The sequence below is a fragment of the Ranitomeya variabilis genome, chromosome 1, assembly GCF_051348905.1.
Source record: "Ranitomeya variabilis isolate aRanVar5 chromosome 1, aRanVar5.hap1, whole genome shotgun sequence".
Classification (NCBI taxonomy): Eukaryota; Metazoa; Chordata; class Amphibia; order Anura; family Dendrobatidae; genus Ranitomeya; species Ranitomeya variabilis.
Genome location: NC_135232.1, coordinates 748,704,971 through 748,818,789, shown reverse-complemented (window position 1 = coordinate 748,818,789; position 113,819 = coordinate 748,704,971). Strand labels below are relative to the sequence as shown.

General features: G+C 43.3%; 1 protein-coding gene across 1 annotated transcript; it reads left to right on the top strand.

Moving 5' to 3' along the window:
* The first annotated feature begins 39,993 nt into the window (after nucleotides 1-39,993).
* On the top strand, nucleotides 39,994-93,695 carry KLHL26 (kelch like family member 26). Its single transcript, XM_077270223.1, has 3 exons — nucleotides 39,994-40,152; nucleotides 73,050-73,232; nucleotides 91,933-93,695. Exons 1-3 carry the CDS (start codon nucleotides 40,106-40,108, stop codon nucleotides 93,512-93,514), a joined length of 1,812 nt encoding a protein of 603 aa, XP_077126338.1. The 5' UTR covers nucleotides 39,994-40,105; the 3' UTR covers nucleotides 93,515-93,695.
* Nucleotides 93,696-113,819: the final 20,124 nt, after the last annotated feature.

Genomic DNA, 113,819 nt, shown 5'->3' with positions numbered 1-113,819 from the left:
CTAGGACGCTGCAACGTCACAGATCGCTGGCGACGTTGCTTAGTGTGACGGTACCTTAAGAGCAGAGACAGACAGACTGCTGTATAACTCGTGCGAAGATTGCATCACACTGTACAGACTGACCCACCACCTCTCCTAGTCTGAGCATGACAGGGTAATGTATTTCTATGCAGAGGTCAAGCTCAGGTCAGTAGAACAGAAAGCCAGTAAGAGGTTAAAGCCGGAGTCACACTAGAGCGTAATACGGACGAGTGCTATGCGATAAAAAAAATCACATAGCACTCGGATCAATGTTAATCTATGGGGCAGCTCCTATCATCCATTGTTTTCTCGGCCATATTATACGTGCGCACGAAATCACAGCATGCTGCGATTGTCACCGTATTACGCCCGAAATACGCCAATGCAAGTCTATGGGTGCTAGAAAAACTCGCACACCACAAGGACAATCAGTGTGACTTGTGAGAAATATGCACCGGTGTTCTATAGAAAAGCCGGCATTTCAGTGCGGTGTACAGTAAAATCACACTGACAGGTTACAATAGGATAGAATAGATATATACACATATAAACCAACTTCTCCACCATTACAGAAGTTCGACTCTCCACTCTACTCTCAAGATCGCATCTTACCACCTGTGCACTTGACCCGATCCCATCCCACTTCTTCCCAAACCTCGCCACAGTCTTCATCCCAACTCTAACCCATCTCTTCAACCTATCACTAACAACTGGTGTTTTCCCCTCAAGCTTTAAACATGCCTCAATCACACCTATCCTGAAAAAGCCCTCTCTTGACCCATCCTCTGTATCTAGCTATCGCCCTATATCACTTCTCCCCTATGCCTCAAAACTACAGGAACAACACTTCCATCTTGAACTGTCCTCCCATCTATCTTCCTGCTCCCTTTTCGACCGCTTACAATCAGACTTCCGGTCACACCACTCCACTGAAACTGCCCTTACTAAGGTCACCAATGACCTATTAACCGCCAAGAGCAAGCGACACTACTCTATCCTCCTCCTTCTGGACCTGTCCTCTGCCTTTGACACAGTGGACCATTCCCTATTACTACAGACCCTCTCATCCCTTGGCATCACAGACTTGGCCCTATCCTGGATCTCGTCATACCTAACTGACCGAACATTCAGTGTCTCCCATTCACACACCACCTCCTCACCTCGCCCCCTATCTGTCAGAGTCCCGCAAGGTTCAGTTCTAGGGCCCCTGCTCTTCTCCATTTACACTTTTGGCCTGGGACAGCTCATAGAATCTCACGGTTTTCAGTATTATCTCTATGCTGACGACACACAGATCTACATCTCTGGACCAGGTATCACCACCCTACTAACCAGAATCCCTCAATGTCTATCCGCTATTTCATCTTTCTTCTCTGCTAGATTTCTAAAACTTAACATGGACAAAACAGAATTCATTGTCTTTCCCCCATCTCACGCGACCCCCCCAACGAACCTATCCATTACAGTAAACGGCTGTCCACTCTCCCCAGTCCCACAAGCTTGCCGTCTCGGGGTAATCCTTGACACTGATCTCTCCTTCAAACCGCATATCCAAGCCCTTTCCACTTCCTGCCGCCTTCAACTCAAAAATATTTCACGGATCCGTACATTCCTAAACCAAGTACCTGCAAAAACCATAGTCCATGCCCTCATTATCTCCCGCGTCGACTACTGTAACCTCCTGCTCTGTGGCCTGCCCTCTAACACTCTCTCACCCCTCCAATCCATTCTTAACTCAGCTGCCTGACTAATCCACCTGTCCCCCCGCTATTCCTCGGCCTCTCCCCTCTGTCAATCCCTTCCCTGGCTCCCCATTACCCAGAGACTCCAGTACAAAAGCCAAACCATGACATACAAAGCCATCCACAACCTGTCTCCTCCATACATCTATGACCTCGTCTCCCGATACTTTCCTGCACGCAACCTCCGATCCTCACAAGATCTCCTTCTCTACTCCCCTCTTATCTTCTCTTCCCACAATCGCATACAAGATTTCTCTCGCACATCACCCCTACTCTGGAACTCTCTACCACAACATATCAGACTCTCACCTACCATTAAAATCTTCAAAGAGAACCTGAAGACCTACCTCTTCCAGCAAGCCTACAACCTGCAGTAACCACCGATCGACCAAGACACTGCACGACCAGCTCTATCCTCACCTACTGTATCCTCACCCATCCCTTGTAGATTGTGAGCCCTCGCGGACAGGGTCCTCTCTCCACCTGTACCAATTGTGGCTGCTTGGATTGTTCAAGATTATTGTACCTGTTTCTATTATGTACACCCCTCCTCACATGTACAGTGCCATGGAATAAATGACGCTATAATAATAATAATATTGTTGATATATATATATATATATATATATATATATATATATCATTCACACACACACACACATATATATATATATATATATATATATATATATATATATATATACAGTGGGGCAAAAAAGTATTTAGTCAGTCAGCAATAGTGCAAGTTCCACCACTTAAAAAGATGAGAGGCGTCTGTAATTTACATCATAGGTAGACCTCAACTATGGGAGACAAACTGAGACAAAAAAATCCAGAAAATCACATTGTCTGTTTTTTTATCATTTTATTTGCATATTATGGTGGAAAATAAGTATTTGGTCAGAAACAAAATTTCATCTCAATACTTTGTAATAAATCCTTTGTTGGCAATGACAGAGGTCAAACGTTTTCTGTAAGTCTTCACAAGGTTGCCACACACTGTTGTTGGTATGTTGGCCCATTCCTCCATGCAGATCTCCTCTAGAGCAGTGATGTTTTTGGCTTTTCGCTTGGCAACATGGACTTTCAACTCCCTCCAAAGGTTTTCTATAGGGTTGAGATCTGGAGACTGGCTAGGCCACTCCAGGACCTTGAAATGCTTCTTACGAAGCCACTCCTTCGTTGCCCTGGCGGTGTGCTTTGGATCATTGTCATGTTGAAAGACCCAGCCACGTTTCATCTTCAATGCCCTTGCTGATGGAAGGAGGTTTGCACTCAAAATCTCACGATACATGGCCCCATTCATTCTTTCATGTACCCGGATCAGTCGTCCTGGCCCCTTTGCAGAGAAACAGCCCCAAAGCATGATGTTTCCACCACCATGCTTTACAGTAGGTATGGTGTTTGATGGATGCAACTCAGTATTCTTTTTCATCCAAACACGACAAGTTGTGTTTCTACCAAACAGTTCCAGTTTGGTTTCATCAGACCATAGGACATTCTCCCAAAACTCCTCTGGATCATCCAAATGCTCTCTAGCAAACTTCAGACGGGCCCGGACATGTACTGGCTTAAGCAGTGGGACACATCTGGCACTGCAGGATCTGAGTCCATGGTGGCGTAGTGTGTTACTTATGGTAGGCCTTGTTACATTGGTCCCAGCTCTCTGCAGTCCATTCACTAGGTCCCCTCGCGTGGTTCTGGGATTTTTGCTCACCGTTCTTGTGATCATTCTGACCCCACGGGGTGGGATTTTGCGTGGAGCCCCAGATCGAGGGAGATTATCAGTGGTCTTGAATGTCTTCCATTTTCTAATTATTGCTCCCACTGTTGATTTCTTCACTCCAAGCTGGTTGGCTATTGCAGATTCAGTCTTCCCAGCCTGGTGCAGGGCTACAATTTTATTTCTGGTGTCCTTTGACAGCTCTTTGGTCTTCACCATAGTGGAGTTTGGAGTCAGACTGTTTGAGGGTGTGCACAGGTGTCTTTTTATACTGATAACAAGTTTAAACAGGTGCCATTACTACAGGTAATGAGTGGAGGAAAGAGGAGACTCTTAAAGAAGAAGTTACAGGTCTGTGAGAGCCAGAAATCTTGATTGTTTGTTTCTGACCAAATACTTATTTTCCACCATAATATGCAAATAAAATGATAAAAAAACAGACAATGTGATTTTCTGGATTTTTTTTTCTCAGTTTGTCTCCCATAGTTGAGGTCTACCTATGATGTAAATTACAGACGCCTCTCATCTTTTTAAGTGGTGGAACTTGCACTATTGCTGACTGACTAAATACTTTTTTGCCCCACTGTATATATCTTTATATTTCATAGAGAGTTAGATAGCAGAATAGCCGATAATTCAATTGTCAGGTTCTGTAAAATCATTGCAGAACTCGACAGGATATGAGACATGGTTTATACACAGTAAACCATTGCATATCCGTTAGATTTATATATGCTCCTCACTAATAATGTTAGTAGTGTGTGTGTAAAAAATCTGGAGCTGTAGGTGTTCAATTAAAGGATTAATTCATGGGAAAAACTGGCGTGGGCTCCCGCGCATTTTATCCTCCAGAGAGGGAAAGCCAGTGACTGAGGGCAGATATTAATAGCCTAGAGAGGGACCATGGTTATTGCCCCCCCCCCCCCCCCCCGGCTACAAAAATCTGCCCCTAGCCACCCCAGAAAAGGCACCTATCCATTATTAATCCAATAGTATAAAAGGGTTAAAAATACACACATATTAAGAATAAAGTCTTTTAATGAAATAATGAAACACACAGGTTTAACATCTTTATTGTACGCTCAATCCAAGCGAAGCCCTCGTTCTTCTGTTAAAAAAAAAAATAAAAAAAATAAAATAAAAAACCAACAATATCCCATACCTGTCCGCTGTACAGTCAAGTCCCACGCAGTAATCCATATCTGGGGGCATTTACATTCTACAAACGGGAGCGCTGCTAATGGGGCCGCTCCCAGCTGTAGACAACTGGGGAATGAATGAAATGCAAAGAGGAGCTTCGGTGACTAGCGGTGACGTCATCGAAGCTGCGCCCCTTGGCGAAATGAACCCTTCAGCCTGTGTGTTTCATTATTTCATTAAATTACTTTTTCTCAATGTGTGTATTTTTAACCCTTTCATACTGTTGGATTAATAATGGATAGGTGTCTTATTGACACCTCTCCATTATTAACTAGGCTTAATGTCACCTTACAATAGCAAGGTGACATTAACCCTTTATTACCCCATATGCCACTGCCACAGGGCAATGGGAAGAGAGGCTAAGTGCCGGAATAGGCGCATCTTACAGATGCGCCATTTCTGGGGTAACTGGGGGCAGATTTTTTTAGCCGGGGGGGGGGGGGGGCAATAACCATGGTCCCTCTCTAGGCTATTGTTAAGAAACTGCAGCACAGAACTAGGAGAGATGGAGGAAAGCTGACCCTGCACTAAGACTATATAACCCTTAAAAGATATTCAACAGACCACCATTCATGATAAATAATATTTTATTTAAACATAATAGTTACAAATTAATCACCATTAAAAATTCATATAAAATTATAACTTTATTGAAGCTGATAATTTTAAAATGTAAACTATTTCTTTACACAAAAATGATGTGCAAAAAAATGTGGAGGTCAATAGATTGATTCAGAAACTATGTATGCGCAGGGCAGGGCATGCTGAAACTGATAGGCACAAAAATAAATTAAATTACTGGTAATCTATACACCCAATAATTATGTATATGTATAATATTTAAATAATGTGTACCAAAACACTATTTCCCCCTGCGGTGATGCCATGCGCGCGGCGTCTCCGTCCTTTGCTAGAGTTTCTGGGAAAAAGACCAGCAGCCAGAAAACCACAACAAGATGGCGGATGGTCAAAACAAAACAGATTCTAACAGTATCCCCCTTCTTTTACGAGGATCCTCCGGATCCTCTTGGCCGAGCCTTACTCGGAAATCTCCTGTGAAAAGCCTTAATCAGCCTTGAGGCCAAGACGTCCTCAGCTTTCAGCCAGAAATTATCCTCGGGACCGAAACCCTTCCAGGACACGAGATACTGCAATCTTCCTCTGTGCCACCTGGAATCTAAAATGCGTGAAATCTCAAACTTGCCGTCCTCATCAACTGGAGGAACAGTCGGCATAGGCTCCTTATCTGGTGTGTCAACTTTCTTCAGTAAAGGTACATGAAAAACTGAATTAATTCTCCAGGACGAGGGGATGTCTAATCTCACCGCTGCCGAGTTGACCACCTGAACCACTTTGGGTAGGGTCCTACAAACTTAGGCCTCAGTTTTTTTAGAAGGGATCTTCAAACGCAGATTTCTGGAGGACAACCAGACCATGTCCCCAACTGCAAACAATGCCACCCTTCTTTTCTTGTCAAAATATTTCTTTGACCTCCTATTAGCCTCTTTCAGATTATGGCGTACATTGGTCCAAACCCTGTCCAAATTTCCTCCTCCTCAGGCACTGCTGCCCCGATCTTAGAAAATGGACCGAAAGATGGATGCCTCCCTGTACAGCAAAAAAAAGGACAACACCCAGCCGAGGAAGACGTAGGATTATTAAGAGCAAACTCAGCTAGTGGTAGATATTCCAACCATATCTCCTGATTGTCTGCTACAAAACATCTCAAAAACTGCTCGACGTCCTGGTTCTTCCTTTCGGTCTGTCCATTGGACTCCGGATGATAACCTGACGAAAATGATAAATGAACCTTTAATCTGTCACAAAAAGCACGCCAAAAGTGAGCCACAAACTGTGGTCCTCTATCGGAAACAATGTCCTTGGGAACCCCATGGAGCCTGACAATCTCTTTCACAAATGCCTTAAGGTACCTTCACACGAAGCGACGCTGCAGCGATAGCGACAACGATGCCGATCGCTGCAGCGTCGCTGTTTGATCGCTGGAGAGCTGTCACACAGACCGCTCTCCAGCGACCAACGATGCCGAGGTCCCCGGGTAACCAGGGTAAACATCGGGTTACTAAGCGCAGGGCCGCGCTTAGTAACCCGATGTTTACCCTGGTTACCAGCGTAAAAGTAAAAAAAACAAACCGTACATGCTCACCTGCGCGGCCCCCAGCGTCTGCTTCCTGACACTGACTGAGCTCCGGCCCTAACAGCACAGCGGTGACGTCACCGCTGTGCTTTCACTTTCACTTTAGGGCCGGCGCTCAGTCAGTGTCAGGAAGCAGACGCTGGGGGACGCGCAGGTGAGTATGTACTGTTTGTTTTTTTTACTTTTACGCTGGTAACCAGGGTAAACATCGGGTTACTAAGCGCGGCCCTGCGCTTGGTAACCCGATGTTTACCCTGGTTACCAGTGTAAAACATCGCTGGTATCGTTGCTTTTGCTTTCAAACACAACGATACACGGCGATCGGACGACCAAATAAAGTTCTGGACTTTATTCAGCGACCAGCGACATCACAGCAGGATCCTGATCGCTGCTGCGTGTCAAACTAAACGATATCGCTAGCGAGGACGCTGCAACGTCACGGATCGCTAGCGATATCGTTACAAAGTCGTTTCGTGTGAAGGTACCTTTAGCTAGAGTCTTGGTGCAGGGTAATTTAATTAACGGAACCAGATGACATCTTACTAAACGGGTCCACAACAACCCAGATGACAGAAAAACACTCAGAGACCGGCAGATCGGTGATAAAATCCATAGCAAGATGTGAGCATGGCGAACTAGGAACCTCCAAAGGGCACAGCAACCCTGCAGCCGGGGCATGTGAGGCCTTCAACCTAGCGCACACAGTACACTGATGCACCCACTTGATAATTTCTCTTTGCCCCCCCTGGCCACCAGAAACTTCGACCGATCGACTTTCTAGTTTCTGAAATCCCTGGATGACCCGCCAACCGAGACTCATGACATTCAGCAAACAAAGCTCTCCGCAAGGCTCTAGGCACAAATAATTTACCATACGGAGTGTTAGTTGGTGCAGCATTCTGGGCCTCTAGGATGCTACTCTCCAACTCAGAACCCAATGCTGCCACCACCACCCTTTTCTGCAAAATACATTCCTCCTTCTCAGTATTACCTGCTGGAGAGAAACTACGAGACAAAGCATCCGCTTTAAAATTGTTTGTCCCAAGGATATACTGTATGTGACAGAGAAATGAAACCGGGCTAAAAACAGTGCCCACCTAGCTTGACGGGCATTCAAACGTTTAGCAGCATCCAGCTATATTAGATACCTATGATCAGTAAAAACTTGTATCGGATGTCTGGCCCCCTCCAAAAAATGTTGCCAATGCTCAAACGCAAGTTTAATAGCCAGCAACTCTCTGTTCCCAACATCATAGTTGAGCTCTGTATCCAAAATTTTTTTAGAAAAGAAAGCACAGAGAAAGCACAGGGAATGCACCCCATCCTCTCCCTCCTGGGACAGAACTGCCCCCACCCCCACTGAAGAGGCATCAACCTCTACCAGAAATGGCTTGGTCTCATACATCTGGATCAAAACAGGAGCAGAGCTAAACCTCTCCTTGAGATGCTCAAAAGCCTTAACAGCCTCAGAGGACCATTGGACAGTATTAGAACCCTTCTTGGTGAGATCAGTTATAGGTTTAGCGATCACAGAAAAATTCCTTATGAATTTTCTGTAATAATTGGCAAACCCCAAAAATCTCTGAACCGACTTCAAACATTAAGAAGAACCAAGCAGTCATAAATCCAAAACATCATCATCATCATCTTTATTAGCTAAATGAGTGTTTTGGGGTACCTTGCCTCCAGTGATGGGTTTGAGATGGACCCGGTGAAGGTTCAGGCAGTGCTGGAGTGGCCTAGGCCTGAATGTTTGAAGATATAAACATATTCTGATGAACATAATAGGTGGTGGGAACAGCCAAATCATTAAATTCCACTATATTAGTTATATTAACCCACCACCCTAGAATGGATATGATTGGGATAACTACAAACACTACATAAATAAATTAATAACAGACACAGTAATGACACCAAGATAAAAAAAACTATTATTATATCCCAATTAGAATTAATATCCAGGATTTGTAATAAATGGGTCACCACATGTGCCAAAATTATAGTGTAGAACCACTAAAAGGAAAGAAAAATGCTCCGAAACACAAAATTGGATCAATAAGAAAGTGACAGGGAATAATTATAACAAAATTTAATTTTTATTTAGTGACAATAGTGACAAGCATAAAAATGTACGTCTTTAAAATTTTTTTATATATCATAAAATAAAATACAATACAGAATGTGCACAAATAAAGCCGCTTATAATAAGGCAAGCCAATTCATCTAATTATAAGGTAATCTATAGCATATATTATCCAGAGACTAAAGGAAGATCTATATAAAAATTGCATATATATATATATATATATATATATATATATATATATATATATATATATATATATATATATATATATGTATATATATATATATATGTATATATATATATATATATATATATATATATATATATATATATATATATAAAAATATAAATATTAGTGAATAAAAAATATATTTGTGTGTAAATGTGCATTTAACCACTCCAATCAATATAAAAATATATAAATATATATCAAAAAAATGTGTGGAAAAATTAAAAAAGTGCTATTGGGCAAATATAATGTAGAAGAGTGCTGTGGCAGATCACTACCACAAGGTGGTGCAATCGACCAACTTAGATGCAATAACGTCTTCAGGAAGAATGAGGAAAACTATACTAAGGTGCTATGTGCAATAACTGATTACCACCATAAGGGGCATCTCAGTGCAGAAAACCTAGTAAAGTGCTCAGTGCAATAGCAATAGATATGCCAACTTACTTGCGATTTATCAGGGGACTATTCCCAGGCTGCCAGCGGCTAAATTGTGTGCACCCCGACGCGCGTTTCGGACGCACTGTCCTTATTCACTAATATTTATATATATTTTATATATATATATATATATATATATATATATATATATATATATATATATATATATATGCAATTTTTATATAGGTCCTCCTTTAGTCTCTGGATAATATATGCTATAGATTACCTTATAATTAGATGAATTGGCTTGCCTTATTATAAGCGGCTTTATTTGTGCACATTCTGTATTGTATTTTATTTTATGATATATAAAAAAATTTTAAAGACATGTACATTTTTATGCTTGTCACTATTGTCACTAAATAAAAATTAAATTTTGTTATAAATAAATTAAGAAGAACCAAGCAGTCATAAATCCAAAACATATACTATATGCTATACAAGGAAATCCTGAAAACATGACCTGTTGGCGGCCCTCGAGGAATGCAGTTTGACACCTCTGCTGTAAACCATGTCTCATATCTTGTCGGGTTCTGCAATGATTTAGCAAAAGCAGACAAATGAATTACCAGCTTTTCTACTATCTAGCTCTGTATGAAATATAAATATACACTGCTCGAAAAATTAAAGGGAATACTTAAACAACAGAATACAACCAAGTAAATCAAACTTCTGTGAAATCAAACTGTCCACTTAGGAAGCAACACTGTTTTACAATTAATTTCACATGTTGTTGTGCTAATGGAATACACAACAGATGGAAATTATTGGCGATTATCAAGACACACTCAATAAAAGAGTGGTTCTGCAGGTGGGGACCACAGACCACATCTCAGTACCAATGCTTTCTGGCTGATGTTTTGGTCACTTTTGAATGTTGGTTGTGCTTTCACACTCGTGGTAGCATGAGACTTACTCTACGACCCACACAAGTGGCTCAGGTAGTGCAACTCATCCAGGATGACACATCAAATCGAGCTGTGGTAAGAAGGTTTGCTGTGTCTGTCAGCGCAGTGTCCAGGGGCTGGAGGCGCTACCAGGAGACCGGCCAATACACCAGGAAATGTGGAGGGGGCCGTAGGAGGGCAACAACCCAGCAGAAGGACCGCTACCTCAGCCTTTGTGCAAGGAGGAACAGGAGGAGCACTGCTAGAGCCCTGCAAAATGACCTCTAGCAGGCCACAAATGTGCATGTGTCTGAACAAACGGTTAAAAACCGACTCCATGAGGATGGTCTGAGTGCCCGACGTCCACAGATGGGGGTTGTGCTCACAGCCCAACACCGTGCAGGACGATTGGCATTTGCCACGGAACACCAGGATTGGCAAATTCGCCACTGGCGCCCTGTGCTCTTCACAGATGAAAGCAGGTTCACACTGAGCACATGTGACAGACGTGACAAAGTCTGGAGACGCCGTGGAGAGCGATCTGCTGCCTACAACATCCTTAAGCATGACCGGTTTAGCAGTGGGTCAGTAATGGTGTAGGTTCGTATTTCTTTGGAGGGCCGCACAGCCATCCATTTGCTCACCAGAGGTAGCCTGGCTGCCATTAGGTAGCGAGATGAGATCCTCAGACCCCTTGTGAGACCATATGCTGGTGCAGTTGGCCATGGGTTCCTCCTAATGCAGGACAATGCCAGACCTCATATGGCTGAATTGTGTCAGCAGTTTCTGCAAGATGAAGGCATTGAAGCTATGGACTGGCCCGCCCGTTCCCACACACATTACTGAGCATCATTTCCTTGTCTTGAGGCACTTCTTTGCTTTAATAAACTCCTTGGTTGCTTTGGCTTTATGTTTTGGGTCATTGTCCATCTGTAGTATGAAACGCAGACCAATCAGTTTGGCTGCTTTTGGCTGGATCTGAGCACACAGTATGTCTCTGAATACCTCAGAATTCATTCGGCTGCTTCTGTCCTGTGTCACGTCATCAATAAACACTAGTGACCCAGTGCCACTGGCAGCCATGCATGCCCAAGCCATCACACTGCCTCCACCGTGTTTTACAGATGATGTGGTATGCTTTGGATCATGAGCTGTACCACGCCTTCGCCATACTTTTCTCTTTCCATCATTCTGGTAGAATTTGATCTTGGTTTCATCTGTCCAAAGAATGTTCTTCCAGAACTGTGCTGGCTTTTTTAGATTTTTTTTAGCAAAGTCCAGTCTAGCCTTTTTATTCTTGATGCTTATGAGTGGCTTGCACCGGGCAGTGAACCCTCTGTATTTACATTCATGCAGTCTTCTCTTTATAGTAGATTTGGATATTGATACGCCTACCTCCTGGAGAGTGTTGTTCACTTGGTTGGCTGTTGTGAAGGGGTTTCTCTTCACCATGGAGATTATTCTGCGATCATCCACCACTGTTGTCTTCCGTGGGTGCCCAGGTCTTTTTGCATTGATGAGTTCACCAGTGCTTTCTTTCCTTCTCAGGATGTACCAAACTGTAGATTTTGCCACTCCTAATATTGTAGCAATTACTCGGATGGGTTTTTTCTGTTTTCGCAGCTTAACCCCTTCACCCCGAAGCCTGTTTTCACCTAAGTGACAGGGCCAATTTTTACAATTCTGACCACTGTCACTTTATGAGGTCATAACTCTGAAACGCTTCAACGGATCCTGGTGATTCTGACATTGTTTTCTCGTGACATATTATACTTTATGATAGTGGTAAAACTTCTTCGATATGACTTGCATTTATTTGTGAAAAAAACAGAAATTTGTCGACAATTATGAAAATTTAGCAATTTTCAAATTTGTCGTTTTTATGCCCTTAAATTAGAGACTTATATCACATAATATAGTTAATAAACAACATTTCCCACACGTCTGCTTTACATCAGCACAATTTTGGAAACATCATTTTTTTTTTGTTAGGGAGTTATAAGGGTTAAAAGTTGACCAGCGATTTCTCATTTTTGCAACAAAATTTGCAAAACCATTTTTTTTAAGGACCACCTCACACTTGAAGTGACTTTGAGGGGTCTATATGAAAGAAAATACCCAAAAGTGACACCATTCTAAAAACTGCACCCCTCAAGGTACTCAAAAACACATTCAAAAATTTTATTAACCCTTCAGGTGCTTCACAGGAATTTTTGGAATGTTTAAAAAAAATTGAACATTTAACTTTTTTTTCACAAAATTTTTACTTCAGATCCAATTTGTTTTATCTTACCAAGGGTAACAGGAGAAATTGGACCACAAAAGTCGTTGTACAATTTGTCCTGAGTACGCCGATACCCCACATGTTGGGGTAAACCAATGTTTGGGCACATGGCAGAGCTCGGAAGGGAAGGAGCGCCATTTGACTTTTCAATGCAAAATTGACTGGAATTGAGATTGGAACCCATGTCGCGATTGGAGAGCCCCTGACGTGCCTAAACAGTGGAAACCCCTACAAGTGACACCATTTTGGAAAGTAGACCCCCTAAGGAACTTATCTAGATGTGTGGTGAGCACTTTGAACCTCCAAGTGCTTCACAGAAGTTTATAATGTAGAGCCGTAAAAAAAAATTTCATATTAATTTTCACAAAAAATGATCTTTTTGCCCCAAATTTTTTTTTCCCAAGGGTAACAGGATAAATTGGACGTCAAAAGTTGTTGTGCAATTTGTCCTGAGTACGCTGATACTTCATATATGGGGATAAACCACTGGTTGAGCGCATGGCAGAGCTCGGAAGGGAAGGAGCGCCGTTTGACTTTTCAATGCAAAATTGTCTGGAATTGAGATCGGAACCCATGTCGCGTTTGGAGAGCCCCTGACGTGCCTAAACAGTAGAAACCCCCCACAAGTGACCACATTTTGGAAAGAAGACCCCCTAAGGAACTTATCTAGATGTGTGGTGAGCACTTTTAACCCCCAATTGTTTCACTAAAGTTTAGAATGTAGCACCGTGAAAATTAAAAAATCATTTTTTCTTTCCACAAAATGATGTTTCAGCCCGCAATTTTTTTTCTTCCAAGGGTAAGAGGAGAAATTGGACCACAAAAGTTATTGTCCAATTTGTCCTGAGTACGCTGATACCCCATACATGGGGGGAAACCACTGTTTGGGCGCACGGCAGAGCTCGGAAGGGAAGGAGCGCCGTTTGAAATGCAGACTTAGATGGATTGGTCTGCAGGCGTCACGTTGCATTTGCAGAGTCCCTGATGTACCTAAACAGTAGAACCCCCCCACAAGTGACCCCATTTTGGAAACAAGACCCCCCAAGGAACTTATCTAGATGTGTTGTGAGAACTTTGAACCAACAAGTGTTTCACTACAGTTTATAACGCAGAGCCGTGAAAATAAAAAATATTTTTTTTCCACGAAAATGATATTTTAGCCCCCACATTTTTATTTTCCCAAGGGTAACAGGAGAAATTGGACCACAAAAGTTGTTGTCCAATTTGTGCTGAGTACGCTGATACCCTGTATATGGGGGGAACCACTGTTTGGGCGCACGGCAGAGCTCGGAAGGGAAGGAGCACTGTTTTACTTGTTCAAAGCAGAATTGGCTGGAATTGAGATCGGACGCCATGTCGCGTTTGGAGAGCCCCTGATGTGCCTAAACAGTGGAAACCCCCAATTCTAACTGAAACCCTAACCCCAACCCTAACCCTAGCCCTAACCCCAGCCCTAACCCTAACCCTAATGGAAATAAATACATTTTTTTAAATTTTATTATTTTTCCCTAACTAAGGGGGTGATGAAGGGGGGTTTGATTTACTTTTATAGTGTTTTTTTTGGGCGGATTTTTATGATTGGCAGCCGTCACACACTAAAAGATGCTTTTTATTGGAAAAAATTGTTTTAGCATCACCACATTTTGAGAGCTATAATTTATCCATATTTTTGCCCACAGAGTCATGTGAGATCTTGTTTTTTGTGGGACGAGTTGACGTTTTTATTGGTACCATTTTCGGGCACATGACATATTTTGATCGCTTTTTATTCCGATTTTTGGAGGCGGAAAGAACAAAAACCAGCAATTCCTGAAATTCTTTTAGGGGGGGGCGTTTATAGCGTTCCACGTGTGGTAAAATTGATAAAGCAGCTTTATTCTTCAGGTCAGTACGATTACAGCAATACCTCATTTATATAATTTTTTTATGTTTGGCGCTTTTACACAATAAAAACTATTTTATATAAAAAAAAATAATTGTTTTTGCATCGCTTTATTCTGAGAGCTATAACTTTTTTATTTTTCTGCTGATGATGCTGTATGGTGGCTTTTTTTTGCGGGACAAATTGATGTTTTCAGCGGTACCATGGTTATTTATATCCGTCTTTTTGATCGCGTGTTATTCCACTTTTTGTTCGCCTGTATGATAATAAAGCGTTGTTTTTTGCCTTTTTTTTTTTTTTTTTTTTTTTTTTTTTTGCGGTGTTCACTGAAGGGGTTAACTAGTGGGATAGTTTTATAGAGCGGGTCGTTACGGACGCGGCGATACCAAATATGTGTACTTTTATTGTTTTTTTTAATTTACATAAATAAATGGATTTACTGGGAAATGTTTTTTTTTTTTCCTTTATTTGGGGATTTTTTTTATTTTTTTTATACACTATATATTTTTTTTTTGTACTTTCTACTATTGTCCCAGGGTGGGACATCACTGTATTAGATCAGATTGTTGATCTGACAGTGTGCATAGCACTCTGTCAGATCAACGATCTGACAGGCAAGTGTAGGTGGCTTTCCGGCGCCTGCTCTCAGCACCTCTCAGCAGGCGCCGGCTAGCCAGGTCATTTCATGACCCGGAAGGAGTCCCGCGGCCATCTTGGATCTGGGGACTCCTTCCAGATCACCGGAGCAACGCGATCTCATCGCGTTGCTCTGGTGGGAGAGCGCAGGGAGCACCCGTCCCTGCGCGATCCCCCTCTATGCCGCTGTCACTACTGACAGCGGCATCAGAGGGGTTAAATGCCCGCGATTGGCGCTAGCGCCGATCGTGGGCATTGCTGCGGGGTGTCAGCTGTCATATACAGCTGACACCCGCACCCGATCACCGCGGCGCTCAGCGTGAGACCACGGTGATCGGTGCGCCCTACTAGTACTGTGGCTGGCACAAATGCAGTGCCGGCAGCGCAGTACTAGTACGGCGCATGTCGCGAAGGGGTTAAGGATGGCTTGTTTCACCTGCATGGAGAGCTCCTTTGACCGCATGTTTACTTCACAGCAAAACCTTCCAAATGCAAGCACCACACCTCAAATCAACTCCAGGCCTTTTATCTGCTTAATTGAGAATGACATAATGAAGGGATTGCCCACACCTGTCCACGAAATAGCCTTGGAGTCAATTGTCCAATTACTTTTGGTCCCTTTAAAAACAGGGTGGCACATGTTAAGGAGCTGAAACTCCTAAACCCTTCATCCAATTTCTTTGGCATTTCTTTGGAGGGCCGCACAGCCCACCATGTGCTCGCCAGAGGTAGCCTGACTGCCATTAGGTAGCGAGATGAGATCCTCAGACCCCTAGTGAGACCATATGCTGGTGCGGTTGGCCCTGGGTTCCTCCTAATGCAGGACAATGCCTGACCTCATGTGGCTGGAGTCTGTCAGCAGTTCCTGCAAGATGATGGCATTGAAGCTATGGACTGGCCCACCCGTTCCCCATACCTGAATCCGATTGAACACATCTGGGACATCATGTCTCGCTCCATCCACCAATGTCACGATGCACCACAGACTGTCCAGGAGTTGACTGATGCCTTATTCCAGGTCTGGGAGGAGATCCCTCAGGATAACATCCGCCACCTCATCAGGAGCATGCCCAGGCATTGTAGGGAGGTCATTCAGCCACGTGGAGACCACACACACTACTGAGCATCATTTCCTTGTCTTGAGACATTTCCACTGAAGTTGGATCAGCCTGTAATTTGATTTTGATTTGATTTTCCACTTTGATTTTGATTATCATTCCAAATCCAGACCTCCATGGGATATTTATTTTGATTTACATTGATAATTTTTATGCTTTATTGTTCTCGACACATTCCACTATGTAATGAATAAAGATTTGCAACTGAAATATTTTATTCAGTGACATCTAGGATGTGGTATTCTAGTGTTCCCTTCATTTTTTTGAGTAGTGTATATATATATATATATATATATATATATATATATATATATATATATATATATATATATATATACATTCACCGGCCACTTTATTAGGTACACCTGTCCAACTTCTTGTTAACACTTAATTTCTAATCAGCAAATCACATGGCGGCAACTCAGTGCATTTAGGCATGTAGACATGGTCAAGACAATCTCCTGCAGTTCAAACCGAGCATCAGTATGGGGAAGAAAGGTGATTTGAGTGCCTTTGAACGTGGCATGGTTGTTGGTGCCAGAAGGGCTGGTCTGAGTATTTCAGAAACTGCTGATCTACTGGGATTTTCACGCACAACCATCTCTAGGGTTTACAGAGAATGGTCCGAAAAAGAAAAAAAATCCAGTGAGCGGCAGTTCTGTGGGCGGAAATGCCTTGTTGATGCCAGAGGTCAGAGGAGAATGGGCAGACTGGTTCGAGCTGATAGAAAGGCAACAGTGACTCAAATCGCCACCCGTTACAACCAAGGTAGGCCTAAGAGCATCTCTGAACGCACAGTGCGTCGAACTTTGAGGCAGATGGGCTACAGCAGCAGAAGACCACACCGGGTACCACTCCTTTCAGCTAAGAACAGGAAACTGAGGCTACAATTTGTACAAGCTCATCGAAATTGGACAGTAGAAGATTGGAAAAACGTTGCTTGGTCTGATGAGTCTCGATTTCTGCTGCGACATTCGGATGGTAGGGTCAGAATTTGGCGTAAACAACATGAAAGCATGGATCCATCCTGCCTTGTATGGAGCATCTTTGGGATGTGCAGCCGACAAATCTGCGGCAACTGTGTGATGCCATCATGTCAATATGGACCAAAATCTCTGAGGAATGCTTCCAGCACCTTGTTGAATCTATGCCACGAAGAATTGAGGCAGTTCTGAAGGCAAAAGGGGGTCCAACCCGTTACTAGCATGGTGTACCTAATAAAGTGGCCGGTGAGTGTATATGTGTGTGTGTGTGTGTTTTCACGAATCTTTGCGCCCATGAATCCATTATATGTCCATTTTGCAAGCCGGCAAGAAAATCTCGCCATACGGATGCCACACAGACACTTTTTTGCGAAAAAAATCGCATGCTGACATTGAATACGGATCACTGTTTATGAACATTTCTGTGTAGCTCGGCCCTAAAAAACAGACCGTATTGCTATACGTTAGGTGTGACGCCGGCCTAATGATGCAATCCTCGCACGAGATATACGGCAGTCTGTCGCTGCCCTTAGAGCTCAGATTTTCCTAGAATAGTTTGTGGACTCAATATACAGAGCCCCTAAGTTCCAGAACAGCAAAATCCCCAAACAACTGACTCCATTTTGGAAACTACACCCCTCTGGGAATTTATCTACAGGTGTAATGACGATTTTGACTCCATGGGTGTTTTCCAGAGACAAACAGCAATACATGTTGCTGAATGAAAATTACAAATCTGCAATTGTAGTGCCCAGTTCATTGTACCCAGCCCATGCCCGTAAATTATGTGGGCTCTTATTGCTACAGTACTGACAAACATGTGGACGCTATACAGGGCCGGCTCCAGGTTTTTGAGGGCCCCGGGCGAAAGAGTGTCAGTGGGCCCCTTTAACACATACCACGATTCATGATGCACAGATACAGCAGAGAAATATAGGTATAGTATAATGCATACCTCCCAACCGTCCCGGATCCCGCGGGACTGTCCTGATTTTGACAGTCAGCCCCGGGATCCCGGGCAGGACATTAGTTGTCCCGCACTACCTGCCTAGGGCGGGGACAATGCAGGGGGCGGCACCTGAGTAACTTAGGTTTGTGTCTGTTTTTTTTTTTTTTTATAAAAGCTGGGTCACCTCCCCACCGACCCCGCCCCCTGTGCGGCGCTGCGCTGCCTGCCACGCTGAGGGAGAGAGCCAGCAGCGATCAAGGTGAAAGGTCAGCGACTCACTACCTCCTGTGTGTGCACGGAGCTCCGGCTTCTCCTGCTCTTAGCTGGTATCCCGGCAGAGAAGGAGAAACGGGGGAGGTGCCGGGACAGTGCAGAGCTGTGAGCAGCCGGAGAAACTGAAGAGCTGCACATGGACATCAGCCGCCCCTGCACCACAGAGGAGATTTTGTGTGTGTGTGTGTGTGATGTGTGTGATGCTGCACGTGTGTGTGTGAGATGCATGTGTGTGTGTGTGAGATGCTGCATGTGTGTGTGTGTCTGATGCTGCATGTGTGTGTGTGATGCTGCATGTGTGTGTGTGTGATGCTGCATGTGTGTGTGTGTGTGATGCTGCATGTGTGTGTGTGTGATGCTGCATGTGTGTGTGTGTGATGCTGCATGTGTGTGTGTGTGATGCTGCATGTGTGTGTGTGATGCTGCATGTGTGTGTGTGAGATGCATGTGTGTGTGTGTGAGATGCTGCATGTGTGTGTGAGATGCTGCATGTGTGTGTGTGTCTGATGCTGCATGTGTGTGTGTGATGCTGCATGTGTGCGTGTGTGATGCTGCATGTGTGTGTGTGTGATGCTGCATGTGTGTGTGTGATGCTGCATGTGTGTGTGTGATGCTGCATGTGTGTGTGTGTGCTGCATGTGTGTGTGATGCTGCATGTGTGTGTGTGTGTGATGCTGCATGTGTGTGTGTGATGCTGCATGTGTGTGTGTGTGAGATGCTGCATGTGTGTGTGTGTCATGTGTGTATGAGGTATCTGGTGTGTATGTGATGGCTGCGTGTGTGTGATGGCTGCGTGTGTGATGGCTGCGTGTGTGTGATGGCTGCGTGTGTGTGTGATGGCTGGGTGTGTGTGTGTGATGGCTGGGTGTGTGTGTGTGAAGGCTGGGTGTGTGTGTGTGTGTGTGTGATGGCTGCGTGTGTGTGTGATGGCTGCGTGTGTGATGCATTTGTGTCAAAGCTGCATGTGTTTGTGAGCTGCGTTTGTGATGCTTCGTGTGTATGTTTGATACTGCGTGTGTGTGTGATGCTGAGTGTGTGATGCTGCATGTGTGTGAGCTGCGTGCGTGTGAGCCGTGTGTGTGAGCTGCGTGCCTGTATGTCATTATACAGTATGGAGAACTGTGGCCATTATACAGTATGGAGCATCATGTGCAGTCATTATACCGTATGGAGCATCATGTGCAGCCAGTATACAGTATGGAGCATCATGTGCGGTCATTATACAGTATGCAGCATCATGTGCGGTCATTATACAGTATGGAGCATCATGTGCGGTCATTATACAGTATGGAGCATCATGTGCGGTCATTATACAGTATGGAGCATCATGTGTGGTCATTATACAGTATGGAGCATCATGTGCGGTCATTATACAGTATGGTGCATCATGTGTGGTCATTATACAGTATGGAGAATCATGTGGGGCCATTATACAGTATGGAGCATCATGTGCGGTCATTATACAGTATGGAGCATCATGTGCGGTCATTATACAGTATGCAGCCTCATGTGCGGTCATTATACAGTATGGAGCATCATGTGCGGCCATTATACAGTATGGAGCATCATGTGCCGTCATTATACAGTATGGAGCATCATGTGCGGCCATTATACAGTATGGAGCATCATGTGTGGTCATTATACAGTATGGAGCATCATGTGCGGCCATTATACAGTATGCATGCGGTCATTATACAGTATGGAGCATCATGTGTGTTCATTATACAGTATGGAGCGTCATGTGTGGCCATTATACAGTATGGGGCATCATGTGTGGTCATTATACAGTATGGAGCACTGTGTGGCCATATTTTTGTTTATAATTATTGTATATGAAATAGTGTGATCGGCAGTGCTAAATGGGTGTGGTTGGGACGTGGATATGGGTGTGACTAATTATGAATGGGTGTGGTCAGAGGTGTGGCCTAAAATTTGCCGTGGCGCGCGAAGCACGCCGCAGACTTTGTCCCTCTTTCCCATCTTCAAAAGTTGGGAGGTATGTATAATGGCAGATTTCACTTCTTACACTACATGAGTGGGGCTTCATAGCCGGCGCTCCTCTGCTGGTTTGTGACGACGTGCTACACAGATTTATGGCCAAAGCTGCTAATTACAAGCTATGCCTGACCCCTGTGGCATGTTGTTATGCTGCAATCACCAGCGAGATTGTGTTTTTTTTGTGTTTTTTTTTTATATACCTGCAAAATCCCTAAGTTTTATTCCTATGAACCCTTTAAAAAAAATTGCGTTCATATCAGTTCCTTAAAATAAGAAAGCTACGGTCACCAGCTACCTTCCAGATGTCAATACCGTGCAAAGGAGTATTTAAAGGGCCTTTATTTGTGTCTGCAGATAGTAAAGGGAGGATTTCAGGCAATAAATCAGCATTATGGGATTGTTAGTTAAGCAATTACCTAACTTCAAACTGGAGTTTCTTGTATAATTACACAGAGCTATAGGGGCGAAACTACTGTAACCTATGTGCATAGCAACTGTGATAGCACGACACTCCCAGGCAGGCACCGCCACAGGGCTGGATGCAGTACATGCATTTTGCAGGGGGACCATATAACAGGTGTGCAGTGGGGCCATATCGCAGGTGTGAAGGGGGCATATAACAGGTGTGCAGGGGGCATATAACAGGTGTGCAGGGGGCATATAACAGGTGTGCAGGGGGCCATATCACAGGTGTGCAGGGGGCCATATCACAGGTGTGCAGGGGGCATATAACAGGTGTGCAGGGGCCCATATCGCAGATGTGCAGGGGCCCATATCGCAGATGTGCAGGGGGCATATAACAGGTGTGCAGGGGGCCATATCGCAGGGGGCATATAACAGGTGTGCAGGGGGCCATATAGCAACATCACATGGCACAATATCCAACAGGTCAGTGACTGCAATGTGCCAACTAGTGACATGGCAGCAGCCTTCACTTGACAGAATAATATATAGAGTTGATATAAAAGAAGACAGACTGGAGAGATGAACGCTCAGCACTGAGCTCATAGAAGCTGGTCCCTACCAGGCCTCTCCTCTCACTGGCAAACTTTGTGGCCGGCTCCTGGCAGGTCGGCTGCTGTGCAGCGCAGTGCCGGCGGGCAGACACTCCGCTCCCAAGTGCGGCTCTCTGCACGTTTCGAACCGTCTTCATTGCCCTGGCGAGACGGGGGGGCCCACTCACGCTGTCTGGGATACAGCGTGCTCAGACTATGCGGTGACCGTCCGCCGGACTGTGTGATGTCAGGAGGAGGCGAGCGCTGAGGCTGGAGACACCAGGAAAAGGGCAGGAGGATCATGATAACACAAGCCCCACTTAATATTGGTAAATAAAAACAAAGACACGAGAGGTAGGTTTTGGAATAAATATTTTGGCCGTGGCGTTTATTTTTGAGTAACCAGAATAATAATTTTTAATAATTAATAACCAAGTAAACTTTCATAAAACTTTCCATGAATTGAATACCAATGACCAATAACTGACCAAATCCACCCAAATCCGGGCGATTTTCCCACAAAATAAACGACACGGCAACGGGATTAACAATCAAAAAGGGAGGGTGGGTGGGATCTTCTGATCTTCCTGAGGTCGACTGATGACACGGTCCCAAAAACAGCTGATTATATACAAAAAATCTTCTACCTAGCAACGACTATTAGCCAATCAAAATGCTCAAAAATTGCGGGAAGCCAGCTGAAAAGAAACCTGAATAAACCGGTTATAACCTGCTCGTGCACAGCACAGCTTACCTGAGTGAACTCATTAACCCTTTAAAGTTCTTCCCATAAAAAACCAATTACACACAAATAATGTTATTGGGGGCCGTGTTATCATGCGACTGCCCTAAGATAAACTCAGGGGAGGGCGTTTATGATAACACAAGCCCCACTTAATATTGGTAAATAAAAACAAAGACACGAGAGGTAGGTTTTGGAATAAATATTTTGGCCGTGGCGTTTATTTTTGAGTAACCAGAATAGAGGATTTTGCGTCAGTATCCTATTACAAACTGAACGCGTCCAAATCTTTGGTATTCCCTGTCGCGGTCCCTTTGGTCGTCAGAACTGAATTAGAGAATAAGTTTCCCTTTCGTTGGACTGATCAGGGTATCCCTTTCCTTGGTATAAAGCTTACATGTTCTCAACATATTCTAGAGGTGAATTATTCTGCTCTATTCAGAGAGATTAAGTCTGAGTTAGACACCTTGCATATGTTTATGACATCCTGGGTGGCCAGAATCAACATTTTCAAAATGAAAATTCTCCCCAAGATATTATATTATTTTAGATGTCTCCCTTTGAGGGTTCCAAGCAAAATTATAACAAACTTTCAACGCTTAACAAATAGATACATATGGGCCCACAAAACTCCTAGAGTGGCTAAATCCCTTATGTACTACCCTTATGAGTTGGGGGGAATGGGATTACCAAATTTGATGGCGTACTATAAGGCCTCGGTGGTGGCAGGGTTGCGGGACTGGTGGCAGCTTGATAAGGATCATAGATGGTTGCAAATTGAAAATTTCTATGCAACTAGAGGCTCCACCCGATTCATGCTGGAGGTTGAAGCTTTGGGTCCGCGGACAGGTAGTCTCCCCCTACCGACCATGTCTACTGCACTGCATTTTTGGAGACAGACGGTCCCGTCTCTTATTAAAATTCCGTTAACTGAAGTGTCACTGAAGGCGCTAGAATTACATATTCCATATATAGATTTACAGCCATGGGTACTAGCTGGTGTAAAATCACTTCATCAGCTGCTTGATGACACAATGATTAAACCGTTTGATCGCCTAGTTGCGAAACACCCTGATATTCGGCATAGATTTTATCAGTTTTTACAATTAAGACATCTTATGCACACTACTCAACTGACGCCCTTTTTTAATACCAACCTAGTTCGTACAGTAAATGGTCTTTTCTTGGTGCCTGGTCCTAGTACTCGCAATGTATCTATTTTGTATAGAGCCCTGAATGATCCTGACCCAGAGGTTAAGTTGCAATTCATGAGCCAGTGGGAGGATGACTTGCAGGTCACTCTAGCGCCTGATGGGTGGCGGGAAGCGGTGTTAGAGGTTCGGAGAGTATCCTCATGTGTAAACCATCTGGAACAATTAAAAAAAGTCCACTTACGCTGGTACTATTACCCAGTTAAAGTTGCCCATTTTGGCCCTCAATGCTCCCCATTGTGCTGGAGAGGCTGCGGTATGTTGGGGACGCTTAGCCATATGTGGTGGTCATGTCCGAAATTACAAAATCTTTGGGTTAGTTTAGAGGACGTGATAGCGGAGGTGACTGGGATTCGGGTGGCCCTGCGACCTAGTATGGTTTTATTGCATATTGGTTTGGATGAGATCCCACATGGGCTGAGAGGTGTGTTCTCACATTTGTTTATAGCCGCTAGACTGGCAGTGGCTTCCAAATGGAGAGTGACTAGCGCACCGACCATACAATCTGTGATTGATAGGATGAACCTTCATTGCCAATACGAACGGGCACTGGTGTTATCTGCGTCATCAAAAACAAAAAAGTCTCAGATCTGGGAGCCGTGGCTTGATAGCCGGTTTTCCTTTATCCCAGCGTGAAGACGCTTGTCCTACTGTGATCCGGGATCTGATACTCCCGGCACGTGAAAATCTTGCACTGTGCCTAGCTGTCTAGTTTATATGTCGCTTTGACTTTCAGGAACCTGTATTTCAGTAGGTTAGTTTATGTTTAGACCTTTGATCTAAATAATCTACAGTTGTATACCTATGTGTACCTACTCCCTTTCCCCCCCCTCCCTTGCGTTGGTATGTCTGTTTTCTTATTGTATTAATAATCTACTCTGCTCTGTTTGCGGAATTGTTGTGTTTATCTGTGTAACCTGAAATTTTTTTAATAAACATGATTCAGTAAAAAAAAAAAAAAATTAGTGAGCTAATCTCCTGATCTGGGAAGGCCTCTAACCATGGGACCATGTTTTGTAATTTCACCGGAGTCGGGGCCCTTTGGAGTAGATTCCTTAGAGAGCCCTTGCTGACCATTCTGGAATTGTTTTTTGTAACATTTAGACATGGGGTGGTTGTTTCCGTAAAAGGAGCATTCGTGCCGAAAGCGGCAATTAAGTACCCACTTGCAATTACTCTCATTAAATGCAAAACAAACCCCTTTTTTTGCGGGTGCAACCACACCTTGCCTAGACGAAGGGAATCTTTGCGGTAACATTAAGTTGATCCAAAGCCCTATATCCTTCTTGCCCCAAGATAAATTGGGATGCATGGCCAGCTTCTGCCTGAAAGATTCATCATACAAGAGCCAGGCCATACCCCCAAAATTCCTATAGGCTTCTAATATAGAATCTAGATGTTGAAAAAGGCCCGAACATAAGTTCGGGAATTTTTCACCTAGAACAGCAGCATAGATAGAAAAGGCTTGCAGCCAGTTATTAAAAGATTTAACATGTGAATATTTTTTCTTATCATCCTGCTCGTCTCTCTTCTCGTATCTATGCTGCTGTTCCTTAACAGATGGTAATAATGAAAAAATGTCGACATACTCCCGGTTCCATATTTGCTCTTTCACTGCAGAGCCAAGATGGAATCCAAGAGGTGACAATTCACATGTAAGGGACTCCTTTAAAAATATCTCAGGTAAACCTGGCTTTTGTACAGAAATCATCCTATCTGCGACACATTGTGAAGCAGGTGTATTAGGGACTGGGGAAGGAGAACCCTTGGATAGAAATTCACTAACAACATCCCTTACTATAGCCTTAATGTCAATGGGGGGGACGGACAGGGGCACATGTAAAATCTCACCCCTATCCGGTCTGCTGTCCTCCTGGTCCGCGATGCCAGCAGCACTCAAGCCCAAATCAGCGGGCGAATGCTGCTGTTGAGGGAGTTCCAGGTCTTCTCCTGAATCCGGTGACTCTGCTCTCCATGCTGTGGCTGCTGAACAGGCGGCGCTTGATCTTCTTGCCGGTGACTTCCCCAGCAGGTGCGTTTCTGGCATCAGAGCTCCCTGGGCCGCCGCACCTCTTTTATGGGTGCGACGGCTAGATGGAGCCCCTCCGTCGTGCGCTGCACCCACCAGGGATATCCGGCTTCCTCTGTGCGCCCTGGCGGCGGAGGTGGCTGTTGAAGATGACGTCGTCGGCTTTGCTTGATGACCGCCTGCGTACTCTCGCAATGGGCTGCGAGAGTTCAGCCGCGGCTTCCTGTTCCTGCTTCTGGCGTCACGAGTCCTGTCAGCTGGTGTGGAAGATGGCGGCGGTGTGAAGGATCTCTTCGGCTGTCGGATCCTTCCGGAGTTGCGGGAGGAATTCTGAGGCGCCGGGGACCCTGGAGGGGCAGCGGGAGAGAGCGGGAGCCGAGGATCACAAGCTGTCAAGACCTCTGGAGCGGAGGAAGGTAATATAGCAGGTTTAATAGCCAGACAGCTCTGTAACCTCCTCAGCATCTGCTCCATCAACGATTCCATCTGACGTCTTCTTATCTTCTGATCTTCCTGAGGTCGACTGATGACACGGTCCCAAAAACAGCTGATTATATACAAAAAATCTTCTACCTAGCAACGACTATTAGCCAATCAAAATGCTCAAAAATTGCGGGAAGCCAGCTGAAAAGAAACCTGAATAAACCGGTTATAACCTGCTCGTGCACAGCACAGCTTACCTGAGTGAACTCATTAACCCTTTAAAGTTCTTCCCATAAAAAACCAATTACACACAAATAATGTTATTGGGGGCCGTGTTATCATGCGACCGCCCTAAGATAAACTCAGGGGAGGGCATTTATGATAACACAAGCCCCACTTAATATTGGTAAATAAAAACAAAGACACGAGAGGTAGGTTTTGGAATAAATATTTTGGCCGTGGCGTTTATTTTTGAGTAACCAGAATAATAATTTTTAATAATTAATAACCAAGTAAACTTTCATAAAACTTTCCATGAATTGAATACCAATGACCAATAACTGACCAAATCCACCCAAATCCGGGCGATTTTCCCAAAAGCCAGACCTCATTGAGGAATGGCCCCCCCAAAACGCCGCAGCCAAGCCTCGATAATGGCCTGGAGATCTAAATTGAAGATATCCAGGCCAATATCCGATAAATGTACCCAGTCTCTCTTAAACAGTCCAGGAACTGCATCTTCCAGATTAACGTGCCTAAAAGAAAACCCATGAATCAGAGGCATGAATTTAAACATCGCTCTATTAACTCTCTTTCTTATACGCTCCAAAAAAACGGGTATTATGTTGAAGCCATAAAAATCTGGGGACAATCTCTGAAAAAACAAAGGTTGTACCAAAAAATTCAGTTTTCAATAAACAAAGATCTCTTTTTATAAACGCTAAAAGATCCAGAGTACCTACTTTACCTAGATCGTTACCTCCCTAATGAAATATAACCAGATTCGGATGAGGTCTTTTCTCTGCTAGTCTATGCATTTCAGAAATCAAGTCCCGCCAAACCATTCCTCTCCTGCTATGCCAGAAAATGTGCAAAAAGGAACTATCAAAAGATAAATTCTCAGTATAGCATCTTATTGCAGCCCTCTTCTCGGCCCAAAAAATAAAGGAGTGTCCGATGATCCATACTGTGAGGGCACCTGAGAAATGAATAAAACGTTAAACATAATATAGATTCGGACGAACGTACAGCTTAAAGCGATTAGACTCCCATCTACCAATTCTTTTTATAATAGCCTCACTCAGGCCAAATCTGGCTGCTTCAGTAGCCGCTCCAATGCGGAATGAATGGGAAGAAAAATTCAGACCACCTAGGTTTAGGTGTTCTAATGCTCTTTTAAGAATAAAATTAAATTGAAACACCGTCGCAGGTTGGCCATTTTTGTGTATGAAAAATGGGCCAGGAAAATTCGGCCGATGTGACAACCACCTTGTCGCATTAAAAACGGGGCAAATGACTGGATCAGGAACAGAATTCAACCATAGAGATGAGCCTCTGCCCAATTGATCTGTCTTAGATTTTGTAATAAATAAATGCAGTTGCTGATTGCGTAATTTAACATGCTCCAAAAATAAACCTGATGGGGAAGTTTTATTTAAGGAAACTACTTCGGAAACCCGTAGTGCCGCAAAAAATGAAAGGGCAAAAGCAGCAGAAAAAAGGAACGCTTCAAAATTATCGTCGCATACTGTGAAAACAGCTAGGCAAATGTCTCTTAAAATGCTAACTGATATCGGTCGGCGACGATCAGGAGAAAAATTAGCTTTCTTAAAACCCTTCATGAATTGTCTAACTAAAAAATACTCAGTTAAAGGTTTCTTACCCAAAACTTTAAGAAAAAACGAGATTCCTGCCAAATTCTTTGAAATGGTTGAATAAGACGATCCATTTTTCACTAACTGTTCCGTGAAACATACTGCAACAGCTGGGTTAGACTCATTGCAAGGAAAATTATGAAACTGGCAAAATTTAACCCATAAATTCCAAGCGGCCGAATAATCGGCCCAAGTTTTATTTGCCAAGGAATTTTTTACGAATTGTGGAATTAAACCTGAATCAAATCCCATAAATGTGGAGGACATATGAATCTTCCCGTGGCCGCTTCCGAGACTTGATCCAAAGCGTGAGACGCCTGGCGGTGACAAATAAACTGAGCATTATAAATATTAGTATTGCTAGAAAAAACAGCCTTTAACCAAATATTGAACTTTAAACAAGTAAGAGTAAGGTGCCTCAGGATGATGGAACACTGCTTATTTTTAGAAGAGAGGGTATTCAACATGAAAACTAAATTTTGTTTATCAGAGCGAAATGTAATGCGCCTGTTCGATAAATGAACACCCCAAAGATGAACGGCTAAAAACACAGAAAGAAGGTCCAAAAATGATGAGTTCCTAGTTACATTGGTAGCCACCCATGACTCAGGCCAAGACTCGGCGGCCCAGTAGGAAGCAAAAGTAAGGCCCATACCCAAATTCTCATGAGTAAAAACGGATAAACCGATATCCTCAGCAAGGACAAAAGGAGATTGCCATAAATTTTTTCCATTAAATTCTAATAAGAATTTAAGCCAAACCCTCAAGTCATCCTTAACCTCACCGCTCAAATGAATAAGAGCGCGAGGAGAAGACTGACCGGAAGTAAGCTCATAAAGGCGTTTGGAAAAAACACGTCCCATAGGGATGATTTTAAGCGCAAAAATTAACATACCCAAAAGAGATTGAAGCTCTCTAAGGTTAACATTCTCTTTTTTTAGGAATTCATTAATTAGAGAGCACATCTTAGCTATCTTGTCCAATGGAAGAGAACACGTCATGTTGCAAGAATCGATATGAATGCCTAAGAATTCCAGTGAAGTACAGGGATAAACAGTTTTCTCAACGGCAATGGGAACGCCAAAATGGCGACATATAGTTAGGAATCTGTCTAATAGAGAAATACAAACATTAGAATAACCAGGGCCTATAAAAAGGAAATCATCTAAATAGTGAAGAATACCGCCATCGGAAAGGGAAAATTGAACCACCCAATGTAAAAATGAAGAAAATGATTCAAAATAATAACATGACAAAGAAAAACCCATAGGGAGGCATTTATCAAAAAAGAATTTATTGTTAAAACAAAAACCAAGGGAATTAAAACCATCAGGGTTCACTGGTAAAAGCCTAAAGGCTGATTTTATGTCTGATTTAGCCATAAGGGCGTCAGGACCAAATTTTTGTAGGATTTCCATAGCTACATCAAAAGAAGAATATTTAACTGAGCAGAGGCTTGAGTCAACCTCGTCATTAAGCGATTGACCTTTTGGGTATGATAAATGATGTATTAATCGAAAGGAGCCGTGCTCTTTCTTAGGAATTACCCCAAGAGGGGAGATCCTAAAATTTACAAATGGAGGTGAATCGAAGGGGCCAGCTGCCCGACCTGTTTCTAGTTCCTTACGGATCTTTTCATCCACTACTGAGGGGAAATCGGAAGCAGAAGGCAAGTTCTTAACTAAAGTGCAACCGACACCTTTAAATTGTGGAACAAAAAATCCATAATAAAAACCGTTAAAAATTAGTGAGCTGGGGGGGTGTGGCCTGCATGCAGACTAGAGAAGCAGCATAACTCACAGGCTCCTGCTTCTCCGGACTTAAATCGGCTAATATCAGCACTTTTTATTATCTCTTCTCCTCTCTGTGCACTGTAACGGCTCCTGGAAGATCTTGGGCACATGATGACCCGAGGGAGATCGCAGAAACGCAGTTCCCCACCGAGGCTCCCAGATTTCTTCCCCAGAAGACAGTCTGCACATGCGGCAGGTAAAATGGCAGCAGCTTCCCCCTCGGCTTCCTCCCACTCATCTGGTGGCTCTGGAGGGAGGGAGACATCTGAGACTCTTAGCAACTTGTCTCCTATTACTAAAGGAGACATGAAGGAATTTTTAGCCTCCATCCGTGCTTCTCTAAAGGAAGACATGCAGTCTATGTTACAAGAGATTAGGGGGGAAGTCTCATCCTTGGGGGAGAGGACTGCACATGTTGAGAGCAAGATGGCCGAATATGCCACAGCTATAAATGCTCTAGTGGATGAAAACAAAGCTTTGAGGGAGGATATGGATATGGTACAAGATAAGATGCATGACTTGGAAGATAGATCACGGAGAAATAATGTACGTGTCAGGGGTATACCAGAGGACATTCCAGACAAAGATCTAGCTGATTTTTTAATTAAGTTCATGCAATCTGTGCTCCCTTCCTTGCTCCCCAGGGATTTCCTAATTGATAGGATACATAGACTCCCTAAGCCACGGCATGTGAACCCAGCCTTGCCCAGAGACACTTTGGCGCGCGTACATTTCTATTCTACCAAAGACGCCTTCATGCAGAAGATGAGGAAAACCCCTGAGCTCCCTGCTGAATACCATGGCTTACAAGTGTTCTCTGACTTATCAGCGCCCACACTGGCAAGGAGGCGAGAATTTGCTCATGTCTGTAAAGCACTACGTGATGTTCATATCCGATACAAATGGGGTTTCAACCCTGTCAAGCTGATAATTTCCTATGAAGGTCGTGGTGTAGTCTGCCAATCTCCCAAGCAGGCTGAGATCATGCTAACTGAATGGAAGATTTCCGTCACTCCCCGTCAGAATCCGACAGGAAAGAAAATTGCTCAGGACTGGTTTCAAACTTGAAGAGGAGAATGAGTTGCTGTCCGGATGCAGGACTATGCTGTGAGGGTGCTGCGGATCTTATATTCTGTTTCTCTATTTTTGTTGTTTTTTTTTTTTTTCTCTCCACCTTTTTTTCTCTGCTCCAGCACCCCGTCCAAGATAACTCCTGGTTATTTTTACCTGTTTGGGAGTGACTCTTGGAATTGCCCTGAGCTGGCATCCACCTACGGTCTAGGACTGACCTTTTAGGTGTTTATCGCCTGACCAGCCTGGCCTTTGGCCTAGTGGCTACATGACTTTGTGTTTAGAAGTTCTTCTAGTTTTCTTTGTGTTTTGTTTCCCTTGTCTTTCTTTTTTTAGGTACACCTCCGAGATGGGTCTTTTTAATGTGGTTCCTGTGATCTTTTATGTGGCTAACACAGGTACACTGATGCAAGTGATGTGGGTTCATGAAGATGTATGTGTGATAGCAAGGTTTAGAATGTTCAATTATGAGTGTTACCATTTTGTCTCTGAATGTTAGGGGGTTGAACTCCCCCTGTAAGAGGTCCATCCTATGGAAAGAAGTGAAAAAATCAGGTGCGGAGATCATCTGCCTGCAGGAGACACATCTGATAGAAGCTGATAATTTTAGGCTTTGTCACCCACAATTCTCTAATATCTACTTCGCTAATAATAACACTAAAAAAGCTGGGGTGTGCATCATCTTTAAAAATACTTTAGCCTTTAAATATATTCGGAGGGTGGCGGATCCTGCGGGCAGATTTCTGATCCTCATATGCACATTGAATGGCGAGTTGCACACCATCACAGTCCTATATGCCCCAAATAATTCGCAACAGTCATTTATCCGCAAGGTATTACAAAGAGTGGATGGTTTGGCACAGGGTGAAAAGTTATATTGCGGAGACTTTAATCTCCCCATGGATAGAGATTTAGACTGCTCACGAGGTGGCGTTCGGCCTAGGGGAGAGTTGAAAGGCTTAACCAAAGAATATCATCTACATGATTTCTGGAGGTACTCCCATGCGAGTGAAAAAGATTATACCTTCTATTCTTTCCGACACCGTACATACTCTCGGATAGACCATATTTTGGTAGATACTACGGTTCTTTCAAGATGCATCTCCTCCAACATAGGACTAATTACCTGGTCTGATCATGCTCCCATTGTGTTACAGTTAGCATTAAAACATCATGTGAATCCTGCCTTTAGATGGCGCCTGAACCCTTCTCTCTTACTAAATGAGAGGGTGACGTGTGGTATTTCTAATGAGCTGACCCACTATTTCCACATTAACAATAATGGGGAAGTTTCAGATGAAACGCTATGGGCTGCACATAAAGTGGTTATTCGGGGATATCTCATACAACAAGCCTCCATACTGAAGCGCAATAGAGGGTTACGGGATGACCTCTTAACTAGACTTGATCATTTGGAATCACTGAATAAAACCTCACCCTCTCAGGCGGTATCGGATGAGATATACGGGGTTCGCTTTAAATTGCGGGAGAATTTGCTTTCTACCTATGCCCATAATTTACGTAAATTCAAAACTCATTTTTATGCCACTGGAGATAGGGCGGGAGCTATACTGGCCCGTAGGGTACGCAAGCGAGAGGCTAAATCCAGATTAGATGGTTTGCTAGGGCAGAATGGGTGTTTGGTTAGGAATCCGATTGAAATCGTAGAGACATTTGCAAAGTATTACTCCCATTTATATAACTTACATTCTGACCAGCAGACCCGTCAACCCACCCAGGTATCAATCGACTCATATCTACAGTCAGTTAATTTACCATGCGTATCCCAAGAACAATTACTCTTGTTAAATGCCCCATTTACAGAGGAGGAGATTAAAAAAACCATTAAAAGTAGTAAGCTGCACACCGCACCTGGTCCGGATGGACTATCAAATGAATATTATCGCACTTTTCAGGATCTTCTGGCCCCATATCTATTGAGGTTGTTTTCTAGTTGGAGGGAATCAGGCAAAGTTGCTGCCTCCAATCTGGAAGCTATTATTACCACTCTCCCTAAGCCAGGTAAGACCCCTGATAGTCCTGGAAATTTTAGGCCCATTGCTTTATTGAATTGTGATTTAAAGATATATACCAAATTGTTAGCCTCCCGCCTTCATTTGATAATCCCCTCTCTTGTCTCTCCTGACCAGGTCGGTTTTGTGGCTGGCCGGGAAACTAAAGATGGTACCCGCCGAATGTTGAATCTCATCAGGGTGGCGGAACTGTCGGGCCTTCCCAGTGCCTTTCTGTCTTTGGATGCTGAGAAGGCTTTTGATAGGGTACATTGGGGATATTTGGGAAGTGTTCTTCGGAAGTTCGGTTTGGAGGGCCCCATCCTATCGGCGATCTCGGCCATATATTCCACTCCATCTGCCAGAGTTCTCGCCTCTGGAGTAGTATCTGCCCCCTTTCTGATCACCAATGGGACGCGGCAGGGATGTCCATTATCCCCCATTATATTTGCATTATGCATGGAGCCATTGGCGGAGAAAATCCGTTTTAACTCGGATATTTCAGGCCTGATGGTGGGCCCGGCTGCTCATAAGATTGGTCTATACGCGGATGACGTTATCATAACTTGTGTGGATCTGGAGCGGTCGTTCTCGGCAGTCATGGCTGAACTAGAGGATTTTGCGTCAGTATCCTATTACAAACTGAACGCGTCCAAATCTTTGGTATTCCCTGTCGCGGTCCCTTTGGTCGTCAGAACTGAATTAGAGAATAAGTTTCCCTTTCGTTGGACTGATCAGGGTATCCCTTTCCTTGGTATAAAGCTTACATGTTCTCAACATATTCTAGAGGTGAATTATTCTGCTCTATTCAGAGAGATTAAGTCTGAGTTAGACACCTTGCATATGTTTATGACATCCTGGGTGGCCAGAATCAACATTTTCAAAATGAAAATTCTCCCCAAGATATTATATTATTTTAGATGTCTCCCTTTGAGGGTTCCAAGCAAAATTATAACAAACTTTCAACGCTTAACAAATAGATACATATGGGCCCACAAAACTCCTAGAGTGGCTAAATCCCTTATGTACTACCCTTATGAGTTGGGGGGAATGGGATTACCAAATTTGATGGCGTACTATAAGGCCTCGGTGGTGGCAGGGTTGCGGGACTGGTGGCAGCTTGATAAGGATCATAGATGGTTGCAAATTGAAAATTTCTATGCAACTAGAGGCTCCACCCGATTCATGCTGGAGGTTGAAGCTTTGGGTCCGCGGACAGGTAGTCTCCCCCTACCGACCATGTCTACTGCACTGCATTTTTGGAGACAGACGGTCCCGTCTCTTATTAAAATTCCGTTAACTGAAGTGTCACTGAAGGCGCTAGAATTACATATTCCATATATAGATTTACAGCCATGGGTACTAGCTGGTGTAAAATCACTTCATCAGCTGCTTGATGACACAATGATTAAACCGTTTGATCGCCTAGTTGCGAAACACCCTGATATTCGGCATAGATTTTATCAGTTTTTACAATTAAGACATCTTATGCACACTACTCAACTGACGCCCTTTTTTAATACCAACCTAGTTCGTACAGTAAATGGTCTTTTCTTGGTGCCTGGTCCTAGTACTCGCAATGTATCTATTTTGTATAGAGCCCTGAATGATCCTGACCCAGAGGTTAAGTTGCAATTCATGAGCCAGTGGGAGGATGACTTGCAGGTCACTCTAGCGCCTGATGGGTGGCGGGAAGCGGTGTTAGAGGTTCGGAGAGTATCCTCATGTGTAAACCATCTGGAACAATTAAAAAAAGTCCACTTACGCTGGTACTATTACCCAGTTAAAGTTGCCCATTTTGGCCCTCAATGCTCCCCATTGTGCTGGAGAGGCTGCGGTATGTTGGGGACGCTTAGCCATATGTGGTGGTCATGTCCGAAATTACAAAATCTTTGGGTTAGTTTAGAGGACGTGATAGCGGAGGTGACTGGGATTCGGGTGGCCCTGCGACCTAGTATGGTTTTATTGCATATTGGTTTGGATGAGATCCCACATGGGCTGAGAGGTGTGTTCTCACATTTGTTTATAGCCGCTAGACTGGCAGTGGCTTCCAAATGGAGAGTGACTAGCGCACCGACCATACAATCTGTGATTGATAGGATGAACCTTCATTGCCAATACGAACGGGCACTGGTGTTATCTGCGTCATCAAAAACAAAAAAGTCTCAGATCTGGGAGCCGTGGCTTGATAGCCGGTTTTCCTTTATCCCAGCGTGAAGACGCTTGTCCTACTGTGATCCGGGATCTGATACTCCCGGCACGTGAAAATCTTGCACTGTGCCTAGCTGTCTAGTTTATATGTCGCTTTGACTTTCAGGAACCTGTATTTCAGTAGGTTAGTTTATGTTTAGACCTTTGATCTAAATAATCTACAGTTGTATACCTATGTGTACCTACTCCCTTTCCCCCCCCTCCCTTGCGTTGGTATGTCTGTTTTCTTATTGTATTAATAATCTACTCTGCTCTGTTTGCGGAATTGTTGTGTTTATCTGTGTAACCTGAAATCTTTTTAATAAACATGATTCAGTAAAAAAAAAAAAAAATTAGTGAGCTAATCTCCTGATCTGGGAAGGCCTCTAACCATGGGACCATGTTTTGTAATTTCACCGGAGTCGGGGCCCTTTGGAGTAGATTCCTTAGAGAGCCCTTGCTGACCATTCTGGAATTGTTTTTTGTAACATTTAGACATGGGGTGGTTGTTTCCGTAAAAGGAGCATTCGTGCCGAAAGCGGCAATTAAGTACCCACTTGCAATTACTCTCATTAAACGCAAAACAAACCCCTTTTTTTGCGGGTGCAACCACACCTTGCCTAGACGAAGGGAATCTTTGCGGTAACATTAAGTTGATCCAAAGCCCTATATCCTTCTTGCCCCAAGATAAATTGGGATGCATGGCCAGCTTCTGCCTGAAAGATTCATCATACAAGAGCCAGGCCATACCCCCAAAATTCCTATAGGCTTCTAATATAGAATCTAGATGTTGAAAAAGGCCCGAACATAAGTTCGGGAATTTTTCACCTAGAACAGCAGCATAGATAGAAAAGGCTTGCAGCCAGTTATTAAAAGATTTAACATGTGAATATTTTTTCTTATCATCCTGCTCGTCTCTCTTCTCGTATCTATGCTGCTGTTCCTTAACAGATGGTAATAATGAAAAAATGTCGACATACTCCCGGTTCCATATTTGCTCTTTCACTGCAGAGCCAAGATGGAATCCAAGAGGTGACAATTCACATGTAAGGGACTCCTTTAAAAATATCTCAGGTAAACCTGGCTTTTGTACAGAAATCATCCTATCTGCGACACATTGTGAAGCAGGTGTATTAGGGACTGGGGAAGGAGAACCCTTGGATAGAAATTCACTAACAACATCCCTTACTATAGCCTTAATGTCAATGGGGGGGACGGACAGGGGCACATGTAAAATCTCACCCCTATCCGGTCTGCTGTCCTCCTGGTCCGCGATGCCAGCAGCACTCAAGCTCAAATCAGCGGGCGAATGCTGCTGTTGAGGGAGTTCCAGGTCTTCTCCTGAATCCGGTGACTCTGCTCTCCATGCTGTGGCTGCTGAACAGGCGGCGCTTGATCTTCTTGCCGGTGACTTCCCCAGCAGGTGCGTTTCTGGCATCAGAGCTCCCTGGGCCGCCGCACCTCTTTTATGGGTGCGACGGCTAGATGGAGCCCCTCCGTCGTGCGCTGCACCCACCAGGGATATCCGGCTTCCTCTGTGCGCCCTGGCGGCGGAGGTGGCTGTTGAAGATGACGTCGTCGGCTTTGCTTGATGACCGCCTGCGTACTCTCGCAATGGGCTGCGAGAGTTCAGCCGCGGCTTCCTGTTCCTGCTTCTGGCGTCACGAGTCCTGTCAGCTGGTGTGGAAGATGGCGGCGGTGTGAAGGATCTCTTCGGCTGTCGGATCCTTCCGGAGTTGCGGGAGGAATTCTGAGGCGCCGGGGACCCTGGAGGGGCAGCGGGAGAGAGCGGGAGCCGAGGATCACAAGCTGTCAAGACCTCTGGAGCGGAGGAAGGTAATATAGCAGGTTTAATAGCCAGACAGCTCTGTAACCTCCTCAGCATCTGCTCCATCAACGATTCCATCTGACGTCTTTTTATCTTCTGATCTTCCTGAGGTCGACTGATGACACGGTCCCAAAAACAGCTGATTATATACAAAAAATCTTCTACCTAGCAACGACTATTAGCCAATCAAAATGCTCAAAAATTGCGGGAAGCCAGCTGAAAAGAAACCTGAATAAACCGGTTATAACCTGCTCGTGCACAGCACAGCTTACCTGAGTGAACTCATTAACCCTTTAAAGTTCTTCCCATAAAAAACCAATTACACACAAATAATGTTATTGGGGGCCGTGTTATCATGCGACCCCCCTAAGATAAACTCAGGGGAGGGCGTTCATGAACAGTGCCTGAGGGCAGACACTCCGCTCCCGAGTGCGGCTCTCTGCACGTTTCCAACTGTCTTCAAGATCCTCCTGCCCTTTTCCCGTTGTCTCCAGCCTCAGCGCTCTCCTCCTCCACCTGACATCACACAGTCCGGCGGACGGTCACCAAGTAGTCTGAGCACGCTGTATCCCAGACAGCGTGAGTGGGCCCCCCCCCGTCTCGCCAGGGCCCCGGCACTTGCCCGGGTGCGCCGGGTGCTGACGCCGGCCCTGACGCTATATGTGGTTTAGGTATAGGAAAAATCAGCCGCACTCAATTGGTTGAAAGTTCAGCAAACTGTGTAGTTTCTTTATTAACATATACAATAAACATCACCAGGTGCTTTTTTAGGAGGTAAATGGGTGGCGGACTATTCAATTCGGGTAACGTTTCGACCCCAGCGGGTCTTTATCAAAACCTCACTTGTGCCAAAGAGGTAGAGGAGAGGAGAAAGAGCCGAGTTCCCATAGGGCAGCTCTGGTGGAGTTGTGTGGAAGCGCGTCCGCCTGGTGGGTGATGTAGTGATATGTGGTTTAGGCACACTGTGGGGCACAGAAGGGAGGGGGCATTTGAATTTGGGAGCGTAGAACTCACTGGATTTCTTTGGGGGATCAAAGAGACATAACGCTTTTCCAGAGCCTTTGTGCTACCAGTAACGTGGAAGTCCCCTATATTTCCGTTAACAGATGACAGACCTGAGTTGGGACTTGCCTTTTTTTGTGGATTGAGTTGAAGCTTTTATTGGGAACATTTTGCATAACGTTTGGGATCACATTTATCCGGCCCTCTACACTGAGAACTTACTTTGGGGTTTCCATATAAATCTCTGAGTGACGTGATTCAGATGAAACCCCTGAGGGATCCATTCACTATAACGAGGCAGCAGAGTTAGGCCAGTTTCACATGTCAGTGTCTCTGGTACGTGTAGCGACAGTTTTCTCACGTACCGGAGACACTGACATATGTAGACCCATTCAAATGAATGGGTCTATGCATCTGTCAGCGTGTTTTCACGGACCGTGTGTTCGTGTGCAAACCACGCTGACATGTCTGTTTTTGTGCCCCTGCACGGACCACATGGATCCATACAAGTCAATGGGTCCGTGTAAGCACGTACCGCACACGGATGGTGTCCGTGTGCGCTATTAAAGTCATAGGGTTAAAATTGAAACAAATTGTTTCAATACACGGACTCGGACAGCACACGGATGGTACACACGGATAGCACACGGATGGTACACACGGATAGCATGCGGATGGTACACACAGACACACGGATAGCACATGGACGGGACACACGGATAGCACACGGATGTGACAAACGGACACACGGTCACGGATATCTTCGGTACCGGAAACATCAGGACGTGTGAAATTGGCCTTATTCTGGACTCCGTCTGGCCTCTGTTCAGAGGTGTCCTTTTCAGAAGTGCACAAAACTGTAGCTGATGGCACTTTTATGCAATCCTAAATAGAAAGACACCACCCGATCACAGGTCAGATGGCGTCCACAGTGCCTCCATCTGCCTCATTATAGGGAATCTTCTGCCGGGGGTTCTGTATGAATCAGGTATTTCAGAGATTTACACGGAAACCTCTATGTAAGCGATCAGCGCAGAGCGCAGGATAAATGTGCGCCGAGCGTTACTGCAATCTTTAAGAGGCAGAATGAAGAACATCAACAGCAAGTGAAGAATTGGTTTTATTTATTTTACGCCGTTCCTCGTGCGGTATAAGTGATTAGGCGACTTTATTCTTCGGGTTGGTGCGATTACAGCGATACCAGATTTATATCGGGTTTTTATGTTTGGCTGCTGTCACACACTAAAAGATGCTTTTTATTTCAAAAACTAGTTTTTGCATAACCATATTTTGAGAGCTATAATTTTTCTATATTTTTGACGAGAGTCATGTGAGGGCTTCTTTTTTGGTGGGATGAGTTGGAGTCTTTCTTGGTACCGTTTTCGGACATTACATTTTTTGATTGCTTTCTGTTACGATTTCTGGGAGGCAGAATGAACAAACAACCACCAATTCAGGAATTGTTTTTCTTATGCTACGTTCACATTAGCGGCGGGCGCCGCAGCGTCGCCGCATGCGTCATGCGCCCCTATATTTAACATGGGGGCGCATGGACATGCGTCACACTTGCGTTTTGCGCCGCATGCGTCGCCCGCGTCCGGGTGCAGAGGACGCAGCAAGTTGCATTTTTGCTGCGTCCAAAATCAATTTAAAAAAGGACGCATGCGGCGCAAAACGCAGCGTTGTGCATGCGTTTTGCTGCGTTTTTGTTTGCGTTGTGCGCTGCGGCGCCGATGCTGCGGCGCACAACGCAAATGTGAACGTAGCATTATGCCGTTCACCGTGTGGTAAAATTGATAAGTCAGTGCTATTTTTCGTGTCAGTATGATTGCAGAGATACCACTTACATGTGTTTTTAGGTTTTGGCGCTTTTACACAATAAACAAATTGTTTTTGCATGGAGTTTTGTGTAACTCTGGCTGCTCTGCAGTCGGCACACGCAGCCCTGCTGTGATCCATTCCGGGTACTTCGGGGTCCGCACGGGAGTCTCATGTACACCTGCGGCTTTGTGTCCGGTCAGGGACCTGCGGCTTTGTGTCCGGTCAGGGACCTGCGGCTATGTGTCCGGTCAGGGACCTGCGGCCGCCCGCTCTGTGTATTACAGATGGCTGACAAGCCCTGTGCTGTAGCACTGACACATCTCCAACTTCTGATTTGCTCCCATTACACGGGCAGGCCCCTAGACTTCTCTGTCAGCCACAGAGCTGTGCACAGGACTCGGCTCCTGCTGTGCATTGAGCGCCTGGCAGTGCCGGGATTCTGCTCACTAATCCTGTGGTGACTTGATGCTGGCCCTTTAATACGCCAGAGCCTTCCCTAGGAACATGGCGGAGTCCGGCGGCAGGGAGTTTATCTCGCTGGGGCACAGCAGGTGAGCAACCTCCGGGAACATGGCACTGACGCTCCGGTATCAGACCTTTCCCATGTAACGTCTCCTCTGTCACTGTACTGGGAGTTACGACCATACGCCGGGTAGCTGTTATAAGAGAGTCCGGGGATGTTGGATGAGGCTAGGCCGCAGGAGCTGTAGGTTCCCATTGCAGCCAGCACTAACTTTCCCCTCACTGCTAGCAGCGTGTTCCGTGAGGCGCCCTGCTCCCTGCAAGAGCTTCCTAGGGCCAGGCTCCTAGTGAGCTGAGGGAAGGGCTGCACCCCAGGAATGGAAGCACTGCACCCCCAGCATGAGCTGCCCACGACCAGGCTGCTAGTGAGCTGAGGGAAGGGCTGCACCCCAGGAATGGAAGCACTGCACCCCCAGCATGAGCTCCCCACGACCAGGCTGCTAGTGAGCTGAGGAAGGGCTGCACCCCAGGAATGGAAGCACTGCACCCGAGATCAGCACCAGACATAATGCAGCAGTATCTAAGCAGAACCGTATTGCAGAAATGCAGTATGAACAATCAGGGGCACATCTGTAACCCAATGTTAAGGGATTCAGAGGTCTTGAAGACAAACGCACTATAACTGCAGTGTGAACAGGCCTTTGGGCACCTATCAATACCTCGGTATAACACATCCGTGTAAGGGTATGTGCACACGCTGCGGATTTTGCTGCGGATCCGACGCTGCGGATCCGCAGCAGTTTTCCCTAAGTTTACAGTACCATGTAAACCTATGGGAAAAAAAAACCGCTGTGCACATGCGGAAAAATCCGCGCGGAAACGCTGTGGATTATTTTCCGCAGCATGTCAATTCTTTGTGCGGATTCTGCAGCGGTTTTACACCTGCACCAATAAGAAACTGCAGTTGTAAACCCGCAGTGGAATCCGCAGAAGAAACCGCTATAAAATCCGCAGTGAAAACCGCAGTGGTTTTGCACTGCGGATTTCCCAAATCTGCTGCGGAAAAATCCGCAGCAGAATCCGCAACGTGTGCACATACCCTAAGGGCTCATTTACATTTGAGTTTTTCACAAAATGTGTACCCTTTCTTTTTTACAATGCTGTCCACATGACTGTGTAGTTTTGTGGACGAAGTAGTCTGCACAAAAGCACCAAGACATGTCCCAAGTCATGGATGAAACTTGCTAATGTAAATCTATGTGTCCATGAAAAAATCGGACTTCATTTGGATACCATTCATATGCTGACCGCTTTTCACAAACTAATAGGCGATGCTTGAGAAGCCTTCATCCTTTTTTTTCATATCCAAAAACTGACACTGACCACAAAGCGATGAAAATCCATCTGTGAAAATTCAGTGATATCACTGAAGCTGCGCTCCCTCACAGCCTGAACTGCGGTGAACTCTGGACCGTGAGAAAATGCACTGTTAATATTACCCCACTTGCCACCGCTACAGGGCAAGTGGCATGAGCTGGGCAAAGCACCAGAATTGGCACATCTAATAGCTGTGCCTTTTACAGAATTATAGAATGCTTTAGATAAGCCCTGAAAGGCAGTGGCCGCATCTTATAGCGGCAAAACCTGCTGACAGGTTCCCTTTAAATCAGTTTAAGGCCAGTCTCGCACGTCCAGATAATTCCGGTACCGGAAAAAATCGGTACTGGAGTTATCCGTGTCCGTGAGCTCACGTAGGCCATCCGTGTGGCACACGTGCGGCAGCCGTGTGCTGCCTGGGTACCACACGGACCGTGCAGGAGAGACAGCGCTAAAGTTTAGCGCTGTCCCCTGCATCGTGCTGAAGCCGCGATTCATATCTTCTGTGCAGCAGCGTTTGCTGTAAAGAAGATATGAATAATCAATTTTTTTAGTGGTATTTCGTGTTTAAAATAAAGCTCCATGTCCCCATCCCCTGTGCGCCCCCCCGCTGTTCTGAAAATACTCACCCGCCTCCCTCGCAGTGTCCTGTCCTGCCCGCAGCTTCTCCTGTATGCGGTCACGTGGGGCCGCTCATTTACAGTAATGAATATGCGGCTCCACCCCTATGGGAGGTGGAGCCGCATATTCATGACTAATCGGCGGCCCCACGTGACCGCATACAGTAGAAGGTGCGGCCAGGACAGGAAGCAGCGACAGCCAACGAGGGAGCCGGGTGAGTATTTTCAGAACAAAACAACGCTTTATTATCATACCGCCGAACAAAAAGTGGAATAACACACGATCAAACATACATAAATAACCATGGTATAGCTGAAAACGTCATCTTGTCCCGCAAAAAATGAGCCGCCATACAGCATCATCAGCGAAAAAATAAAAAAAGTTATAGTCCTCAGAATAAAGTGATGCAAAAATAATTATTTTTTCTATAAAATAGTTTTTATCGTCTAAAAGCGCCAAAACATAAAAAAAGATATAAATGAGGAATCGCTGTAATCGTACTGACCCGACGAATAAAGCTGCTTTATCAATTTTACCAAACGCGGAACGGTATAAACGCCACCCCCCAAAAGAAATTAATGAATAGCTGGTTTTTGGTCATTCTGCCTCACAAAAATCGGAATAAAAAGCGATCAAAAAATGTCACATGCCCGAAAATGGTATCAATAAAAACGTCAACTCGTCCCGCAAAAAACAAGACCTCACATGACTCTGTGGACCAAAATATGGAAAAATTATAGCTCTCAAAATGTGGTAACGCAAAAAATAATTTTTGCAATAAAAAGCGTCTTTTAGTGTGTGACGGCTGCCAATCATAAAAATCTCCGCTAGAAAACCCGCTGTAAATAGTAAATCAAACCCCCCTTCATCACCCCCTTAGTTAGGGAAAATTTTAAAAAATGTATTTATTTCCATTTTCCCATTAGGGTTAAGGTTGGGGCTAGGGTTAGGGCTACAGTTAGGGTTGGGGCTAAAGTTAGGGTTTGGGCTAAAGTTAGGGTTAGGGTTGGGGCTAAAGTTAGGGTTTGGATTACATTTACGGTTGAGAATAGGGTTGGGATAAGGGTTAGGGGTGTGTCAGGGTTTGGGGTGTGGTTAGGGTTACCATTGCGATTAGGGTTAGGGGTGTGTTTGGATTAGGGTTTCAGTTGTAATTGGGGGGTTTCCACTGTTTAGGCACATCAGGGGCTCTCCAAACGCGACATGGCGTCCGATCGCTATTCCAGCCAATTCTGCGTTGAAAAAGTAAAACCGTGCTCCTTCCCTTCCGAGTTCTCCTGTGCACCCAAACAGGGGTTTACCCCAACATATGGGGTATCAGCGTAATCTGGAGACACATTGGATAACAACTTTTGGGGTCCAATTTCTCCTGTTACCCTTGGGAAAATACAAAACTGGGGGCTAAAAAATAATTTTTATGGGAAAAAAAAATAATTTTTATTTTCACGGCTCTGCGTTATAAACTGTAGTGAAACACTTGGGGGTTCAAAGCTCTCGCAACATATCTAGATGAGTTCCTTAGGGGGTCTACTTTCCAAAATGGTGTCACTTGTGGGGGGGTTTCAATGTTTAGGCTCATCAGTGGCTCTCCAAACGCAACATGGCGTCCCATCTCAATTCCAGTCAATTTTACATTGAAAAGTCAAACGGCGCTCCTTCCCTTCCAAGCTCAGCCATTCGTCCAAACAGTGGTTTACCCCCACATATGGGGTATCAGCGTACTCAGGACAAATTGTACAACAACTTTTGGTGTCCATTTTCTCCTGTTACCCTTGGTAATATAAAACAAATTGGAGCTGAAGTAATTTTTTGTGAAAAAAGTTAAATGTTCATTTTTATTTAAACATTCCAAAAATTCCTGTGAAACACCTGAAGGGTTAATAAACTTCTTGAATGTGGTTTTGAGCTCCTTGAGGGGTGCAGTTTTTAGAATGGTGTCACACTTGGTTATTTTCTATCATACAGACCCCTCAAAATGACTTCAAATGAGATGTGGTCCCTAAAAAAAATGGTGTTGTAAAAATGAGAAATTGCTGGTCAACTTTTAACCCTTATAACTCCCTAACAAAAAAAAATGTTGGTTCCAAAATTGTGCTGATGTAAAGTAGACATGTGGGAAATGTTACTTATTAAGTATTTTGTGTGACATACAGTCATGGCCAAAAGTATTGACACCCCTGCAATTCTGTCAGATAATACTCAGTTTCTTCCTGAAAATGATTGCAAACACAAATTCTCTGGTATTATCTTCATTTAATTTGTCTTAAATGAAAAAACAAAAAAAATAATTGTTCTAAAGCCAAATTGGATATAATTCCACACCAAACATAAAAAAGGTGGTGGACAAAAGTATTGGCACTGTTCGAAAAATCATGTGATGCTTTTCTAATTTGTGTAATTAACAGCATCTGTAACTTACCTGTGGCACCTAACAGGTGTTGCCAATAACTAAATCACACTTGCAGCCAGTTGACATGGATTAAAGTTGACTCAACCTCTGTCCTGTGTCCTTGTGTGTACCACATTGAGCATGGAGAAAATAAAGAAGACCAAAGAACTGTCTGAGGACTTGAGAAACCAAATTGTGAGGAAGCATGAGCAATTTCAAGGCTACAAGTCCATCTCCAAAGACCTGAATGTTCCTGTGTCTACCGTGCGCAGTGTCATCAAGAAGTTTAAAGCCCATGGCACTGTGGCTAACCTCCCTAGATGTGGACGGAAAAGAAAAATTGACAAGAGATTTCAACGCAAGATTGTGCGGATGTTGGATAAAGAACCTCGACTAACATCCAAACAAGTTCAAGCTGCCCTGCAGTCCGAGGGTACAACAGTGTCAACCCTTACTATCTCTCGGCGTCAGAATGAAAAGGTATGTATGGTAGGAGACCCAGGAAGACCCCACTCCTTACCCCGAGACATAAAAAAGCCAGGCTGGAGTTTGCCAAAACTTACCTGAAAAAGCCTAAAACGTTTTGGAAGAATGTTCTCTGATCAGATGAGACAAAAGTAGAGCTTTTTGGGCAAAGGCATCAACATAGAGTTTACAGGAGAAAAAAAGAGGCATTCAAAGAAAAGAACACGGTCCCTACAGTCAAACATGGCGGAGGTTCACTGATGTTTTGGGGTTGCTTTGCTGCCTCTGGTACTGGACTGCTTGACCGTGTGCATAGCATTATGAAGTCTGAAGACTACCAACAAATTTTGCAGCATAATGTAGGGCCCAGTGTGAGAAAGCCGAGTCTCCCTCAGAGGTCATGGGTCTTCCAGCAGGACAATGACCCAGAACACACTTCAAAAAGCACTAGAAAATGGATTGAGAGAAAGCACTGGAGACTTCTAAGGTGGCCAGCAATGAGTCCAGACCTGAATCCCATAGAACACCTGTGGATAGATCTAAAAATGGCAGTTTGGAGAAGGCACCCTTCAGATATCAAAGACCTGGAGCAGTTTGCCAAAGAAGAACGGTCTAAAATTCCAGCACAGCATTGTAAGAAACTCCTTGATGGTTACCGGAAGCGGTTGGTCGCAGTTATTTTGGCTAAAGGTTGTGCAACCAAGTATTAGGCTGAGGGTGCCAATACTTTTGTCTGGCCCATTTTTGGAGTTTTGTGTGAAATGATCAATGTTTTGCTTTTTGCTTCATTCTCTTTTGTGTTTTTTCATTTAAGACAAATTAAATGAAGATGATAATACCAAAGAATTTGTGTTTGCAATCATTTTCAGGAAGAAACTGAGCATTATCTGACAGAATTGCAAGGGTGTGAATACTTTTGGCCATGACTGTATCTCTGTGATTTAAGGGCATAAAAATTCAAAGTTGGAAAATTGCGAAATTTTCCAAATTTTCGCCAAATTTTCTTTTTTTCACAAATAAACGCAAGTTATATCGAAGAAATTTTACCACTATCATGAAGTACAATATGTCACGAGAAAACAATATCAGAATCGCCAAGATCCGTTGAAGCGTTCCAGAGTTATAACCTCATAAAGGGACAGTGGTCAGAATTGTAAAAATTGGCCCGGTCATTAACGTGCAAACCACCCTTGGGGCTTAAGGGGTTAATGACATGAAAAGAGCTGGGACTACAGTAGAAAACATAACTGTTAGTAACACACTTATGCGGGCATGGATTAAAATCTTGTAGGTCGCGCAATGTATACCTTTCCATGCTAGCACATGCCCAGGCTCGTTTGAAGTTTGCCAATGACCATCTTGACGATCCAGGGGAAGGTCAAGTGTGAGATGAGACCAAAATAGAACTTTTTGGTATCCACTCCACTCGCAGTGTTTGGAGGAAGAAGGATGAGTACAACTCCAAGAATCCCGTCCCAACCGTGAAGCATGGTTGCTTTTCTACAAAGGGGACAAGGTGACTGCACCATATTGAAGGTAGGATGGATGGGGTCATGTATAGCGAGATTTTGGCTAACAACCTCTTTCCTTCAGAGCATTGAAGATGGGTCGTGGCTGGGTCTTCCAGCATGAAAATGACCCGAAACACACATCGAGGGCAACTAAGGAGTTGCTCCGTACAAAGCATTTCAAGGTTCTGGAGTGGCCTAGCCAGTCTCCAGACCTAATACCAATAGAAAATCCCTGGAGGGAGCTGAAACAGCTTTGAAACCTGAAAGATCTGGAGAAGATCTTTATGGAGGAGCGGGCCAAAATTCCTGCTGTAGCGTGTGTAAACGTGGTCAAAAACTACACAAGACGTCTGACCTATGTAATTGCAAACAAAGGTTTCAATACCAAATATTAAAGGGAACCTGTCACCACCCCCCCACCCCCGGCGTTTGGAACTAAAGGAGCCACCTTGTGCAGCACTAGTGCTGCATTCTGTCAAGGTGGCTCTTTTATTTGGGGTCCCTTCCACCGCTGAAAGAATAGTTTTTATAATTTGCCCTCCATACCTGTAGTTTGTCAGGTGGGCATGTCTTTCCTCCCAGGACACAATCGCCTCCCAGCCATCAGTCATTTCCTCTTTTCCCCTGGGCGCCGCCTCCTCAGCATTCAGTTATGTCCCCACTGCCTGCGCTGTAATTTTTTTTTCTCGGGCATGCGCAGTTAGCGCTGCCCTTCCACTGACATCACATGATGCCTTCATTCTCGCACCTGCGTGTATGCACGGCCCAAGATTCCCAGCCCCGCAGTGTGAATAAATCAGAAGAGACTGCGGGGCGGCATCTCGGGCCGCGCGTACACGCAGGCACGAGAATGAAGACATCATGTGATGTCAGAGGAAGGGCAGCGCTAACTGTACATGCCTGACAAAAAAAATTACAGCGCAGGCGCCGGGGACATGACTGAACGCTGGGGAGGCGACGCCCAGGGGAAAGGAGGAAATTACTCATGGCTGGGAGGTGTTTGTGTCCTGGGAGGAAAGACATGCCCCCCTGACAAACTACAGGTATGGAGGGCAAATTATAAAAACGATTCTTTCAGCGGTGGAAGGGGCCCCCAATAAAAGAGCCACCTTGACAGAATGCAGCATTAGTACTGCATAAGGTGGCTCTTTTAGTTACAAACGCCTGGGGGGGGACAGGTTCCCTTTAAGTTCTGTTTTTCGATTGTATCAAATAATTAATTTGCATTCTATTGCATGAAATATGTAAAAATCAAGAGTTTGTTTTTTTTTCTTTAAGACTTTGTCTCTCACAGTTGAACTATACCTACGATAAAAATTACAGACTCCTCCATTCTTTGTAGGTGGAAAAACTCGCAAAATAGGCAGTGTATCAAATACTTATTTTCCCCACTGTTTGAATACAACTTAATGGGCACTGCAATGGTAGATTTGCAATTTTCACTAAAGGTACCGTCACATTAAGCGACGCTGCAGCGATATAGACAACGATGCCGATCGCTGCAGCGTCGCTGATTCGTCGTTGTGTGGTCGCTGGAGAGCTGTCACACAGACAGCTCTCCAGCGACCAACGATGCCGAAGTCCCCGGGTATCCAGGGTAAACATCGGGTTACTAAGCGCAGGGCCGCACTTAGTAACCCGATGTTTACCTTGGTTACCAGTGTAAATGTAAAAAAAACCAAACACTACATACTTACATTCCGGTGTCTGTCGGGTCCCCCGGCGTCCGCTTCCCTGCACTGTGTAAGCGCCGGCCCTAAAGCAGAGCGGTGACGTCACCGCTGTGCTCTGCTTTACGGCCGGCCGGCGCTGACACAGTGCAGGGAAGCGGACGCCGGGGGACCCGACAGACACCGGAATGTAAGTATGTAGTGTTTGGTTTTTTTTACATTTACAATGGTAACCAGGGTAAATATCGGGTTACTAAGCACGGCCCTGCGCTTAGTAACCCGATGTTTACCCTGGTTACCAGTGAAGACATCGCTGAATCCGCGTCACACACACCGATTCAGCGATGTTAGCAGGTGATCCAGCGACGAAATAAGGTGCTGGCCTTCTAGCTCCGACCAACGATGTCACAGCAGGATCCTGATCGCTGCTGCGTGTCAAACACAACGATATCGCTATCCAGGACGCTGCAACGTCACGGATCGCTATCGTTATCGTTGTTAAGTTGTTCAGTGTGAAGGTACCGTTAGCAACATTCATTGCTGCTCGTTTTTGTGAAACACCCATGGACTCAAAATTGGCACTACACCTGTATATAATTCCCAGAGTGGTCTAATTTCCAAAATTAGGTCACTTGAGACCACAAACTATTCTATGATAATTTGTTCTCCAAGAGTCAAATAGCGCCCCTTCCCTCCCGAGTCTCGCTGTCTGCCTAAGCAGTGCTGTACAGTCACATATGGGGTAAAAATGTAGTTATTTTTTCTTTACTGTCCAATGGTATGAAATTCTGTGACACACCCGTGGTGTGAATATGATCGTTGCACCCTTAGATGAGTGCAGTGAGAGGTGTAATTTGTAAAATGGGGTCACTTATGGGGATGTCCTTCTACCTTAGGGGCTTTTCCATTGGGTCATGGCACCCGCAAACCATAGCAAAAAAATCTGTACTATAATATTGCACTCATTCCCTTCTGAGCTTTGCGCTGTGCTTAAACAGTAGTTCCCGATTACATGTAGGGCATTGATGTACTCAGGAGAAATTGTGCAACAAACTGTGAGGTCTAGCTTTTCCTATTATAAAAATTAAAAACCTGTGGCTAAAACAATATTATAGTGAAAAAATTTTAATTATTCTTTCTTCGCTACCGAATGGTATATAATTCTATGAGTCACATGTGATGCCCATATTCTCACTCCACCTTTAGATGAATTCATTGAGTCTAGTTTGTAAAATGGGGTGATTTATGGGGGGAGGGGAGTTCTGCTGTTCTGGCACCTCAGGGGCTCTGCCAATGTGACATGCCATAAAAATCTGAGCTCCTTCCCTTCTGAGCTTTGCACTGTGCCTGAAAAGTAGATTTTGACCACATGCGTGGTATTGGCACACTCAGGAGAAATTGCACAACTACATTTATGGTTCATGTTCTTATCCTTTCTGAAAATTAAAACGTGGGGCTAAAGCAACAGTTTAGCACCAATGGTAATTTCCCATTGAACTCTGTTCAATGTTATACCATTCTGTGAATCGCCTAAGGGGTAAAAATGTTTCCTAAACCCCTAGATGAATTCTCAAGAGGTGTAGTTTCTAAATTGCAGTCACTTGTGAGGGATTCTGCTGTTTTGACATGCCAGGGGTTCTTCATCAAATGTGATATGGCATCCACAATCTATTCCAGCCAAAATTGCACTCCAGAATTCAATTGGCACTTCTTCCGTTCCGAGCTCTGCTGTGTGCCCAAAACAGTCGTTTTCTACCACATATGGGGTATCGGCGTATGCAGGAGAAACTGCACAACATATTGTATGGTCCATTTCATTCTGGTTTTTGAAAATGCTAAATTTTTGTTAAAGCAATGTTTTCTTGGGAATAAGTAAAACTTTTATTTTTTTCCTTCCATATTGCTTTAATTCTGGTGAAGCCCCTAAAGGGTTAATCAACTTCTTGAATGTGGTTTTGGGCACTTTGCAGGGCGTATTTTTTAAAATGGTGCTACTTTTGGGTATTTTCTGTCACATAGGGCCCTCAAAGTTTCTTCAAAACGGAAGTGGTCCCTGAAAAAAAATTGGTTTGGTAAATTTTGTTGGAAAAATGAGAAATTGCTGATAAACTATTAACCCTTCTAACTTCCTAACCCTCAAAAATATGTTTCAAAAATTATGCTTATGTAAAGTAGACAATATGGTAAATGTTATCTATTTTGTGTGGTATAACAATCTAGTTTAAGGGCATACATAAAATACTTTGATTAAAAGATTGAAATTTTAGTCAAATTTTCGATATTCTCATAAGTAAACGCAAATCACATCGACCTAAATTTACCACTAATATGAAGAACAGGTCATGAAGAAACAGTGGCAGAATCACTGAGATACATTGAAGGGTTTCAGAGAGAATATCTCATAAAGTGCCGCAGGTCAGAATTGAAAAAAAATGGCCTAGTAACGAAGGTGAAAACAGGCTGGGGGTGAAGGGGTTAAAATAACTGTTAGACAAAAACTCTAGTATGAACAGATCTTTACTTGTATAATAGGAGCGATATGATAGTGTTTATTGTTGTTTTTTATGTCCTACTGCTCTATTGTATGCTTGAAGGCCACATAAGAGTGCTTCATGTTTGAGAATAATGCACAGAAAATAAAGAGAACGCTTTGTACTTGCCATTTTATTCTTCAATAATTGACTTGTAGAATTTTACATATAGTATTTCACAATAGTTACAGAGCATAATGACGGTATTGTCATCTGCATTTCAGAAGATAATGCATTTGACAGTTATTGTTCTTAAGTATTTAATAGTAGGCATTTATCAGCTCTTGACACAGCTTGCAATCACATGGCGTGCAGTTTATTATGAACTTAAGATACATCACTTGTATGTTATTATATCTTGTCTTTGGAGAATACAAATTAAATGATTTCTCCAGTCAGAGATTTTCATTTCAATGGCAGTTGTCTTGTAAACTTTTTTTATGTATAGTTCTTGATTCATAATAATCACTTTTGGTTAAATGTGGATGTGAAGGTCCTTATGATGAAGCTGTACTTAAACATAATGTAATTAAAAAATATATGGAGAAAGAGAGAGGAGAGCGTTCCTAGTCCGATACTACCAGTGGTGTGTGAACAGGGATTGTGAAGGTATGAACTCACTTGAAAGTGTTGTGCAGTAGGCACAACACTGAAACAAATGTGATAGCTCAAGCTCCCAAAGGCTGCAGCTACTTCCACGCAGTCTGGACGTCCAGTGTCTCAGGATAGGAATAAAAAACCGCAGTATTGGTGATAACTTCCAGCGAAGAGGAGATCTGGGATACCATAGACAAAAACACATTTATTCAAACCACAACATGTTTCGGAGCAGATCTGGCTCATTCATCAGGAAGTCAGTCATAGCCTTATATATGGGTCAATCATGAAGTAAAACAACTTATTTGGTGGATAAAATACTGTTACAAAAGTATAGAAATATATAAACCTAGATTTAGCATTTTACTTAAAATGATTGAACTATATAGTTGTGTGAAAAATGTTTGCCTCTTCCTGATTTCCTATTCTTTGAAATGTTTGTCACTTAAATGTTTCATGTCACCAAACAAATTTAAATATTAGACAAAGATAACACAAGTGAATACAGAATGCAGTTTTTGATTGAAGGTCTTTTATTATTAAGGGGAAAAGAAATCCAAGCATACAGGGCCCTGTTTGAAAAAGTGATTACCCCCCCACCTTAAAACATAAATTATCTGTGGTTTTTCACATCTTTGGGAAGCTGAGTTCAAATTCTTTATCCACACCTAGGCCTGATTACTGCCACATCTGTTCTCAATGAAGAATTAGCTTAAATAGGACCTACTTGACAAAGTGAAGAAGACCAAAAGTTCCGCAAAAGCTAGACATCATGCCACAATCCAAAGAAATTCTGAAACAAATGAGACAAAGTAATTGAGATCGTATTAGTCTGACAAAGGTTATAAATCCATTTCTCCAGCAAAACACAGTGAGAGCCATTATCCACAAATGGCAAAAACATGGAACAGTAGTGAACCTTCCTAGGAGTGGCTGGCCAACCAAAATTACCCCAAGAGCACAGCAATGACTCATCCAAGAGGTCAAAAAAGACACCACAACAACAACCAAAGATGGCTAGGCCTCATTAGCCTCAGTTAACCCGTTCACTCGAAGTCTGTTTTCAACTTCCTGACCAGGCCATTTTTTTTCAATTCTGACCACTGTCACATTGAGGTCATAACTCTGAAACGCTTCAACGGATCCTGGTAATTCTGAGATTTTTTTCTCGTGACATATTGTATTTTATGATAGTGTTAAAATTTCTTCGATATGACTTTTTTATTTGTAAAAAAAAATTGGAAATTTGGTGAAAATTTTGCAATTTTCAAACTTTTAGTTTTTATGCCCTTAAATTAGAGAGTCATATCACACAAAATAGTTAATAAATAACATTTCCCACATGTCTTCTTTAAATCAGCACAATTTGGGAAACACAATTTTTTGTTGTTAGGAAGTTATAAGGGTTAAAAGTTGACCAGCGTTTTCTCATTTTAACAGCAAAATTTGCAAAACCATTTTTTTAGGGACCACCTCACACATAAAGTGACTTTGAGGGGCCTATATGACAGAAAATGCCCAAAAGTGATACCATTCTAAAAAATGCACCCCTCAAGGTACTCAAAACCACATTCAAGAAGTTTATTAACCCTCCAGGTGCTTCACAGGAATTTTTGGAATGTTTAAAAGAAAATGAACATTTAACTTTTTTTCACAAAAAATTTACTTCAGATCCAATTTGTTTTAGTTTACCAAGGGTAACAGGAGAAATTGGACACCAAAATTGTTGTACAATTTGTACTGAGTACGCTGATACCCCACATGTGGGGGTAAACCACTGTTTGGGCGCATGGCAGAGCTCGGAAGGGAAGGAGCGCCGTTTGACTTTTCAATGCAAAATTGGCTGGAATTGAGATCGGACACCATGTCGCATTTGGAGAGCCCCTGATGTGCCTAAACAGTGAAAAATTCCCACAATTGACACCACTTTGGAAAGTAGACCCCCTAAGGAACTAATCTAGAAGTGTGGTGAGCACTTTGAACCACCAAGTGCTTCACAGAAGTTTATAATGTAGAGCTGTAAAAATAAAATAATCATATTTTTTTCACAAAAATGATTTTTCGCCCCAAATTTTTTATTTTCCCAAGGGTAACAGGAGAAATTGGACACCCAATAATATTGTTGTGCAATTTGTCCTGAGTACACTGATACCCCATATGTGGGGATAAACCACTGTTTGGGTGCATGGCAGAGCTCGGAAGGGAAGGAGTTCCGTTTGACTTTTCAATTCAAAATTTGCTGGAATTGAGATGGGACAGCCCCTGATGTGCCTAAACAGTGGAAACCCCCCACAAGTGACACAATTTTGGAAAGTAGACCCCCTAAGGAACTTATCTAGATGTGTGGTGAACACTGTGAACCCCCAAGTGCTTTACAGAAGTTTATAATGTAGAGCCGTAAAAATAAAAAATCATATTTTTTTCACAAAAATGATCTTTTCACCCCAATTTTTTTATTTTCCAAGGGCAATATGAGAAATTGGACCCCAAAAGTTGTTGTGCAATTTGTCCTGAGTATGCTGATACCCCATACGTGGGGGTAAACCATTGTTTGGGTGCATGGCAGAGCTCGGAAGGGAAGGAGCACCGTTTGACTTTTTCAACGCAGAATTGGCTGCAATTGAGATCAGACGCCATGTCACGTTTGGTGAGCCCTTGATGTGCCTAAACAGTGAAAAACTCCCACAAGTGACCCCATTTTGGAAAGTAGACCCCCAAGCAACTTATCTAGATGTGTTGTGAGCACTTTGAACCCCCAAGTGTTTCACTAAAGTTTATAATGCAGAACCGGGAAAATAAAAAATCATTTTTTTTTTCACAAAAATAATTTCTTAGCCCTCAAATTTTTATTTTCACAAGGGTAACAGGAAAAATTGGACTGCATATGTGGGGGTAAACCACTGTCTGCGCGCACGGCAGTGCTCGGAAAGGAAGGCGCACTGTTTGACTTTTTCAACGCCGAATTGGCTGGAATTGAGATCGGATGCCATGTCGCGTTTGGAGAGCCCCTGATGTGCCTAAACAGTGGAAACCCCCCAAATCTAACTCCAACCCTAATCCCATCACACCCCTAATCCCAACCCTAACCACACCCCTAACCCCAACACACCTCTAACTCCAACACACCCCTAATTCCAACCCTAACCACACCCCTAATCCTAACCCAAACCGTAAACATAATCCTAACTTTAGCCCCAACCCTAACTTTAGCCCCAACCCTAACCCTTACTTTAGCCCCAATTATTTTCCCTAATGGGAAAATGGAAATAAATACTTTTATTTTATTATTTTTCCCTAACTAAGGGGGTGATGAAGGGGGTTTGATTTACTATTTATAGCTGGTTTTTATAGCGGGTTTTTATGTCTGGCAGCTGTCACACCAAGACCCTTTTATTGCAAAAAATAGTTTTTGCATCACCACATTTTGAGAGCTATAATTTATCCATATTTTGGCCCACAGAGTCATGTGAGGTCTTGTTTTTTGCGGGACAAGTTGACATTTTTATTCGTACAATTTTTGGCCACTTGACATTTTTGGATCGCTTTTTATTCTGATTTTTGGGAGGCAGAATGAACTGAAACCAGCAATTCTTGAATTTCTTTTGGCGAGGGGAGCGTTTACACCATTCCACGTGTGGTAAAACTGATAAAGCAGTTTTATTCTTTGGGTCAGTACGATTATAGCAATACCTCATTTATATCATTTTTTATGTTTTGGCGCTTTTACACAATAACAACTATTTTATATAAAAAATTATTGTTTTGGAACGCGTTATTCTGAGAGCTATAACTTTTATTTTTCTGCTGATGGAGCTGTATGGCAGCTTGTTTTTTGTGGGACAAGGTGACTTTTTCAGCGGTACCATTTTTATTTACATCCATCTTATTGATCGTGTTTTATTTCACTTTTTGTTTGGCAGTATGATGAAAAAGCATTGTTTTTTGCCTCGTTTTTTTTTTTTACGGTGTTCATTGAAGGGGTTAACTAGTGGGATAGTTTTATAGAGCGGGTCATCACGGACGCAGCAATACCAAATATGTGTACTTCTATTGTTTTTTTATTTACATAAATAATTGGATTTATTGGAAAAAATATATAATTTTTTTCTTTATTTAGGGATGCTTTAAAAATATATTTTTACACATTCTATTTTTTTTTTTTTTACTTTGTAACATTGTCCCAGGTTGGGACATCACTGTATCATGTCAGATCGCTGATCTGACACTTTGCATAGCACTGTGTCAGATCAGCGATCTGACAGGCAGTGCAGGAGGTTTGCCGGCACCTGCTCTAAGCAGGCGCTCGCAAGCCACCTCACTGCAGGAGCTGGAAGGACCCCGCGGCCATCTTGGTGCCGGGGGTTTCCATGGAGACCGCCAGAACAACTCAATCGCATCGTGTTGTTCCGGTGGGAGAGCGCAGGGAGCTCACTTTATTTACTTTCTGTGGTAAATGGAACCATGAATTCTGCTGTCTACCAAAGAATCCTGAAATAGATTGTCTGACCATCTGTTCATTACCTCGAGCTGAAGTGCACTTGGGTTCTGAAGCAGGACGATGTTCTAAAACACACCAGCAAGTCTTCCTCTGAATGGCTTAAGAAAACAAAATTATTATTTATTGTTATAGCGCCATTTATTCCACTTTACATGTAAGGAGGGGTATACATAATAAAAACAAGTACAATAATCTTAAACAATACAAGTCATAACTGGTACAGGAGGAGAGAGGACCCTGCCCGCGAAGGCTCACAATCTACAAGGGATGGATGAGAATACAGTAGGCGAGGATAGAGCTGGTCATGCAGCGGTTTGGTCGATCGGTGGTTACTGCAGGTTGTAGGCTTGTCGAAAGAGGTGGGTCTTCAGGCTCTAAAATGAAGACTTTGGAGTTACCTAATCAAACTCCTGACCGTTATCCGATTGAGATGCCGTGGCATTGACCTTAAAAAAGTGGCTCATGCTCGGAAACCCTCCAATGTGGCTGAAACCAGGAATGGAAGCTTATAGGAGATAACTGCATATTCCTGGTGCATTCTGGAAAGAGTTAAGAGTTGCCGCGAGTCTGAGGCTCTTTGGGCGAAATCGTCAAATCGATTCCACAGAAATTTTTTTTTTCAATATGGAAAAGGAGACTACCCATGTGGTGAGCTGCAATGTATGCTATATGATTACAGGCTTACCAGCGGTAAAGACAAATTTTATGTGCCAGAAATGCAAGCTTGTTACTCTGTTAGAAGAAAAGGAGCAAAGTCTTCAGTAGAGAATTGCTACACTGAAGCTCATCAAAGAAGATGAGGATTTCCTTGACAGAGCAGAACAATCTCTTCAGAATGTTCCAAGAGAAGAACTTTTCAGTGCTCCTGCAGAAGAAAATTGTAGGCATGTGACCCAAAGAAGCAGGAGGGTGAGGAGGCAGTCAGCACCCATACCGCTGAGGAACTGCTACCAGGCTCTCATGCAGGACAACTATGAAGATGTAATCAAAAAAGTACTTTGCCCACAAAAATAACACCCCAGTAAGAAATTAGAAGATTGTTGAAGGGAGAAAAAGAGCTGTTGTGAAGAAGAAAAGGAGAGTGGTGATTGTGGGGGATTCCCTACTGAGAGGAACAGAAGCCGCTATCTGCCGACCGGACATTACTTCATGAAAAATGTGCTGTCTTCCAGTTGCTCAAATCAAAGATGTGTCTGATAGAGTATCAAGACTAGTGATGAGCAAATTAACTCGTTACTCGAGTATTTGCAAGTGCTCGGAGATTTAGTTTTCATCGCCACAGCTGAATGATTTACAGCTACTAGCCAGCATAAGTACATGTGGGGGTTGCCTGGTTGCTAGGGAATCCCCACATGTAATCAAGCTGGCTAACAGATGTAAATCATTCAGCTGCTGCAAAGAAAAGTAAATCTCTGAGCAGTTACAAATACTCTGAGGGCACCTGAGCGTGCTCGGGAAATCTCGAGTAACGAGTATATTTGCTCATCACTAATCAAGACTCTTTCAGTGCTATAGATGACTACCCTGGACTATTAATACAAGTAGGAACACATGACACAGCAAGAAAGGACCTGGAAACTATAGGCAGAAACTTTGAAGACTTAGGCCGTAAAGTGAAGAAACTGGGAGCGCAGTTCGTCTTCTCAACTATCCTCCCAGTGGATAGACATGGACCAAGGAGATTGAACAGGATTCTACAGGTGAACAACTGGCTACATCAATGGTGCTGTGAGCAATGTTTTGAGTTTTTTCACCATGGAGTGAATTACGTTTATGATGGACTCTTTGCTAGAGATTGGTTGCATCTTACGAAAATGGGAAAACACATATTTGGTAGACGCCGTGCTACACTAGGAAGGCTTTAAACTAGAGCATTATGAGATGGGAATTATACAGCCAGGAAGAAACATGCGGCTAATGAATTCCTGACAAGCCTACAACCTGCAGTAACCACCGATCGACCAAACCGCTGCACAACCAGCTCTACTCTCGCCTACTGTATTTTCACCCATCCCTTGTAGATTGTGAGCCCTCGCGGGCAGGGTCCTCTCTCCTATACCAGTTGTGACTTGTATTGTTTAAGATTATTGTACTTGTTTTTATTATGTATACCTCTCCTCACATGTAAAGCGCCATGGAATAAATGGTGCTATAATAATAATAATTCCTTTGAGAACCCTGCTATTAGAAGTGGAAAGGAAGAACTAAAACATCAAACTCTGAATGAAAATAGTAGAGCAAAAAAAAGTCGACTACAAACTAAAATGGGTCTATACAAATGCACAGAGCATGGGAAACAAACAAGGAGAATTGTAGTTGCTAACACAGGAAGAGACATATGTCATAAGCATCACTGAAACTTTGTTGGACGATATAGATGCTTGGAATGCTAATCTTGGATTACAAGAGGAGGAAGACCAACGAGGACTTGGACTTTAACTCCTTAAGCCCCAAGGGTGGTTTGCACGTTAATGACCGGGCCAATTTTTACAATTCTGACCACTGTCCCTTTATGAGGTTATAACTCTGGAACAGTTCAACGGATCCCAGTGTTTCTGACACTGTTTTCTCGTGACATATTGTACTTCATGATAGTGGTAAAATTTATTCGATATAACTTGCGTTTATTTGTGAAAAAAATGGAAATTTGGTGAAAATTTTGCAATTTTCCAACTTTGAATTTTTATGCCCTTAAATCACAGAGATATGTCACACAAAATAATTAATAAGTAACATTTCCCACATGTCTACTTTACATCAGCACAATTTTGGAACCAACATTTTTTTTGTTAGGGAGTTATTTACCCTTCAGGTGTCTTTTTTTGGGAATGTTTTAAAAAAAAATGAACATTTAACTTATTTTCACAAAAAAATTACTTCAGCTCCAATTTGTTTTATTTTACCAAGGGTGACAGGAGAAAATGGACCCCAAAAGTTGTTGTACAATTTGTTCTGAGTACGCTAATACCCCATATGTGGGGGTAAACCACGGTTTGGGTGCATGGCAGAGCTCGGAAGGGAAGGAGCGCCGTTTGACTTTTCAATGCAAAATTGACTGGAATTGAGATGGGACGCCATATTGCGTTTGGAGAGCCCCTGATGTGCCTAAACATTGAAATCCCCCACAAGTGACACCATTTTGGAAAGTAGACCCCCTAAGGAACTTATCTAGATGTGTTTTGACAGCTTTGAACCCCCACGTGTTTCACTACAGTTTATAACGCAGAGCCGTGAAAATAAAAATTATTTTTTTTCACAAAAATTATTTTTTAGCCCCCAGTTTTGTATTTTCCCAAGGGTAAAAGGAGAAATTCGACCACAAAAGTTGTTATACAATTTGTCGTGAGTACGCTGATACCCCATTTGTGGGGGGGGGGAACCACCGTTTGGGCGCATGGCAGAGCTCGGAAGGGAAGGAGCGCCATTTGGCAGACTTAGATGGATTGGTCTGCAGGCGTCACTTGCATTTGCAGAGCCCCTGATGCACCTAAACAGTAGAAATCGCCCACAAGTGACCCCATATTGGAAACTAGACCCCCAAGGAACTTATCTAGATGTGTTGTGAGAACTTTGAAAAAAGTGTTTCACTAAAGTTTATATCGCAGAGTCGTGAAAATCAAAATAAATATTTTCCCACAACATTTTTTTTTAGCCCCCCAAATTTTTATTTTTTCAAGGGTAACAAGAGAAATTGGACCACAATTGTTGTTCAATTTGTCCTGAGTATGCTGATACCCCATATGTTGGGGTAAACCCCTGTTTTGGCGCACGGGAGAGCTCGGAAGGGAAGGAGCACTGTTTTACTTTTTCAACGCAGAATTGGCTTGAATTGAGATCAGACGCCATGTTGCGTTTCGAGAGCCCTGATGTGCCTAAACAGTGGAAACCCCCAATTCTAACTGAAACCCTATCCCAAACACACCCCTAACCCTAATCCCAACCATAACCCTAACCACACCCCTAACCCTGACACACCCCTAACCCTAATCCCAACCGTAAATGTAATCGTAACCCTAACTTTAGCCCCAACCCTAACCCTTACCCTAGCCCTAACCATAGCCCTAATGGGAAAATGCAAATAAATACATTTTTAAAATTTTTTTATGTTTCCCTAACTAAGGGGGTGATGAAGGGGGGTTTGATTTACTTTTAGAGCGGGTTTTTTTAGCGGATTTTTATGATTGGCAGCTGTCACACACTAAAAGACGCTTTTTATTGCAAAAAACATTTTTTGCATTACCACATTTTGAGACCTATAATATTTCCATATTTTGGTCCACAGAGTCATGTGTGGTCTTGTTTTTTGCGGGACGAGTTGACGTTTTTGATGGTACCATTTTTGGGCATGTGACATTTTTTGATCGCTTTTTATTCCGATTTTTGTGAGGCAGAATGACCAAAAACCAGCTATTCATTAATTTCTTTTTTTTTTTGGGGGGGGCGTTTATACCATTCCACGTTTGGTAAAATGGATAAAGCAGTTTTATTCTTCGGGTCAGTACGATTACAGCGATACCTCATTTAGATTATTTTTTTATGTTGTGGCGCTGTTATACGATAAAAACTATTTTATAGAAAAAATAATAATTTTTGCATCGCTTTATTCTGAGGACTATAACATTTTTATTTTTTTTGCTGATGATGCTGTATGGCGGCTCGTTTTTTGCGGGACAAGATGACGTTTTCAGCGGTACCATGGATATTTATATCTGTCTTTTTGATCGCGTGTTATTCCACTTTTTGTTCGGCGGTATGATAATAAAGCGTTGTTTTTTGCCTCGGTTTTTTTACGGTGTTCACTGAAGGGGTTAACTAGTGGGACAGTTTTATAGGTCGGGTCGTTACGAACGCGGCGATACTAAATATGTGTTCTTTTATTTATTTTTTTTTATTTAGATAAAGAAATGTATTTACGGGAACAATATATATATATTTTTTTCTTTATCTAGGAATTTTTTTTTTTTTTTTTACATATTTAAATTTTTTTTTTTTACTTTGTCCCAGGGGGGACATCACTGTATAGTGACAGATCGCTGATCTGACACTTTGCAGAGCACTGTGTCAGATCAGCGATCTGACGTGCCCTGCTCCTGGCTTACCAGCGCCTGCTCTGAGCAAGCACTTGGTAAGCCACCTCCCTGCATGACCCGGAAGTAGCCCCGTGGCCATTTTGGATCCGGGGCCTGCAGGGAGGAGATGCTCGGTACAAGGTGAGCACATCGCCTTGTACCGTTCGCCTCAGGGAAGCACGCAGGGAGCCCCCCCCTCCCTGCGCGATGCTTCCCTGTACCGCCGGAACACTGCGATCATGTTTGATCGCAGTGTGCCGGGGGTTAATGTGCTGGGAGCGGTCCGTGACCGCTCCTGGCACATAGTGCCGGATGTCAGCTGCGATAGTCAGCCGATCGCATATGACGTACTATCCCGTCACTGGAAATTAAGTCCCAGGTCACCTTGACGGGATAGTACGTCCTATGCGATTAAGGGGTTAAGATTTGACTTCAGAAAGGCAGATTTTAATGGACTTAGAAAGATGGTAGGAAAGGTCCTGTGACAAGATGTTCTAAAGGACAAAAATTCCAAGAAGGTTGGGAGATTTTGCTAAATGAAAATCTCACCACACAATTGGTAACAATCCCGAAAAGAAGGAAGAATGGAAGCATTTAAAGAGATAAGAGTGGATGAACACAGCACTTAATCACGTGTTAAAAAGGAGAAAAGAAAAATGGAGGCATATCTAAAGAAGAATATAATGCTGCTTGCAGGGAATGCAGGGCAAGAGTTAGAATAGCTAAAGCCGGTAATGAAGTAAGGCTTGCAATGGAGACCAAAAGCAGCAAAAAAGGATTTAGAGGTATGTGAGGTATGTCAAAAGCAAAGTCAAAGATGCTATAGGATTTTTACATGATAAAAAGGGTGAAGTGGTCAAAAATTATGTTGAGAAGGCCGAACTTTTAATGGGAACCTGTCACCAGGTTTAGCCAATGCGAGTTACAGCCACCCCCTTTCAGGGCTTATATACAGCCCCCGATCCGACCTGTGTAAGAAGGAAAACAACTTTTATTATACTCGCCTGGGGGGCGGTCCGGTCCAATGGGTGTCACTCTTCTTAGTCTGGCACCTCTGATCTTCTTAAAATCCCCGTCCTCCTACTTGCTTCATGTGGATGATGTGTCCCTGCGTCATCCACATAGGCTCCCCGGAATCACACTCCTGCGCAGGCGTTCTTATCTGCCCTGTGGAGGGCAGAGTATAGTACTGCAGTGGCAGGTGTTAGGAAAAGTCAGAGAGGCCCAGCGTCTGCGCCGTAACTCGTATCTGCCAAACCAGGTGACAGGTTCCATTTAAATTGCTACTTTGCATCTGTGTTCTCTAAGAAAGCAAATGTGACATCAACTGATCTTGCCATCGAAGGAATACAAGAATCCACTCTATTCATAAACAGAGATGTGAGGGAATACGTGGCTAATTTAAATTACTTTAAATCTCCTTGTCCGGATGAATTAAATCCTAGAGTACTAAAAGAGTTAAGAGGAAATTGCAGAACCACTAGCCAGAATCTTTGAAAAATCCTGGAAAACAGGAGAAGTCCCAGAAGCAATTATTAAGCAGCATGTATGCAAGTACTTGGATAAGAATGCAATAATTAACCAGAGCCAGCATGGGTTTGTAGCAAACTAGTCATGTCAGACTAATCTAATTTCCTTCTATGATGGAATCAGTGACTGGGTCGATCAGGGACATTGTGGGAAATATAGTATATCTTGACTTCAGCAAAGCATTTGATAAAGTATCTCATGCTATCCTTATTGAGAAAAATACCAAGTATGGGACTGAGAAGACTACGGTTAGGTGGATTCATAACTGGCTCAGTGATCGTACTCAAAGAGTGGTAAAAATAATTACACATCCAATTGTAAGAGTGTTTCAAGTGGGATACCACAAGGCTCTGTCCTGGCCCCAAAGTTGTTCAACTTTTTATAAATGATCGAGATGAGGAAACTGGAGGTAAACTTATTAAATTTGCTGACAAAAACTAGGAAGGATAGTGCAGTGCCCCAGAGTCCTGGTCGTTGCAGTAACGTCGCTCTGCCACTAGGGGAGGGATGTTACGTCTGACTGCACTAAAAGAGTTCACCTGACCAGGTAACACTCACACTACACTTCACACTCCGGCCACCAGGGGGAGTGGTTCTATCTAGTAGGCCACTCCTCACACTCTGGTAAAACTGGGGGTTGGACAGGAAGACAGAGAGAAGTAACTGGGAAGAGCTAGAGAGAGGACCTGTCAGGGATGGGATCCTGACAGATTCCCAAGAAAGGACAAAAAGTGAGAGAAACGGGAATACAGCAAAGAGGCGATAGGACCAGAAGGAGTCGTGCTGTAAGATTGAGGCAACGTCCTTCTGAGGCGCAAACAGTCGGTGGCCGGAACGCAGAGAAAGTAAGAGACTTTAAGCATTACTTCAAACCACGGCAGGGCAGCCAATTATAGGTTGGCTGTCTCACTTAAACACCTAAGCAGACGACGGAGGCAGCTGTGGGAGAGGGGCGACTCTAGAGTCCCGGAAGAACTCCAGGCCTACCCCGTCATACGGGTGCGTCCTAGCCATATCATCTGGGGGACGGAGAGAACGAACATCAGAGACAGACAGAATCAGTTGTGAGGACTATCCTGGGGTGCTCAGCAGGGAAGGACTACAACACACAGGCGCTAGAAGGTAGACACTGATTCCCACCTGAAAAGGGAGCTCCGGATGTGCCGTTGGACCGGCCGGTCTCAGCCAGCCCTGTTAACAATGCTCTGGATTGGGTACCCTGAAGCCTTCAGTAAAGAGGTAAAGAGACTGCAACCTGGTGTCCTCGTTATTTACTGTGACCAGCACTGCACCGCACTACCACCACCACCCATACCTTTCATTGGGCGCCCCACAGCTGGGTCACGGGCCGGGTCTAGCCACCGTGACGACCCCAGAGCAGAGGCCCGGTACCGGGTACTCCTCGGCCCTGCGGCAGTGGGGGCGCTACAACTGCTAACACTAGTGAAGACAGAGAAAGGATTCAGAAGGATCTAGATAAGCTTGAACAATGCGCAGCGACTAATAGAATGGTATTTAACGGAGAAATTCAAGATTCTACATCTGACTAAGAAAAACTAAAATTACATCTATAGAATGGGAGGAATAGAACTAATCAACAGCACGTGTGAAAAAGGCTATACTAATAGATCACAGACTGCACATGAGTCAACACTGTGACGCAGCAGAAAAAAAAGGCAAATGCAGTTATAGGATGTATTAACCCCTTAGTGACAGAGCCAATTTGGTACTTAATGACCGAGCCAATTTTTACAATTCTGACCAGTGTCACTTTAAGAGGTTATAACTCTGGAACGCTTTATCGGATCCCGCTGATTCTGAGACTGTTTTTTCTTGACATATTGTACTTCAAGTTAGTGGTAACATTTCTTCGATATTACTTGCGATTATTTATGAAAAAAATGGAAATATGGCGAAAATTTTTAAAATTTTGCAATTTTCAAACTTTGTATTTTTATGCCCTTAAATCAGAGAGATATGTCACAAAAAATAGTTCATAAATAACATTTCCCACATGTCTAATTTACATCAGCACAATTTTGGAAACAATTTTTTTTTTTTTGTTAGGGAGTTATAAGGGTTAAAAGTTGACCAGCGATTTCTCATTTTTACAACACCATGTTTTTTTTAGGGACCACATCACCTTTGAAGTCATTTTGAGGGGTCTATATGATAGAAAATAACCAAGTGTGACACCATTCTAAAAACTGCACCCCTCAAGCTGCTCAAAACCACATTCAAGAAGTTTATTAACCCTTTACGTACTTCACAGGAACTGAAACAATGTGGAAGAAAAAAATGAACATTTAACTTTTTTTTGCAAACATTTCACTTCAGAACCATTTTTTTTAATTTTCACAAGTGTAAAAACAGAAATTTAACCACAAATTTTGTTGTGCAATTTTTCCTGAGTACGCCGATACCCCATATGTGGAGGTAAACCACTGTTTGGGCGCACCGCAGAGCTTGGAAGTGAAGGAGCACCGTTTGACTGTTTCAATGCAGAATTGGCTGGAATTGAGATCGGACGCCATGTCGCATTTGGAGAGCCCCTAATGTGCCTAAACAGTGGAAACCCCCCACAAGTGACACCATTTTGGAAACTAGACCCCTTAAGGAACTTATCTAGATGTGTGGTGAGCATTTTGAACCCCCAAGTGCTTCACAGAAGTTTATAACGTAGAGCCGTGAAAATAAAACGCATTTGTTTTCACAAAAATGATTTTTTCGCCCACAAATTCTTATTTTCACAAGGGTAACAGGAGAAATTAGACCACAAAAGTTGTTGTGCAATTTCTCCTGAGTACGTCGATACCCCATATGTGGAGGTAAACCACTGTTTGGGCACACCGCAGAGCTTGGAAGAGAAGGAGCACCGTTTGACTTTTTAAATGCAGAATTGGCTGGAATTGAGATCGGACGCCATGTCACGTTTGGAGAGCCGCTGATGTGCCTAAACAGTGGAGACCCCCCACAAATGACACCATTTTGGAAACTAGACCCCTTAAGGAACTTATCTAGATGTGTGGTGAGCACTTTAAACCCCCAGGTGCTTCACAGAAGTTTATAATGTAGAGCCGTGAAAATAAAAAAATCGCATTTTTTCTACAAAAATGATCTTTTTGCCTCCAAATTTTTATTTTACCAAGGGTAACAGGAGAAAATGGACCACAGAAGTTGTTGTACAATTTGTCTTGAGTACGCCGACACCCCATATGTGGGGGTAAACCACTGTTTGGGCGCATGGCTGAGCTCGGAAGCAAAGGAGCGCCATTTGACTTTTCAATGCAAAATTGACTGGAATTGAGATCGGACGCCATGTCGCTTTTGGAGAGCCCCTGATGTGCCTAAACAGTAGAAACCCCCAAAAAGTGACCCCATTTTGGAAACTAGACCCCCCATGGAATTTATCTAGATGTGTAGTGAGAACTTTGAATGCCCAAGTGCATCACAGAAGTTTATAATGCAGAGTCGTGAAAATAAAAAATATTTTTTTTTAACAATAAAGATTTTTTAGCCCCCAAGTTTTTATTTTCACAAGGGTAACAAGAGAAATTGGACCCCAAAAGTTGTCCAATTTGTCCTGAGTATGCTGGTACCCAATATGTGGGGGTAAACCACTGTTTGGGCGCACGGCAGAGCTCGGAAGGGAAGGAGCGCCATTTTGAAATGCAGGCTTTGATAGAATGGTCTGTGGGTGTTATTTTGTGTTTGCAGAGCCCCTGATGTACCTAAACAGTAGAAACCCCCCACAAGTGACCAAATTTTGGAAACTAGACCCCGTATGGAACTTATCTAGATATGTGGTGAGAACTTTGAATGCTCAAGTGCTTCACAGAAGTTTATAATGCAGAGTAGCGAAAATAAAAAAATAATTTTTTTTTTCCCACAAAAAAGATTTTTAGCCCCCAAGTTTTTATTTTCACAAGGGTAACAGGAGAAATTGGACCCCAAAAGTTGTTGTCCAATTCATCCCGAGTACGCTGATGCCCCATATGTGGGGGTAAACCACTGTTTGGGCGCACGGCAGAGCTCAGAAGGGAGGGAGCACCATTTGACTTTTTTAGCGCAAAATTGGCCGTCGTGTTTGGAGACCTGTTGTGATTTTGCTTTTTGCTCCCTCTAGTGGTCATTAGTGATTTGACTCTGGAGCGTCTGTCTTTTCCTATATCCTCACCTGGGCCGTTAGTTCAGGGGCGTTGCTATATAAGCTCCCTGGACCTTCAGTTCAATGCCTGGCATCGTTGAAATCAGAGCTAATCTGTTGTGCTCTTGTCCTCTGATCCTGGTTCCTGTTTTTCTAGCTAAGTCTGCTTCTTTGCTTTTTGCTTTTGTTTTGTTTGGTATTTTTGTCCAGCTTGTTCCTATCTGTATCCTGACCTTTGCTGGAAGCTCTAGGGGGCTGGTGTTCTCCCCCCGGACCGTTAGACGGTTCCGGGGTTCTTGAATCTCCAGCGTGGATTTTTATAGGGTTTTTGTTGACCAGATAAGTTATCTTGCTTTATTCTGCTATTAGTAAGCTGGCCTCTCTTTGCTGAACCTGGTTCATTTCTGTGTTTGTCATTTCCTCTTACCTCACCGTTATTATTTGTGGGGGGCTTGTATCTTGCTTTGGGGTCCCTTTCTCTGGAGGCAAGAGAGGTCTTTGTTTTCTTCTCCTAGGGGTAGTTAGATTCTCCGGCTGGCGCGAGTCATCTAGCGATCACCGTAGGCATGATCCCCGGCTACTTCTAGTGTTGGCGTTAGGAGTAGCTATTTGGTCAACCCAGTTACCACAGCCCTATGAGCTGGATTTTTGTATCTTGCAGACTTACACGTTCCTCTGAGACCCTGTCCACTGGGGTCACAACAGTAATGCCTGGCATACTGTTGTGACCCCAGTGGACAGGGTCTCAGAGGAACGTGTAAGTCTGCAAGATACAAAAATCCAGCTCATAGGGCTGTGGTAACTGGGTTGACCAAATAGCTACTCCTAACGCCAACACTAGAAGTAGCCGGGGATCATGCCTACGGTGATCGCTAGATGACTCGCGCCAGCCGGAGAATCTAACTACCCCTAGGAGAAGAAAACAAAGACCTCTCTTGCCTCCAGAGAAAGGGACCCCAAAGCAAGATACAAGCCCCCCACAAATAATAACGGTGAGGTAAGAGGAAATGACAAACACAGAAATGAACCAGGTTCAGCAAAGAGAGGCCAGCTTACTAATAGCAGAATAAAGCAAGATAACTTATCTGGTCAACAAAAACCCTATAAAAATCCACGCTGGAGATTCAAGAACCCCCGAACCGTCTAACGGTCCGGGGGGAGAACACCAGCCCCCTAGAGCTTCCAGCAAAGGTCAGGATACAGATAGGAACAAGCTGGACAAAAATACCAAACAAAACAAAAGCAAAAAGCAAAGAAGCAGACTTAGCTATAAAAACAGGAACCAGGATCAGAGGACAAGAGCACAACAGATTAGCTCTGATTTCAACGATGCCAGGCATTGAACTGAAGGTCCAGGGAGCTTATATAGCAACGCCCCTGAACTAACGGCCCAGGTGAGGATATAGGAAAAGACAGACGCTCCAGAGTCAAATCACTAATGACCACTAGAGGGAGCAAAAAGCAAAATCACAACAGTAGGTCATGTGGAACCTTCTGACTGCCCTGGGGTGGATTCTGTGGTGGATAGGTTGCAGCGGATCTGGAATCTTGTGGTGGACAACTTGAAGTTGTCACAGGAGAGGGCTCAGCGCTTTGCCAACCGCCGCCGCGGTGTGGGTCCCCGACTACGTGTTGGGGATTTGGTGTGGCTTTCTTCCCGCTTTGTTCCTATGAAGGTTTCCTCTCCCAAATTTAAACCTCGTTTTATTGGTCCTTACAAGATATTGGAAATTCTTAATCCTGTGTCCTTTCGCCTGGATCTTCCTGTGTCGTTTGCTATCCACAACGTGTTTCATAGGTCCTTGTTGCGGCGGTACGTTGTGCCTGTGGTTCCTTCTGCTGAGCCTCCTGCTCCGGTGTTGGTTGAGGGCGAGTTGGAGTACGTGGTGGAGAAGATCTTGGATTCTCGTCTCTCCAGGCGGAGGCTTCAGTACCTGGTCAAGTGGAAGGGCTATGGTCAGGAAGATAATTCCTGGGTGGTCGCCTCTGATGTTCATGCGGCCGATTTAGTTCGTGCCTTTCACGCCGCTCATCCTGATCGCCCTGGTGGTCGTGGTGAGGGTTCGGTGACCCCTCACTAAGGGGGGGGGTACTGTTGTGATTTTGCTTTTTGCTCCCTCTAGTGGTCATTAGTGATTTGACTCTGGAGCGTCTGTCTTTTCCTATATCCTTACCTGGGCCGTTAGTTCAGGAGCGTTGCTATATAAGCTCCCTGGACCTTCAGTTCAATGCCTGGCATCGTTGAAATCAGAGCTAATCTGTTGTGCTCTTGTCCTCTGATCCTGGTTCCTGTTTTTCTAGCTAAGTCTGCTTCTTTGCTTTTTGCTTTTGTTTTGTTTGGTATTTTTGTCCAGCTTGTTCCTATCTGTATCCTGACCTTTGCTGGAAGCTCTAGGGGGCTGGTGTTCTCCCCCCGGACCGTTAGACGGTTCCGGGGTTCTTGAATCTCCAGCGTGGATTTTTATAGGGTTTTTGTTGACCAGATAAGTTATCTTGCTTTATTCTGCTATTAGTAAGCTGGCCTCTCTTTGCTGAACCTGGTTCATTTCTGTGTTTGTCATTTCCTCTTACCTCACCGTTATTATTTGTGGGGGGCTTGTATCTTGCTTTGGGGTCCCTTTCTCTGGAGGCAAGAGAGGTCTTTGTTTTCTTCTCCTAGGGGTAGTTAGATTCTCCGGCTGGCGCGAGTCATCTAGCGATCACCGTAGGCATGATCCCCGGCTACTTCTAGTGTTGGCGTTAGGAGTAGCTATTTGGTCAACCCAGTTACCACAGCCCTATGAGCTGGATTTTTGTATCTTGCAGACTTACACGTTCCTCTGAGACCCTGTCCACTGGGGTCACAACAGAGACCCCCTGATGTACCTAAACAGTGGAAACCCCCAAATTATAACTCCAACCCTAACTCCAACACACCCCTAACCCTAATCTCAACCCGATCCATAATCCTAATCACAACCCTAACGATAATCACAACCCTAACCCCAAAACAGCCCTAATCTCAACCCTAACCATAACCCTAATCAAAACCCTAAATCCAACACACCCCTAACCCTAATCCCAACCCTAACCCTAATCCCAACCCTAATCCCAAACGTAACCCTAATCCCAACCCTAATCCCAAACGTAACCTAATCCCAACCCTAATCCTAACCCTAATTCCAACTCTAACCCTAACTTTAGCCCCAACCCTAACTTTAGCCCCAACCCTAACCATAACTTTAGCCCCGTCGTCACAAAAAAAGTTCAATTTAACCTTTTTTTTTTGTACATCGCGTCCGCCATTTCCTCGCATGCGTGGCTGTAACTCTGCCCCCTCCTCCCCAGGACATAGACTGGGCAGCGGATGCGTTGAAAAACTGCATCCGCTGCCCACGTTGTGCACAATTTTCACAACGTGCGTCGGTACGTCGGGCCGACGCATTGCGACCGCCCCGTACCGACGCAAGTGTGAAAGAAGCCTAAGGCTACTTTCACACTAGCGTCGTACTCGGCCCATCGCAGTGTGTCGGGCCGACGTACCGACGCTAGCGTTGTAAGTGCCGCACAACGGGTGCAGCGGATGCTGTTTTTTCAACGCATCCGCTGCCCCATTGTGAGGTGCGGGGAGGCGGGGGCGGAGTTCCGGCCACGCATGCGCGGTCAGAAATGGCGGACACGTCGCACAAAAAAGTTACATGTAGCTTTTTTTGTGCCGACGGTCCGCCAAAGCACGACGCATCCGTCGCACGACGGATGCGACGTGTGGCAATCCATCGCAATGCGTCGCTAATGCAAGCCAATGGAGAAAAGACGCATCCTGCAAGCACTTTTGCAGGATGCGTTTTTTCTCCAACGCTAGTGTGAAAGTAGCCTAACCCTAGCCCTAACCCTAACCCTAAATTTAGCCCCAGCCCTAACCCTAACTCTAACCCTAACCCTAATTTTAGCTCCAACTCGTCTCTCCTGCCGGCCGGCAGATGGCGGGCGCACTGCGCAAGCGCCCGCCATGAGGAAAAAGCCGGCCGGCAGGATGAGACAGAAGAGGACCCAGGGACACTGGGTGAGTATGATAGGGTCCCCCGAATCCCCCTATTTCTCTGTCCTCTGATGTGCGATCACATCAGAGGACAGAGAATTACAGATCGCTTTTTTTTTTTTTTTGCGGTCGCCGGTAAACTGTTAATTACCGGCGATCGCAAAACAGGGGTCGGTGCAAACCGACCCCGATCATGTTCTTTGGGGTCTCGGCTACACCCGGCAGCCGAGACCCCAAAGATCTTCCGGGCGGCGGGCGCACTGCACGTGCGCCCGCCATTTTTTCCCCGGAAAAAAGATGGCGGCGCCCATCAGGAGCCACGAGGAGCACCGGGGGAGATAGGTGAGTATTGGGGGGCTATCGGGGGCCATCGGGGACCCTATTTCTCTGTCCTCCGATGTGCGATCACATCTGAGGACAGAGAAATTAAATGGCAAATCGCGGTTTGTTTGTTTTTGTTGCGACCGCCGGTAAACGGTTAATTACCGGCGATCGCAACTCGGGGGTCGGTAAAAACCCCCCGAATCATGTTTTCTGGGGTCTCGGCTACCCTCGGCAACCGAGACCCCAGAGAAAATCCGACTCTGGGGGGGCGCTATTCACTTTTTCCACAGCGCCGTTAATTAACGGCGCTGTGGTTTAAGTACCCTTAGCGGCCGCCGTTAAAAGGCGTATCGGCGGTCGTTAAGGGGTTAAGAGAAGCAATAGAGTCTAGATCACGTGATGTAATTATCACCCTCTACTCCTCCTTGGTCAGGCCACATCTAGAATACTGTGTCCAGATCTAGGAACCACTTATTAAAAAAAGACATTGAAAAACTGGAGCAAGTTCAGAGAAGAGCTACCAGGATGGTAAGTGGACTGCAAAGTATGTCCTATGAGGAACGGTTAAACAATCTTGGAATATTTAGCTAGCAAAAAAGAAGGCTAAGAGGAGACTTAATAGCTGTCTTCAAATATCTGAAGGGATGTCACAGTTAAGAGGGATCATCCTTATTCTCATTTCCACATGGAAACAAGCGAAGCAATGGAATGAAACTGAAAGGGAAATTATACAGATTAGATATTAGAAAAAACTTTGACAGTGAGGGTGATCAATGAGTGGAACAGGCTGCCATGAGAGGTGGCCAGTTCTCCTTCAATGGAAGTCTTCAAACATAGGCTGGACAGGCATCTGTCTGAGATGGTTTAGCGAATCCTGCATTGAGCAGGGGGTTGGACACGATCAACCTTGAGGTCTCTTCCAACTCTGACATTCTATGATTTACAACAATTCTGCAAAGATTAGTGGGCCAAAATTCCTCTAGAGTGTTGTAAAAGACTCATTGCCAATTATTGCAAACGCTTGGTTGCAGTTGTTGCTGCTAAGTGCGGCCCAACCAGTTATTAGGTTTAGGGCGTAATCAATTTGTCACACAGGGCTCTCTAGGTTTCGATTTCTTTTTCCATTAATGATAAAGAGACCTTCATTTAAAAACTGAATTTTCTGTTTTCTCTGTTATCTTTGTCTAATGTTTAAATTTGTTTGGTGATCTGAAACATTTACAGTTGAAACCAGAGGCTTACATCCACTATATAAAAAGACATATTAATGTTTTTCTCAATATCTTACATGAAATGAGAATACATTTTTAAAACGGGAAAGGTTTAATGAATGTGATAAAAATGCTTTAAAACATTCTCTCTCTCATTATTCTGGAATTTGGCAAATATTAATAATTATGGTATTCCTAATTGACCTAAAACGGTCAGATATTAATGTCAGATATTGAGAAAAACATGCATATGTGTCGTTTTTTATAGTGGATGTAAACGTCTGGTTTCAACTGTCGGTGTAACAAATATGCAAAAGAATGAAAAATCAGAAGGGGGCAAACACTTTCTCACACAACTGTATATAGCATACAGAAAATAAAAATATCCATTGGTATATTAAAAAAATCTGTTATTAAGCAATAAAACTACAATATAATTTTTTTAAAAAATGCACGGTGCCTAAACTGTGCGTAAACGTTTTCCTTTTTGTAATTTTTAAAATGTAAAAGATGAAATTCTATTTTTTTGCCTTAAAGTCAAAGGAAATGTATCATCTTTAACCACTTAATGTTCTTAATGGATTTTATTTTTGATATTCTATCTCTCAATGTTAAAATTAACCTGCTCTTAAAATTATAGACTGTTCATGTCTGTGTCAGTGGGCGAACTTACAAAATCAGCAAGGGATCAAACACTGATTCCCCTCACTGTATACATTTTGTTGATAAATATAATTTGCAACATGGGCTGAATAATTTTGATTGCAACTGTATATATTTTAAGGGGGATTTAATTATAGCACAATCACAGATTCTATGGACAATATTTGCTGTTGTAGTGCTAGAAATTCTCTGCTAGGGCAGTTCATTATTTGCCTGTGTCCGCTGAACAGAATTTCCAGTTTGAGCACTGACAACATTGTGCATGGTCAGTGTTAGTGCCACTGTGATGTGTACAATCTACTTGCATTGTATTGAATGTCATTCTACAAGGATAGTCAGTGGTTTTTTGTTTTCTCTACCTTTAGCATGGCTGACAAGAACAGCTGTATGAAATGCACCTTCTCCGCTCCAGGCCATAGCACAACTCTTCTGCAGGGACTGACTGCACTACGAGCACAGGGCCAGCTGCTTGATGTCATTCTTACCATAAACAATGAAGTATTCCAAGTTCACAAAGTGGTCCTAGCTGCCTGCAGTGACTATTTTAGGTAAGTTTGGATAAAAATAATTTTTACCATAAAGGCATGTTGCTGGAAATGGAAAATCATTTTTTCTTTGTTGGCCTTTATTTGTTACAGTGATTTATAAATCTTTGGCCACAATTCATCAGCCTTAATGAAGGGAGTACTGGAGTATGATGCGGCAAAATCACTAAGAAGCTTACGCCTCTTATTGAATTTGGTGCATCTTTAAATTGCTGTGCACCTCCGCCAGAACTGTACCCCAGTCATCGGCTGACACACATTTGTCATTTATGCCACTTTTAGGTGTAAACTAAGATTAATTTGTCAGACGTACTTAGCCGTACCCTGTTCTTCCAGAGATGCACACACTATTCAAAAAGTTGGGAGAGCTGACCTAGGCAGACGAGTAAGCTCCAAAAGTAATTTCAAGCCACTTTATTTCAGAATTCTGGCGAAAAAGTGGTTCATGCATCCATGAATTGTGGCGTGTGTGTATCATCCAAGACAAAATGATCACCACAGCTCCCTGCATAGTGGCCTCTAAATAGGTCCAAAACTCAGCTGTTTGTTTTCATCATGTATGTTGAATAGGTGTAGAAGGACATGTAGTATTGCCTGACAAATCCTCTGCTCCACCTTCACTCAGCAGTGGAATAAAACTGGCTGTCTGCAACTCACAATAACTCAATGCATATGCATCTCTATAGTAGATAAATATATGTGAAGAAAACTTCAATCATAGCTTCGTGCATCTGTGCGGAACTGTGGACAAGGTCTTCAGCACTACTCCGGCCCCTCCGCTGCCTCTGGTGTCTTAATAGTCTTCATTTTTTACATTTTGAATCTGCGACATCGTAGTTGCGGATGGCGTTTGCACACATTGATCTCCTGGCAGTCTTTAGGAAAATGGCAGGGATGGCGACACATGCACAGATTTAGATCTTCTCAATGATATCTCTATCTGCGAATGCACCATCACCAGTGCCATTTTTTCTGAAGTCCGCTCGTGGTGCATCTGTGAACGCACTGCTACTAGTGCCATTTCTTCTGAAGGAGGCTGGTGGTCAGTCTGCGCTTGCGCTGTCACCGGCGCCATTTTCCTGAAGACTGCCAGTAGATCAATGTGCACAAGCGCCTCACGTGGCTAGGACAGCGCCAACTCAAAATTAAAAAAAACAAAAATGGCACCTGTGCCATTGTATTTGTAGATTGAGATCTCGGCTTATTGAGTTGAAATCTAAATCTGCACATGTCGCCATCGGTGCCATTTTCCTAAAGACTTCTAGGAGATCTATGTGCATAAATGCCGCCTGCAATTAGGACAGCGTTAATGCAAAATTGAAAAAATGAAGACCATAAAGGCACCAGAGGCAGTGGAGGGGCAGAGCAGAGTTGACGATCCACAGTCCCGCACCGATGCACGAAGCGATGATTACAATGTCTTCTTTGTTTGTCATTTCTTAGCAAAATCCTGCTGACAAGTTGCCTTCAAAGTGAGCACTTGTATGCTATATATAACATTTTTCCCACTTCCTAGCACAGATCAGATGCATTAGCCAACTGGGATACAACTACACAAGTGAAATGCCTGTTACAGAATTTGAAGGACATGTTTCCCCAGGGTGGTGCTTCAGTCTTGAAGTAAAGCTTATATTTAGAAGATTGTATCTTGCATACGGTTGGAGCTTGTGGAGAATGAAAATCCATCTTTAATCCTTTAACCCCTTCACGAGATAGGTTGCGTCCATGCGGGCTCTGGCGCTGAGCTCGCATGTTTTCAGGCACATGATCTGATCAGCTGACATGTGCCCTTAACAGCCACTGGTGGAATCGCGATCCACCCGAAGCTGTTAACATGTTAACAGCAACATTTCAGGCTAGTTTCACATTTGCGTTTAAATCCGCAGCGTTTAAAACGCATCCGCAAGTGGTGGAAAAAACGCATATAAACGCGTACAAACGCGGCGTTTTTTAGACGCATGCGGTTAAAAAAAACGCCGCGTTTGTACGCATTTATATGCGTTTTTTCCTGCGTTTGCATTTTGGTGCGCATGATGAGAAATTTCACAAGAGAAAAATCAAGATAACCAGACACCGCCAATGGGACTACAGAGGGCGTGTATTATGGGATCTCTATATATAGACCCTAGGGCTACTGAAATCTTAACAGTTTGCTCCTGTATCCTGTGTCATGATGGATCTTCGCATGGAGAGCTTTTATTCAAACCTGGATTTAAGCATCAAGCTGTTTCTTGCCTTGCTTTTGCTTGGGAGCAAGACAGAAATCGCGAAAGATGGAGAAGGAGACAATGTAGGCGTTTTTGGAGACACCCCCATTATCGAACTATGTGATAGCCGTGGAGCCTATCACACGCTGTATGCCGAGCTTAATGCCAACCCGGAGAAATTCCAGGAATACACAAGGATGTCGCAAGACTCGTTCCGGGATTTGCTTGCTCGTGTCCAAGGAGCCATACGGCGACTGGACACCCAGGTCCGTAGAGCGATTCCACCGGAGGAACGTCTGCTGGTTACATTAAGGTACGTTCCAAATCTAAACCAATGACAGTCCAAATTTAGTGTTTTCTGACATGTATGTTTTGGGTATTTTCCTTTCTTTAGCGTAACCACACCATAAATAGAATAGATTGTAATGTTTTTTGGGTTTGTTTTTCTTACAGATTTCTGGTAACCGGAGAGAGTTTATCATCCCTCCACTTCCAATACCGGCTTGGAATATCCACCCTGTCCGGAATAGTTGCGGACACCTGCCGGGCTTTGTGGAATGTACTCCGGGATGAGTTTATACCCCTACCCACCTTGGACATGTGGCTTGAAATTGCGGAAAAATTCTGGAGTGTGTGTGATTTCCCCAACTGTTTAGGAGCGGTGGATGGAAAGCACATCTGCATTATCAAACCTGCCAGAACAGGATCGGAGTATTTCAACTATAAAAAATATTTTTCTGTTGTGCTCATGGCAATAGCCGATGCGAACTGTCGCTTCATCGCCATTGACATTGGAGCTTTTGGCCGTGGCAACGATTCCCAGACTTTCAAGAACTCGGATATGGGCCGCCGTGTGTATGGAAAAAATTTCAATTTTCCCCCGCCACAACCTCTCCCCAACACTCAAGGTCCACCAATGCCATTTGTTATGGTTGGGGATGAGGCCTTTCAGATGTGTGAAAACCTACTGAAGCCCTATTCCAGTCGGGACTTGAACCACACTAGAAGGATCTTTAACTACAGACTGACCAGGGCCCGAAGAACAGTAGAGTGTACCTTTGGCATTCTGGTCGCTAAATGGCGCATTCTTGCATCAGCCATAAATCTAAAAGTGGAAACAGTCGACGAGGTGGTCAAAGCCTGTGTGGTTCTGCACAATTATATAATGGCTAAGGAGCAACCCAACATTGAACTGGATGAACCAGTTGCACACCCACTGCCCGATTTCCAGCATCACCCGCTGCGGTCAACTGCAGCAGTTGGTCACATGCGGGACCAATTTGCTGCCTTTTTTTATTCAGATATTGGACGTGTGTCATGGCAGGACAATCTTGTGTAAATGTCCTGTTGTAATTAGATCTGTACCAGTAATTTTCTGATATGAAAATAATATTTCTCATTAATAAACTTTATTTTTGGTTGTGTTGACCGTGTCTCCTATCTTTTTCCTCTACAAACCAAGGCTGTCCTAAAACTGGCAGTATTTGGTCTGTATTTAATATCATTATTTGTAATCCAAAACCAGGAGTGGGTGATAAAGGCAGAGGTGCTAGTTATTATGTTAATATCATAATTTACCTCTAATTGTTCCACTCCTTGTTTTGGCTTACAAATACTGATATAAAACACTGGCCACATACTGCTAGTGTTATGGCAGCCAAGTTGCTTTATTGGTAAGCTTGTTGACGTCATTGCATCCTGATTCTGTTCTGCTGTATGCATTGGACACAGACTAAAGAGACAATGACTGTCACACTAAAGAGATCTATACTCATCAAGTCAGGTGTCAGAAATAATGAATTCATGATGCACATATAACAGCCTCATGAATTCACTATTTCTGACATCTGTGCAGGTGAGCATAGATATGCAGTGTGTGACCACTATTGTCCCTTCAATTTGTGTGTAATATATTATGTAAGAAGAGAAAATGGTGGTTATACAAGGCAGTTCTCTACTCACCAGGTCAGGTGTCCTAACTAATGAGTTTTTTTACACCTGACCTGTTCAGTAGAGTTCTGCACTCTATTTCCACCATTTTCTCTTCAGACTGCCACACTAGTCACAGACAAGAAGAGATTATGGAGATAATACATATAATATTTTTGGGCCCACCTCATATCTGTATACTAAAGACACACAAAGCTGCAGTCTTTTTTTTTTTTATAACTACTGGAGATATGATGTGGCCCAAAAAGTAAGTGTGTGGCGAAGTTTCTTAGTTGGCGCACGGTGTGTGTTGCCGGCGTCGGAAGACACAATAAACCAAACATAATTGTGGCAAATCACATTTTTTTTATTTTTTAACAACCAAAAAATGTATTTACTGCGCCGGCTTGGGGTAGAGTGATGTAAACGTGGGGTGTGAAGCACTGAGGCCTGGCTAACCGTGGACGACGCAGAGGTGGCAGGAGAAGGGGCAATGAAACTAGAAGGGTCTGGAAGTTCGGGGATGGGGCTTGACACATGTGAGGCTTGAGACGCACTGGAAGGGTGAGACAAACCTGACATTACAGACACATTAGGAGGTGAAGGGGGAGGAATGCTAACAGTCCTCTGTTTGTTTGTTTTTTCTGTTTTTTTTTTGGTTTGCCTGGTTGTGGGAGGTCTTGGTGGGCTCATATGGTGTGGCGTGGTGGTGGGTGACCTGTCAGGGTCCGGCTGCACTGTGTCAGAGTCCATAGTGCTCGTAGATCATGCAGCCATGCCAGAGTCCATAGTACTCGTAGAGCGTGCAGCCATGCCAGAGTCCATAGTGCTCGTAGATTGTGCAGCCATGCCAGAGTCCATAGTGCTCGTAGAGCGTGCCGCCATGCCAGAGTCCATAGCGCTTGTAGAGCGGAAGGCCATGCCAGGGTCCTGCTGCATCGTGGTGGTGGCGGTACGGAATGCCATGCCAGGGTCCTGCTGCATCGTGGTGGTAGCGGAACGGAAGGCCATGCCAGGGTCCTGCTGCATCGTGGTGGTGGCAGTACGAAAGGCCATGCCAGGGTCCTGCTGCATCGTGGTGGTGGCGGTACGGAAGGCCATGCCAGGGTCCTGCTGCATCGTGGTGTCAGTAGAGGAGGTCCAAGCAGGAGCAGCTTTTGTCATGGTGGCGGCGGTGGGATGTCCAACTGCACTCGGCATGGTGGTGGTGCTGTAGTGGTGTCCGGCTGTAGAAGGAATTGAGGTGGCCGTGCAGTGGGATGCAGCATTGAGGTCAATCGTGACAGTGAAGGCACATGTGAATATGCCGCCACTGTCTGCTGGAAATACTAACTCTGCTGCATAACCTGCACGTAAGCAGCATTGCAGGCCTGCATGACACTCATCTGGAGATCAGGAGTAAGGTGTTCCGACATGCCCTGCTCAATTTGGTTAAAAAAATGATGTGCTGGCCTCTGGAGGTCGGCTTTCACTTGATCAAGGCTTTTGCTGACCTCCTGGATACGTGCATTCAAGAGGCTATGTGAAACATCCATTTGGTCATCCAAGGCCTTGATTGCTTCATGTAAAACCGAGCTCAAGTGCAAAAACTCGTGCATGAGTGACCTGTCCGAAGCCCTCTGCCGGGAGGAGCCCAAAAAAAAAGGGGCAGTGGAAGAGGACTGCGAAAGGGGAAGACCTGATGGACCAGCTCCCTGGTCTCCAGTTAGTGTGGAAGGCCCACTTGCTGCTGCGCTGCTGGATGGCTGGGACGGGTCCGTGGCTGTCAGATGAAGGACCGCTCCAGAACCTGGGCCAACAGTAGTGCTGTATGTGCTGTGAAAAAAGGAGAAAGGAAAATTAATACCAAATATTAACCAGATGCAAAATCCTGTGGAATATAAAAATACCGATTATGGCAATACAATACAACCTAATGCACGTGATAAATACTTACGTTCTCTGGGCAAGGACCGGTCTTAAAAATGCCTCGATGGCATTTGTATCTTCTGATCCTTGCTCCTGAACCACTGGGAACACGGTTCTCTTGACGCAGGTCCTTGTTGAAGCGGTCCTTCATCGAACGCCAACGTGTTTTGACTTTGGCCACTGTTAAAAAAAAATAAAATAAAATTGTGGTCAAAAAAAGGACTTTTGGCTGTGCTCACACAACTGTGTGTGATGACAGAAACTCCTGAGAGTTTCTTTCATCACACACAGTCGAGTGAGCACGAGCCAAGGTCTCTGCTGTTTCACACTGCAGTGCAATACATACCAAATGCATTTCGGACCCGTGTCGGGGCGTTGTCCCAGCCATCCCACATCTCTTTGGCCACCTCATTCCATAAGCACCGGATCGTGACGTTGTTTGAGTGCAGTGGATCCCGGGTGTCCCACAACGGGACTCGCTCCTGGACGAGGGAGATGAGGAGGTCATTCTCAATTAGATCATCCTCCCGTTGTGAAACCTAAAAATTAAATAAAGTCATTAAAGTTTGCTAAATTAACATAAGGAAAAGATAGAAAAAAGATGCTGAGAAATGGCATGAATAGGAAAGTCAACATAAAAAAGGATTCCAGAAGAAAAAAGTAAAGAAATACGAATGGAAAGAAAGGAAGATTCAAGAATATTACACTGAGGATACAGTAAACAGTCAGCCTTGTATAGGTACCCGCTGCCGTCTTTCCACCGGACCTTGACTCCGCTGCTCCTGCCCTGTCTCTGCTGCAGTAGAAGAGCTCCAAAGAAAAGAAAAATTCAAATTGTCACATGTGTAGATGTGACAGTGAATACTTATCAATCTGACTAGGCAAGTACTCACCTCACTGACATGCTCGACTTCCGACGGCCCAGGACGAAACTCCTCACCAGAAGAACAAGAAGACATTCTGATGCATGTAGAAAGAAAGAAATGCAAGAAATTAGGACATGTAGAGAAAGAAAATAGAAAATAAAGGCATTGGCTAGGATATACTGACAATGTTAAGAGACTTGTTTTCTCAAAGGTGCTGTTGTCTGTATGCTCTGCTTGGATGTCCGCTGTGGTCCGTCTGCTCTGCTTGGCTGTCTGCTGAGAAGTGACCTGCAACTGTCCACACCCTCCCTTTATCACCTTGTATGTGGGTGGTGGCTTATCAGAGTCTAGACATGTTTTTCTCTTGTGGGACGCATGCGTTCATGAACGCAACCAAACGCATGTGCTTGTAAACGCATGCGTTCATATAGACTTTGCGCGTTTTGTTTGTCGCAATCCTTGCACAATCGACCGCATGCGTTTCCAGGCGGCAAATTGACACCTCTAAAAATTATTACATGTTGCATTTCCGCGCCAAGCCGCAAACGATGAAACGACGCATGCGTCGTCAAACGTGGCAAAACGCGAACAAACAAAAACGTATGCGTCCCTAATGTTAAATTTAGGAATACACAACGCATGCGGATATATGCGGTACAAACGCTGCGGACACAACCGCAAATGTGAAACCAGCCTAACATGGCCGCGCCAGAAGCGGGTTATAAGACCCACCCATCTGCGCTCCTGTCACATGATGGCATGACACCAATGGGTTGGCATGACATCCAGAGGTCTGCAGGAGACCCCTGTGGTTGTTGTAGTCGATCTGCTATGAGCGCTGCCCATGGCGCTTTTTAAAAAAAATGAACAAACTTTGGATCTTTTTTCACCACTTAAATAAAAATGAACCTATACTTATTTTGCAATCTACAAACTTATAATGACCTGAAGAATCATAATGGTTGGTCAGTTTTAGCATTTAGTTGACATGGTGAAAATAAAGATCCAAAAAACAATTGTGGAATTGCACTTTTTTTGGAATTTCACTACACTTTGAATTTTTTCCCGTTTTCTAGTACACGATATGGTAAAACCAATGGTGTCATTCAACAGTACAACTGTTCTTGGAAAAAATAAGCTCCCACGGCCATATTGACCTAAAAATAGAAAAGTTATGGCTTTGGGAAGAAGGGGAGCAAAAAATGGAAAAGGAAAACTCAAAGGTTGTGAAGAGGTTAGTGACCAGGACATTTTTCATTTTGCTCTTTGGTTTCTTTCATGCCCTCTTCCAAAAGCCATAATATATACGGTATTTTTGCCGGCATACACATATGATGATTTCTTTTGGGAGTGGGGGTCAAGTTGTAGTTTTGAATGACAGAATTTTGCCATATAATGTACTAAAAAATGAAAACATGATTGTCAAAGTCTGTGTAATTACAGATACAGAATATGCATCAATTTTATTCCCCATTTAAGTGATGAAAAGAATGTAATTTTTTTAATTTGCTTGGTTTGTGTCCTTTTTGAACCCTGTCTTATTTCTGAATTGGGGATGAATGAGGGCATATTTTTTGTGTGGCGATCTGACATTTTTAATACTAATTTGGGGCACATATGACATTTGAATTGCTTTTTATTAATAATTGAAATTTTTCTTGAACGATTTTAAAATTCCACAAAGAACAGACTTGGAATAAAAGATTATCAGATTACAATGAAAACAAAGTACAGTACCGTATTTTCCGGCGTATAAGACGACTGGGCGTATAAGAAGACCCCCCAACTTTTCCAGTTAAAATATAAAATCTTCTTAAAAGTCGGGGGTCTTCTTATACGCCGTATGTCGTCTTATAGGGCCGGTGACTAATGTGCCTTTCGGGTGGGAGTGGTCCCGATGACGACGAGGGGGCGTCTCACAGGAAAGTGTGAGTGGACTATCCCCCATTACCTCATCGTAGCGTTGAAGCGTGGGGTCTCTGCTGGGAGCGGCGGCTCCTCTTTGTGCCGCGTGGGTGCTGTGGGGCAGCGGCGGCGTATTTTCATGCGGTCAGTCGGGGCTCCTCCGGCATCTTCTTAAAGCCCGGAGGCCCCGCCGGCAGCTCCAATGCTACGATGCGGTGGCCTCCGGGAAAATGGCCGCTAGGGGCGGCGCATGCTCAGATTCAGATCTCGTCCCGAGATCTCGGGAGACGAGATCTGAATCTGAGCAGCGGCCATTTTCCCCGAGGCAGCTCCATTGCTGCGATGCGGTGGCCTCCGGGAAAATGGCCGCTGGGGGCGGTGCATGCTCAGATTCAGATCTCGTCCCGAGATCTCGGGAGACGAGATCTGAATCTGAGCAGCGGCCATTTTCCCGGAGGCCACCGCATCATAGCAATGGAGCTGCCAGCGGGGCCTCCGGGCTTTAAGGAGATGCCAGAGGAGCCCCGACTGACTGCATGAAAATACGCCGCCGCCGCCCCACAGCACAGAGGCCCCACACTGCAGAAGAGGAGCCGCCGCCCCAAAGCACAGCACCCACGCGGCACAAAGAGGAGCAGCCGCCGCCGCTCCCAGCACAGAGACCCCACGCTGCAGCGCTACGATGAGGTAATGGGGGATACTCCACGCACTTTCCTGTGAGACGCCCCCTCGTCGTCATCAGGACCACTCCCCATATACACCCGGCGTACAAGACGATACCCGGCGTATAAGACGACCCCCGACTTTTAAGAAGATTTTCAGGGGTTAAAAAGTCGTCTTATACGCCGGAAAATACGGTAAATCAGCTTTGTGATATAGATGAAACTATATCACTAATTATAATCACTAATTATCACGAATTATTGTGATACAGTACAGAGCAAAAGTTTGGACACACCTTCTCATTTAAAGATTTTTCTGTATTTTCATGACTAAAAAGTGAAACAACTGAAATTATGTCTGATATTCTAGGTTCTTCAAAGTAGCCACCTTTTGCTTTGATGACTGCTCTGCACACTCTTGGCATTCTCTTGATGAGCTTCAAGAGGTAGTCACCGGACATGGTTTTCACTTCACAGGTGTGCCCTGTCAGGTTTAATAAGTGGGATTTCTTGCCTTATAAATGGGGTTGGGACCATCAGTTGTGTTGTGCAGAAGTCTGGTGGCTACACAGCTGATAGTCCTACTGAATAGACTGTTAGCTGATTTTTTTTTGCCATAATACAAATTCTAAGTAAAGAAAAATGAGTGGCCATCATTTCTTTAAGAAATGAAGGTCATTCAGTCCGGAAAATTGGGAAAACTTTGAAAGTGTCCCCAAGTGCAGTTGCAAAAACCATCAAGCACTACAAAGAAACTGGCTCACATGAGGACCGTCCCAGGAAAAGAAGGCCAAGAGTCACCTCTGCTTCTGAGGATACGTTTATCCGAGTCACCAGCCTCAGAAATCGCAGGTTAACAGCAGCTCAGATTAGAGACCAGGTCAATGCCACACAGAGTTCTAGCAGCAGACACATCTCTACAACAACTGTTAAGAGGAGACTTAGTGCAGCAGGCCTTCATGGTATAATAGCTGCTAGGAAACCACTGCTAAGGACAGGCAACAAGCAGAAGAGACTTGTTTGGGCTGAAGAACACAAGAAATGGACATTAGACCAGCGGAAATCTGTGCTTTGGTCTGATAAGTCCAAATGGTTCCAACCACCGTGTCTTTGTGCGACGCAGAAAAGGTGAACAGATGGACTCTACATGCCTGGTTCCCACTGTGAAGCATGGAGGAGGAGGTGTGATGGTGTGGGGGTGCTTTGCTGGTGACACTGTTGGGGATTTATTCAAAATTGAAGACATACTGAACCAGCATGGCTACCACAGCATCTTGCAGCGGCATGCTATTCCATCCGGTTTGCGTTTAGTTGGACCATGTTTTATTTTTCAACAGGACAATGACCCCAAACATACCTCCAGGCTGTGTAAGGGCTATTTGACCAAGAAGTAGAGTGATGGGGTGCTACGCCAGATGACCTGGCCTCCAGAGTCACCAGACCTGAACCCAATCGAGATGGTTTGGGGTGAGCTGGATCGCAGAGTGAAGGCAAAAGGGGCAACAAGTGCTAAGCATCTCTGGGAACACCTTCAAGATTGTTGGGAGACCATTTCCGGTTCATCAAGGGAATGCCAAGAGTGTGCAAAGCAGTCATCAAAGCAAAAGGTGGCTACTGAAGAACCTAGAATATAAGACATATTTTCAGTTGTTTCACGCTTTTTTGTTCAGTATATAATTCCACATGTGTTAATTCATAGTTTTGATGCCTTCAGTGTGAATTTACAATTTTCATAGTCATGAAAATACACAAAAAATTTTAAATGAGAAGGTGTGTCCAAACTTTCGATCTGTACTGTGTGTATATACAGAATATATATATTTTTTAGAATACTTATTGATCACAACCCCTTTACACCCAAGACGTTTTTTCATGTTCATGACCAGACCAAATGTTACAATTCTCACCAGTGTCACTTTATGAAATAATAACTCTGGAACACTTCAACTAATCCCACTGATTCTGAGATTGTTTTTTCGTGACATATTGTACTTCATTATAGAGGAAAATATTTATTTGATGTGACTTTTCGTTTATTTGTTAAAAAAAAAAAAAAAAGCGGAAATTTGGTGAAGATTTCGCAATTTTCAAACTTTTAATTTGCCTTTAAATCAGTTATGTCACACAAAATAGTTACCATATAACATTTCCCACATGTCTCCTTTACATCTGTGCAATTTTTGAAACATAATTTTTTTGTTAGGAATTTATAAGGGATTTCTAATTTTTCCATCAAAACTTACAAAACCATTTATTTAGGGACCATATCACATTTGAAGTAACTTTGAGGGGTCTATGTGACCGAGAATGCCCAAAAGTGACACCGTTCTAAAAACTGCACACCTCATGGTATTCAAAACCATATTCAAGAAGTTTATTAACCCTTCAGGTGCTTCACAGAAATTAATGGAATGTGGAAAGAAAAAATGAATATTTTAACTTTTTTTCACAAAAATTTTACTTTAGGATCACATTTATTTATTTTTTTTGCAAGGGTAACAGGAAAAAATGAACCCCCAAATTTGTTGTGCAATTTCTTTTGAGTACACAAAATAAACAAAATTGACACCATTCTAAAAATTGCACCCCTCACGCATTCAATAAGTTTATTAACCCTTCAGGTGCTTCACAGGAACTGAAGCAATGTGGAAGGAAAAAATGAACATTTAGGGTAACTTCTTCACAAAAAATGTTACTTTAGACCCAACTTTTTTATTTTCACAAGGGTAACAGCAGACAATGGATCCCAAAAGTCGTTGTGCAATTTCTCCTGTGTACATTGATACCCCATAAGTGGGGGAAAACTACTGTTTGGGCGCACAGCAGAGCTCGAAAGTGAAGGCGCGCCATTTGACTTTTTGAATGTAAAATTTGCTGGAATAATTAGCAGACACCATGCCGCGTTTGGAAAGTTACTGGTGTGCCTAAACAGTGGAACTCCACCACAAGTGACATCATTTTGGAATCTAGACCCCTCGGGGAACTTAACTAGATGTGTGGTGAGCACCTTGAACCCTCTGGTGCTTCACAGAAGTTTATAACTTTGAGCCATGAAAATAAATAAAATCACATTTTTCCCACACAAAAATATTTTTTTAGCCTCAAATGTACCATTTTCACAAGGGTAACTGGAGAAATTGCACCACACAATTTTTTTGTGTTCAATTTCTCCTGAATTCACCGATTTGGCCGTTTTCACTTAGGTGTGTACTCAATTTTGTTGCCAGCAGTTTAGACATTAACTGTTATACAAGCTGTACACTGACTTTTTTACATTGTATCAAAGTGTCATATCTTCAGTGTTGTCCCATTAAAAGATATAATAAAATATTTACAAAAATGTCAGGTGTGTACAAACTTTTTTGACATATTGTATGCATTATCTCCACTGTCATTCTGTGACTTACAGCCAATCAGATCTTGGCCCTGGCAGAAGTTATTGGCTGAGGAATTTTGCAGACAGGGAAGCCTTTGTCAGACCTTCCTGTTTGCCATAAGAACCATCGTCAACCCACAATAGCACTATTTCTGTGACGATGGTCTGACAAAGAGAGTGATCGAATTCTAACTTCAGTGTAACATCAATGAAAAAATGATGATGAAGCCTAGTGTTAGTTTAGGGCAAGTCCTCTCACCCTACAATGACTGTTTTCAAAATTTCACCAGCACAACTACAACTTCAGACTCTTACCATATATTTAAAGGGAACCTGTCACCCCGTTTTTTCGATATGAGATGAAAATATGGTTCAATAGGGCCTGAGCTCTGCATTACATCAGTACCTTTCATATCCCCCGATTCCCCACCTTTGCTGAGAAAATACCTTAGTAATCTCTCCGTTTTCGTATGTCAATCACACTGGACCGATGGGCGGGGCCTAATCGCTGTCTCTTCCCCCGCTCCTCGGCTTGTCTGACATAACTAGATCTGTGAATAGCTCAGATCTCGGTCAGTTTCTGCTCGTGCGCATTGAATTAGCCTCTAAGGCTACTTTCACACTAGCGTCGTGCACTGCACGTCACAATGCGTCGTTGTGGAGAGAAAACGCATCCTGCAAAGTTGTCTGCAGGATGCGTTTTTTCTCCATAGACTTTTATTAGCGACGCATTGCGACGCAGTGTCACACGTCGCAACCGTCGTGCGACGGTTGAGTCGTGTTTTGGCGCACCGCCACCACAAAAAAAAGTTACATGTAACTTTTTTTGTGCATCGGGACCGCCATTTTTGACCGCGCATGTGCGGGTGAAACTCCGCCCCCTCCTCCCCGGACCTTACAATGAAGCAGCGGAAGCATCTGCTTCCGCTGCAAACGTCGGGCATTTTCTTCACAGTATGCGTCGGGCCGACTCAGCGCGACGGCCCCGTACCAATGCTAGTGTGAAAGCAGCCTAAGATCCTGGTCAGTTTCTGCTCGTTGGATTGAATTAGCCTCTAACGCCTGCGCAGTATGCAAAGAAAATGCCGGCGCATGCGCAATAATGAGTTGTATGCTTAGCCTACTGTTGGGCAAAACATACTGCGCATGCGCGAGACGCCACTTGAATGCGCAGTGCCGAAAACAACACCAACGCAGGAAAGAAAATTCGTAGAGCAAGGCAGGAGGTGGGGAGAAACGGCGATTAGGCACCGCCCATCGGACTGGACCAGGGTGATTGACATACGAAAACGGAGAGATTACTAAGGTATTTTCTCAGCAAAGGTGGGGAATCGGGGGATATGAAAGGTACTGATGTAAAGCAGAGCTCAGGCCCTATTGAACCATATTTTTATCTCATATCGAAAAAACGGGGTGACAGACTCCCTTTAAGATGGTTGGTGACAACAAAACTATGGGATATATGATGACTTTGTAGTTAGAATTAAAGGCTTTTTATTTCACTTTACTGTACGGTCTGTACTATTCCACTTTGTACAATCAGCTGGATAGAAGAATAGAAACATCCAGAGGATAAGATTGTATGTTGCTTGAAAACTTACATATAAAAGAAATACCAATAATACTACTAAATACAAAATAGGATACTAGAAGAACAAATACTACCCATCAGAAAAAAGTATCCAATAAACTAATAACCACACATAATTTTTATTAAATCACAACATATACAAGACATGATTGTACAACAATAATAAAAAGCATGGAAAGCTTGCTGAAACAAGACATAAAGTATAAAATCAAATGATGAAAAAAGTGAGGGATAAGCGTGTCAACCGGCCAGCAGAAATAATTAGAAGGTACAAATTTAATGAATAAATAAATATTATATATAAATATATTATAATATATAAATTATATCTTTGACATAGATATGGGTGAGTGCGGCGCCATGTAAATCTGGCGTCCTTGATTGTTAGTTTCTACAGCTGTTCTCTTTCTATATATTACCCACACATTTTGCTCTCCTCACTCCCTGACGAAGCGGCAGCGAAACGCGCGTTGGAGTGCAGTGAGGGAGCGGTGTGTGCATCCTGGTCAGTATTAGAACATGGAATAACATTTGGACTTTCTACTTTATCCTATGCATTTGATTACCTTGGTTGCTATATGATGATATTATGGTTTGTACTTTACATCCTCACCACTTGGTATATATGTATTTGATATTTATTTAATTCATTAGTTTTTTGTACTATAGTTATCATATGCTTTTTTGGTAATCATGTTCTATGGGCTTTTATCATGTACTGGAAAATTTGATGGTAATATTTAATATCTATTTAGCTCTATATTATGTGTTGGTATAGTTATTATTATTTTCTTTAAATACTTTATTTATACACTATATATTGAGATATAAAATTGTTTCCATCAGATTTATTTATATATATATTTTTCGGTATATCTAATTTATTTATATCTACCAGTATAATTGATATTTATTTATCCCTTATGATTTTTGGGATTATTTATTTATTCATTAAATTTGTACCTTCTAATTAATTATTTCTGCTGGCCGGTTGACACGCTTATCCCTCACTTTTTTCATCATTTGATTTTTTACTTTGTCTTGTTTCAGCATGCTTTCCATGCTTTTTATTATTGTTGTACAATCATGTCTTGTATATGTTGTGATTTAATAAAAATTATATGTGGTTATTAGTTTATTGGATACTTTTTTCTGATGGGTAGTGTATGTTGCTTGAGCCTGATAACTCAACATCTGGGAAAAAACGTGTTGAAGACTCACACCAGTAATCTCCTCTTTCCGTATAGTAGAGCTTCCTCTTGAACCTATGACATTTATCTTAGATATATAATATTTGTGGGACGAGTCTGATGTTGTAGTTGTGCTGGTGAATTTTTGAGTATTGACACTTATGATCAGAGGCGTAGCTAGGGGTTTAGCTCAGGGGGCGAAACATGAGTGGTATCCTAACTAGGTAACCCTGATTAAAACTATGGTGGTGCCCCTTAACTGTGGATAGAAGAGAATCTCAGCAGATGACCGCGCTATTACTGAAAATAACTCGCTATACAAAGACCAACACTGATATTACTATCGTATGGTGACCATATAGTGGTAGAACGTACAAGAGATCACAGTACAGTTATAGATGGTGACTTGCAACTGACGTTCTCTTTGACGGAGTTGTTCACTTTAACCCGTGTTTTCCATTTGGCCGAGAACAATATGACTAAGCTACTCAACCCAATACTGAGCCACTGCTCCCGTGTGTGTCCCTATTACTGTACCTACTGTTTTCCGCAATAACACTGCTCCACTTAGTGTCCCACATAACAATGCCCACCACTGTTCCCCAAGGTAAAATGCCTCATTAGTGCCCTCTTCATGATAAAACTGCTCCCTAGAAAATATTAATGCCCCTGTGCAAGTACCCTATAAAAGTGTCCATGCCGTATAATGGTCTCTTCATTAGTTTCAGCTGTATAATGACCCCAAAAACATGAAAAAAGCGAAATATTAAGTCCACAAATGCTTAAAATAGTATAGCTTTAATTAAATACATAATAAATACATGAACATCATCAAAAAAATAATCATAATGTACACAAAAAAGTCAGAGAGACACAAACTGCAAAGGATCAGGTATGTCATGGCTACTGTGTCCTGGCTGAAATGGACAGGGGCATCGTATAAAGTGCTAGTGCATATAAATCCAGTATGGGAGTACAGGGTGTAAACATCAGTGTATAAGACAGCTCGTCCTATTTATCCATGTAAGTACCATGCTTCCAAATACTATCCCCTTTCCCAAAAGTGCTTACCCATACTGCCGTTCAGTCTGGAGCACACGCCACTCCGCCACAGACTTGCGTTTCGTGTGAGCTTTATCAAGGTGTGGTATAATGACCCCAACATTAGTTCCCATGCTGTATAACAGTCCAACATTAGCTCCCACTCTGTTTAATCTACCCAACAATTGCTTCCATGCAGTAGTATGGCCCCCACAATGTATGAGGGGCCCCCATACTTTGATACCCTCACAGGTACACCACAAGTTTTGATCAAAATTGAAAAACATCATATACTCAACTAATCCACGATACTGACGAGTCTTCTAGCAAATCACGGGTGGATCAGTGTGCTGATATCAGTGTTGGCACATGTACAAGATTTGAGTCTTGACTCTGACATTCTATGCTTGTGCTATTTACCTCTGCCGTTCTTTAGACCACAGGCTTAGGCTTGTTTCACACTTCCGTCCTCTTGCGGGTGTTGTAATGCGTTGTGACGTATCGACGGACGTTTTGAAAATAGTGGAAAACATGTGGAACGCATCCAGTGTTCTGACGGATGCGTCGTTTGTGTTCTTGCCTGCATTTCAATGGAGAAAGTTCTGGGGAGACGAGAGAGAGGGAGAAAGAGAGATTTTTTTTTTCCCGGGTTGGAAAATGCTTCTAGGCATGCTAATGTAAAAACAGGATCCGTCACTGGATTCCTGCGTTTCACAGTGACCGCAGGCTACATAGGCTCCCATTCTGTGGAACGACATATGACGCAGGAGACGTCTTGGCACGTTTTTCCACTGCAGACAACAAACGTTTCTTTGAATGTTTTTTCCAAACGACGGCCGTCAAATTCCGCATGATCCAGTGCACGACGTACAAAACGTGTGGCCGTACGTCGCGAAACGTCGCTAATACAAGTCTATGTGAAAATGCAGGATCCTGCAAATTTTTTTGCAGGATCCTGTTTTCTCAAAAAACGACGTATCTCGACGGGAGCTCAAAGACGGAAGTGTGAAAGAGGCCTTAAAATGAACTGTGGTTTTCAGAACGTAGGGTGGTAGTGCAGGGAGATCATGTTTCCCTGCACTACCACAAGGCTTAACTATATTGGCTTGCTGTGCGCTCCCGATAAAGTTGAGTAGCGATAGCTCTAGATGGGCCCCTCTGTGCCGGGCTTGGGCTACCGGACCCTCTGCTAGTGCTATGTGACTCCTAAAATATATAATAAATTGGATACAGTAGTTCAATGCAGTATGTGCTGAATAGTTTTTTAAGAATTTGGGTAAGTCCTATAAATGTCTGTTCTAGTCCTGATCTAAGACTCTAGGCTTTTAGTTGAGATGAATCTGTGCTACACGTTATGTACATGCTGAGTAGTGAGGCTCCTCCTCTACAGATCAGAGGAAAAAGGCACTCTGATCTGTAGTCAGTGTGGAAAGGTTGTTCTCCAGCCTTAAAATAATTAGATCAGATTTGATGTAATCTATGAAGGTGAATCTGATGGATGCCATACTATATCTCAGAACAAATTCATAGACTGCAAAAATGTTATTTAGTACGTTTTTGTTGAAAACTGTTTTTTCCCACTTACTGCATAGTGTGTTACATATTTGCAATTTATTAAAGTTTTTTGTGTTCTAAAGTTGTATTCCAAAAAATATATGTTATGTTCTACCTAAATAGCTTGATTTATTGTATCATAATTTTGATGAGAAGCCTGATGTTACCATTTTACTACAGTAAATGTATCGCTTCAACGTGAGCCATGTATGAGAGAGTCGGCGTAAGGGAAATTGAGGAGTCTGTGTGGGAGGTTTGGCTTGCCAACTGCACAGCCCTGCCCTTTGCCCCACCCCACCTCCGGTAGCTGTGCTACTGCTTATGATCCTGTCCTGTTTGAGTTTTTATGTTGCCACTGCATCAAGTTGATTTTCTATTATTGACTTCATGCACAGATTTTAAAATTCCTTAAAGCACCTTTAATTGTTAGCCTGAATTAAAGAGAGCCTAATCTATTCATTTTTCTTTTTCAAGGGCAATGTTTACAGGAGGAATGAAAGAAGCCAGTCAAGATGTTATTGAACTTAAAGGAGTATCTTCCAGAGGACTGCGACATATAATTGATTTTTCATACAGTGCACAAGTGACTCTAGATCTTGATTGTATTCATGATGTTCTCGGAGCTGCAGTTTTTCTGCAAATGGTTTCTGTTGTGGAACTTTGTGAAGAATTCTTGAAATCCGCAATGAGTGTGGAGACTTGTTTGAATATTGGACAAATGGCTACAACTTTCAGTTTGGCATCTCTAAAAGAGTCAGTGGACTCATTCACTTTTAAACATTTTCTTAAAATATCTGAAGAAGAAGATTTTCTTCATTTGCCTTTAGAACGTCTAGTATTCTTTCTCCAAAGCAATAAATTAAAAAACTGTAGTGAAATAGATTTATTTTGTGCTGCAATCCGTTGGCTTCAGTTTGACTATTCCCGACGAGCAAATGCTAGCCAAGTTCTTTGCCACATTCGATTTCCATTGATGAAGTCTTCTGAGCTGGTGGACAGTGTTCAGATTGTGGATATCATGGTAGAAGACGTGTTATGCCGACAATTTCTGCTTGAGGCCTTCAACTACCAAATTCTTCCGTTCCGCCAGCACGAAATGCAATCTTGTAGGACTGTTATTAGGTCAGATGTCTGCTCACTTATAACGTTTGGTGGAACACCTTATACTGATAATGATCGAACTGTAAGTACTAAAGTGTGCTATTTGCCAGATCTGAGAGCTCGGCAGTTTAAGGAGCTTGAAGAAATGGAGGTTGGCTGTAGCCATGCGTGTGTTGCAGTCCTGGACAATTTTGTGTATGTTGTAGGAGGGCAGCATTTGCAATATCGAAGTGGCGAAGGAGCTGTAGAAGTTTGTTTTCGCTATGACCCTCATTTAAATCAATGGCTGAGAATTCAACCTATGCAAGAGAGCAGAATTCAATTTCAACTTCATGTCTTGCATGGCATGTTATATGCAACTGGGGGAAGAAACCGATCAGGAAGTTTGGCATCTGTCGAAAGGTATTGCCCTAAGAAGAATGAATGGACTTACGTATGTTCTCTAAAACGCAGAACATGGGGTCATGCAGGTGCTACACTCGGAGGAAAGCTGTATATTTCAGGAGGTTATGGAGTTTCTGTTGATGACAAAAAAGCCTTACATTGTTATAACTCTTCTTTAGACCAATGGGAATTTAAGACTTCAATGAATGAGCCAAGAGTTCTTCATGCAATGGAGGGAACCAAGAACAAAATTTATGCTTTTGGGGGTAGAGTGGATCATGTTGATCGATGTTTTGATGTTTTAGCTGTTGAGTATTATACTCCAGAGACTGACACGTGGACAGCTGTGAGCCCAATGAGAGCTGGACAGTCTGAAGCAGGCTGCTGTCTTTTAGATAATAAAATTTTTATTGTGGGGGGCTACAACTGGCACTTGAACAACGTGACTAGTATTGTACAAGTGTACAATACAGAAACTGATGAATGGGAGAGGGACTTACATTTTCCAGAATCCTTTGCAGGAATAGCTTGTGCTTCGGTTATATTGCCACAAGTTACATCTCAGAGCTAACCATACATACCAATTCACCAATGTGGACTTGAAGTATTTTTTAGGTTAATTTGTATTGCCCAGAGAACAAAACAAAAATGTGCTCTGTATTTAAAGAAACTTTGAATGCAGCTTTATGTATTATCCTTAAGTCATCCTTAAAATGTCTACACATTGTATTTCAAACATTGTTCATACATCACTAAGTTTTTTTTGTTTTTTTTGTTCTAAACTGTTGCGTTAAACTAAAAGCAATATTTGGTAAAGTAGTTAATGTTTTGCCCTTATTTAGGTGAATTTTTCACTTCCTACCTCTTAAGCCACATACCATTTCCTGTATGTATTTAAGTGAATCACCTTGAATTGCAATTCTGTTGCAATTGTTTTTGTGTTATGTTTGATGATATTTTATAGGTATCTTTGTAGATATGTGGTCAAGCTATCCTATTCTGCTGGATCTTGACTGGTAAACAAAATCAATCCACCCGTTGCATAATTGTAATGCTAATATAGCCATAAGTACACATAAATGGCAAATCCACATGTAAAGGAGTTTTTGAGCTACAAAAATTCTTCATTTATTGTTGACATATATCATAAAAAAGAGTATAAAGATCGACTAAACAGTGCATAGGTAACCTAGCAGGAGAGTGCAAATTGCAAGGTTACCACACAAGGAGACTTATTTTCTGTATGGTGACCTTGTAGTTGCTTTATTGCCAGGGGCTTTCCTATCACTATCGCAGAGGGCCCACCGACGCCAGCACAAACTTCAACTGGATGTGCTTCCTCTGACGCACATTCAGCAGAAATGTATTGCTGTGCAGGGATCTGCCGGGTCTGTACGCTGCTAGCTAATCAGAAGCCTGCATCTGACTTTGGCTTGTGCATGACTGGGGACACATGGCAGTGACATCATGCGTCCCCTTCGCTTGCACGCTGAAGTCAGTTGCCAGCACACCACACCACATGGAGGGGGATCAGAGGGAAGGTGGGTAGAATCATTTTTTTTAATGCATTAAAGAACAGCGGCAGAATGGGGAACATACCAGAATGGGGGATAGATATACCATGAAGGGGAACATACATACCTGGATGGGAGATATATATACCAGGATAAGGGACATATATACTACAATGGGGCACAGGATAAAGGAAATATATACCAGGATGAGGCCCATGATAAGGGACAGATATACTAGAATGGGCCCACGATGAGGGATATTACTACATAATAAAGGAGGGGGTGCAACCCTTATGTCCTTGTAGAATTTAGAACTCTACAAGTGCCCATACATCTGACCAATATGCAGGGAAGGGCAGTTACAAATTTTACATTAGGGCCCATCGGACTCTAGTTACGCTACTGACTATTGCTAATTAGGTAGAAGCTTTTTTTTGCCATATACAGTTTTAATCAAAAGTTTACATACCCCTGCAGAATTTTTGCTTTCTTTGCTTTTTTTCAGAGAATATGAATGATAACACCAAAACTTTATGATTTAAAAAGAGAAAACACAGTAGTTTGACAATAAATGGCTTCACCCAACCACTAACCATGAGTGGAGAAAAAGTTTTGGTTTTATCATTCATATTCTCTGAAAAAAAGGCCAAAAAGCAAAAATTCTGCAGGGGTATGTAAAATTTTGAGCACAACTATACATATAATATGATACCTTTATGTCTGCATATACATTTATGACCACTGTGACTTTTACATCTATGCTATAATACGTTTATGCACTCATATCTACCTATGTACTGTTGCGTTGATCTTTGTACTTTTTTTCCTTTTCTTTATACACAGTATGTCAACAATAAATTAAGAATTGTTATAGTTCATAAACTGTTTTTTTTCTCCTTTCTGCAATGGGTCTTTGAATAGTGTAAAAAATGTTTGAACTTGTCCCATTTAAAGATCCTATCTGGCTTAGCGATATTTTTACTTAAAATATTGCTGATTTGAATAAATCGCAAGCAATGTGTGAAACTCTTTTAAAGGGATTGTCCATTCCCTTTAGTTAAAAAAATCTTTTCCACTTTTAGCTGTTATGTTTGTGTAACATCTCACATGGGAAAATAGGTAGAACTCTAGAAACTTTAACTGACCCAGCAGGAATCAGAGGCATGCACTTTTGCAAATGGGTATCCACATATCGGCACAGGTTAGCCGTTATTATGTTCTTCATTTTTTCTTTAAGACTCAGTCTTCTATGATTGGCCCTTTGTATATAGAATTCTTAGATACCCCCTTTCAGGGGGTGCCTATGTTTCCATTTTTTCCATAATCGTACGTACGGGACGATTGCAATGAGCATATATGTTTACTGTTTATTTTTTATAAAGAAAGTGTACATATACACATAAATCTTTCTAAATAATTTTAATTTTTTAATATTTAATAAAATTGTGTTTTTAGATCGTTTTTTGATATACAACAAATATGCACATGTGCAGGTTTAAACAAAAATAGTAATTGCAAACATTTGTCACCCCTAGAACTAGAATCTCATATCCAGCCAGCCCGATATGGTTGGGGGCTGTTAGTAATAACACTAAAATATAATAAAATAAAAAACGCAAGTAGAATTATAACCAGGGCTGAACATAGCGGTTTAGGGGCTGGACTAGTAGCGCTGCCATAGAGTATATATAGAGGTTACCTGATTACGGGCATTTACCCTGATGAAGAAGGTCGTTCACCTTGGAAACGCGTTGGTTATTCCTCCTTTTTGGCTCTAATGCTGCTCCGTAGCTTTGTGACGTCACACCCAGGCACACGCGAGTAGGTATCGGCAGCCATTTTTTCTTCAACTGTAACCATTTAGTTTCACCCTTACAAAAGGAATATTTAGTGCATTGTTAATAGGGATTCACCAGCCTAGGTGGTTCATCTCTCATTTTGGTCATTCAGTTTACTTATCCCTAAACGCGGTATCATACATTGTGGTATTCAGTTTAACTTATTTACAGTGTGGGCACATACTCTGTTCCTTATACCAGCAGCTGGGGACATATATACATATAGTAGTGTGTTTGTATATGTGTGTGTGTGTATATATATATATATATATATATATATATATATATATATATATATATATTAGCTGTTGAACCCGTTCTACGCCCAGGTGGCGAGCATTTATATTGGTATATGGTCTCCATCCTGGTATGTGCTGCTTCCATCCTGCGCCCTAATCTTGTCTTGTGCTGCTACCATCTTGCGCCTCCATCTTGTCATGTGCTACTCTCTTCCTGAGCCCTCATCCTGTCATGTGCTCCCATCCTGCTCCCCCATCCTGTCATGTGGTGATCCCCATCCTACACCTCCATGCTGTCATGTGCTGTTCCCATCCTGCACCCCAATCCTGTCATATGCTGCTCCTATAATGCACCCCCATTCTGGTATGTGCTGCTCCCCCATTCTGTCATGTGCTGCTCCCATCCTGCGCCCCCATCCTGTCATGTGCTGCTCCCATCCTGCGCCCCATGCTGTCATGTGGTACTCCCATCCTGCTCCCTCATGCTGTCATTTGCTGCTTCCATCCTGCACCCCCATTCTGTCATATGCTGCTCCCATCCAGCGCCCCCATGCTGTTATGTGCTGCTCCCATCCTGAGCCCCTATTCTGTTATGTGCTGCTCCCATCTTGCGCCCCCTTTCTGTTATGTGCTGTTCCCTTCCTGCGCCCCAGTTCTGTGATGTGCTGCTCCCATCCTGCGCCCCCATCCTGTCATGTGCTGCTCCCATCCTGCGCCCCAGTTCTGTCATGTGTTGCTCCCATCCTGTTCACCCATGCTGTGATGTGCTGCTCCAATCCTGAGCCCCCAATCTGTCATGTGCTGCTCCCATCCTGTGCCTCCATTCTGTCATGTGCTGCTCCCATCTTGCGCCCCAGTTCTGTCATGTGCTGCTCCCATCCTGCGCCCCCATCCTGTCATGTGCTGCTCCCATCCTGCGCCCCCATCCTGTCATGTGCTGCTCCCATCTTGCGCCCCAGTTCTGTCATGTGCTGCTGCCATCCTGCAACCCCGTTCTGTCATGTGCAGCTCCCATCCTGCGGCCCCGTTCTGGCATGTGCTGCTCCCATCCTGTGCCCCCATCCTGTCATGTGCTACTTTCATCCTGCACCCCCATGCTGTCATGTGCTGCTCCCATCCTGCGCCCCCATCCTGTCATGTGCTACTTTCATCCTGCACCCCCATGCTGTCATGTGCTGCTCCCATCCTGCGCCCCCATGCTGTCATGTGCTGCTCCCATCCTGCACCCCCATGCTGTCATGTGCTGCTCCCATCCTGCACCCCCATGCTGTCATGTGCTGCTCCCACCCTGCGCCCCCATTCTGTCATGTGCTGGTTCCATCCTGCGCCCCCATTCTGTCATGTGCTGCTCCCATCCATATGCCCCTTACGCTGCTCCATAAAGGTTGATGGCCCCCATAAGATGCTCTATACAATATGCCCTGTATGCTGCTCCATAAAGGTTGATGGCCCCCATAAGATGCTCCATAGTATATGCCCCGTATGCTGCTCCATAAAGGTTGATAGGCCCCATAATATGCTCCATAGTATTTGCCCCTTATGCTGCTCCATAAAGGTTGATGGCCCCCATAAGATGCTCCATAGTATATGGCCCGTATGCTGCTCCATAAAGGTTTATGGCCTCCATAAGATGCTCCATAGTATATGCCCCTTATGCTGCTCCATAAAAGTTGATGGCCCCATAAGATGCTCCATAGTATTATATGCCCCGTATGCTGCTGCGATAAAAAAAAAAAGACATACTCACCTGTCGTCGCTGAGTGCCTGGGGCCTGAGCAGGCGGGGACACCGGCGCGCTATGGGGGTCAGGTGCCGGAGTCCCCGCTGGTTGAGGCCCCGGGCACTTGGTATAGTCACCTACGCTCCGTCTTCCGAGTCCTCTGGCTGTGACCTCAGTCAGAGGGTGGCGCCGGCGCGCACTAATCACGTCATCGCGCCCTCTGACCTGAACGTCACAGGCAGAGAACACGGCAGACGGAGCGCCGGTAGATCGGGGACAGGTGACTATAGCATATACTCGCCCCCTCCTGGCATGTCCCTGCTTCTCCATCGGAGATCGCGGTATGCGTTCAGTGCTTACGCATACAACGATCTCCTCTGGGCTGCGTCACTCTGTGGGGTCCAGACTGCGCCGGCGCTTGTGCAGTCTACAGTCTATAAAGGTATCGGACAGAGTGACGCTCCCAGCGTTATAGATATATATATACAGTACAGACCAAAAGTTTGGACACACCTTCTCATTTAAAGATTTTTCTGTATTTTCATGATTATGAAAATGACCTGGCCTCCACAGTCACCAGACCTGAACCCAATCGAGATGGTTTGGGGTGAGCTGGACCGCAGAGTGAAGGCAAAAGGGCCAACAAAGTGCTAAGCATCTCTGGGAACTCCTTCAAGATTGTTAAAAGCCCATTTCCGGTGACTACCTCTTGAAGCTCATCAAGAGAATGCCAAGAGTGTGCAAAGCAGTCATGAAAGCAAAAGGTGGCTAGAAACTATATTCTAGAAACTAGAATATAAGACATTTTAAGCTGTTTCACACGTTTTTGTTAAATATACAATTCCACATGTGTTAATTCATAGTTTTGATGCCTTCAGTGTGAATTTACAATTTTCATAGTCATGAAAATACAGAAAAAAACTTTAAATGAGAAAGTGTGTCCAAACTTTTGGTCTGTACTGTATGTGTTTCTCTTTCTGGTGACAGCCGACCCACAGAGTGGAGAGCGCCAGTGTCATTTATTTTTTTGCTAGGGAACAAATACTGCCACACCACGACCAGACCACACATTACCACCATATTGTAACCAATAATACCACATACAGGGAACAAATACTGCCACACCATGACCAGACCACATATTACCACCACAGTGACCAAATAATAGCATATACAAGAGACAAATACCGCCACACCATGGCCGGACAACATATTACTATCACCAAAAGTGCCATTATACACAGGAGATCTGTACTTAGTATGCAGTGTCTGTGTACAAGTAATACAGTGATCACCGGTGACATTGTACACAGGAGCTCTATATAGTGTCAGTGTACAGGTAATACAGTGATCACCAGTGACAATATACATAGGAGCTCTGTATATAGTGTCAGTATAAAGGTAATACAGTGATCACTGGTGATATGTACACAGGACCTCTGTATATAGTGCCAGTGTACAGGTAACTGATCACTGGTGACATTGTACACAGGAACTCTGTATATAGTGTAAAGTATCAGTGTACAGGTAACACACTGACTCGTCAGTGATGTCTCTAGGTGAAGTCCTTCAGCTTTGCTTTTCATCTTCATCCAGCACAGACCGCCGTCACGTCTTCCAGCCAGGACTCGTCTCTGCAGGAAAAACACAGTTATCTAGAGCTCCACTTGCAAAACACGTTACTTAATTTTTTCCCAACTTCTACACTACGCCAGATGAAAAAAAAAGGTGACATAGTGTCACTCTGCACAGTCACTGGACCGCCGCCCCCCCCCCCCCCATTTAAAACAATATCCTCAAAAAATAAAATACATCACTGCAGTAATAATATCCCTTAATTAGCCCCTATGGTAACAATATCCCCCATCCTGGCCCTGTGCATCTCATTCTTGGCTCCAGCCATATGTGCTCCCATTCTGTCCCCATGATCTTGCCCCATCTGTTCCATGATCCTGCCCCATCTGTCCCATGATCCTGCCCCATCTGTTCCATGATTCTACCGCCCCATCTGTCTCCATCCTGCCCCATGATCCTGGACCATGTGTCTCCATCCTGCACCATGATCCTGCCCCATGTGTCTCCATCCTGTCCCATTTGTCTCCATCCTGCCCCATATTCCTGCCCCATTTGTCTCCATCCTGCCCGTGTCTCCCATCCTGCCCCCATGTCTCACATTTTGCCCCATCTCACATCATGCTCCCTGTGCGTCACATTCTGCCCCCTGTGTCTCACATTCTGCCCCTTGTCTCACATTATGCCCATGTGTCTCATTCTGCCCCTTGTGTCTCACATCATGCCCCCTGTGTCTCACATTCTGCCCCCCGTGTCTCACATCCTGACCCTGTCTCACAATCTGCCCTGTTTCTCATATTCTGCTCGTGTCTCACATTCTGCCCCGTCTCACATCCTGCCCGTGTCTCACATTCTGCCCCGTCTCACATTCTGCCCCCTGTATCTCACATTCTGCCCCCTGTGTCTCACATTCTGCCCCCTGTGTCTCACATCCTGACCTGTGACTTACATTCTGCCCCATCTCACATTATGCCTCCCTATGCCTCACATTCTGCCCCTGTCTCACATCCTGACCCTGTGTCTCACATCCTGCCCCTGTGTGTCACATTCTGCCCCCGTGTCACATTCTGCCCCCATGTGTCACATTCTGCCCCCCCGTCTCACATTCTGCCCCCCTGTGTCTCACATTCTGCCCCGTGTCTCATTCTGCCCCCGTGTCTCACATCCTGCCCCCCTGTCTCACATTCTGCCCCCTGTGTCTCACATTCTGCCTCCCTGTGTCTCACATTCTGCCTCCCTGTGTCTCACATTCTGCCTCCCTGTGTCTCACATTCTGCCTCCCTGTGTCTCACATTCTGCCCCCCTGTGTCTCACATTCTGCCCCCCCTGTGTCTCACATTCTGCCCCGTGTTGTTTCCATTCCTGCCCTCCTGTGTCTCACATACTGCCCCCTGTGTTGTTTCCTTTCCTGCCTCGTGTTGTTTCCATTCCTGCTCCCTATGTTGTTTCCATTTCTGCCTCCTGTGTTTTCATTTCTGCCCCCTGTGTTTTCATTCCTGCCACCGTGTCTCCATTCTGTCCCCGTGTCTCCATCCTGCCCTCGTGTCTCCATCCTGTCGCTGTGTCTCCATCCTGTCCCCGGGTCTCAATTCTGCCCCAGGCTTGCTGCATTCAATAAAAATAAAAAAACACCTTTCTCCTTACTTGGCCGCGGTCCAGCGCTGACGTCCATCCCAGGCATTTCAGCGCGGACTCACCGGCAAATGACAATGACGTCATACGCCGGCGACGTGCATGCTGACGTCAGCTGCCAGCCTCCGATTGGCTGACGGTTTTAACTACTGCCGTGCGGGCCACTTGCCCGCAAGGCAATAGAGTAACTGAACCTGCGTCTCGGACGTCAGAAGCTTGCCGCTGGGACCCGGGCCCGATAGGCAGATGAGACAGGGCCCGATGCGGGCCCCCTCTGCCCACCAGGCCCCATACGCCAGTCAGGGCAGTAATGCCCAGATGGCGGCCCTGACACCATGTCTATGGCATTAACTCGTAGCAAACTCACATTCCAGTTATGAGTATGAAAGAAGTGTTTCTCGAAGCACGTGAAAGGCTTCTGATGATTTTATTTTGTGCATTATAGATATGCTCTAAAATGCGTTTCCTCAATGGGCGGGAGGTGAAACCCACATATTGCAACCTACATGCTTCACAGGTAGTAACGTATACAGTATGTGTTGAAATACTATTGATGAAATTGTCATATTAACAGTAGAAACATATGTATATGTAGTGTATATGTAGAGACACAAACCACAAAGTTTCTTGCCACACTTAATGACCCATGAATAGATAGCCAAGTGGTAGTATTATTTTTTTTTTTTAAACTTTTATTCGCACGATTGATAGGTGAAATGATATTTCCTATAGTGGTTTCTTGTTTAGGTACTGATCTATAACCTTTTTTAAAATATGTTTTAGAGAATAATCAGAATAAAGTATTGTTATATATTTTTTATGATATTGATAATTTGACAATTATTACTGTATTGTATACTGTATTGTGTAGAAAAAGCTATGGGTTTGGTCGTTTTATAACTGTTACTTGATTTATTTCTTTGTGTGAGATGCTGTTCTCGCGTTTTCAAATAATTTTTTATTTTAGCTGTTTGAATTATCAGTGGTGTATCTGGAACACCCCATAGGACCGTGGTACTCGGGCCGGGTCTGGTTAAAGGGGTATTCACGGAAGCGGTGACCCAGTCTGTGGCCCTGGGTGTCCAATTAAAGGGGATGAAGTGTATTGGAAAATAAAGTCTATGGAGAAATGTTTGTGATGCCACCTGTGGTAGTCAGCCAGGGATGGCCGTCGCTGCTTAAAGGGGACCACTGGGGCTGATGGTGTTGCAGCAGAGTTGGTATAGCTCCCCACAGGTAGAGCTTAGTCCCAGTGCTACGAGTGCAGTTGGTAAGGGATGATTGACGGTGGGGTGCAGGAAATATTTGGAGGACGTTTTTCAGTCTCCTTTACCTTTTACCGGTGAATTTCAAGTGCAGTCTGGGGCACAGATTACAGGTGTAGATGGGGTCCGGGCAGCCTGGGAATAACTTGGGTTCCACTTAGCCAGGTGGGTTCGGAGGCCTTCCTTCTGCACTGAATTCTCTGTAAAACAATATTGTGGAAAAATACGGAGTCACCAACATAATTATTTACCAAGATAGGGTATACTCATATATATATAAAATGGGACCAAAGAAGTAGGACCATAGTGGACCAACTGCAATACAATAGACAAAGCCATTTAGGGATTTAGGGAACGTGGCTATAGTAAGAGGTCTATAAAAAGAGCATATCTGAGAGCTAAACATACTTCTCGAGATAGTCTGATGTATGGCCCCCCTAGACGACCCTCTGTAGGTGTTAGCGGGAAAACTAGATTTATTACCACCTTCAGCATCCAATCCGATCAGATACACCGGACATTGGAGAAAGCATGGCCTATTCTAAAGGTGGATCCGATTATTAGGAAATTCCTCCCCACCCGACCTTTGGTGACATTCAGACGTGCTAGGAATCTCCGGGATTGTTTGGTGCAAAGCCATTATGTGAGCCAGCATCCCCCAACTTTCCTGGAGAGATCCACTCCCAGGTCTGGATGCCATCCGTGTGGCCGCTGTGTCGCCTGCCCCAATGTGGATACCTGTGACACGTTTACTGATTCAAGGGGTGCCAGGACATATTCCATTAGAGCACATATCACGTGTGTTACACGATATGTGATCTATTATGCTACCTGCCCATGCGGACTGATTTATGTGGGATTAACCACTCGTCAACTGAAGGTCCGCATTAGGGAGCATGTTCTGGGGGTACAGGCGGCTTGTGGCCACACGGATGCATCTAAGCTTGATACGTTACCCAGGCATTTTAAGGAGTTCCACGGCTGTAATGCATCATTGCTTAGGGTTAGGGGTATTGATACCCTAAGAATAAATATCAGGGGGGGTCAACTCTCTAAAAGGCTGGGGAGGCTGGAGACGCAATGGATTTGGCATCTCCGGACTATCCATCTGGAGGGTTTAAATGAAAATATTTCATTTGCCCCATTTTTGTAGTCCACTGGTTGCTTGTGCTGGATCTCTCTGCATATACTTCCGCATGCACTTGATTTTAATCTGATTTTAATGGGTGTAATTTTATTTTCAGTATTGATGTTTGTGGCACGTGAAGGACGACTATTCGGCTATCTCCCTGGAAACAGGCCAACCATCTATATGGGGAAGATAGCCGTAGGCACTACTATAAATTGTGGTGCACAAGTAGGTGCCCACACTCAGGACGAGCGGTGGATGCCGCGTCCGCATAGCACAGCACCGGCACCAAGTGTAGCCTGCTATTTATAGCTGTACCAGCCACAAGCAGAGGGATTAAAGGGCCACTGTCACCCCCCCCCCCCAGCTGTTATAAACTAAAAGAGCCACCTTGTGCAGCAGTAATGCTGCAGTCTAACAAGGTGGCTCTTTTAGTTTTTGATTCATTTATTACCTCAATAAAGCGTTTTAAAAATTGGCCACAAATACCAGATATTGTACCGGGAGGCGGTCCGAAGCGTCCTCTATCAATCTCCCAACTGCCGTCACTCTTCTCTTCAGGGGCGATGGTCGCCGCCCCCTGAGCGCTGTTGCTTCTTAAATCCGGGGCCTGCGCTGTGCGTGCCTGCCTGGGGCAGGCGCAGTCTTCATTGTCAGTCACAGCTCAGACGCAGGGTGCCTGACTGCGCCTGTGCGGGCAGTGCGGCCACCATGTTCCTGAATCCCCGTCCCGCACTGTGTTATTCATTATGCACAGTGCGGGGCTGGGGTTCCTGGGCATGCGCACTGCGCTTGTCAGACGCTCCCCCGGTCCCCCGCCTTCCAGCGTTGTTCTTTGTGGCTGTTCAAAACGTCGGCAATGAAACCTGTATATTCCGGCAATGCTGGAAGGCGGGGGACCGGGGGAGCGTCTGACAAGCGCAGTGCGCATGCCCAGGAACCCCAGCCCCGCACTGTGCATAATGAATAACACAGTGCGGGCCCCAGGCAGGCACGCACAGCGCAGGCGCCGGATTTAAGAAGCAACAGCGCGAAGGGGGCGGCGACCATCGCCCCTGAAGAGAAGAGTGACGGCAGTTGGGAGATTGATAGAGGACGATTCGGACTGCCTCCCGGTACAATATCTGGTATTTGTGGCCAATTTTTAAAACGCTTTATTGAGGTAATGAATGAATCAAAAACTAAAAGAGCCACCTTGTTAGACTGCAGCATTACTGCTGCACAAGGTGGCTCTTTTAGTTTATACTGGCTGGGGGGGGGGTGACAGTGGCCCTTTAATCTCCTATTAGAACGTCAATCTGTGAAATACTCTGAGAGGTACATTGATGAAGGTCTAATCTGAGACCGAAACGTCAATATTGTATGTACTCTCTTTCAATTAAATCTCACTTTCATTTGACCACGTGTGTGCCAAGTTTAACCACAACCATCTATATGGATCATATATACATCTTCGGAATGTGGAATTGGCGAGCAGTATGCGACCGGATTGGTCGAAGAAATCCACTTGGACTATATTTGTATTTATTCCCCTATGTGTATATATCTACAAAGGGAGACTATTATAGACTTCGGCCATTACTCTACCCGCTACTGTTGAACTATTTTTCCCTATCAAGAAATGATTATCTTCATCTAGGGACAATTTCCCCATTTGTTGGGATGAGTTTAGCCGTATGTTAACCGATTTACTGAATAGGATGCTTACCTTTAGTTTTTATGTTTTTCATTTATGTTTACTGTTGTCCTTTGTTTCTTTTCTTTCTATTACTTTTTTCATTATATTTATATTGTTATTCTGGTTTGAGTGGGCTATTTCATTAGTGGATTATTCAGCATATACCAGAGCGATTGGTATGTGTATATTTATATATTGCTACAGTATTGGTCAGGCACATCTTAATTGGATGCGCTGGTACAGGGCTAGTCAATGGGCTATTGATTTTTTTCTATTTTTACTTACCTTATTAAGTTCTTGTATTTTGCTGCCCAGCTACTTGTCCCTATTATTTGCGCTGTAGTCTTTACTAATATGGCTGAGCAGCTTCTACTGCGCATGTCGGACTACATAAAAATGGCTGCCTCTATTCTTTGAGCTGTAGCCTTCACCTATATGGCGGCGCAGGTTGTATCTGCGCATGCCAGACTACATCAATATGGCCGCACAGTTTATTCAGTCATGGCCTTTAATAAGATGGCCGAATGGCGTGATGTGCGCAAGCACGTACATTATATGTCCGTATTAGATTCCAGAACTGCCGGAATGTCGCCATCATTTCGGGAGCGCATGGGGCCCCATGTATTTTCTGTTATGTGGCGTTCAGGTGTACTGAGAGCGGATCAAGGAGGCAGTCCGACGCTATTGGTTAGTCCACTAATTGTAGTCCTACCATTTTGTGCCCTTTCTTAGATATATATATTAAACCCAGCACTACATCGGTGTACCCCTTGAGAAAGGCATCAGCCAAAACGCGCGTCGGGGTGGACAGGGGTGAGGTGCCAGTCCACATTGGGCATATCTTCACACTAACCGGTATGTATATAATACACTACTATTGTGTCAGGCTTTTTAGTTATCTTTTTGGACTTTATGTCCATCATGTGTAGTTACATCGGGTAGTCTGTCGCATTTTTCTGATTTTTTTCTGAGACATCTGCGTTGGTTAGTGAGTGGTTCCCTACACTTTGTAGGCACCTGCCACCTGTCCGTTTAGGTGCATGCTGATGGTTGCATGGGGATTGTTTCCTTCTGTCATGTTTTCATCTGGTTTTATTATTAATAAAGATTTTTTGCACATCTATATATTTGGACTATTTGCTGAATTCTCTGTCCCTTGCTGCCTGAAGCTTTACACAGGTTCCTCTCAGTGTCTGTTACTCCTAATTCGTATGATTAACAGCATGAGCCTTTCATGGGCACTGTCTTCTCACTGGCAGCCCCATGCTCCTGACTTGCTGTGGTGCCTCCAGGTATTAGATGGGCCAGGAGACCTGCAATCTCCTGCCCTCCGGTTCTAGCTGCCGGGCCTTTAGTACCCGTCAACCACGGACTCCGGTGTACAGTTTCTTTTGCGCTTTATCCTGGGAAGAGCTCAGATACAGTTCCATTCCCAGTCTCTTTCCTCACATCCTTCCTCTCCCTTCACTGTCTTACACTACACTCACTAACCCCGCCTCCAGACCAGAACTTATAGAGAAGTTCCCCTGAAACCAGGTTTAGAGCTCCCACTTCTGGTCTCGAGTCAGGAAGGTGTTGTATGTTTGTGTTACCTACCAAGGGGATCCCTCCTTACTCCCAGGCATGACATCACCCCTCCCCCCGTGAGGCAACCAAACTCCTGGGGTGCCACATATCCTCTTTTAAAAAAGTGCTTCCCAACACTCATAATGGGAATATGAGTTTGCTAAGGGTTAATGCCATAGATATGGTATCTCAACGTAGACAAGGTGGGAATAGAAACCAAATACTGAAATATAAAGCAGCTTTCTGTATTTTTAATCTGGATACTAGGACTGGGATGAACATTAAAACACGGCGCAGCACATCAATGCAGTTAAACTCTGCCACAGAGCGGGGAGACTCGATCTCCCTGCCCTGCCACTCAGCCACTATGGGGCCCTTGGCTGGTTGCCAATACAGTTAACTGCATTCCTACTCTGCATCTGATATCACTGTGACAGTGGGCGCGATGACGTAGTTACTTGTCGCCCGCTATCCTGAGATGTGCGGGTGCTCGGAGCAGCAGGGAAATGAGAAGGAGAGGTGAGTATTGTATTTAGTTACCATATTTTTCAGACTATAAGACGCACACCAAATTTTCAGAAGAAAAATAGGGGGAAAAAATTAATGTGTCAAATGGGGATCCGTCCTACAGTCTGAATTCAGCTTACTGGGGGGGAGAGATGGGCAGCGCTGGTGGAGCGTGGTCACAGGGGGTATTCGGTGGTCCGGTGATATGATTCTCATCTCTGACTGAAGCGGCAAGTTCGGCGGTGATCGTGGTGCGGGGTCTCGGCTGACATTTTCTGAAAGCCCAGAACCCCCACACCTCCATTACTGTGATGCGATGGCTTTGGGAAATCCCATCCCAGGCTGGTGTGGCAGGTTTGGTGGTGCTATGAGGTGCGGGGGGGGGGGCTCCGCCTGAGAAGGGAGTTTTGGGGAAAAAAGTGCATCATATAGTCTGAAAAATACAGTAGCTTACGCTGCATGGCTGGAGGTTGTTTGTGGTTATTGTTTGAGAAGGTGTTGATGGATTTATCTGTGACTGTTGCCAGGTTTTGATTGTGTGAAAACTCCGTTTCTTCTCCTACTTTCTCAAGAAGAAGGCAAACACCAGAACGTACTTCTAGTTTTTTTCCTGGATCTGGCACCACAGTCTTGCACAGGTATCGCATTACACAATTTTTTTATGTATCTGTATTTCTTCATGTGAATAAATCTATGAATGGCAATTTTTTGTCATTAACAGCTATAATTAGACATTTCAATTAATAGTATGTTTATTTTTACTTGATAAATGATTTCTGAATGTAGGGTTGTGGTGCCACCTAGTGGTTTCCCACTTCTTTTACATGTTTTTAATCTATTTTTGTGAATTTTCCAATAAAAATGTAAAACTATTTTTTCTTTAAAATAATTTTTATTAAGCATTTTGAAATTTTTTTTTTAAATTCGTTTATTTATCAAACATAAAATAAAATTACAGCATACATATTTGTCCTTGTCATTGGTCTGCATGGTTACATTTACAGGGATTGAAAAAAACAGAGCATACATATGCCAATCATTTCACATAGAGAAAACATATGTGCTAAGTTATGGAACAATCAGAACATAAGGTTCTTGAACTACAACCAAACTAAGCCTCCAGAACTACTAAGCCGCCACTTAACAAAAGTTGAATACAATATTTTTTTCCCTTCCCATTGCGCAATATTTGCAGAACAAAGGACCAGGTAAACCACATTTCTCTCAATTAGTCAGGTCACAGAGTGAGATGAGAGGCGTTCCATCTATCCCAGATATTGTTGAACCTACACGGGCAACCCCTGTTTTGATAAAGAGTGCGCTCATAGGGGACAACTGCATTCACCAACTCAATCCAGGACCTAACGGAGGGGGGTGAGTTCCCCATCCACCGCAAGGCCAATAACTTCCTTGCCAAAAAAAGTGTTTCTCGCAGAAAAATCCCCGTATAGTGTTCCCAGGTCTCCTCGTCCCACACTCCAAACAGGCAAATTAAGGGTTCAAGAGGAATCGGAATTGACAGTATTGAAGTTAATAGTGACGTTACCCCCCTCCAATAGTGAGAAACAATGGGGCACTGCCATATCATATGTATAAAATCAGCGTCAGGTGATGTTAAATATGCTTATTTTGCACATTTATTTAATCAAGACTATTCACCAGGTGCATTACTCTTAAAGAAAAATGTTGTGATATTCTCATGAAAAAGGTAGTGGTTTATTGAATTGTCCACAGAATAACCACATTGCAGTAAGACATAAAAATAGACGAAATAGTTACGAACAGATTGTCCATGTGTAGATATGAGCATTTGGTACTCATCTTTTCCAAAGTTCTAAATGGTAGCAGCCGTCTGTCTGTGTGAAATCTCTGAAGGTCATTATGATGGCTAACAGCTGTTGCTTCTTCATCTCTCGTCCATGGTAGATCATGTGAAGGCAGGAGGTGACAGTCCCACGTGACAAAAAGGCCCCCACACCCTCCTAAGAGACGCTTATATATCTTCTCTACGGATCACGTGTTCCCTGTATATGGAGTTGACTTATACATACACAAAAATAGCTCTTTGTACTGTCAGCAAGAAGCAATGGGCTCTGTACTGAATTGAGATTAAGAATCATTCAATAAATTAATATTTAACAATTCCCCCTTTTGAGGGTGACAGACATTCATTGATTGGAACCCTCAAATTAAATATATTAATAAGATCTTCTTTCTTTTCTTCTTTTTTGGCAAATAATTTAGTGTTCATAATAATAATAATAATATTGTTATACGTACTCAATAATATAATGATATGTAAATTCATGTTATGGTAAGCCGTGACTAATATTCATAAAAAATATATAATTATACTTCCCTATATCTACTTGAAGCATCTCAGGTCTGATCATCATCTGATGTCATCTGGTCTTCATCTTGATGTCTTCTCCTTGGTTCTTTTTAAAACAATCTTTATTATAATTATTTTGAAATAGATGATCGCATGTAGATATTGTAGAGACTGTGTGTCATGTGTCAATCAAAGTCCATAAATTCAAATGTTGATAAGAAAACAAGGTTCATAGATGAAATGTAGCTTTAATATCTGTGCAGTGTCACCTTTAGAGACCTGGACTTACATTGGCTCGCCTTGGAAATCATCTGGAATCTCCATATCATCCGCAGTGGTCTTGGAACAGGTGTGATGTCTTTGGTTGGCACAGCAAGGGTTAAATTGACTCTTCCCTGCTAAACATAGCACCATAACCAGTCTTTAGTACACAGGACACATGTCAGGGTTGTAGCGTCCTGACAATTACCTGATTGTTCACCAGCTTTCATGGAAGTCTTACAGGTGATAGGAAACCACTGGAACGTAATAACACAGTTCATCTTAGCATCGTAGGATCATTGTCCCAATTGTGATTGTCAGTTTAGATACTGTACTCATACTTGTCAGTGATGGATGCTGTAGTTGTGAGTGGTGACATGAATTGTATTTGACACAGTCTATTATTACTCAGAAATCATAGCATTGTTACCTTGTGGAACTTCTGGATAACGCCTTTTTCTTCTTGAAACTTTTAAGAATCAATTGAATGTAAAAATATAAAAAGTCTTTATTAACGTAATTTCAATATCTTGATTGAAGTCTTCATTCCCTATTCTATACCAAATCTGGTAATTTTCCTAACCTATAATTGGAGTAAAAAATAAAAATTAAGAATAAAAATTGAAGAAAAAATGAAAAAATGAAAAAATAAAAATGAGAAAAAAATAAAAATTGAAGAAAAAATTAAAAAATAAAAATAAAAATAAGGCCTTTATATGTTGATGACAAATGCTGAGGTTATGTCTCAATAACACATTCCTTAATATTTTCCTTATTTAGATGTTGTCATAACCTTGGATTATCAAAATATTGAAATTATGCAGCTTTGCATATAATATCCTTTATTAGAGGAAAAAAAATGACTTTAATAACACTTAATGTTATTATACCCAATAATACCTTATTAATATTTATTTTTTATTAAAATGTGTGAAAAAGAGGTATTGATGAAATGTGATGATGTAATCAAGATCAAAAACACATTTCCCCCTTAATATCAAAAAATATTATTTTATGAAAAAATTAATTTGTAAAAACCAAAATTTAAAAATAATCATTTAGAACTGTCATATCAGCTTGTGCCATAAATTTGTTTGAAGATGTGTACTACATATTTCACATACAAAGAATAAGAAAATACATATATTAACTCAAAATATTGTATCCTACTTATTAATCAATGCGCATTGTAATCTATTAAATTTAGTATTCTAATATTTATTTGAATATTCCCCAAATATTATTATCTACAGTAACGCTATGTTCTAACCTATGGATAGGACTCATCTATAAGAAACAAGGGTATCTGTTCCACAGCTATTTCTGGTACAGGGCCTGGAACTGAATCCGTTTGAATGTAAAGGCTGAGGAGCTTTCTAAATTCTTCTTACACTAAAACAAGGATATATGATATTTTTATTTTTAACTTACAGCTAGACACATATCATGCACCATGCAGTGGAGGAAAAAATTATATTATTACCATGCAAAGGCAAAAAAACAAGTTTTTAGTTTATTAGTTATGTATTATTTTTTATTAAGTGTTAAATATATATATCATGCAGTTATTATAACTTCCTGTGAATAAAGACATAAGTGTAAGAGGGTTTTTTGTTCAATTCCTGCTTTGAAATGAAAGCTCTAAGGAAAAATAAAAGATAAGGTTAATTTCATATTTATTTAAAAACAAAATAATTTAAATATCTTATACATATGTATATATTTAATTAATGTAATTCTAAATTTTATTACTGGATTAAATTTTAATTATTTCACTATACATATATAAATACAGTTATATAATCTCTACTTATACAAATATGCTACAGTATTTACTGTATACTATATTAATATATATATAACTGTAGAATTATATTGTATAAAATAATTACATATTTATAAATAATACATTGTATAACTCAGTTATATATATAATTTCATTTTTATGCAATTCCTAAACCAAAATTTACCTCTCTGTTGATAATTTGTTGGAAAGCACTATTTAATAAGGTCATCTTTAGACTTATGAGCTGAGATAATGGAGTGTTCAGTTGAGCAGCCCCTGGGATACTCACTTGTTTCCATCTGTCAATTTCCGCCATCTTTACAGACAGATCTGACCCTTCAGCTTTTAACCCTTTCAGTGCAGCTTCAGTGGAAGACTCATAGGGTTTGTAGCAAATATGTAATTTTCTTCGTTCTTCATAGATTTGATTTTGGGTCAATTTTGGAGATTTTGATTTTGGCTTCTCATAAGATATAATTCTGTCTGGTTTAAAAACCTTAGTATGATTTGTTTTCCTTTCAAGATTCTCATGTTTTCTAGAAAAATCAAGGGATTGCGCACATTCACATAAAGAATCTTTCTGTGACGCAATAACATATATATATAGGATTTTTTTCGAAATTTGTTTACAAAACAATATATCATTGATTTTTTATTCAAATTTGTACTAACCAGTCTGTACACCCTTTCAAAAATGGACATGAATGTAAAAGTACATTCTTTCCGGCCAATCCTCAATTTTAGAAGAATATCAAGATCTGGATAATTTTCTTTTAATCCACAGAATATCAAAATTTTTAATCTTTCTACATCAGTAATTTCTTCATGAAACTCTTCATTTTGCATTTTTAATGAGAATCTTCTGATAAAAATTACTGGCAGCCAAATTTTGAACAATTTATTTTTCTGTTGATTAGTTAAGTCAAACTTATCAGCAAAACTTTCAAAAATATCAGAATTTCTGCACACATCGATTTTGTCATCATATGCAGGAATGATTTTGAATAATTTTAACAAGGTCTTCCTAGATTTAATTTGGAGTTGTGCCTCTGAGTCTTCTATTCTTAGTGACCCTTCTACATCTGTTTCTTGTACATCATCTTTGTCAGTTGTCATGTCTCCTACGTGTCCTCCATCTTGTTTTTCATCATGAGGAACAAAGTCAAGGTCACCTTGGGTGGCCATTACAGACACGTGCTTCACTTCTTCCTCACTCTTCACATCACAGTCAATCTTGGGAACATCATTAATTTCCATTTCCTTAGAAATTCTTTCTACACAGTCTTTTTTGGACTTCTCAGTAACAAACTCGTTAAATACATTAACCATATGTAATATATTTTTCAGTTGCTCTTTTTCTTTTTTTCTAGATACTAGCTTAGAATCTAACTTTAAATTTGCAATCTTGCATTCTGCAAATAAAGCCAAAATATTTCTACACTAGATCTGTACAAACTTACAAATTCTGTCTGACTTGATTTAGCATATGAATTAATTAAATCCATTGTTCTTACCTTGAGTTCCTTTGAAATATCTCAGCTTGTCTTTACAATGCTGGACTCTGGACTTCAGCACGGCTATTTTCAGCACGTCCGGCACTTGTAGTACTCCTACTACTTGTCAATTCAACTGACACCCGTTAGTCTCTGTAATTCATAGGTTCTTCTTGTGAGATCTTTGTGACTTGAAGTTTTGAAGTGGAATTCCTGAAAACTTGCACAAAATCTAGCTTCTTCTATGTTCCCCCGTGTGGAAGGTGAAGGAAATCCACGCAAAAATAGCACAAAAAATCAAAACTGGCTGGCTTCGCCAATGTTAAATATGCTTATTTTGCACA

Bases quoted from the DNA above. Each gene is read 5' to 3' on its own strand.
- KLHL26 (XM_077270223.1), top strand. From the start codon at position 40,106: ATGGCGGAGTCCGGCGGCAGGGAGTTTATCTCGCTGGGGCACAGCAG. The intron at 40,153-73,049 runs GTGAGCAACCTC...CTCTACCTTTAG, and splicing joins ATCTCGCTGGGGCACAGCAG to CATGGCTGACAAGAACAGCT. The intron at 73,233-91,932 runs GTAAGTTTGGAT...TTCTTTTTCAAG, and splicing joins GCCTGCAGTGACTATTTTAG to GGCAATGTTTACAGGAGGAA.